Genomic DNA, 144,179 nt, shown 5'->3' on the forward strand with positions numbered 1-144,179 from the left:
TATTTTACGATGTGATGACTGCTTTGTAAAAGGATCCAACCACTTCAACATGCTGCTCTGGAAAGCCTACCTGCAAAACTACACCATGGAACTTCCATGGGGCAATGCTACTTTTTTTTTTTTTTTTTGATCCTTGAAAGCAACCAACAGCCTCACCTCTATCTGTATGGCTCTAAATTACAGTGGTAGCTATAATCATTATGTCATTCTGACAGGGGAAAAAAAAAAAAAAAACAACCCGAAAGATAAAAGAAAGTGTTAGCTGGGGTACTTACCTCTGCTTTAAGGATGGAGGTCTTGGATAAGCCCAGTTGGACTACCAGCTCATTTCAAGCTTGCTGCTGAATTTATATTGAGTGTTAATGACTTCCAGCTAATTCCAAAATGGAGTTAAGAGCTTACAACTGAAGCTGACTCTTGCTATCCCAGAGGAAAAGTGGGAGTGACATGATTACCTGAGGCTATTTGTTAGGTCTGAAAACCCACTTACTGCATCAATAAATCAAAGAGTGAGTGAAGCTTGTTTTGAAAGTAGGTGTGTGCATTCCAGTACCAAACAGGTGTTTCATGTGAGGGAATGGTGTGGGTTATTATGGGCTGAATGAAATGAGCTGAATTGCATCCTGTAAATCCCCAAAGCAGCACGACATTTGTTCTAACTTTGCTATCACCGTTTCTCCTTTCAACTATTCAGTAAAACACTCTTACATGTGTTCCTTCTACAGCATGTGTCAACCTAACATGCATGTAATATTTGGTATGTTTTAATGCAGTACGCTTGTAATATATAAATGTATGAGTGTCTCTATAGGCAGAACAATCTAGTGTTGTCAGGAAACATCAAAGACAACTTAGTACTCATTTTTAGCTATTTCCTGGTTTAAGTCAGAAAATACACACCAGTGACACATCAAAGAAGAAAAAATGATGCATAGGACAAGAGGAAAACAAATTTACTTAGAAAAATTAGCAGGAAGTGAAGCCAAACACCTCATCTTTCCTGACCAGTGCATGGCATGGCACAAGGGCACTCCAGAGACAACTGCTTTTTACAGGTCACATAGAGTTCACCAGCAGATGTGTACAAAACCACCACAAGAAATGATGCAAAAGCCACACACATTACCATAAGGTTCCTTCACTAACTCATCAGTCAATCAATCAATCATCTGCATTAAAAAAAAGTGACATCTAAAGAGCTATCAAGTAGATCTATCCTGGAGCCTTTTAGAAGTTTAGTTTGAAAAAGAGGAGGCTGAGGGGAGACCTCATTAGTCTCTATAACTACCTGAAAGGATGCTGGTGCTGATCTCTTCTCACAGGTAATTAGTGATAGAACAAGATGGAATGGCCTCAAGCTACAACTGGGTAGGTTTAGACTGGACATTAGGAAAATTGTTTTCACAGCAAGAGTGGTCAGGCACTGGAATGGACTGCCCAGGGAGGTTGTTGAGTCACCAACCCTGGACGTGTTTAAAGGTTGGATGTGGTGCCTGGGGATATGGTTTAGGGGTGAACTTTGTAGACCAGGGTTCTTGGTTGGACTTGGTGATGCTGAGGGTCTTTTCCAACCTGAATGTTTCTGTGACTTATATTTAGAAAATGTTGTTTGTTTTTGTTTTTTTTTTAAAGTATTGAAGTATGCCAGACTGGTTTTTTACAAAAATGGTACTAGTAATAGAGAAAATAGGCTTCCTCTCTGACAACATATAATAATTTACACGAATTTGAAAGGCACTACGTGCTGTGATTTGCTGTACTGTACTGCAATCCTCTGAGTGTTCACTCAGCAGAATTACTGACTCAATAAAATCACATTTTTTCAAACTCTCACCTCATTGCATGCTTACGCATTACAGTGGAATAAGGCCAGAGCCCATTGTATTCAGTGTGAAACAAATAAACACAGAATAGGCAGCACACAAACTTACTTCTCCCATCATAGATCTCATAAGACAGAGTACATGTGTATGTCTCCTTGTCCCAAGAAAACACTGTAACAAAGCACCTTGGCATATGATATTTGAGGTAAAGCCAGTTCCTAAATCATGCCCATTAATACCAGCACTATGACTCCTTCCTCCATATTTGTCCTTGTCCATCCCAGACAAAAAACTTTTGAGCTAAATCCCAAGAATCATCCTTAGATAGCATTTTCCAGACATTTTCCATTCCATGACATCAGTTTCTAATAATGTATTTAGTATAACCTCAGTGAAAGGAAATCTGTATTCCCAGTAAATCAGGACACATCCCAGAAATCTAAGCATTCAGAAAATATTGAACTGGGAGGTGAAAACAGGGTGAAAATTCAGTATACTTTTAGACAGCTACAGGAGTGGCTGAGGATCACACAAAGTCAGGTGTGAAATACTTACCTTAGACAAGGAAAACTGCATGCATGATACCAAAATAAAGAATGATTAAACAGCAATTATTAAGAGGAGACTTTAAGGAGTTTCATGGGTCACAAGCCAGACAGAAATCAAAGTTTTGAGCTGTAGAAAGTGGCAGGCACCACACTGCTCTGTATTTTACATAAATGCCTGTGAAAGACTGAAGAAGGAGCCCTTCCTGTGACTATGCCAGGAGGCATCTGGATGCTTGCCCTGGCAACACCAAATTGGAAAAGATGTTCACTGTTCAGAAAGAGGTGACAAGAATAAGAAAGGGTAATGAATCAAGGTGAGGGGAATGAGCAGACAGGAGAGGAAGGGAAAAGGGAGAAAGGGAAAAGGAAAGGCTGAAACTGAAGCTCCTTAATCAAGACAATACAGGATGAAGGTGACAGTGGTGTTCAAAGAAGTCAGCTGAAAAGAGAACCACTATTAAACTATTTAGAGTTATGCAATAAACAGACATAAAGCTATGGGCTTAAACTTCAACAGTGAAGATAAGTTATGCACTGGAGGAAAGCTAATAAAGTTATCTGGCCAGCCTAGGGAGATTGTGGGCCTTCCATCGCTAGACACCCTTAAGACAAATGTGTTAAGAGATGCAGGTGTACTTGATTCTCCTGCTGGGGCAGGAGAGATCTCAGGAGGCATCTTCCAGCCTTAAATTCAATTATCTTATGATTCTACAAAACTATTGCAATCATAATATTACTCATCTCTTTAGAAACTATGCAGCCACCACAGAAATAAAATAGAGGGAGAAGAGAGGTGATGAGGTTTTTAATAAGTTTCTTGTGATGGATCTGAAAGAAAGTCCCTGCTAGGGCTCTGGGAGCCTATTAAGGAAAGATCCAGAGGGATACAGCTATAATGTTTCCCATTTTGTCTTGTCTTTTAACCTCACTACTATTCTTTAGATTTCATTTTCTTTGCACTGATGTTAGTGCATCACATCCTCCCCGCAGCAATTTTCAGATACATCCCCTCAGAATATTCCAAGAGATTCCCTGCATGATAAAGAAGTGCCAGGAATCTTTTTATTCTTCTTCTTACTTTTCAAATTTATTTATTTATTTATTTAAATGAACATGGTTTTGAGTTAACAATATGCTGAGGGAGCAGCTGCACTCAGCAAAACTCCAGCTATAAACCCCTGAAAAGCTTGTGTTTCTTTCACATCATACTTCAGCCAAGCCAGCTGAGTCTACATCTGCCTCAAATCACTGGCAGGTAAAGTTTGTGTCTCGCTACAGGGATGTAGTCCCACTGGGTGATTTTATTTATTTGAGGCAGAGCAAACTGAAACATTTGGTTTAGCTTGAATTTGTGTCTCTCTCCAAAGTTCAGCAGGACTTTTTTGCATTGTTTTGTTTTGATGTATCTGTTTTTAGCGTACTGCAGCAATAAACAAAAACCATAAACTTGATTCGGGATTACAATGGTCATTTGTGCTGCTAGGGGTTGCAAGGACTATGACATATACACACATATATGTGTGTGTGTGTGTTATATATATATATATATACACACACACACGTGTATAATGCATCTTTGCTTTTCTCTCTCCTGAATGAGTTTTCCTGTTGCCCTTTGAGTTCTCATTGCCTCAATGCATTTCAGTTCCCCTAAAGCCTTTCTGTACTGACAACACTGCACTGAGTTCGTGTTTTCAGACTGTCATTCAAAACATACCACGTAGAAAACTGCCTTCCAGTCTCTCAAGTAGTGCATGCACACATCAAGTGACTGATTTGGGGAGTACTGCTTGACCAAATCATAACATCCAAGGCTAAGAAATCCACTTAAGCAAAACACTGACCGTATTTGATAAGATCTGTATTTGCCCTGCAGTCCTCCCTACTCATTCTTTGCTGTCTTTCAGGCTCCCACCTCTCCCTTTCACCTACTCCTTCCCAAGAGTTGAGATTTTCAGTCACACATACATGAAAGGCTGGCTTAAATATGTTTCTTCCAGTGATCCCTTCAGCATTCCTGCCTCTTACTGTGCCTTCTTTAAGATCAATGCCTCTTTCTCCTCCTTTGAGAGACCTCAGATAAAACTATTTATGGATTATTTTGATCTGCTTATTTACAGTTTTGAGATTGTGCCTTGCCCTTAGCTTTCTACATGACACTACTGTATTCTGAAGTCCCTGAGTCAGTGTATTTAGCCAGAATAAATGGTACAACGTAAGAGAAATTAAACATCAGTAGGTACTCTGATCAATTAAAAAAACTATCAGTAGATATTGATGTCAAATATTTGATTGTTCCTTAACTACTTTAGGAGGACCAAGAAGGAATTATTTGAGAAAAAGTTTTAAGTTAATTTATTTTCAGTATATAAATGTATGCAAGAAATCAGCGCTCAAGCCCAGGGGAATCACAGGATCACAGGAATGACCTTTTTTCTAACCTAGCATCAAGATTCTTCCCTGAGGTTGTTCATCCTGGAGAAGAGAAGGCTCCTGGGAGACTTAGTAGCAGCTTTCCAGAACCTGAAGGCAGCCTACAAGGATGGAGAAGAACTGCTTACAAAGGCCTGTAGTGATAGGACAAGGGGCAATGGTTTGCAATTAGAAAAGAGTAGATTTAGATTGGATGTTAGGAACAAGTTCTTTACCATGAGGGTGGTGAAACACTGGAACAGGTTGCCCAGGGAGGTGATTGAGGTCCTATCCCTGGCGATGTTCAAAGTCAGGCTTAACTAGGCTCTGAGCAGCCTGATCGAGTGGAGGATGTTCCTGCTCACTGCAGTGGGGGGTCAGACTAAGATGACCTTTGGAAGTCCCTTCCAACCCAAACCATTATATGATTCTATTCCTCATTTATATTTCTATGTAAACCATAGAGTCACGATATTTTTTTTATAACATCAAGACAAACAGCTTATTGCTCTACTATGTAACCCATATTATCTTCTTCAGCAAGCGTCTGCTGTAAATATTAGACCTGTCCTTTTTTGATTTTCCTTAGTTTTCCTTTAACCAGCTCCTGAACCATTATAGAACCATTACTTAATACCTCCCATATAGTATTTCCTGATTAATAGACTTCTCACGTTAGGACCTCTGATTTTTGTTCCTGTAAGCTTGTGCTGTCTTTGCTTATACTTTTTGCTGCTTCCTCTTGGATTATCAGGTTTTCAGTACCCTGATTTATTGACAGCCATTTATTCCTTCTTTCATTTTTGCAAGCCAGGTTTGTTTGCCAGAATGTTCTTGTTTCCTTTTTTCCTTAGTTTCCATTCATAGGATCCTAACCTAGTAACTCTGATTTTCCTAAAATAGTCTTTCTTGAATCCCTTATGACTATCTGTTTCTGATGATTTATACTTTTTCTTGCTGTGGATAAATAGTTAAGGATGGGGCTGGGAAATCATTGTACTCTTTTTGAAAACACAACATTTCCAATACTATACCTTGTATTCTGAAGTGTAAATGGTGAAACATATCTCACTGCCTGGTCCCTTGAATTCACAAAACTCTGTTTTCATGTCGTAACTCGCATGTGTTGGCATAATAAGATACCAAACATGAACCAAATCAACAAAGGCTGAGGATGGGTAAGAGGCAGTTCTTAGAGATATGAAAGGAGAAAGGGCAAGGTAGATATTGCCTGAAAAATCCTTCCTTGAGTATCACCAGTGGATTCACAGTGTGAATTACAAAGCATTTGCTATAGTTTGCTGCTTAACTTTCAAAAATGCTCTTTTAATGCCTTCGAACTGACTACACAAAAGGTTCACAGTATTTATTTGCTTTCATATACTGAAAAAGTACAACAGTTCCACAGATGGGCAGTTTCATGTGCTTTCCATTAACCCTTTTTCTTTTTAAATACACCTTCTTTGCTCAAGCTAGTTTATGCTGGTTTGGTTTTACGACATGATGGTTTATAAAATTCCTGTCAAACTGTGTTACTGTTTGATCATTATAAGAACAATCAGAGTAAGTGTTGCCAGTTACAGTTTTCCATCCCAGCCAAGTCACAGCATACATATGGTACAAGATGTAAAGCAACTCAAAGCCTGATTAGCGTGCAAAGTGCAGTGCAGTGGTCTTTACTATCCATCATTAATGTCACAGTGGATTTTAAGAAGCAAAAGACTTTTCCCCGTAGCCAAAGCAGTCTTGTACATAACCACAGGAAAGAAAAGTCAACCAGAAATTGTGCAACATGTGTGAGCATGGTCTTCAGCCATAACCTCCTTTTCAGAAACTGAAAGATTGTTCCTATCACATTTTCCTGCTAACTCCTCCAAAAGGTTCAGGAAACATATGTCAGAACAGCTTTCCTTAAGGTGGAGCAGTGAACATTTCCATGCATTTCCTGGAAAAGCTTCACTCCTTGAAAACATTGCAGCGTCTGCTCCAGAACACCTCAAGCCCTATTCGAAGTTCACAACAAACACCATCTTTGGAGTTCCTTCTACAGATGAATGTGGATATTAGGCAAAACTTAGGAGCATAAGCAAACAAGGCTAGAAAACCCATCTCCTGAAGGTTGAGATCTTGAAATCTTGAGATTTTCTGGTTCTCTTTCAGCTTCTGAGTTTTACAGGTGAATATTCAAGGGTTCTTTATGATTGTGCTTTGCCTTTTTTTTTTTTAAAGCAGGTAAAATCCAAATTCACACTCATTTGTACATATTAAAGACTAACCTTATTTGATGCCCACCCAGAAAATTCTAACTGTACTTAGCCTCTTCTCCATGCACAGACATTAATGGAGCCCACATGCTCAATGGCCTAGAAGGCATCTCTGCAGCAGGAACTTTCAGAAGGTGGATCCCCGTGAAATTGCTCACAGAAGGACCAATTTTAAATATTTTTCCTGCTAGGCAAAAATCTCACTACAAGCAGCCAACGCATTTGTGTGCTTGACAGGAATGAGCAACAATTTACAGTGTGTTGCCTGCTTCATTGGTTAGTACAAGAAACTGATATTTATGCATGTCAGAACTCATACAGAGCCATGTCACCAGAGGAATTGTTTGGGGAGCACTTCAGCAAGCACAGCTCCACCACAGGCTTCAAAAAGTGTGCATATAACACCGTTCCTTTAGGCAGTCCAGCTCTCTGAAATTGTTTAGGACACACTCAAGAACACTCACGACTTTTGAGAGGAGGTGGAAGAAGACAGAGTTCATAGGCCAGCAAATTAGTAACGAAAGGTCTCAAATTACTTCTCTCTCAGATGATGTTCTTGAAGTGATTGATGAATTATAATCAAATATATGTGATTAACAGGAGGTGAATCCAAATTTATGGAGACCAAATGAATATAGTGGCTTGTAGCCACATCACTCTCTGTTACAAGCCAGTCAGACCTCCCAAGTTAAGCAGTGCTGAGCCAAGTTTGAATTTAAATAGGAGATCCTCCAAGGAAAACTGAGTTCATGTGCTGAAGGAAATAGTATTGGTAGTCCTTGTCTACTCAACTGAGTTACTACTGAACTAAGGCTCTTGCATGATGCCAACAGCACAGGACAGAGGCGGTAGAAGAAACTCCAATCTGAATCCTAGCTCCTAGTAGTCATTAAAAACCTTTCAGCAGTTTCTGGAAAATTAATGACGTTCACGTAGCCAAATTTCATGCTAGATAATTATAGCACCAGAAATATCCTGGCAGTTTGAAGTAGATAAAGGGTGTCCTTTCACTGGTTCCCCATTGACTTTCATGAAGTGTCATTATAAGGAGTTGAGAAATTCTATACAAAAGGTGACTTCACTCATGTTTTAGTGTTTAATGAAGAGTACTGTGCTGGAATCACAAGTTTAAATTAATTTCTTTAACCCTCATTTTACACCCTTGATACTCACAAATAGTGTATTGATCAAATCTATTCAGTGGTCTCTGCCTTTGCATTGGATGAAGTCTTAGAGTAATTTAGACTGGAAGGAACCTCAGGAATCCACAGCAGAGCAATCACCTGCTGAAACTAGAGATCAGATAGAAGTTAGATCCAGGTGCCCTGTAACTTACAGGTACAAATCAGACTGAATTTTACATGTTCTGTGACAAGAAAGAATAGCTAGGGAGAAAATTTTATTTACTTGCTTTGAAAAAAGTCCTGTGCTGCACCATTCTGCCAATCCCTATTAAAATTTTGCCCCATTTGGTTCACACAGGCAAAGTTAGTGTAATGGTGACTATTGTTAATGCCAGAAGCTCAGAATGTTCACTGGGATGAGCCTGTGAAATATACAAAGAAATTGCAGAGAGAGAAATGAAGAAAATGTAGAAAACAGATAAAGTTTTGTAGCATAATGTCAAGAATAGCAAATAAGCTTTCTGGCACTCTTCTGAAACCTGTTGTGTAAGTAAATTCTTACTTCTGGTGCAAAGTGTAATGCCCATAACCAGCAAAATTTATTAGATTAGTAGATGCTCCTACTAATGGAAGACAATGAGCAACATCTCAGGAGAAAGGTAGGGGAAGAAAAGATATACAGAGAGAAAAAATGGAAGAGTATTTGGAGTTGAATGCTAAATACTACTGAGGTTACTTATGTTCAGTATATGTGTCCCTTATATAACTGCAATACATGGAATATTCATTTGCTCATCCTTTATTAGTCCTAAAAGTGTGCTCCTCACTCAAAAAGCACAGAGACAGTCTGGACTTTAAGCTCTATCAGCCAGACTCGGAGGAGCCAGAACGCACCAGGAGCCTGTGGGATGGGCTGATTCTGGCTGGTTTTGTGCATGGTTGTGTGCATTTACTGCTTAATGGTTCTTCAGATTGCTGTTACTGGGGGACAAAAGGAACTTTTTAGGAGCACTCAGAGTGAGAAAAGGCCGATTCCTTTGGCTATGACTAATGTATGGTGAGTAATATCTAGCCAGACACATTTTCTGACTTAATAATAGGGAAATAAGTACAGTGCATCATCAACCTGGCCTGGCTACCATGGAAAGAAAATGGAGAAATGCAGGCCAGAAGGACTGTGGATGACGAGAGGCAAAAGAGAAAAGGGTATGCAACAGACAGGACTGGCCTATACAGAGTTTGTGAGGAATGGGATTCCGGTAGCCAGACCAATCAAGTGGCCTAGGAAAGAAAGTGAAGTGAACTGAGTACAAGTAAGATATAACCAGTATGGGGCAGAGAGCAGCACAGCTCACATAAGTAGCCAGGCTCTTCCCACTAACACAAAACAAGTAGCAGTAACAGCAGCATGCTTTAATGCACATTGACTAAAGTGAATGTCTGAATCTTTTTTGTGCTTCCTCACATCTATGCAATTAGATCTCTACTTCAACTTGCTGAGACCTTGACATGCTCTTTGAATGAGCTCAGCAAATCTTTGGGACACACCTTCCTGTTGACTGTTACGCCCATGGAAAAGTGATGACTGCCAATGTTAACTACTTCTTACCTCCTGTGCCACTTGGATCTGGTTCTGTTCTTTGCTTTTGGTCTCCAATCTGAAGAGGTAACCTGCAATTCATCAGCTTTGAGGAAAATATGTGTGATCTCATGAATCCTGGATGTTGTAAAATATTGGGGTTTTGGTGAAGAGAAAGAGGTCTGTATACCATTAAACTAGTAAAACTTGCAGTTTTCCAGAGGTTTGCCAAGCAAGTCTTGAATGCCTCAAATCTTCCACAATCTGTTTGATATATCAGGAGGGAAACGCAGTAAACTAGACATGGGGGTAGCTAGCCCAGATCATAGCATCAAATGCATGACATTTATGCACTATAAACTTACTTTAAATTCCATGCTACAACAAGTATTGTAACATTAGAGAGGGCAAAGTTGGAGAATACTGATTGTGACCATGTGTAGAATAAGGATAATTTATTTTTAGCATTGTGTTTCTGTTCTAATGCAATTCTACCACCCAACACACACACATATGGATGTCTAAAGCATTATCTAGTATTTTAAATAGCTGCCACAAGCAAGAGCCAGAAAAAGAATAGATGTATGTTTGGTTTACATCATGTTAGGAGTTTAAAATATATCATGGGTGGGGAAAACTTATATTCCTTTCATGGATTCTTTGGATCAGGTTCTCCTCTCCACCCCAAGATGAAATTCCAAAATTCATTCCATAATAATAATGGGGCATCAATACTTCTGACTCAATTTCCCAGAAATTGGCAGCCTTCAGAAAGAAGCAATGTAATCTGTGACAGTATCCTTAGAGGGCTTCTATTCCTCACTACTATGGCACTGAATACACTGTAGAAAACTATAGAAATTACAACAGGATAGCAATCAGAAGGGAAAAAGACAACTTTCCCTCTACATGTGAATTTAGTGATAGAAATGTATTACTTTATAGCTCTTCACTGATGTAAAGGCCTTATGCAAGGGTTGAACACTATACTTGCAAAAATATTTGGAAAGTACAAGTAGGGCATTCATCTGTGAATTCCTGCATTTGATTCCTGCTCCAATCTTTGCAAATTCCTCTAAGAGGATGGACCTATTGGGGGAGGAAAACCCACGTCTTCCACTCAAACACTTCTATCACAGACTCATCACCTACAGCTCTAAATAAAATCACTGTCAAGACAAAATGATAAGCCCATTGTCAAGACAAGAGAAGCATGCTTTAATGTAAAGTGACTCTGTCTTCTGCTTCTCAAATCTATATGCAATTAGATCTTCTTTCTAACTTACTAAGACCTTGGAGACCTTGTTATTTGGCGGAGCTCAGCAAATCTTTGAAGCACACCTTCCTGACTCCGCAGCTGACTCCTACACATAAGAGAGTGTGGTGACAACTACATAATGTCTGAAACATAAATCTGCTGGTTGTGCTTTCTCTTTCTGATCCCCCAAATAGTTATTTAAAGAAAAACAAAAGTCTGAAGAGAAAAGTTGATCACAGGTGACTGCATATTGCAATAGCGACCTACCTTATGAAAGCCCTGCTTCAAACACCTTTTCTTTTATCCATCACTTGGGCTAGTGATTGTGCTAAAACAGTGCCTCTTTCACTTCCTGGGAAAAACTGCAAAGGTCTCCACGACATTCCTGAGGGGGTGGGGGGGTGGGGGAAATCTGCATACACTCCATCTTTTTTGTTGTTGTTTTATTCTTTCTTATCCCCCTACCCAGAATTTTTGTTGCCAGGCCAGCCCTGGAATGCAACATCTATGGGATATCAGCTCCAGCCATATTGAAAATGTGCACAAGAAGGACTATTAAGAAGGTGGAAGGAGAGAGGATTTTGGCCAGCAGTATGTTCGTCAAAATGCTGAACTTCTACCCAAAGAAAATGCCATGGGATATTTAATCAGGAGGCAGAGCAAAGACGTTTGCATGTTAGCCAGCTTCCTTACCTTTTGAAGGAGGAAGGGCAGAATCAGTGCTGCCAGAAACTGATCTTTGGATCCAGATATTGTGCATCTTCTAAACTTAATGACTAGGTCTCTGAATTATTCCCTCCAGGTTTAGATTTTTAAAAAGACATCATGTTTCCTGCCAGCTAGTAATGTCAGAAACAACAACAGTGCTGTTAGTGTTTAACAGGTAATACTGTTTATTTCATGGAGCATGTTTTGTTCCAGATTGGGACGGAAATTGATTAGTGTTAATGATTTAACTTGTTGACAAATAAACATTTGAGGGAAAAAATATCTCATATAATCCTGGCATACCAAAGCATGCCTTTTGCTTTGCCTTGAATTTAAATTCAGCTATTTATTACATCACTCTTTGCCAGATTTAGGCAGTAAACTACTTTCATATTCAGAAGAATGTTTCCATTTAAAATTTACATTTAAAATTGCAATAAGATGCTGGATCTCATTCTTTTCGAGGAAACTGTATTGCATTACAATAGCTACAGTGCTAGAGAAATGGTGCATTCTGCTTCCTGTATCAGTTTCAAGGAGCTGGGTGCATTACTCACCCATTTTATCATGGGATGGTAATGTTAAAATTAGCATAATTCAAAGTGTCACAAAGCACAGCTCCAAAACAGATTGGTTAGCTGTTAATTATTTAAATACTGTATGCATCCTGTGCATAATCAATTTCTTACCTAAAGTCATGATATATTATTGACAGTTTGGAAGAGTAACTCTATTGCTGTCCAGCATAAATCTGAAATATAATTTATAGTGGTTATTTGGAGAACTGTATCGAGTACATTAAAGCCATATGGTGCTGTGGTTTCATCCCCAAGAGATGCCTCATCAGCTAAGAGAAGCATTATGATCAATATGTATATTACTCATTTTTAATAGACTGCACTAAGCTGCAGAAGATTACTGTTCCTGCCAGTTACTTGAAAATATGAGGTGCAACAATTATTTTAAGATTGTTGGAGAGTTACAGTATTCTCAAGATATAGAAAATATGCCTTTGTTTTGTTATGTTTAGATCCTGAAACATTTTCTAGCAGCTGAAATCCCTCAGAAAATAGTATGCCTAACTAGACAATGTAAAACCTATAAAAGGTAAAACCTTATTTGAGTTGTAACACTCAAACAATTTGCTAAATATGGCTCCTCAGAAGGAAAAAGAAAAAAGATGACAACACTTTGTCATTTATCTTGGCAAGAGGACATAGTACCTACCACAATTATGCCTGTTTTGCTACTAAAAATAAGAAGTGGTAAGCGCTATGATTGCTGCAGCCTTGGCAGTTCAGAGAATGTTGGATTTGTTAAAAGATTCATGTTATGCACACTCATTCCTTAATACACTGAGAAAAACACTACATAATTACCAAACACTGCATTAACCTCTGACCTGGAAGAAACATTTGCAACTGCAGACAGAGTAAAACTGCACTGCCTAGCTAAGGATGCAAAGCCACAAGTTTGAAAGATAATTTTAAAAAAAGCCAATCCACAAAGTCAAATTTCAGCTGAAATATAATCAGATGAAGAAAGTGAAGGGGAGTCATTCAGAAATAGCAGAACAGCAAATACTACACAATTGGGTAGGAAAAAGATTTAATAAAGCCACAAGAGGGACTATGAGCAAGGAGAGGAAGAAATAAGGAACAGGAAGGTCTGCACCAGTGATGAACCCATGAAGAGAAGCCCTTGGAGAACAGTATACTATCAATGTGCCCTTCCTCCTTCTAGACCTAAGGCTGATCTACTGGCACTGTATATCAATCCATGATTGTTCCTTGGTCTTTCAGTCAGAAATGCCAAAGTCTGCTCCTGCTCCATCTTCAGCACCCACATCCTGTGCTTGACTTCACACTCCCATTTCTCTGCAGCTGGTGCTGAGATCCACCACACATACACACTAAAAGGTCACAGGACTCACTCTGCCAGCAGCAGTCCATCAGTGCAGGTGGCACCACATCCCTCCCAGGAGCACCACTGCAGTCCACTCCTCCCACTCAACTGTCATGAGCTGAGCTGCACCACAAATGTGTAGGGGAGGAATTCCTCCAGCTCTGAAAGACATGGGTAAGGGGTAGGATTAGAGGGGTTACAGTTGGAACTGTGAGCTAAGGACCAAATAGAGAGTTCAGACTCATAATCATGTTTAAAAATGCATTTGCACTGTGCTCCACCCAAACTAATAAATCCTTTAGTAGCAATGCAGGTCCTTTCTGCTTTAAATATCTGATTCAATTAAAGATTTTTAACCTGAGTTACTTAGAAATGGAGAGGATTCAAGGCAGCCCAGCAGCCACTCAGCTATACTTAGCCAACTACTTTCATTCTGAAATATTATCATAGAAGTATGGTACCAGGACACTGAGAAAACCACAATAGAAGCACTCTTTTTAACTCCTGAGGACCTCAGCTGGACTTCAACTTGCATGATGAGCCACAAGTTTTTCCCACGCCTGTGTTCCTCACCAGAAACTGCAGAGACAGTGGTCTGCAATTAATGAGTGACTTACCTGCCCTCTGATAAACTGGGAATGCCATGGTTCACTGGGCAGATCATCAGAGATGAAGGACAGGACTGCTGGGTTAGAAACACCACTGCTCTTGCGAGGATGGCTGTAGTTTTTTCGAGGTATTTCTTTTACAGAGAAAAACACTCACAAAAACATCCTCCTTAGATGTACAAGAAACCCACTCCACAACTGGAAAACCACTCTTACAGACAGCGTGAGCTAAAGTTAAGCAGAGTTTCTAAGCATGCACACATTTTTCCAACCAATTTACGTGCTCTCCCATAATCCTCAGTTTTATTTATTTCCAAACCTTCTCTCCCATCTGTTCCCTTCTGCATGATCTATATATTATCTTATGCTATTTATCTCTAACAGATTTTTGCTTCCTCTCTCTGTTCCAGTTAGATTAATGATGCCAATATTCTCTGTGTATTTCTGTCTCCTTGTTTTCCTCGTCACACATCTTGCATTCATACAGACACGTTCAAATACTTACAACTCCCTCTGACCCTTCCACAACAGTCCAAGTTTTTATTCCTGTCTCACAAATGTTCTCTCAATATTTCTTCTTCCTTTAGACCTAGACTGATAGTTTGGTGCTGAATCCCAGTCTTCCAATCCTGTCATACTCTGTCTACCTTCTTTCAGCTGCCTTCCTGACTTCTGCCATTTCTGGCTTTGAATTGGCTTTGTTCTTTATTCCTCAGCTTTCATTTCTTTACCTTAGCTAGAGGTTCTTTATCAAGATCTACCTCCTAAGACAGTTAAATGCTCTAGTACTTCTCTTTTTTTTCTTGCAATGCTGTGTGCCCTGTGAACTGTTCATTAAATATGTCTAAACAACTGCTTCATTAAATGCCTCTGCACACCATTTCAAAACACATTCAGGTTTTAATCTATCTCATGTCCATGGTCCCAAATTCTGCTTGTGATACTACAGGTGTTCCTGCAAAAACTGCTTCTATTATCCTCTTAATTCAGGACTACTGCTGTATTTTCATTTGGAAGAAGTCCAGCAATGTTCTTTTTAATGGTGGAGCATGCTTTCTTCCTTTGAGAGATAAAATAGTCAAATTGTAACAAGCTGCTTTGCTTTGCTGCTTCTGACTGCCTCTGTTCCAAAAGAAGAAATCATAATAAAGCAAATGTAAAAGGGTGGTGCATCACAAAGGCATAGTGGAGTTTAGGGCAGCAGTACAGAGAGTGGCTACTAAGGTGAAGGACCAGTTGCTTTATGAGAAACTAAAACGACTATGTCTCAGATTGAAGAGAAGAGGACTGAAAAGGAACATCATCAACTTTTGCAAGTTCATGGATTCACAGAATGGTTTGGGTTGGAAGGGACCTTAAAGATCATTTAATTCCAAACCCCCTGCCTTTGGCGGGGACACCTTCCACTAGAGCAGGTTGCTCAAGGCCTCATCCAACCTGGCCTTGAACACCTCTAGTGCTACAGTTTGGTAAATACAATTGTTCTGTGCCAGGCTGAATACCAGTGAGCACCAAGGCAGCAAACACACATACACCACACAACAATGAAGTTTTTGTTAGAAGGAAAAAATTTCCACAAGTTGTAGTTTGAAGGAGGCACTGAGAAATCAAAATACATTACTAGGTAGGTCTACACCACTGAAACAGCTCTGTTAGTAAAGAGCCAGTCCTTTCATTGCTCTTAACCAGCACGTACTGTTAGCATGGTCTTATTTCACCAACATGAGCCAATCTATGCCTTGGCTTCTGAATGCAGTCTCTCATTAATTATTTTACCTCAGTTACACTTGCACAAATCTGGAGCAAATTCAGGGAAGAAAGTGGAGATATTTCTGATTCTAAGCCATATAATTGGGGTAAGATCTGACCACCCAATATGCCTGTAGAGAAGCTTTTATGCCCATTTAGGCATGACTTGCATGCATTTAGGCAGCCAGCTTGCACCTGACAAGTCTACAGTTACTACCACTTCCTTTTTACCCCTGTCAAATCTTCCTCCCCTCAATAAATGCACCTCATGTTGTTTTGATGGATGACAAAGGGTATATGTTAAACTCTCACTCCAATGTTGTATACAGTTGTTAAACATCAGAAAAAAGAGTGGCCAAAAGAGTTCTGCATATCATTCTGCAGATCATTAACTGGTGAACTAATCCGCCGTGCTCTGGGTGTCACATCCAAGAAAAGACCACAAAATTAGAACCGCAGAGCTCTGACCAGGGGAGTACTTGGTGTTCCTCTCCTTGCCCTCTGTGCAAGCATTGTGGTAAGCAGCCAAGCAGAAATCAGCATTTTACACAAAATGTCTCAGGACATGATAGCAAATCCAAACAGCTCTTCAGCGTCACGCACTCTGATGTGGTCATGTAATTTATATATTATGATAATCTGGTTTTCATCTAACCTACTAATTCAACCATTGTTTCATTTCAATAATTGGCTATCTGACTCCCCACCAATGTTGAGAAATACACACACTACTCTGTTGCAAGGATACCATTAACCTAGACAAAAAGTCAGGAGAAAAGAACAAAGAGAACGTTCCAAGGAAAAGAAATAGTATTCACTGTCATGGGAGCTTATCTCATTATATGTACTTTTTAAAATTATATTGTTGAACATTCAGAAAGATAGATTATTTCAAACACTGTTTGAAGGAATCAAATTTGACACTTTATTTTGGGAAGGAAAGTTTGGGTTTGGTTTTCTGGATTTGGGATGGTTGGCGTTTTTTATATATCCAGTTATAATTTTATTTCCCAAAAGTCTTGCAGATAAGCAGGCTAGCAGTGGCTGTCAAACAACTAGCAAGGGACTTTTAAATCAGCAAAGGTCACAATAAAGACAGCAAGAATTACAAGGCTGCATTACACTGCCAGGGACATTGCTTTTGTGAAATATTCCTTCATGTGGCTGTGTAAGGCTGCGTCCAGTCCAAGAAAGCATCTTCAAAATAATATGGACATTACATTCACTTGCCAGCTCTTGTCTTAAAACATCACTTTTCCACAAGAATGCTGTGTAAGCAGCATTCAGCATACGTTCATTTTAACCATGCTGTGTCTGTCCCCTGCAAGGCTGGAGCAAGGCTCCTGTGTACCCAAACGTTCTCAGCTACAGGCTACCTCATGGTGCAAGTGATGTTACAGAAGGCAAATAGCCAGGGGCTGAAACAGAGTTAATTTTAATTCCTATAGACTGGTACAGTATTGTATTTTGGATTTATTTAGGTGTGTTGGATTTATTTAGGTGTTCATTTAGCAAAGTGCTGTTTTCACAGATCATTTCAAATTTTACATATGTTCTTTCTTGTTGCAATTTTTGAGGTCAGTTCCGTTAAACATCGTAACTGAAAGGTTTCTTTATACTCCTCAATATAAAAAAGTTTTTTTTCATCAAAATTTTCCCTTTTCCTTTTGTTTGCTTTCCATGCCATAATTTAAACCAACAGGTGAAAGCCTTGCTCCCAAATAAATCTTTTTTTGTTATTGCTTCCAACATCACATACTTTTTTTACATAGTAAAGCTAATCATATTTCAGATGATTTTGTGAGCTTTGTCTTTCACTTAGATATTACTTTCTTCAGCTTCCTCATCATTTTAGGCTCCCTCTCATGTCTTAGATCAAATTATACTTATAAGCCAGTCTGAACCTTTGGCAACCCCTGAGTCCACATATTAAATGAGAGTGGTGCAATACATTTGCCCGCATCAGAAAAGACTGAAAACTGGATGGTGCTGAGCTGAACTTTGCTACTCATTTTATCAGGGCTTCACCTAAACTTGGAACTGATTTGAGGAGAACCCAAAACTTAAGGTACACGTGGTAAGAGGTGCACACAAATTGCACTGGTATGGAAACTTAGTAGCTTTCAGTAGAGGAGTTAGGGACCAACACAAAATATTTTGCTCCTACAGTACCTAGACTGCTGTGTTTGGGTACAGAAGGGAATTCTTTATTGTACTTCTTTGTGAATGCACAGAAGTGGAATTTTGGTATAAAGTGTGCAGATTAAGTAATCACAGCAACTGTGTAGAGCTGACACTGTCAGGCGTTGAAAATGAGACACAATTCAAAGATCCTTCCTTGAGGAATTTTGTGATATAAGAACTGCTGGAGCTTGAGGGCACTTGGACTGAGACTAAGCTCAGGTTGCCATGAAAGGCACTATGAAACTCAAGTGCCAAACCTGTAGGAACACCATAGACTCTGATATCTCTTGGGCATAGACGTTTGGGGTTTAACATAGCCTAAGCACTTAATGGCTTGTATATGATCCCTGACAGTTCTGCAGCTTTTCCACACTTCCAATACCCTCAAAGTTTATCTTTTACTGGTTTCAAGCTCTTGAAAATCCACCAGATGTGAGTACTGACAAACAAATCCACCTATCTTAGGCAGATGAACCAAAAGGCAAATACGAAAATAACCCTGCCTAAAAGTTTTCCTCTGATGTACCTCTCTGGCAATAAAAACTGCAAGACAGAAATTCTACTTTCTTATTTTTAAGCTTTGACCAAATTTTTCTCAGTTGTATTTTAAGAAGAGGTGAATGGGTTACCAAAAGAACTTCATAATACTGTCAACTCTTTGCTTTCTATTCACTACGGCAGCTGGTATGAAAAAACTAGTTCATGCTTACCACAGGGATCTGCCTACAGCTCTTTGCTTGCTTTACCTCCTGCAACAGACAGCTTGTTGCTATGGTCTTATGTCAAATAAGCAAGTATTATTCTTTGGTCCCTGGATTCCAAGCCCTCTGCATCCTCTGCCTGGGCTTGGTCCTGAACCACCCTTGCCAATTTCTGCAGAGCACACAAGCCAGCTGCTGCGAGCACACAATCCATCTGCTGCAAGCACACTCATCTTGTTTGCTCAGCTTCTGCTCCCCTGTTTCCTGAGCAAAAAGGTCAGTGCCCAAAAGCTTTAACTGCTGATTCCTATTTAACCTGCAAAAGAGCAAAGGATAAAGCACAAACAGCACTTGTTCTCCCAACCACTGTATACTGGAAACCACATACTGCCACTACATCATTAATAGGATTCGTTAGAGTTGGAGAGAATAACTAGACTGACCTATAATTTCTCTGACGGCTCAAGCTGAAGGGCAAATTCCTTCTGTCTTTTCTATCCTGTGGAGCTTTAATTGTATATTCGATTCCCAGAGGCCCAAATTATACTCTCAGCTACAACTGTGATATAATTAAAGTTAATGGAGTTGCTCAGGTCTAATTGAGGGCATCATTTATTTCAGCAAATGTTGTATTATAATAAATCATTGAGAAGGATTCCAACCATCACTCAGTTTGCAGGCACCTGAGTTAAAAAAACCCTTTAAATACAGCTCCATTGCAGTTGATAATGGTACTCCTCTCCCAAAATCAAGGGCCAAATAGTAAGCATATAAACAGAGTAGCAAGTTCACCACTTCTATCAGCTTCAGTCACTCTCCAGGGGGGGTTTGTGGTTTGTCTGGGTTTTGGTTATTCTTTGGTTCGTTTTGGTTTTGTTTTCTTTTAATCCATTTATAATTGGCATAATGCAAGGAATCCTATTTACAAGCTAGTATCTAGTAAGAAGGAGTGCCATATACATTACACATGCTGTGCAGAAACAGATGTTAAGTACTGCCTCCGTGTGTATGCACACCAGAGAGAAATGGCTTCTCTTCACCTCAATTACTATGCTGCAAGCACAGGTATCTGTCTAGCACCTGTGACAGGTGTCATCCAACTTGCTTGGGTGCCAGTAAAGCCAGGATTAATCTGCTCATGTGAAAGCCTTTATATGGTGAAGTGTTACCTTAGACCCTGAGGTGAGCTGTGCCAGCTTCTCTGCTACTGCCACAGCGCCCAGAGCATAGTCCTTTACATCTCTTTTCTGCAGCTACATCATTCAGATTAGGGTAGATACGACCTAGAACAAGCAAAGTGAAAAGCTTTGAATGTTCAATTGCCACATCAATTTATTCTACATGAACTTGGTTGGAAATCTGCATCAACTTGTTCTCACAGAAAATCCCTTATCACTACCACACTTGTACAGGTCTCTGCCTTTCCGTCTCTTTAACTCATCAGAGGCCCATTAACCTAAAATACCATTAAAATAAAAAGCCTATACTTCAAACACTGACAGATAATACTGAGATTCAGTGCCTTAAATGCATTTAATTTTTGATTATTATTACTACTTCAGCTTTGAATCAATGCTATTCTTTACGAGTAGCTGCTTGTGTTCTAGTGATGATGAAAGTTTTGGAAGACAGAGTATTTTAGTGTTCAGATGAGGCAGCTAATGCTCAGGAGATCTCCCTCTCATTTAATTTTGTCTCAAATTGTCTTTTTGATTCACTGTGGTATTTTAACACCTTTAGAGACAGTGTATTTCAGTTCTAGGTCTGAAATAGTCAGAACCACTTATTTTTGGTGTGCAGCTGTTTGATGTCTTTAATATCTTTATCTTAAGTTTTCTTTATGTGCCTCTAGTTTGTACAAGAGGTTTCAGAAACTGGTGTTGTCAAAGCAGTCTCTCTCCTCCGGGCTTGCTATTACCACAGGGAGTCTTATGAGCTGAAACCTTGTCCCCAGCTATTAAATATGCCTTCTTTCTTTAGTTCACCAGTTTAGTTCTGTAAGCATTGCTCAACCACACGGGAGTTTTTTACAGCACAGGTCTGAATGGATGGATTAATTTTTTTTTTTTTCCCCCAGTGAGGGACACACAGTACCAACTTTTAAAAGCTAAGCAGAGGATTATCTTCTGTGCCTAGGTCTAATAATTGTGCCATTAAGACTCGTTTGTCCCATGCCTAGCCAGTTCCTAAGGGTCTCCAAATTTCAAGCTCCAGCTCACTTGTACTCTTCTGTTTTACTGCCTGAAGGCAGGAAAAAAGCAGGTCAGGATGCAGATGAGATGAACTGTTTCAAGCTCTATTTGGCCTTCTGTGAAGAAAGCTTGGGCCTCTGTATCACTTCTCCTGAAGGGAGTAGGCAGGCAAAACATTTAAGGATCCTTTCACAAGGGATCTGTCTTAAGTATGCTGCTGGCCAGCGAATTGGAAAACATATTATGTCTATTCACCCACTTTTGTTTTTCTGTTGATATTTTGTACTGCCTCACATCACTAGAGCTTTTGAAGATTTCTTATTTCAAGTACAGCCAGCAGTAGGAGACTGCCTGTCTGGGTCTACCACCACTGAGCAATTTCTCGATCCTCAAAGGTATTTTAGATTAGTGTCTATATATACATATAAAAATATATATATATGTAAAGAGAGAAAGATATAAAGGTATGAAACTGAGACATTACTTATTTTAAAGTTATGACTTTACACTATTTTCTGTCAGAGTCCATTATTTTTAACTTCAATTCCTTCTTCCTCTCCAGGTCTACACTACTGTAGATTCCTGTACCATTCACTTTCAAAGCACTTCTGTTTCTGGGGGACATTCAGCTCTGCACATATCAGAGATGGCTTCCCAGGGATTCCTGCTCTCTTCCTTTCCTATTAAGGAAACTGATCAGTGTAATTTCAATTATGTTCTTACAAGTTCACAACAAAAAGCCCAATCTGAGCATTCATAGGAAAGGAACAGTTATTTTCTCCTCACTGGCTGAAGTACCTTAATGTTCTGTTTGCTGCAGATATCTATCTGGGTTCTTGATAGGTTCATCAATTGAATACCAGCAGCCTACATCTTTCTTGAACTCCTAGCACTCCAAAGAATGGCCCTGCACAAATGGTTAAACACTGGCCCAAGCAGATAGCTGAATCACACCGCCCGTCAGAAGACTGTGCTGGCAAAAATGATGAGGAATTCAAAAGTCTGGCCATGGAAGGAAACGAGCCAGCAGCAGCTGCTAAAGCCAAAATCAATGGGCTCCTCTGGGATCCAGCAACATGGCTGGCATGAGCTAGACCCGCTCACCATAAATTAATAAGTCCTCTGGGAGCTATAGTCAGCTACTGTCTGTGAATCACTCCAGGATCTCCTGTTCCCCTCTGTAGACAGCATGCATCTTCTGTGGCTTTTGATCACATGAAGATTTTGGTATGACTCAGAAAAGAGGAGAGCTAGGCCAACTCCACACTGACATCCAAATACCACGCTCCTCTTGCGGTGTATTTATCCGCCCTTCATGCTAGATAGAATGACTGAAATCAGACACTTCTGTGTTCAGATTATTCCAATCAAAAGCACTGGCGCTCTCTTGGGAAGATTTAGCCCTGCTCCATTTTCTAACATTCAGCACACAATGATCATGACAACACTCCTTTTCTGAATACTTTGAGGCCCAGTTCAGGAAATGGAAAAACATGTTTTAAACTGATGGCTTATTTCAGCAGCTTTTTTGAGGGACCATCTTCAACACAAGTCAGTGCTTCAGTGAATTTTACTGAGGATTAGCAGGAGGTGGAAAATATATAGGCATTCAAATTTTTGCTATTAGTCACTGAAGTTAGTTAGGTTATTATAGTTTAAAGCTAATTAATTGGTATCATGGGGTTTTGGGTACAACCACGCAAGAGGCTGAAAAATTAAAGGAACAGGAGAGCATCAAGTGCAGGTGATTACTCTGTATTCGTACACTCCATTATACAGCAAATTGTAGGAGGGATGTGACATTAGAAGTCACTATGGACAGTAGTGCCTCATGATTTGATTAATATTTTCTGGAGAGTTAAGAAATAATAATAAGTATAAATAGATTGTATTTGGCTTATGAGATTTTATAGGACTTTAGAGATGTTTCAAAGTGCTACCATTCCTACAGACAAGAAGAAATTATTTGCTTCACTTACTTTTTATTAACTGTCTATTCATCCAGGACTGTATCAGACTATCACTGTAGTGTCTAGCCATTTTCCAGGGAAATTAAGTGAGAGCTTGCCTTTTTTTTTTCAACCTCTGAACATTTCTGAGCTTTTCAGTCTTACAACTAGAGGAGCATTTAGTCTAAGGATGCTTGAAAGGACTACCATGGGAAAGCTAAGTTTAATAATCAAGTTCTTGCATTGAGTGCTTGGTGTGGCACACATGCTGGTCATTCTTGTTTTGTCTGGCAACAAGTTCCATAGTCTTAGTCCAGCTCTTGTGAACATTTTTTTTCCTGTAGTTATGAGTCTTCCCCTATGTTGTTGACAGCTTCATTTTTCCAGAGAAGCAAAGCTGTAGCATGAGGTCATCTTGGTTCATCTGCTATTCCATTAAATAAAAAGGAACAGAAAGACCCAGAATACTACAGAAAGTATTGCTGTATGTTAGAACATACTTAGAGACATAATGTGTGATATATTAGAATATGTATCTATAAAAAAATACTCATTTCCCAGGAGAAAAAGTATAATGTGTTGACTTATGGTTATAGAATTAATAAATGCCAAACTATGCCATTATTCTTTTCAATTTTATCCAACCTAACAGGCAGCAAAATCACTTTTTTTTTTTTTTAATGAAAATCCATGTATATAATAAAAAGCATTTCTCAGACTTATTCTAAGACACCAATATTACATAACCTAAGTCAACATTCTTGGGGACAATGTTTATCTTTTGTTTGTACAAGACCTGCCTTGTACAGGCACAGTGTCATCCAAGTTTCCAACTAAGGCTCTTAGCCACTACTGTGATTGGACTAATTATCATTATTTCTGTTGTTGTTACTGGAGTGTAGCTGAGTTTCCCACAAGCAGATCTCCTTCCTTTCATTCTCCCTGATCATGAGCCTTTCCACCTTGAGTGAAATAGATACACATAGCAAGACAAAGGTGCAAGGCACAGGAAAGGGTTCACAACTGGTTAGCCTGGGACAAATTCTTAAACTCAGGATATCAATGTGAAATTTACCTACAGTGGGCCAGGATTTCACTTGTCAGTTTACCTAGCCATCTACAAGGCCTACTATAACGCAGTTCACAGTAACTTCAGACTCAGCATCTACAATTTAACAGTGCATTTTAAAGCACCATGATGCATCAAGAGCTAAGGGAAGGGATCAGCCCATTGCTATGAATAGATTCACTGACTTCTCTTCCCCATTATGCCCCAGTGCAGGCTGGAGATGGAGGTTGTGTAGAGAAAGGGACTTACACATTCCACTGCACTGGGGAGAGTTGTTCCCAGAGGCCCACCTGAGCTGCCTGAGTTCAAGGTGAGGAGCCAAAACGAAGGTGGGTGAGATGAAGCTGCACTATTCATAGTGTACCAGGCTGCATGGTACCCTTTTGGCTGTTATTTCAATCAAAACAAGCCCTTACAAAATGAATAACTGCCTTGACTATTGAAACTGTTAACCTTTGCTTAACATTGCTGTTCATAATTAGATTTCACAGAAAGGCAGACTGGTGGGTTTCTCTGAGCCTGACACTTTTATCATGTGAAATATGTTGGATCAGGTAATCATAAGGCCTTAAGGTCAGGTAACATGACTGAATTGCTGTTAGTAATTAAATGTGTGATAAATAACAGTATCTGCTGTAGCTAGAAAAGATCATGTAGGTAGCTTCATGTTCTGTTTTATAAATCATATTTAAAAAAAAAAGTGTATGGGTTGTTTTATATTAAACATGGTGGTTACATGTGCCAAAGATTTATTAGTCCAGTCTGTCTTATGGTGAGTGGCTGCAGTCCAGATTCATGTGGTAGAATAATAAAAATTTTTAAATGGCTGTAGAAGTTGATGGACCAAAATGGAGTTAGTTACTCCATTGGCTGCCAGTGATGTCATAGCCATGACTGCAGCTCCATATATGTTTATGAGAGGTTTATTCCTCTTAATTTCCACCTATATTGTAACAACAATCAGACACTCTAAGCATCATGTTTCTAAGAAATCACCCAACTTCCTTGATGAGTGGTGTCTCCTCAGTCCCTTCTACTTCACCTTGAGCCCAGGGCCTGCAACTACTGAATTTCTCCGTCTCTTGGGGCTGATCTGCCTTTGCCCAGGCGCTTTGCTGGAAAGGAAAGGCTGTATTTAGGGTTAGGGCTTAGGCAGGCTATGGAAGAGCTTTCTGTTCCAAGCACTTAGCATGAGACCCTGCAAACACTTAAACACGTATATAATTTCCCTTTTGCAAGTAGTCTCACTCACTTCAATGTCACTATTATGTGAACAAAGTTATAACCCTGCTTAAAAGTTTTCAGGAGACTTACTATGTATCTTTTTAGAGGCCAAGAATGCTGACGGCTCTTAAAGAAAGTAAAACGAAATAGAGACATGCCTGATTTGGACTATGTTCAGAATTTTCCCTAATTGCTTTAATCAAATTCCCACTAGGCATTAAAATTAAATTGTCTATGTTAGCTGAATTCCACTGGTCATTACTGGCTGGCACTGGTTCACGTATCAGATTTTCTTTTCCTTGCTATTCTTATGCATGGGTGTATTACATATGGGCATTGCTGGGGTGTCTGGTAGCCTCCCAGAGAAGGTGCCTAAATTTAACGACTGGAGTTTTATTACTGTGCTATATGATGGTTCAAAATGGCTACAAATTTAATTTTCACTCTACCTTTCTAGACTATCCACATCATGATACCTGTTGCATGAATCTTGAGCGGTACCTTGCATTTCTACCACCCTGCCGTGTAGGCTCCAAAGAATACATCGGTCTGAGGGATTTCCTTATAAATTCAAAATCTGGTGTGCACTAAGCAAAATATTATACTGAAGGACATACCAAGTTTGTAGTGCTAAAAACTGCAGCTGACAAAAAAAAAAAATCAGTCTTTTGATTGTTACAATAAATAAATAAAATCACAAAGAAAATAAGTTGTTCATGTTTTTTTCCCTGTTAAATCTGCCTTGTATTAGTGTTATTTTATTATTAATTAACATTATCAAACCATAACACATTGCTATAAAAAAATAGGCAATCTTCTCAATAATGTGTTTCTTAAAAGCTTCTGAAGGAATTTTGGTGTGGGCTTTTTTTTTTTTTTTTTCCCAGTAGAAAACTTGTTTCCAACCACAGAGACTGGAAAACAATTTGATTCCTGCACCAAAACAGCAAAGAGCTCTTGTGTCAATACTGCATTTCAGTATTCCCTGCGGAGCAGACACTTGGTCTAAATTGAATTACAAATAATACTCTGATGCAGGAAGTAATAGTCTAGTAGCAGTTTACTCTTAATGTCATAGTTTAGTTTATTAGTTTTGGCTGTTTGATAAATAGAGAGAGGTTTTAATCAAACATAGTAGTTCTTTGCATAGATAGAAAGCCATTACTGGTGCAGCCAAGTAATATCCCTTCCCACAGGAGACCCTGTCAAACAAGGAAACAATATCTATTTAATTATTTTGCTTTCCGAACACACTGCAGCCTTGGGTATTGACTTAATGTTTTTCTTCAATAAATGTAGCATGTATTATGATACCAAGTTTAATGAACCTTTTCTTTTAAGCTGAGAACTGAAGGATTCTTTATTAAACAGACATGCAAAAAAACTCTATTAGCTTTCTTCTATATAGTTATGATTCTTCTTCCAGCTTTGTAATTTCATTGTAATTTTAGAGACATACTGTAGCAAAACTCCAGGGATTTCACATGCACGGGTGTTTAATGCTCAAAATGTCTTTACTTGTACATTACTAATCACAGAGGATTTGAGTTTAAAAAATGTTCCTTTAAGCTGGCTAGAAAAAAAATACTGTTCAAAATACATATGAGAGGCCAAATTATCATGTATAAGCTCCTATTAGAAGGTTAGTAATAGTAGTAGAAAATTACTCTTTGGTTATTGCTTCCTGTGCAAGGGAGTGTTATTCAGAACATAATGGAGACAAATCCATTGCTCAGCGAGTGCTGAAATGTTTGTGACTGGAGAAAGCCAGGCGTTGGATGCTGACCCCACCATCACTTAAAAGCCTCAGTGAGGCCATGTGGTGGCTGTGCTGAGTGTGTTTTCTGACAGTACTGAAGAAGTAGTCTACAGAGCTGGTATGCCAAGTATCTTGAAGATTAATCTGTATTTATGTTCACAGGGATTTCACATTGCATTGATAAGAGGACAAATGACAGCCTGTGATGATATGGTAATCTCTGTGATATAAGCACTTACAGTTTGGAAACATTTGTGTTTTAAGTGGTAGCTGTATCTATACTCATGGCTGCCAAAGAATTCTTTATCTGCTGTTTTCAGTCACTCAGGAGTTTTTTCAAAATGGATATTTCAGCCTGATATGTTCCATGCCAGTTATTCTGCTTACACTCAGATGTTCAGGATAGACCAGTGAAAATTTTGAGAAGTATCTTGTGCACAGTTATCCTTCTTCTCTGCCCCAGCTACTTCTCAAAGAGATGTAGTACTGTTATGATGTGAAGAAGAAATTTAATTTGTAGGCCAAGATAAGTACTGTACTCAGTCTCCTGCCTGAAAATCCACCCAAATCTGAATACATCACTTCAGGCTTAAGACACATTCAGTAGAGCTTCTTAGGAGTTACTTACTAGAATGTTTTCACAGACAATTTGATAAGGGCAAGCTGCTGCTCCCAGTAGTCACTAGCATGCCAAAACAAACAGGAATGGACCTGAGCTACACTGGACAGCCCACGTGAACTGCATGAACAACTTTCTACTAAGAAATACAGCAGATGTTGCTACTAGACACTCTCATCTCAGAACAATGCATCAAACTCAGAGTAGGAGATGACCTTGAGCTGTAATCCAGCTCTTTCTACTAATTATACTTTCAGTACTATGGAAGAAGCTCTCATAAAAAGACCTGGCAAGTATTTTTATTATTACTGTTATTATTGTTTGCCTACAGTTCTGCAAGCCCAGAAAAATTATGACTTTCCAGCTAGAAACCCCGGGGAAAGGGTGTGGGATGGGGCACTCAGCTCAAGCAAAAAGATCAAACATTTTCACAGAAGGTAGACTTTCAGTGGAAATTTCATTTGGTCAAGAGAATCAATTTTCCTTGACACAGCCATTATAAAGGAAGCCATTTCAATCAACTCTACTTACTAGCTTTTGCTAGAAACAGATTACTAGCAGCTACACAATTTTATTAACGATGCACCTGAAAGGCTGTAGAGGAGAAAGTGACTGTAAACTGACCCCCTGTTTCTGATATGGCCAGTGACTGCCATGCTCCCTTTCAGTACGTGTTCTCCTCCTGAGTCTGACGCACCATCTACATAGATCACTGTGCTCCTCTAGAACCGGAATGGAAACCAGGTTTTCCCATTCCAAAGAGGTGTCTCTCTGACGTGCTACAGTGAAAGCACTCCACACTGGAGCTCTGCTGTGCAGGCTTCCAGGGTATCTCTGCAGCTACGTAAGTACACCTGTGTTGCCTGCCCAACAGGCTACTCTCAGAGGTACAATGGATCCTACCACACCTTGCTGCTTACTAAGCCACCTCCTTTTAGTGATAGCTACATATTCTATGACATGCTGCCCTGAATTAGCTGCTTCCCTGATTTGATATGGTTCCTCCTATTTTTCCATGTGGACAAGCTGTTATTCTTTCAGGAAGACAACAACTGATCTCAGTCCCACCATAAGGACTGGACGCTAAAGGGGTCAGATGGGGAGCAAGAACTCATGAACTTCATCTTCCTCAAAGAGAAACTCCTGGATCTTGCTGAGGAATTGATTGTCACATGTCACAGGGAAAACTAATTGGATCAATCCAAACATACAGCACAAATCATCATGTATTTTACAAAATCTACTCAAGTTACATTCAAACTGTTCCAAACCTTTCTACAGCATTGACAGACTTCTAGTATTCCTTTGGAAATAACTTCATAAAAGAAAGGGCAAATGGCAGCTGACAGATACAATCACCTATGCGCATCAATCAACCCACTCATAGGCTATGCTGTGCTATTTCCCAAAGCCTGCACCAAACCCTAGAGACAACTGCTTTAAAAACATTGGCACAAAGGACAGGGAAACACCAGCTTCGTTGTTTTTAACTAGAATGGGTCATTTTAGAGTCTGACATAAAAAAAAATCCCAGATGATTTTGAAATGTCATCACATTGCTCAGTTTAAATGCTATGAGAGGGATAATGCCAGTCTAGTAATCCTTTTCCCCTACAACCAAGTAACCTTCATTTGAGATGACTTATGGGCTTTGTTGAAACAGAAATGTTTAGAAAAGTAACAGGTAAACCTAACGACCCATTCTGCATACATATGACCAACAGAGTGGCATAATCCAATAATATAATTAGTTTCTCTCCAATTAATCCAACTCCTTTGAAGTCCAGCTAATGAAGAGCACCAGTTGTGACTGTGTTACTGAAAAGGTTACCAGGATCAGACTTGGCTCTCTAAGTACCTTCCTGTTTCATAAAAGAGGCCCTTCCCTTGCAGCTGGTTTCTCTTCTTACTGATTACCTGCTACATGAGAAATTTCAGTCTGGCTTTAGGCCTGGACCTGGCCCAGAGGCTTCTGTCAGCAGGGTTTGTTATAATTTACTTATTGTAATTCAGAATCCCATTAAACCAGGTCTTTATCTGGCTTGCTGCGTTGGAAGCATTTGGTACTGTTGGTCAGTGAACATTGGACCACCTTCAACACCTTATGAAACTTTCAGTTTGGAAGTTAACATGAGGCAGGCCCTGCTTCTCAAAGATGTAAGTATATGCTTAAGTCCTAAGGTAATGAATGGGACTTAATACCTGCTAAAAGTTAAGCATGTGCTTATGTATTTTTATATATAGGGTAGAATTCCCCTGCGCCTACAGAAATGGAAGTGCTCAAATGGTTTGGAGCCTCAGAGCTTTATTTCTGAAAGAAAAGAGGGGTTGTGACTTTTTTAAAATAAAAAATTTCACACCCTTTCTGAGAAAAAAAATACATTTTTTTATGAAGGAATTTTCACTGCAATGTGTCAGGTTTAGAAGTCTTTCAAGGCTTAATAATTTTTTATAAATAGAACTGTGAAAAGTGCAAGTCAAAGTGGACTTTCTCCCAAGGCTTGGTTTCAGGGAATAAAACCAGATCACTTTTGGATATTTCTCAAAGACCCTATTCACATATGTTATACTGACATAAGGCCATCCAGAATCCACCTGCATTTTTCACTAGTCCGTAACTTGGGATTTATTTCATAACTTATCCCAATCACTGTAGTTCAAAGATGAATTCAGGCTCTTGATCAATGGAAGAATGGTTTTGTTTTGCCTGTTCTGTCTCCATATATATAGTTCAAATTTAAACAAAGGAAAGCACATTTAACTTTTCTTTGAGAAAAAAAAATCATTCAAAATCACGAGCAACAATTTGGGATATAAATGCCAGAAGGTAATTAAGAAAAATTAGAAGCTAACCTCGTCATTGTTAGTTCTAGTGACAATAGCTTCACATAACTTTCCATTCATCATACAAAATGAAAAATCAAGGCCTTTTAATTGAATAGATTTCAACTAATGCTACTTAAAACTTGCCTTCCAAATGCCATCTCTACTTGCAAAAGAAAGAATCAACACACATCTGCCAGTTCAGATTTCATCTCTAGAACAAGAGGGCTGTCTTTCTTTCAGTCTACGTGTACTAGTATGGAAAACAAAACAAAACAAAAAAAGATTTTCAGAGCAGTGGGAGAAACAAAACTGGAATATTATATCAGAAAAAAAAATAAACACAAAACCAAAAAACCAACCCAAAAACCAGCTAAGAGTTTAGAGGTAGTGCTTTATAAAATACAAGAGCCAAATCCCAGCTTCCTGAGTCTCCTAAAGGAAAAATCAGTATGTTGGCTAGTCTACTTTTCATTATCACTTCATGGTTTAGAAGTTGTTGTTTTCTTCCCATGACTCCTCTCCATTGCCCTTTTATTTTAAATGTTTGGGTCCAAAATCTGTTAATGCATTTATCCTACGCTTTAGGGACATATTCAAATAGCAACAACTTGTATGAGTGCTTTAAATTATACTGAAGAATGCAAGCACAATTTAAGATGCTTTTGGCCTAAACCATTAATGAGGTTACACTCCATTAATGGTGGAATTTGCCTGCGCAATTGACTCTAAAGAAGCATGGAATACACATAAAATGGATGCCCTACAGTCCTGCTTTTCAGGGAAACGTCTGTAAGGCTGCAGTGAGCTTCAACAAAGACAGCACACATCTGAAAGAGGAGTTAAAGTGGCTAACACCAAAGAAGTGATTGAATACGTTCCCCACCGGATGTCTGCTTTCAGATATATAACACAGGCATGCTCATCTTTAGACACACAGACAAAACTCAGTGGAGTGCAGGAACTAATTTGCTTGTTAACGTATGCATTTTTAATTATGATATGTCACAGTTCGAAGACCTAACTCAAAAAAACCTCCTCAATCATCACCTACCTCAACCATAGTAATACATCTACAAAAACGTTAATCATTTTCAGCAAGACAACAGGCAAATGTTGGAAGGTAACACCAAAAGTCTGGTTCTGTTGAACACACTGCCAGCACTTAATAAATACAGCAAATAATACTAATAAAGAAGGCATAGCACCAAATAAAGTACAACTTTTGCAATGCATAATGTAGTATTATTACAGCAACCAAATATGACTTAGATAGAATGGAAAGAACCCATTACATGGTGTCTGCTGAATATAAAATTATTTACATAAACTAAACAATAACTTACTCTTAAACATACAGAACCAAATATAACCTGTGTAATTACTCATCTACAGTCTTGATCCTCTCAGAATACCTTGCACCACAGTTGGGATTGTGCTGCAGGAAGAGGAATTTTCAGGGAAAGACACCAGTGTTGCCATACCAGAGTGATGGCTAGAAGCATTAAAACATTTCAGGATAGGGAATCAATATCTTTCAAATCCTTTAAAGAAATTCTTCCACACCTATCACACAGAGTAGTCCAGACTGTTGGCATGATATCTCACATGCTCCAGCAAGAAGCTGAGCACAGAGCAGTTTTTTCACTTACCATGATTTTCAGCTGTCATGCACAAAGAGTGGGTAGGGCTGCTGGTAGGGCTTGGGCAAACTACGCTTTGGAGCTCCCAACGCTGAGGCCATCTCCAGAATTACCACAGGGGAGATAGCAAGTGAAGGTCTAGATTAAAAAGAAAAAAAAAAAGTAGCAAAATTACAGATCCAGATATCATTATTTTGCAAGTTCTTCAGATACTTGTAATGTGAAATTGCTGAACTGCACAACGGAAGCTGATGCTTAAATTGGTCTCATGAGTGAATTTCACAGCAGATGGTCTACTTCTAAACAAATAGCAGAAGATGTGCCTGTAGAATGTCTTTCATCTGGAAATTAGGGAAGATCACCCCTTTGGTGTTACCCTGTCCCTTCATTTGAGTACCTGTCAAAAAGTAGTAAACAACAACAATCACACAACAGCTTCTAGGGTTTCACACTAATGGATCAGAGTTCCATTGTTTATGGCTAAAGTGCCCATTGTAAAAACAAACACTGATTTGCTTCTGGTAAAACTCAACCCTGAACTGTGCCACTTGACTTTACCTTTCATTAGGTAAATTGCCAATCAGTCCTTTGTTTTCCTTTTTCTGTAATGGTCCAGACCACACTCAAGTACATTTCACTATTAAAGCTCTAACTAGATCTGCCTGTGTTCAACAGAGTAGAAGTCTAGGGGATTTGGACTAATAGCTGTAACATGATAACGTTAGAAAATTGTCAAACTGTCAAAATGCAAAGCACTCCAAATACCGAAGTGTGAGGGGTTAGGTATTTGTTTCCACTGATATTAGTAAGATCTACATAGCCCAAATTCTCCTATTTCCTCTTGTAAGGGCTCACCTCACTGCTCATCAGAAACTGGAGATGACTCAGGGAGAGATTTTGAACCCCAACTCAAACCAGCAGTTTCAATGACCGCAACAACAGAGCTCATGCATGAAAGTGCTCATCAGTGGGGATGTCTGGTTCAGTGTGATCCTAAAAACACTTTGGTTAGGGAAATACAAAAACATTAGTGTTCTCATTTTACAATACAAAAGAAGACTGAAGCAGAAAAGACAACTTTTCCCAAGACAAAATGGAATAAGAAGCAAAAGTGCTGTCGTATGCTAACACTTTTAGTCTATCCCAACCACCAATTTATTTGGCATCTTTCACTCACATGAATTTGAAAATAACTAAATGCAAATGAGAGAAAAAAACCCAGAGCCCTTGGGCTAAATTTTCCAAATTTGGTCCCAAGTGAGTTATTAACTCAGGGGGGGAAGGGGGAGAAATCTACTACAACAAAAAATTTCTCAAGAATATAATTTGGCAGAATTCTAAGATACTCTGGTGATATGACTGCAGTAATGATGGAAACAATATGTGGAGAGATCATTGTCGTACCAATGTGAGGAATGTAATCAGATTGGTATCTTGTGACCCTTTTGGATGCCAGCTCAGCTCAACAGAACACAGATGCTTCAGTTGTTAAAACACTTAACATCTCATCATATCCACTGCTCAAGGCAGATTTTGCTAAAGGCAGGAAGAGTTTATCACTTACTTTAGCGGGAAGTTTGGGCCCCAACAGAAAATGCAATTGAACTAATGGATAGATGTGACCCCATGTTGAAGAACTACATGAAGGAAAGTTTTAATTATTTCAGTGGCACTTGGACCAGGAATTTGAATCACAGAATGGGAGAAGTGCCAGAAAACATCTATACAAACTGCAAATCATATATTATTCTTAACTGTAGATATTCTTCCTTACATACAGCTATGTGAACTCTCACACATGCACAGACACCATTCCAGGGATAGTAAGCAAGCACATGGCCCATGGATGTTCAGCACAACTGCTTCTTCAGCAGCTTCATACTGTTTACAGCACAATGGACAAGGAAGCTATACATATGTCCAGGCTATTCTTCATATACATATATGGCCTCTTGCCTTTCATCTCCTCTTCCATTTTATGCTGACAGATACACGATGCAGATGATGAGAAATAAAAGTGACACTTTTTAAACCTTGTTAGGGCAGAAGGGTAGCCCCAGAAATAAAAGCTCCACCAGTATATTTTTCTCTTAATGTATAACATATAAAACAATAGTAAATCAACAACAAAGATACTGAGAAGCAAAAAAACTGCACAACAAAAGTTTTTTTTTCAATGTTTAAATTTTCCTGAGATTTCACATTAAGACCTTGTTTTCAATAACTTACAACCTTGCTACAACTACTCAGCTGAAAAATTCCCATACTGCCAATCAGCCTCAGTCTGTCAGTTGTTTTAATAAGTATTTTTGTCACAGTGAATAATCAACACTGATTTTCTTTTTCAAAATAAAAAAAGGCTTTGTTATTTTCATCATTATTTTAAAGCTCACTCTACCTAGATCTCTCACAGTATTTCTAAGTAATATTTGCCTCCATCTGCAGATGAAAAACTTCCTCATACAAGGGAATATATTCTTCCTGGCATGTAACTTTTCTACCCATTATCCCTCTAAATCATGTATTCAACTTTTCTCACTCTTCCAGGAATCTATGGTTTCACTTATGCATATTTACATCTTCTATCCTACCCTAGAATCTATGTCCCACTAAAAAAAATATATTCCCCTTCTCTACTCATCTACTCTACCATGTCTGTACCATGCTGTAAGTCTCCTCAATTAGAAACTGTGTTTTGAGTCTATGATCAGGCACAGCACAGCCTAGCACAGACTGTGTTGAAGCTATTGGTAGGTGTCCTAAGTGCAGGGTAGTTCAAAGAGCAATCACCACTTGGATCTCCTCCAGTTTAGAAAAAGTGATATCTAAACTGCAACAAAAATCCTATGATTTATTTTTAACTCCTGGACAGATCTTTATCTGCTGCTAATTGCTTTGATTCAGAATTCTGCACTTGGAAGTCTGGCTCTAACTCTATTAAATACCAAGAAGAAGTGTTAAAGACAAGCTTGGCTCTCTCTCAACCTCACCATTAGATTACCTGTAAAAGATCTTGGTAGCAAAACACAAGGGCCATATCTTTACAGTTCCAGTTCAGTCCAGGGAAAAATAAACTTGTTTCCAATTAAATAAAATTAACGTGTGGCAGTCAGAGATTTTCAAATTCAATTCCAACAGAAACATCACTAAGTACTGTAATGTATTTCTGCATCCTGGAAAAAGTATAGGAACTTTGAAAATATCTGGGCAGGCTAGACTAAATATGCAATCAAAAGCCTACAGTTCTCACTGCAGAAGGTCCCAACAGCAGTGAGTTCCAGAGCAATCGGCTCAATTTAAATACCAATCTAGGAAGAACCGTCGGATTTGGGATGTTCTGTCTGTGCTTCCTGCAGCCCTTGATTTAGGAGAAGAGGCAATGGTTTGAAACTGGAGCAGGGTAGATTTATGTTAGACATCAGGAAGAAGTTCTTTACAATGAGAGTGGTAAAATACTGGAACAGGTTGCCCAGGGATGTGATAGAGGGCCCATCCCTGGAGACATTCAAAGATCAGATTTCATGTGGCCCTGAGCAGCCTGCTCTAGTTAGAGGTGTCCCTGCTCACTGCAGGTTGGACAATCACAAATGTTAGGAGTTGGAAGGGACCTCCAGAGAGTCCAACCCCCCTGCCAGAGCAGGATCACCCAGGGCAAGGCTGCACAGGAATGCATCCAGGCAGGTTTTGAAAGTCTACAGAGAAGAAGACAAGATGACCTTTGAGGGTTCCTTCCAACCCAATGCAATCTGTGAATCCATGAATTTAGCTGAATATTTAATTTATATCTGTGCCATTAGATCTTTGTAAGAGGCACTTGAAATGAACAAATATCTGCACACATCTGTCCTACGCTGTGGTACGAAATGAGAGTAGCATGGATAGGCATATACTGTAAATTGTTTCATAATGACTCATGGATTGGCTGGGGCTGCTTCAAACAGAACATTCCTGAGGGGCGAGGTAAAGCTGTCTTTAACTGAGACTTATCTGGAAAAAAACAAAACAAAACAAAAAAATATATTTATCTGCTTACCTGGCTTGCACTGGGTTATTTCTAAGCTCCTCTTCATGTAACACTGGGTAACTGTTTCGACATAGTTCTGTAAGCCAATGAACAGAAAACGCCATCAAAATATGCCCTTAAAGAGTATTAATTGATGGTCAGTAAAATCTTGATAACAAAAAAATCATCTTTTCAAAACACTGAAAAATTGCTTGGTTAGGAGTAAGGGCAAGAAGCTTTTTATGTGCTGACTCCTAAAGGTTATTCTCAAATGAAAAATTAAAAGGAAAACATAGGTCAAGATTAATAAAATTTTCAAGTATCATCTCAGAGTTACAAGCAACATTTTCAACTTTCAATCAGAAGATCAGAATTAAATGAAAAAAAGAACATTGATATATATTTTTATACAATGCTCAGGTACCATGCTTAGAAAAACTTTTACCCAAGAAAAATGCTTTTGTATTTTTTCCTATTATCATCTTAGCTTCAGTGGCATAAGGTAATAATCTAAATTGGTCCTTCAAGGGAAAAAAACGTTCAGAAAAAAGATCGGCAAATGACGATCTGGCTTTGCAGCTTTGCTAAACTCCTCATTGCCAATGCCTGGGTAAAGCTCATAGACTCATGGCAACATTTAAATGCCACTGATGGGAGAAGTTTTTTGAAATCTGCAATTCTAACACAGTCTGTAGAAAAAGTGGTAATGAAAGGTTACAAGCTTTTGGCTACTGATGAAGACATTTCTATTTCTTTAAGCAAGAAGGCAAAGAGAACATACCTGCATATCTCAGTCCAGATAAATGGGACACTTACTGTACGGTGCCTAACACTTGAGAGGGAACTAGCACAGGAAACTATGTCCTAGATTAAATCCAGTTCCTCATAATGCCAGCCGCTACATTACACAACCCTTTCAAAACTGCACTGATTCTTCTCAATAAACTGAAGCACAGATATTTTGTCACCAAAACACACTGAAACTAAACTAACACTTTTGCTTATTTGTACATGAGTGTAGTGTTTGAACTTTTCAGTTGCACTTCAGTAGACACTTTGATGACAAATACAAATCAAGCAATGTTTCACATACCAAACATTGTGCTTTAATTTAGTTTCAAGGTGACAAGGAAATGAATTATAATGATTAAGTCTGCATTATAAAAAAAAAAAAGTTGAAAATTCCTAGTCAGATGGAAATGCTCAAGAGCAGTATTTAAAAAAAAATTAGAGACCAACTAGCATCACAGAAAAAGAATCCCTGGAAATACATTCAGTGGTTTAGATGCGTATTTTCTACATATTTGTAGATGCTACCCAATGCTTTGCCAAGACTAAGGCTCGAGCTAATCCTTCTTCACCTTCTTTCATTCCACTTACCTATTCTCTCCAGTTCAGGGTAAAAACAGACAGAAGTGCAATGAAGTAGCTCTGTTGTGGAAGATTTCTTCAAGAAGGGGCTAAATACGTTTCCAGTAAGAAGGGAGCCATACATACTTTCCAAAGATTTTTGGCACTGCAGTGGGATGGATTTCTAGCAGCAGTCTACTTCTTCAGAAACCTTTAATCATCTTTGTTGTTGGCAAGACATCTGTTAGAAGTTGTGGAAAACTGAGAATGAAAAAGCTCATACCTCTCTACAGAATTCACTAATAGAAAGTGAGAAATAAAACCTGCACAGTATTACTTGAAACTTCAAAATGTGCTGATAATAGATGGAATCTGGCTAGAAACATTTTGGAGCTGAAGTCCTGCAGTAAGCATCTCCAGAGCTAGATTCTTACAGCAATTTAGGAATCTACCTACACTTCAACCTCTGTCTGAACCCAAAAAAAAATAGTCAAAAGTTACTTTTTATTCAGAGAGAACCTCATCTCTTGTCCTAAACATATTCCTTTTCACATCTCCTCTTGCCACAGTTCCTTATCCTGCATCTTCTCCAGTTGTCATAGAACCTGCTACTACATAACCACAGCACACTTCCTGCCAGCTGAAGTTCAATATTCTCAGAAAATACTATGCAAGAAGAGTAGATGAAAAAAAAAATGAATCCCCAAATAGGAGAATGTCAAGATCAGCAATGTCTAGGCACTTCACAGAAGTTCTTGTACTCCTGCCTCAGAAAATAGGAGGTATGTCTGTTCCCAGGCAGCTGGAGAGGTGCCGATAGCCTCCAAAGAGAAAAGAAGGGGGGGAGGGGGGAAATCAGACTGGGGCTTGCTAAGAAAAAACTGCTTCAGTCCTTGCACATAAGTAAACTGACATTAAAATTCTGAAGAGGTTCTGCTCTTCATCCAAATGAGTCATATTTAAAGACCTTTGTGAACAATTCTACACTGTTGGGAGTTTCCACATTGTAAGACTGTCCTCAGTCCTCTCACCACTGCTGGTCTTATGTTCTGTAACCATGAAAAACAATAGAGTTTGAAATTTTATCCATGTTATGTTTGTAACTGGTCTCTTAACATTAGTAAACAATTGTGAGTTAAGCAGAGTCATAATGTCTATATAAATAAAGAACTTCAAATCCATGTAGATGTTGACAAACTCAAATGTTACAGCTGAGTCAAATAATGAGCCTCGTGGGCACTGAAGCAAAATTTAACTCCCCAAACCCAGTAACTTTTTGAGCACTGTGTCTCCTATGTATGTTGCTGTCAAAAAAAGTAGGCAATGTTATGTCTTCCTCTGCCCAGAAAAGAGAGAAACATCTCCCCATCCCTCTGGCAATACCACAGACAGCATAAGGGAGAATATTTCTACTTCTAAAACCAGGGAAATTAAAAAGAAACTTGCTATCTCTTTATATTATGTAAATCTGAAACTTAAAAATATATTTTTTTCACTTTAACAAAACACAGTGAAAAAGAAGTGGCTGGATCAATACTGTAGGGAGTTGTGAGCAGATTTAAAAAAGGACTCTAAACTTGTATATATTTCTTTGCTTAAAAAAAATAAGAAAAAAAGGTTACTTCGATGGCACATGGGAATATAAACACAAATTTGTAATTTATATGTTGCATGAATGCACAGAGAGGTATGTATTCATACACACACACACTACAGATACAGTATACTGAAGTATTTTCCATGCAGATGATAACCAGATTTATCTTTATGTATGAGATTAATAGAAGCAGAGGAGTAAGAACCGCAAATTTAAAAACATTGAGTTATTTGCACCAACACATGCAGAAATAGAGATGTGCCAGTTGATCTGCAATGTGTATTCAACACTGTGCCTGTCACTATTCAGAGATGAAAACACAGACTCAGCTCTGAGCTCTCAAGATAAAGCTAGGCAAGAAGCAATTTTCCTGCCCCATGAATCTTTTAAACATTTCAAGACTTATGTTGTACCAGGATAAACACAAGACTCTCAACATATCTCTCTATAAAATGGCAGGAGGGCAATAGTAGAGGGAAACCTTTCCATTATTGCTGTGCTCCTTAGAAAAGGCAGCTGAATTTTGGACTCAGACGCTCTCTGGAAGTGACCTATACAGTGAGTGGCAGTGTGAGCCTTTTCCAAACCTACTGAATGATGTACATATCAGATTCAAGCTGGAGCCTTCCTCCACTCCTTTTCCAGAAAGTACAGGTCATTAGATGAGAACTTACCAAGCCACAAGTCTTTGATTCCTAAATTCAAGCATTTTCAGAGGTCAGGTACCAGTTGTGGTGGATCAAGTCAGAAGGCATGCATACTTTCTACCTCTGTGTGTAAAGCTAACTATTACAGCCTTGCTTATTTCTGGGATGCCACTTTGGATAACTCCTCCAAATATAATTCCTCATTGGCATCTCCAGATGCCATAGCAGGAGGACACGTCCTGACCCCTGTGGAGAAAAATAATTGATTTAGATGTGAAAAAGCAAGACAGGTAATAATTAGGGCAAGTGTGAACAGGTAAATAATGAAGGCTTTACTGCTCTCCTTTGTGTGTGGAGGTATGAAAGTTACAGGCTGTACCCAATGATAAGCAAAGGTTTGGTTCCCCTTTAGTCCAGAAAAAATATCCTCGACTTGGACTGTCGACTGATTAAAACACCGTGACCAAAGACCCACTGTAAATATGGTCTCCAAATTCACTTTTGTGTGCATCTTAACAGGTAAATCAACCTTCAGTTGTGCATATGCCACGGGACACACAAGCATTGTGTGCAACTGTTATAAAAGGGCCCTTTACAATCTCAAATGAGACATTGCCAATCCTCTGCAAAATTTCATGGGATAATTCAAAACATGTGCAGACAGATGAATGGTTTAAAATTCTTTTGGATTCTATTATAAAGACAGCATGCCATCAATTGCAGTAACTGCTTTAACATGTAGAAGATGACAACAGATTGTGATCCCTGAAGTATAGCAGTGATTAATCATTTGCAGAGAGGGAAGTATTTTGTTGTTTAAACTTGCTTCCCTTCTTGAGTTTGTATCCCCTGGGCCACTGTTGTTAAGAATGGTGATCACAAAGGAGAGGCAGGAAGTAGGCTGATAGCGAATACCAAGAAAGGGAAATGTTCAAGAACCACCTTGATTTCCAAGACAAATCAAGTATAGAACTGACTTTATCTATAAAGTCTAACTTAGTAATGCATTTCTGAGATCCTGAACTGCATCTACTAACCCCTCATTTGATCTAAGAATCTCATATTCGAACCCATTTTATAAATAGGAATGTTCAAAGCACTTTATGAGTTTCAAGGCTAAATAAACTAGTCTATAAAAAGCCAAGTGTACAGCTTTACATTTCACATCTCTCATTTCTAAGTTCAGATTCAATTCATGAATGAAAATTTTAAATGTAAAAAGGTGCTACTCAGAAATGGAAGGACAGATATATATTCAGGCAGCTACGAAACCACAGGAAGCAGGCATCCAGACCTGTGAAAGGCAGTACCAATCACTAGCAAAATAAATTACACACACAACAGAACTTCATAGGTGCTACCAGAAGTCAAACAATAGTAGAATGAGTGTTTGGGTATTTTAACGTTGCATCACCTAACAAACACCTGAAATGTGTTCATACTATCCACTTTATGCCTGCTAATACAACTAAAGTAGCCACTCTCAGAATGAAACAGTTTTACCATGCGGACATTGTAAAGCAGGCTAAAATGTTGGGGAAAAAACAAACAAACAAACAAACCGACAGAAGAAGAATAAAAGAAGAACTAACGGTCCATGTTTTTGGAAATCAACAATGTGTTTCAAGACTTTGCCCTTAAAAAAAAAAAAAATCAGCATACAAACAGATGCTTCTTACAGAGCTAACATACCATGTAATAAAGCACACAACCCAAACAACAAAGCTCTTGTGAATTCATCTGAGAGTCCTTGGTCCAATATGAACCCAGTTAGATACGAATTAATTAAGTATATGATTAAGGATTTCTCTCTACTAGCTCTCTGTATTAAAGAGTAAGACAATGCACTTCTGAAGGTAGAAAACCTCTTCCAAGCTGTGTGAAAATTTCCTTATTGCATAAAGAAAAGGCATGTTTCACAGACAAGTCTCTTGATGTGTTACATTAGATCAAACAAATGCAAACTATTTCCATTCTGAAAAAAACAGACAGAAATACTTCTGTCACTACAGAAGAAACAAAGAATGTCCACATTAATCTACTGGAAATGTCTGTTCATGTTTTCTTCTGAGTCAAAGCAGAGTTCTCCTGAGACCATGTCTTTAGCAATAACAGTATTCCAGTTTCAACACAGCCCCAACCTGAGAAGGCTCTTGTTGGATTGGTACGTGACTCCTAAAGGCAACAGCTAGCTCACAAGGGTGCATTGTCTCCCCATCCCTTGCTGTCCTCAGACCACAGAAAGGCCTCAGGACCATACAATGGCAGAATAACCCCTATGCCACCAGTCAGGTTTCACAAGAAAACATTTAAAACAAAATAAAGACCACATGAGCAAAGAACATGAAAACAAATATCTGCATGTCCAGTTTTACCTATGTAGGTGGTGTCTTTCATCATCACTACTCTGATGCTAGCTAGAACAGAGTAAAAAAACACTGACTGTAGCTGTTTAAAACCAAATCTGGGCTAATAATTAACAACCACAAGAAAGGAAGGTTTCCTGTACCAACCTGTGCAATTAAAAATATAGGGCCATGGCTTGTGTTTCACATGTAAATGTTACGACAAACGTGCCAACATTTGTTTTGGTCCACACTTCACAATGCTTTCAACAGCACATTGATAAATATTTGCCCTGCTATATTTTTGTAAAGAAATAGAGGGAGAGATTTACTGAAAGACAATGTCTGCAAAAGATAACGTGATGAGGAGAGACTTCTTTACAGTGAGGGTGATGGAGCACTGGAGCAGGCTGCTCAGAGAGGTTGTGGAGTCTCCTTCTCTGGAGACTTGGAAAACCTGCCTGCCTGCCCTAGGTGATTCTGCTTTGGCAGGGGCAGTTGGACTCAATGATCTCTAGAGGTCCCTTCCAACTCCTAATATTCTGTGATTCTGTAATTTCATAGTGGTGGCTAAAAAACAAGCAAAAAAACCCAAAACAAAGAAACAACCCCCAAAAAAACCCAACAACAACAAAAAAAAAAAGCCCTTTGACTGCAGTAGCTTAGCAAAAAGCTGCTGCATTTTGTCTTGTGTCAAGATGCTGAGTAGATGTGCCTGGTCTGTTTCTATATACAAAAGACTGCAATGTTCTTGCACTCAGTATCTATGCATCATCCTGATGTTTGTATGTGCTTGGCCAGAAACAGCAAAACAGTCAGTTTGGTGACTAGTTGGAATCAGGAAGCATTTTTGAGTCTTGGTCATATCTGCAAAAACAATTTTTTCAGACAACAGGCTGTAATTAGGAAAGAGAGATTCTGAAGGGATTTCCAAAGAGCATTAATCTAGGCCAGCATCAATCCAGTCACAAATGGGGTTCAGCTTCTTTTCTGCATCCTTCCACTGAAATATTCATTTTAACAAAACTTTGGGAAACCCCTAAGACAGCATAAATTACCTTTCCAATTTACATGGATTTAGAAAGAGTTGCTGCAACTCACATTACCTTTCTTTTTTTCTTTTTGTGCTTCACATACAGAGACACATCAAGAGACTTGTCTGTGAAACATGACTTTTCTTTATGCAATAACAAGACAGTGAAGCCCATGTGTCAGAAGGAACTGAAGAACACAGCTCAAATCTCTGAGAGAGAAACCAAACCAAACATTGAAGGTTTTGTCAGACCATTTTTAATTAGTATGGAGGCATGCATTTCCAAGAGAGCTGGAAAGTGAAGCCTATAAGCATCTAAAATCAGCAAAAGTTTCAATAATATTTATGCACTCTCCTCATGTATGGACTGAAAGATGTAGCACACCAGCATTATTGTGTGCTTAATACCAAAGCCTAACTGGCAAGCATTCCAACATATCTCCTTGTTTTGCTTCCTTAGAAAAACAAAGATAAAACACAGAGATAGTTTTACACAGTACATTTGTTTGGAAGAACTCATTGCACTTAATTTCCACTTTGCTGACACTGTCCTTGGCTGCAAATTGGGCAATCAGGCTTTCTCAGTGGCCTGCAAAGAACTGAGTCCTTCCTATCCCATAATATAAATGCTGCACTCCCATATGTGACACTTCTTCAGGGTGTATCACAAATCTCTCTCATCACCAAAGATGACCCTTTTATTTCCTCTTTCTAGAAAAATCATCTTTGTTATATTGTCAATACCTGTGCATTAAGAGTTTTCACTGCCACGCTACTTAAAACATTAATTTCACTATCTGTTAGGGCACAGAATTTACCTTAAGCATAAAAATTAAGCAGAAAGCTTATCTTTGTCCATCAGACTGTTTGGATTGTAAAAGTCTCTTCTTCCTGGATGTATCAGTGCCAGCTAAATCCAGGCTCTGTCTTTGATTTGGTCCCCGCAAAAGGTGGCTTTATTCTAGCAAATTTTAAAAGAAATTTCTAGAACATGTTCACGTGTTCTGGACAGCTGCCATAATCAAGCAGCAGCAGCCAAAAGGTCATGATGCTTAACTTATATGTGTATCATAAAATCAAGTTTGAAGGGGTTTTGGAAAAAAGGAACATAAAATGCAATTTATGTGGCTCCTCTCCATTCAAACTTTTGTGATCAAAACCGTGACAGGTTGCCAATTTGCCAGCATAAATAGGAAAATGGTCATAATGTTTCCCCATGCTGCTGTTCTGGAAAATTTTGACCATTTAGGATGTTCCAGAGTCAGTGGTTATCCAAGAAGCACAACTAAGAGGAAGGCCAGAGCAGGAAGGAATTGTACTTCACTAAGCATGAGGATGCCAGCCCTTGTATAGAAGACTAAAAAATGTACCATGATGTTTGTAAGGGGAAAAGAAACTGCTGAGAGGCCTTAAGGAGGCTGAGTTAACCAACAGGCTTCCAGAAGAGCCACGTCCGATAGGACAATGCAGAAATGTGACACAATAACATGAAGATCTTCCAACGAGATGGAGTCAGGATGATTAAGTTGATGAATTGTCTCATACTTTTGCCATAGACTGCGCAGAAAAAAATTAGTAGGGTTTTATTGATGCCTTCTGCAGATGATTACAGTATGAGCAACATTCTTTTGAGATGATTCTTAAGAGTTTTGTTGTTGGTTTTGTGTTTTACTGGGGTTTGGTTGTCTTTTTTGGGGGAGGGGTGCTGGTTTTTACTTTTTTTGTTTCTTTTTTATTGTTGTTTGTTTGTTTGTTTTGGGGGGGTTGTTTGCTTGATAGTTTGGGTTTTTTGAGAGAAGTTTAAAGCTTCTCATCTACTGAACTAGGAATCCAGCTTTCTGCATAACACAGGGTTTTTTAAAGAAGATGAATCTGAGCAATAATGTAATCTGGCTCCCTAAAATTAAGAGCTAATAAAGCTTCTTTTCATGTCACGCCTTCTCCTCCAAAGTATACCCACATTAAACAAAAAAATCCCAAACACAACCAACCAGAAAGGCCCTGATTTTTGCCCCTGAAATCTGTGCTGAAATGTGTATCCTTTTGGTGAACACCATCTTCCTGTTAGGTGGTAAATACAAAACAGACATTGTCCATTTACATATGTCTGCTTCATACAACATTTAACTGAGACTGGATACAACAACCATAAATAACTGAGGCAAAATAAAACCATATCTATATATTCCAAAGCATAATTGAATACATTTCCATCGATACTTACTCTGTTTTCTCACAGTGAGCAATTTAACAGGAAAAAGGCTGACACAAATGTACCAGAGTGATTTAAATCAGTCATTTGCTCATTTTTGCAGGAAAACTATTCTGCCTAAGAAAAATTTGAGACAAATTCTTCAGGTCATTTAGGGATCAAAGAAAATGGACAAGAGGGCTAGCAACAGGTCTCAGATAGACATCAATAGTGAAGAAACTGCCAAGGTTTCTTCCCTATGCCAGAAACACAAGCCAGGATCTATTCATGGAACAGGAAAAGTTAAGTCAGTGCAAGACCAGCCAGATACCTTAGCTTGGGCAGAAGTTGTTCTCAACTGTAGGGTTGGTATAGAATACTTAACTACCTCATGCACCTGTAAGTAAAATCAGTTCTTCTTAAGGAAGATAAATTTGATGGCATGGGCTGCAGGTGACAGAACATGATTTCAAGCACTTTTCAGCAAAGGCTGAGTTTAAACATACAATTTCTACTTGACATCATCAAAACAGCTTGTAAAACTGTGTCAAAATAATAAACCAACCATTGAAAATGCTACAGGCACTGATCCATACACTTAGCATTATCTAGTCTAAGAAGGCACCAAGGAAACCTAAGTCCATTTTTATTTAACTGAAAAAAAAAACCCCATCAAACCAAATAAAAAAACCCAAACGAATGGTTGCAATGTCAGGAGCTGATAGTAGAGGAACCAGGGATTTGCAGAAATGTAAAGAGCTTAGGTAGGCTAAAAAAAGAGGAATAAACAACCTGATAGGAGTTCTCTGGAGTTAATGTTACTCCAAAATGAGACATATTGATTGTACTTAATGATCTTAAGGGTCTTTCCCAATCTGAATGATTCTATCATTCTACTATATAGTTCTGTATCTACAAAGGGAACATACCCAATGGCAGTTCCAAAGCATGTCTGCCTCGTTGAAGTTGCCATTTCATATAAACTGAGGAGCTGGTAGTTCATTTCCCATCTCCCAGAACTGAGGTGGGCAGCAGTGTGAAAATTTTCTCCTGATCAAGAAGCCCTTCAAGAGGGCATCCACAGAGACTGAAGCACACAGAGATCATACAGCAACAAAAGGAACAAGTGTCCTGTCTTCTGCCAACAGCTGTCACAGGGAGAAGGGCAAGGCTGGGACACACTGAGATCACTGAGGCCACACAAAGAGAATTTCTGTATCACAAAGACAACTGGAAATAGACACCAAACAGAAGATAAGTGTGGAGCACCTTGCCCAAGTCTGTACTCATCTCCTCACTCTGGTAATGTACAGACAAGCTAGCTGCGTGGACCAAGTCACTAAGGACTCCACTCCTTACTGGCTTTGGAGAAGGGAATAAGCAGCCACAGAATTCCACATAATCCTAGATACCATTAACCACTGCACACATAACTGATGATGCAAGAGCATTGTCACTTCCCTCTATACACTTGCATCTGAACTCATAATCTACCTTGCATATAGGTTAGCATAAAAGAAAAGGGTTAACACCAAGCTGTGCTACTACAAGGCTCTTTAGCAAGATACAAAATTAACCATACTGGAACCAGGGTTTTGGGGGAGGCATATTTTTTTCCACACTACAGCAAAAAGTATTTTTCAGAAATGTGTATTAAATTCTTTTTTTTTTGAGCTGCATTCCTCTAAGTTATCCACTGACTTACCCCCTTACATAACTACCTTCACTTATGTTTTGCGTAAATATTTCTCTGAATGCATTTCAAATAAAAATTATTTCAATTTACTGACCCATGAAAAATCTTTCCATAATTTAATCAGGGATAATAACCATTCTTGAAGCTGTGAAATGCCTCAACTGCACTTTTCCATGTAATGAACAATAAACTTTTATATTCAATAATGATGAAGTGTATATTCATTGAGGCATAGATTGCTAACCACATAGTTTTGAGAGGAATCACATTTTAAAAAGCAGTTACACTCCACACTAATTAATTTTGAGAATATAAACACTCTCCAAAGTTGCAAAAGTAGACAATTATAAAATAATACATTGTAATAGTAACAGTTTTTCAGCTCTAAAGAATTTCTTCTTTTTTTTTTTTCCTTTCTTATTCTTAGCATTACTAGGCTCTTGGAGCATATGGATGAATACTACAAAGCCAATCAGCAATACAAAATGTATGCTTAACATTTTAGCTTAGACTTCTGGTGTTTGCAGAACAGTGTGTCAAACTGCTGTTCCCACAGCTGTAAAGCTTTAAGACTTAAGAAAGCATTGAACCAGAGTCTGTCTTCACATAATTGGAGTGGCACAAAGTTTTGTTTGGGGGGGTTCATTTAAAACACAAAAGCTTCATCTGACAAACCCCAGGTTATTCCCCACACGATAAAAGTGTGGGACTATTCATTACTCTGTGACATATAATTAAGATGATGATTGGCTCTGTATGCCTTATAGGCAATGAACACTTTTTCTTTCTTTCCTTTTAAGTACCACCATTTAAAATTTCTAGGAGAAAAACAAACCAAAAAAAAAAAAAAAAAAAAAAAAGACCCAGCCGCTGAGGGAATTAACAAATTAAAAGGTCCTCGAGATTTCAAAACAAGTCCTAAAACCATAACAGACAGTCTTCTCTTCATAAAACACTCACAAAGGCAGAGGCCCAGGCTTACAGCTTTTAACTGCTGCAAAGCTCACACTTCAAGGCAGGATGCTGTGAGGCCAAACAAAGGGATCCCACAGCTACTGCGCATCACAGACTAATGAATCTTTTCTCGTGACAGGTATAGACCTCGGGACTGGGGTAGGAGCCAAAAGTGTCAGAGGAAGAGTTCAGTGAATCTGCAGGGGCAAGGGCTCAGTCTACAAGATTTACCTTTATGTATGTACATTACACCAACTGTTCTGTAAATCTCAGTGCATACCTACTGTCACCATATGTTTCTGCCAAATCTAGATGCTATCACACAAAGCACGCACAAACCAAGATGCTGTCGATCTTTAGGTTGCTTCCTGAAGACAAATATAGATATCAGAGATGAGGAAGGTTTCCTTTTGTTCTGTCAAAGCCTTTAGTCTCTTAAGTTGTTCAGTACCTCGCAGGCATTTGAAGATGATGCGAAAGAACTTTCCTCAAATCTTTTGTTAGTTGCTGTTTATTAAACACAATGTAATAGTTCTCAGTAATTCTTAGTAATTAGCGAATAATTCCTCTAATTCTGTTTGAAACGTAGCATATGACCCTGAATACATTTTCCAGTTATCCACAACATAGCTTTCACTCCCACTTGTGAGAACCAGGTTATCAGACCCATTGCTGGAGCTCACACAGAAATGCAACTCTCCCAGAGATCTCCAATTTCTCATACCCTTGCCACAAGACAAGTGTGAGGTTTATCTAACCTTCTACTTTTCCTTCTACCTCTTTGCTTTTTTCTGAAACCTAAAGCCTCAAAATAATTTAAAAGTAGGATCCTTCTCACCTCACTTCAAATGTCGATGTAAAAATGGAGGGAATAAGCACTTGCAGATTACACATTTGACCAATTTTAAAAGCCTAATTTAAGCAGAGATTAGTTGTGTGCTAGGTGGTCCTTTTTTTCTCTGCTGATCATGAAGACAGTCTAAATGACAGAGAAATGGCACCATGGCTAACCTACCTTTTCAAAGAACAGAATTCCTACAAGCATATTTCAAAAGAGGTGCTGTGCAGGTCTCTCAATTGAATCTTTCTTTCAGTCTCACTGAGAAGAGATCTGAGAGATTTTTTTTTTTTTCAGCAAAACTTGTCCTGAAAAAAAAAAAAAAAAAATCACAGATTCTGGTCAAGAAATATATTACAAAAATAAAATAAAATAAAAATCACTAAACAATGGTGTTTGTAAGTAATTGTTTTGGTCAGGAAAAAAAAAATTCTCTCACTGTCTGAGGAAAACATTTCCACTTTTATGTTCTTCTGATGATTTCTTTTCTTTTTCATTCAGAGCCACACTTTATTTTGAATTTGGCCTGCATTTTCATCACAAAGCAAATGCTATTGGAACAAGCCAACCAGAAAATCAATAGCTTATATTTCACATCTAGGGTTATGTCCTGCCACAGAAAAGAGTCACCTTTACAATTGTATCCTGTCCTCCTCAGTCATCTCACCTTGTGGGTCAGAGGAAAAGGAGGAAAAGTACTTGCAAAGATGGAAGTATTCAGAATTGCAATTTACCTTCCCCTTCAGCTTTGGCTCATCCCTAGAGTATATCTGATGGGCACTAATCCACCCTAATTAGCCCACTGGGAAAACAACAGATAGCTTGCAAGCCATGAAAGGCTTGTTCAGGAAAGTCGACATCTCTGGCAAAGAGCTTACTGTGTCTCCAGTCAAGACAAAAGGAGAGACTGGATCACCATAATGAACTCTAATTTTGTATTGCTCTAGAAGGACAAAACGAGGGTGAATTAAGGCTCTGAAATCTTTTAGCACAAGGGCAAATGAAAGCTTTAAATTATGCATTTTTTTCCTGTCAACTGAATAAGCACGACTTTATAAGCATGATTTAATCCAAAAAACAGATGCACTCTTCCCTTAAGACAGAAATCTAAGCCAACTGGCTTGCATAAGCGTTTTCTGTGCGTGATTATTGGACGTGGCAGGTTGAAAGAACCAAGAAGCAGGATTTTGAGCCATGGCAGGAGATGCAAAGAACAGAGATCCAAATCTTCACAGGAAATAAAAGCAGGCAAAAGAGAATAGAGTGGGGGAAGACATTCAGCAGTGTTTAATGACAGAGTTCAGGAATCAGACCCTGAACGTGGTGATGACATGAAGAAGTGGCAGCCAGCTTTGCGTAATTCTGTGGTACAAGCAGCACTGCAAGTTGTGATGTATCACCCACAGCCATGGTTACCATTTTTACCTAGGAATAATTCCGTTGTCATTAATAGATGCTCTCACTGCATAAGACAGAATACTGATGAGGAATTTGAAGGGCAAACAACAATTTACCTATCTTTCCTTCAAGTCTCACTTCACCCTGAGCAAGATGCACCCATCATCTTGCCTTCTCTCTGTTTCCTGTTCTTCCTGATTAGCAATAATTTGAGCTAACAAATCTCCCCTCCAGAAGATTTTCCTTTATCCTGTTTTGTGCACTGCATCTCCTTCCTTTTCAAGGCAAGCCACTGATAGAAGTAGATGCTATATGCTTTTAGTTGTCTTTGTTTCTGTAGCAGATGAATGGAGATGTTCAGCCTGGAGTAGAGAAGGCTCCAGGGAAACCTTGTAACTACATTTCAGTACCTGGAAGGTAACCTACAGGAAGACTGGGGAAGGACTCTTTAGAAGGGCTTGTAGTGATAGGATATGGGACAATGGTTTGAAACTGGAGCAGGCTGGATTTAGGTTGGACATCAGGAAGAAGTTCTTCACAGGGAGTGGGTAGAATCCTGGAACAGGCTGCCCATGGATATGGTTGAGGTCCCATCCCTGGAGACATTCAACATCAGACTTCATGTGGCCGTGGGCAGCCTGATCGAGTTGGAGGTGTCCCTGCTCACTGCAGTGGAGTTGGACAAGATGACCTTTGAGGGTCCCTTCCCACCCAATGCAATCGGTGAGTCTGTATTGCTGAAACCATGTCTCCAGGTTATTAACAATTACAGAATGTCCTGGGTATACCTGAAAACCATCAAGTTAGATTTGATGCTCATGTATTGCATATAAAAAATTGATGCTGATTAAACTTTTAATTTCTAAATGGTCTAAACAAGTCACATTTTCTATTATACTCATAACTGCCACATTATCAGCTGTGGCTCAATACAGGGACTTTCAAACACAGTCATTTTCTCACTGACAACAAGTTTTATTTTACCAATTAGAGGATAAAATTATAGCAGCAATAATCTCACCAGGAAATGCAAAGGGATAAAAATAGGTAAAAAAGGTATCATGAGTATAAATCACTGCCTGATTTTGAATCCAGTAACTGATGTCAGCAGTGGCTGTGGCACATAGACTCTGACTTTTCTTTTAAAATTCAGTACCAAGCAATATTATTCTCACTGGCTGTTGGAGAGCTAGTGGCAAAACCCCAATCAACATCGATGGTGCAGGACCAGAACTAACAGCTCCTATCTGCCTAAGGCACATTTTAAAATAGGCCTACGTGACACCTTTTCACACGGAGAGATTGCCCTGCATGACTCTTCCATCTGAACTGACAAGGAGGTCATACATATGGGCATATTTCCCAAGCCAATATATGTCTTATAAAATAACCAGTGATTGGTTATATTTTACCATTTTTCAGTCCATTATAAAATAAAACAACCAATATGCTCATTTATAGAGCTAAGCTTCAGAAAGAAAATGACTCAATGAGAATGAAATTAATGACTCTGCCTTCAGGAAAATACAATTAGCTGAGATTTTAGTGTTAATTTGAACTTCAGTTATCTTAAACCTCAGCGTATTGTCATTGTAATGAAGAAAGGGTAACATCCACAGCTAATTTTGGATTTGTGAACACAGAGATTGATTGCTTGATAAAGTACAGAGACCAAGTTCTGGCTTACATTCTATCTACACAAATGTCACTGATTCAGAAGAAACAACAGTTCTCTCTTCAGATTTATTTTAATTTACATTATTCTTCAGGTTGGGTGTTTCCATGTCACTTAATTTTGTCCTGATATTTCCCTGTGTTCTTCAGGGCTTCATGAAATTTGTGATTTTTGTGCCTGGTTAAAAAACTGAACACACATTAGTGCTCTCCCTCTATTCATTCCTGCATTCCCTGCACCCAGTGGAAAGGAGAGAAGACTGAGGAGCAGCAGATGAAGTAGTTCCATGGAAAACAGGAAAGAGAAAGCTGGCTGCTGCCAGCTCCCCACCAACACTCCCTATATGAGAACTAGAGCCTGTAATCCCACAGACGTGCACATGCATATGGATGACTGCAGTGCCACTGATGAATAGAAATGTTTGTCTCACTCATGTGAAAAGACATCAGCTGCTTTTGGCTTCAAAGTCAAGATGTCTGGTTTTAGCCTTTCTTCTATCAGAGATATCTGATGGATCTGGACAGAATCCCACACTGACAGATCAGCAGTATTTAGCTAAGTCTTCTGCACGCCATGCAGAGTTAAGAAAAAGTGTTTCAAGTCATTATCAGTGGTCAAACACAAGTTGTAGGACAGAGAAGGTGGGGTCGATGCTGTGCAGAGCATAAGGATTCTGCTTTAATTCTGACTGGATATTTACAGGTTACCAAATAAAGAAGTTAAGTAACTTCAAAAAGAAAACCAGGCATTATGTGGTCTTTCTCCTTTCCAAAACAGAACTTAGAGTAATTGTCAGATCTTGTGAATCAGTAAAGTGATGTAACTGTCTCTGAAGATCTTCCCATTATGATGTGCCACAACAATGATAAACAGAGCAGAACTCTGTCACTTCCCCCAACTTTCATACTGTACAACTCAAAAGCTGCAAAAAGCAATTTTGAAGGTAGGTAGTATTTCTCAGAGACAGGACTAATAGCCCCCCTACAAAAACAATCAACTCTTTTATTTGCTTTAAAATCAAAAATGTAAACATTACCAGATCTTTAACCTTCTCCAAGGGTGGACAAGTACTCTGAAATGATGCTACATAGCTTCTTTGCAGTTTAATATATTTTAAGAATCTTTTATTCAGAGGGAATTGGAATTTCTGGTTGCTTCTTAAAACCTGGAACATGGTGAACAGAAAAGGACACTGTAAAATAATATAACTTGATAATACTACTTGTTAGTCTTAAGCAAGGCCTTTCATACATTATTGAAGACATCCAAAAGAAATCACAGAAATGTGACAATCTGAGCTATTTCAACCTCAACTAAAACATGAGAAATAGTCTATATAGAAAAAGCATGAAGAGATAATAGCAAAAAAATCCAGATGTCTTTGCAGGTCTTTTCAGTCTTTGGGTTTTAGCATCAGTATGATAAAAAAACAACATAAAAACCAGCCACTGCTACAGCCAGGCAAGCACATACACACTTGCAGCACAGCCAAGATATGACATTTTTAGGAACATGGAGTGCATCCATTTTGTTCTTGTGTTTGTGCCTTCCTGTAAGTATAGCCAGGTTTTAGCAAGACAAAACAGAAAGAGAAAGACCAGGAGGCTGGATATGCTGAGTATAGTCTAGCAGGGTATGTTGGACTATTGGTTCCCCTCCAGATGTTTTTCAATGGAAGCAGTGTTTCAATGGCCAAATTGTCCTGAGATTCCTGATGTCATACATAAGGTCCTCTACCACATGACTCAAGAAATTAAGGATAAAACTACTGACTTAAGTCAGTGATTAAGTGATTGTGAATCTGGACTAATTCCTAGCAATAAATTCCTGTTGTAGAATGCATATATTGACAAAGGACACCCAGGGGAGGTTGAATAAAGATAAGTGAAATAGTACAAAAAGTAAAAAAATCCATTAATGTGTATTCAAAAAAGTAATTTATAAAAAGCTAACAATTATTATTATTAGGAAGTTTTCCACAGTATTTAAATCAATAGACCAGTTCAGGTTGAAAGTTCTACTGGCAAACCTTATTAACTGCTTTGGCCAAAGGAGTTTATCGCTTTACACAATTTTTTGCTGTTATGAGATACATGATTGTCCTGTTCTGGGGACCAACAAACTCTTGAAAGATGTATAAATCTTGTGCCCAAAAAAAGAGAGAGAAGCTGCTGGGTTTCACATTCTCCTCCACTCTTTTAAGTTGAAAATGAGGCTTACCTGATTTCACACAATCTGTCCTTGGAAAGGAACTAAAAGATCAGGAAGTCGAAACAGACTCCTAGACTTTTCTTCTGCAGCACACTGAAAGGCATTAGATGGAAGGCAGGAAAAATTATTTCTTCTATATTTACTATTTATATATCACTTAGTGGAGAATTTGTCATACTTGACATTGTGGATGTATTAGGCAGTGACTGTAACCAAAATGCCAGCTGCTGATTCAGGAGGCAGTTAAATGCTTTTGCCTCTATTACAGAAGACAGATTACAGAAGACAAAAAAGCCTTCAGACTCCACCAAATAAAAATCAAGCAAATTAAAAAAAAAAAGGTGACCAAAAACACCCAAATCCAACAAAAAGAAAAAAGACAAAACAGAACAGGTGGAAATTTTATAACAAATTCACTTTCCAGGACATAACTGGGTGGGGGGGGAGGGGGGGAAGTGAAGATAAAGAGAAGTTTCCATTAGAAAATCCCACCACTAGGCTTCTCCACACCTCAAAAATATTTTTATCAGAAAAAAAAAAAAGGAATGCAGGTGTGGAATGGCATGAAAAAAAAAAAAAACCAACAAAAAAGATTGACCTTTCTTTCCTGTTTAAAACAGGAACATTCTCAAAGCCATTGCCAACCCTGCATAAAGCCTATTTGTTTCTTTCTACCACAGAACAAAGCTAAATAGTAAGACAGAATTGATGGATTGTATCTTTTTGGCTTTTTAAAAGAAATGTCTTGCCAGCTTTAGCAATGATAAGGTTCAAGAAATTAGCTTCATTTCGGTTCTCCAGAAAACAGATTTCTTGAGAATTCCTGATAAGCTCCCATCACTCTTGTATCACACTCAGGCAACCTCAGCTAAAGGCCTTGCCACTACTCCATCTATAATTCTAAACCCTAGTTCCATATGATTTCACAACTGTCTCTCATTATCTTCTACCACATAAAATCCTTGGGATGAATGTGCCATACTTACTTAATTCAACATTTTTTTTCCAGTTATGGAGAAATATAGAGCATCGACATACCAGGTTAAGATTCCTTGGAATGTTTGAGAAGAAAGAGGATGCATGCCTATAAATCATTTGAAAATGGACATGCACAGATGGTTTTAATTGACATAAGTACATGATTCATAACAGCATAAAAGAAAAAAAAAATCTAGTGACTTTATTTGGGTCCACTGATTAACCCTCCTGCACGATCTCTGCATGCAACCAGTGTTGGAACTCAGGGTTTTAGAGCACACAGCTGACAAAGTGTCTAGAATGGCTGACATCTTCATGTCATATTAATATTTTCAAGGCAGAACTCACCCAAAAAAAAAAAAAAAAAAGAAAAGAAAAAAAAATTTATGGGTAATTAACTGAATAAAGTTCTACATCATTTCAAAGTTACACTCAGAATTTAAAAAAATGATCCAGACAGAAAACCTACTGTCTGGGTAATACACTACTAACTGAGGCTTGGGAGACTTGAAGCTCTGTTTAATGTTAAAGAAGCTCAGCACTTCCTACAATAGCATCGTTTCTCACATAGCTCTGCCAAATGTGACTTTGGAGCTGATGATTCCCCAAAGCAGGGGGTCTGCTTCGTAAGATTTCTTCTGGAAGATTAAGCCAAAAACATTTACCTGTTTCTAAGGAACAAATGGGGGGAAACAGGGTTTTTGGTCCCGCTGAAAAAGTAGTGTTAATAAGCTTTCCTAATTATTTTGGTTGTGAAACAAAGCCTGGGATTAGGCAGGGCAGTTGGTTTGTGTCAAGAAAGTCTTTCAACTACACCTGTGAAAATCTGCCTTTACTTGGCCCACCCAGACTCCTATCAAGGAACAAAGACTAAATAAGCAAGCCCAACATGAACTGAAGTTGGAATTGAACTATAAATTTCCCCAAAGTCTCCTCCTATTCTCACAGCTCACTATAACATGCAGCTGAACAAAACATTTCCTGCAATTAAAACATAAGAGAACTTGTAGTGACACTTTTCATCCTGCGTGACACTTTGGCTTAAATCTTAAGGAGGGAAGCTGTGAACGGATGCAGAGTCTGGAAGCATCAGGATGGAGACCAGTTAGAAACTGAGAAGTGAAGATATTCCGTAAGAGGAGTCAGGAGTGCAACTGGGCCTGCTTGGATAAATATCAAGGGTGGAAACAGATATAGCAGGCAGGGGAAACTGCCCAATGGAAAAATGAGCAGCGAAGGGAAGGCAAGAAAATATTCATATATCCTGTCAGAGGCAGGAACAGAGCTTCAGACTGCCAGTTTGTCATTAGGAGCAAATTTACCACTTACCTGATTTCATGACACGTGGAGATGTCTTCAGAAGTGTCTCCACCACAACAGAAGCAGCATAAAGTGCAAGGCTGTATAAGACATCTAACTTCCAGACAATAGGAATTAGGTAAGGCAAGTAAGTGCCTATTGGCAAAGATGAGCTTAGGCTACTTAAGTATTCTTAAATTGTGCAGCAGAGGCAGTGAGGGAATTAAATTTCTCTGGGCAATGCACAAACCAGGTGAGACTAACACTCCCTTCTAAGGCAGCATCTTCTCTCCTCCTGTAGCCTTGAGCAGATGTCTAGGGAAGCACTGAAGTAATATTTCCCCCAAAACACTCTCACAATCTTCAGTGAGATGGGAAACAGGAGGGCCGATCTTTCTGTGATTACTTTCAGAAGCCAAGTTAATTTTAAGCATTCACAGTGTCCCAGGCCAGAGTACTCCTTTAAAGTGAAGTTACTCCCACTGGTTGGTTTTGAGCCTGCTTCTGGCTAAGTTGCATTTAAAGCCCTAATTCTTACATTAGAAGAGGTGAACAATCATTTCTTCTTCCTTCTCCATCACATTTATCAGTTTACAGACTTTTGTCCTTTTGTTTCCTAAATCATCTTCAAAGTTTTATCTGTATGATAATTCTTCATACAAAAATTATTTGTTAGTGCCTCTCTCTTTCTCTCTCTCTCTCCCTCTTCCAGCCCAGTATTGCCATTAATAGATCCACCAGATCATGACACTGATCAACAGCAAAAACCAATTCAGATTCAATGCACAAACATAACACAAAGACTTGCATTTTTCTGAAAAGCTCTAAACCTGTAAGAAAATCCTGGCTCCTTGCATCTGTGCTCCATATTTAGTGTTGTCATACAAGTACTACAGCGGAGCTTTGAGAAGGGAGTTTTTTGAAGGGAAGGGAAGATAAGCATTATTCTGGAAAAGCTCCTAAACAGAAGATACTAAATGTATAGGCCACATTCTCATAGTGAGGGAGCAATGAAAGATGTTTGTTTTTGCAAGAAAAACAATCCAACAGAACCTCTAAACTGAGAGCAAGGAATTTCCATTTGAAGCCAGAAAGCTTAGTGAGAACATCAGTGAGGAAGGAAGTACAATTACCCAAAGATTAGCAATTGTGTTCAGTCTGGAGAGGTGAAATTGAGTAGAGGGACTAACAAGAATAAAACAGCTTGATTGAAAAGAAGGTTTAGTCTGTTTGAGGGCACAAATATTAACGCTAAACACCAGAATTCCAGGTTCCAAAACCGTAAGATATTTGTGTGTGCATGTGTGTTTCTTTCTGTAAACATATTCAGAGTCAATTAAGACCTAAGGCAGAGCATAAAAAAGGGTGACCTTGCCAGTACCATACTGCTCAGCAAACAGCAACATCATATCATGAGATTACAAGTAACAGGGGTGAATTTTTCAAGGTATTCAGAAAGCAAGGTGAAGAAAGAGGCAGGTATTAGACACATTGAATCAAAATCTACTCAAGCTGTTCCCCGTTCCTGAACACTAGCCCATACTGGCCTTGTGATCATGCAGGACCATTATCTTAACATAGAAAATCTTGAACAAGTAGTGCTGAAAACATTTGAATGAGCTCCAGAGAGCTAGTATAACAGCTCTTAGAGAAAGCAGATCAAGCAAAACAACAAGATTATTACAGATTCCCTAAACAGAGATTAAACATTAGCAGAATACCTCACAACCCTGAAAAAATAATGATCTCCAAAACAGGCAGCTTTTCACCAAAGGGCCAGTTTAGATCTTCATCTGTTTTCAAGAGTTACATACATTTTCCATTGCTGACAATCAGATGAGCCTTGGGTTCCAAGCACAGATCCAGAAGCCATTACACCAAACGATGAAAGCCGTCGCAGAAAAATTACACCGGAATGTCTGTTCTGGGGGCCAAATTTAGCATCTTCTATTTGGATAAAGCATTCTGGAATATGTTTCCAAGTTACCAGAAGATAAATAAATTTTTGAAGTGATAGCAAACAAATACTGACTGCATCTTTTCCAGTATAAATATTTGGGGGGAATTAATCCAGGAGTTCACAAAGTTTAACTTCAGGAAATTTCAATCCATTTACACTGCTGATCCAAAATTTAAAAAATACCAACAACTTATTTTAAATCTTTCAGAGAGGGTTAGAGACAGTGGATATAGCATTTCAGCTACTGCAAAGGCCACTGTAGGGATACAAACTTGAACATAGAAGGTTTCACCTCAACACAAGGAGAAATTTCTTTACAGTGAGGGTTGACAGAGCACTGGAACAGGCTGCCCAGGCGGGTTGTGGAGTCTCCTTCTCTGGAGACTTTCAAAACCTGCCCAGACACATTATTCCTCTGTGGCCTGCCCTAGGTGGTCCTGCTTTTGGCAGGGGGGTTGGACACAATGATCTCTGGATATCCCTTCCAACCTCTAATATTCTGTGATTCTGTTTGGGGAACAATTTACAAAAGCATAAAGAAGCCCTCAGTCAGTGTTAAGACTCTGCAGAAGCTGACCACTTAATACAACCACGTGCTCTTTGAAAGCTCTCTAGAATCTTGCAACCTAGTGCTCCACACAGCAGCTCAAATAAAGTCTAGAAGACTATTGTGTACTGTCAAGAAGGGAAGAAGTTGACTGCTGTATGGTAGACTGCTGTGTTAACACCTCTTTTCTGACAGAGGGAGCAGGACATACAAGCCAATGGCAAAGTTATTCCTCCAAAAGAGTAAGCTGAAAAATAATATGGAAGAGAATCGTGGCAACACACAGCAGTGAAAAAAACATCCTTGGCAACTGGTGCTTACAATACAAGCTTTGGTAATACAGAAATGCTGAGCTCCTACCTGCTGCAAAACTTGGTGTTTTAAAGACCATAACATCTCTTTAAATTGGACCATGCAATTTTATATAAACCTCCAAACAGAAAAGAAATTAAACATACCTCAGATCATGTTGCATAAACCGTGCAGCAGATGCTTTATATTTATTTTCTTATTCTCACATAAGGTTTTATGCATTCCTAATCAAATGTTTATACAACTAAGATTTTGTTTAACTTGAAATTGAGTTTTATTTGAATTTTTGAAAGTATGCAATGCCCACAGGTATCCTGGTGGCATTTTAAAAGCTGAAGTTATTAAAACACTTTCCCAGTCTAAGTGAGCAGAAAGCAACATTGAATGTGCTATATGGCAACATTTTACTAGTGGATGTACTGCTGTATCTGGCAATTAAAATCCACTATTTTCTCATGCCACACAAGAAACCATATTGATAGTTCAGGTGGGATTATATAAAACAAATCAATATACCACAATAACATGCAGCATGAGAAAATAAAATACATCAAGAATACGGCATTAAACACATTGTACATTTGTTTTTCTTTTATGCAAGAAATCAAATGGATTAGAAGGAATTAAATAGATTTTACAGTTTTATAAAAATAAGAACAAGGAAACTTGCTGTCATGAGAATTCTCAATCAGAAATGAGATGAAAAATACAAAATTATTTAAGGCAGAGACTGCAAAAGGGAATCTTTTCCCAAGTCATCCTGTCTTGAAACTTGAGAGGTCAGTGTACTTTTTGAAGTTCAAAATCACAAAGTAACATTGCCAAGAAGTTTTTCTATGACCATTGGTACCTGATGGTTTAACACTAAGCAATTTTTTTAAAGTATCAGTCTTTGCTTCTAGAAAAAAAAAATCTTGTCGGTAGGCTAATACAGGAAATGTTCACTAAGTGTCACTTAAATGACAAGTAGATGCCAAGAAAATGGATGATATTGTGTAGTTATGATATTCTGTCTCCTACCATGGAGTCTGATGCTTGCTGTAAGGCTATGGCACCTGCAGCAAAGGGGGCCTGTACAGCAGAAGTTATTTAAGCCATCTCAACTACTCATTTACTATACCTTTGGCTTTCAGTTTTAGGTGTGTGGAATTGTTGACCCAGGTCAGCCAACCTGCATTACTGTTAACTGGGTTTTTGAGATGAACATTGAAGGGAAGTCAAGCAATGGTTTGTTCTTAATATTGTAAATATGACAAATTTCAGAGGAAAGCATGCCCAAGCAAGAGATGTCTGTTAGAATGGCTGTTCATTCACTTTCTAAGCACTTGAAACCACCATGCTCCAGAGGAGTTGAGTTTGTAGCTGGGCTTCAAGCCTCTGAACAGCCCTGCTCCACTTACACCTCCCCAGACCATCCCACTAAGGTCTTCTAGGTGATGTCTATCATAGCATTGTCTGAAACAAATTTACTTCAGTTGCAAACATAACCTTCCAATGAATGATTATTTTAAGAGAGATCTCCCTCTCTAAATGTTAATGAAAGCCAGTAAAAGCAAGATGATGTTGTAATGATACAAAATCATCAGTAAGTTTTACCTACTCCATGCTCTTTCCAAAGATGACAGGATGTTTCAGAAGTAGCCTCCTAAGTGTATCACATCATTGAAGCAGATAGATAACCTCATCCCTTGCCAAAAATCAGTAACCATGTGGCATTTATGCAACAGTACACATGGTACATGCTTGCAATCCCATGAGTGTAGCAAAGGACAAACAGAAGCTCCCAAATTGTGAAGTTCAAATCCAGACTTCCCTCAAATTTAAAGACAGACGAAGCCAGATATTGTTTCAACACAATAAAGGGTTTGCAGCCAGCAGCAAATTTTGGCTATATCAGTGAGTGTTCATGAAATTCAAGTGTTTTCATGAACTAGGTTTGATCCACAAGCAACATACAGACTATCCATGGAAGTTCAGATACAAATTTGGGCCCAAAGTCATGGTAAAGACTTATTTGATCTGAAGTGCAAAAAAACTGACACTAATTTGGTTTTTGGTGCAGCTAACCCAAAGAGTAAAAAATACCCTTTGGATGAATGTGAATATTTTGGTTACATTTTGTTAAAATGCAAAACTGTGATGTAAAAACTGGCAGTGTCACAGACTCCACAACAGCCCTGACAGAATTGCTCCAATGGTAAATAAAAAAGCTCATCTGCTTTCTAATTTAAACTTTTCCAGGACCCAACCTGCAGTCATTGGATCTTCTGACAGCTTTCTCTGCTAGGCTGCTGATCCCAATGTTCAGGTTTTATTCACCTTATAAGTATGCATCAGCAATGACTGAAGTACTGATTAAGCTTCTCGTAGACTAAACAATATATACATAAATATAAAATATTCACATTTCCTATCCCCTCCTTGATATTGACACTTGTTTTCTGATCAGCTTTTTACCATCCAACCCAAATTCTTGATGTCTGGGCACACCAAAGCTCAATGGATACTGTATCAAGTCCAAATGAAATGTGCCTTGAGATTCCTTTGCTTATTTGTGGATGGACCATATCAAGTCTTTTGGCCACAGCAGTAATCCAGAAGGTAACAATCAGTTATTATCCAGTTTGATCCCCAAATCTTTTTTCACTCTTTCCAAGTCAGAGACCACTCTCCTGTAATTACAGCTGTCCCTTTGGCTAGTACATATAGGAAGTATTTGGCCATATTCAGACACACTATTTTTTGTGTCCAGATGACCATATGATCTAGATTTTCCTTCCTCATTAATCACTCCCCAGTCTGCCACTGTAAACCATCAGTAAAGCTTTTACATTTTATTCTAACATGTTAATATGGACAAATATTACACATTATGTTAATACCAATTAACTAGGATTAATACCTTTGGCAGATATCATCGTGGTTGTGGAGGAAAATGGTGTTTTCACCAAAAGAAGACAACACAACATGACCTTAGCAACTTTTTAAAAACTCCAAAATCCTCAAGCAATACAGTCTGCCAAGTTCTAAGGTCAGAGTCTCTCACTGAGGAGAAGATGTGGAACAAGACAGGCACAGAGAATTTTGCAAAATTCTCAGGTTACTTTGTCATTCTTCCAATTCTCCTTTTCCAACTCTCCATCCAACGTTATGGGATGAAACCATCTAAAGGAATGAGTTGGAAAAGTCTGAAGGATAACTTGAAACTCTTCTTGGCCTCTGGAAAATTCTGAAATCCCTCCTATTTAATTACACCACAGCTTGTATAACACTTTGGCTGCATTTCCTTCTCTGCTTTGTTTTGTTTGTGTTACTAAGAATATTTGCATGAAAACAGGATATTTGTTTATTAAAAGTTCATCATCTCCTGCTGTGTATTCTCCACTTTAAGTCATATTCCTTAACATTTATTAGCAGAAGGAGACCATAAATCCTATTTCCTGTAAATGTGCCTAATAATAAAATGAGCAAAGAAACTAAAGTGAAGTACAGGAATTCAGGGAGAGAGACAAAGTAAGAAGACACTAGATGATACCTCCTATAATTTGTGTTTTCCAGGAGCAATGGCCTAAAATGTTCCCCATGCCATATGAACTTCTCTTCAGTGTTTTTTATCCATCCTTCTATTCCCAAGCAGTCATTCTTCAAACTAGGCATACACATTTGGAAGCCCTGCCTTGCCAGCAGAAAGCAAATGACTAACTCCCCTTTTCTGCTTTGAGTTCTGCTGATTTTCTCTGAAAAGAATGCCAACCTATAGGAGAAATATGCAACACAGGAAAGAAGTATCCACTTTGCCCATACAGCTGGCACCCTGGAGATGGAGCAGCAGCAGAAGAGATTTAAGTATTTGCCAAGAAAGGACTAAGCAAGCCTCAAGTACAGTCTTAGGTTTAGCTTCATACTGTCATCTCATTTATCATTTTCCTTCAAAATATGGTTTGCATTTCCAAGATGTATCAGATTGATAATTCTCACATGACTGAACATGTTTACAATTTTGTAGGCTTTTTTTAGCACTAAAATCTGCAAAGTTCTACAAGTAGTTGGCTACAGAGCATGAGTGAGGAACTATTCTGAAGTGCTAAGGAATAGCCCATAGTATCTACATACACAACACAGAATCACAGAGTGTTCTACTTACCCTCTGCAGGATAAAAATGGAGATTACATGCAGACACTAACCATTTCCAGGGGCAGGCACTTAAAAATCTGGGGACATTTTTCTTCCAAATAGAAATCTATGCACAAGAAAAAGATGTAAGAAAAGGACTGGAAATGATTCCACAACTTTGACATATAGTAAAATCAATATTGCATGCTCATATCTTCAGAGATGTTAAGCAAAAAGAAAAAAAAAATAAAAAAAGAAAAAGCACCTAAAACAGGATAAAAATTGCCTTTTAGAAATTGGGTGATAAGCTTTGTTTGGTGCTAAAATGAATCTATCTATGCTGGTTCCAGCTAGCATAAAGCCAAGGACTCACTCACTACAATTTAAGAGTAGTATTTTAAATGCTGTCTAAGAATGAATTACTTCTATTTTTTTCACAAGAAAATTACAGTCAGTTGTATCCCTTTCTCATTCCTTTGACTTTCTCAGAGCATCACTTGGTTTTGCCTAAATTCAGGTTTAGGCTGATCTATCTTAGACCCAAACTACACATTTTCACTGATGTAAGGATGAATTCCGCAGCTACATCAAATTTCTCCTTAAGCTGTGGAACTTTCACATAGAATTTCTGCCTCTTGAAACTCTCACTGGCAGAGGGAGCTTGGCAAGAGAAAATGAGAAACTAGGCAGTTATACATCAGGTCAGATATATCAGTGACATTCTTGGTGCCTTTTTTACACCCTGAAATGTAAGTGCAGGTACAACTGCAATCCACAGTCAGTTAAATCAAACAGTCTTGCTGTGACACACAAATCTCAAAGACTGTCTCTCCTGTTTGGGTGAGATGATCACCTACACAGGGGAACACCATCTGGGATGACCTCCCTTTTGGAGAAAATTCAGGTAAATGGTCACAGGTGCTGTTGCAGTCAATGCTGGTGGCTACCCATGTACAGGCAGCCAGGTCATCAAGATTGCTCTTCTTCACAGCTTAAAAATCTTGCAAAAACCAAACCTCCAGAGGTGAACTATGGGATACCTTCTCTTCTTCAATTTGCTCCCTTCAGGAGGGCTGAGCACAAGACCTCTACTGACAGTTTCTTACCTTTAGTGGTTTTTCCATGCTCACTAGATCATAGGCAGAGAGGTATATGCTAAGAGAACACGAATTGCTCAAATTTTAATCAGAGATTTGACTATCTGCCAAACTATCCCAGAACTGGTAAGGAATCAAAAGATCTTAAATCACATTTTAGACAAAGGCTTTAAATCATTTGGACTTTACATTTATAATAAACTATATGCTTTATGTTTTTATATATAAAACTCCATCAGTAACAACTCAAGCCAAACACTCACTAAAACCAAATTATTCCCATGACTAGAAGTGTAGGTTTTTTAACCGTATGAGAACAGAATTTGAACAAAAGCAGGCATAGCACCATTCCAAAATTGTAACTGTCAAATTTTAGAGACAAAAAAACTGAAAAACTGTCAGTCTCAGATAACTGCTGAGACTCTTAATTCCATATTTTACTACTAAAATACAATGCACTTACTTTCAGAAGCAATGAGACTCCACAAATTCCTCTGTGGATCAAGGTCAAAGGAATTTGAATAATTCTCATTTAGGATAATCCCAGCTTTACAACTCTTGCTATTTTCCACTGTAAGGATACAAAGTGCTAACTATTACATCTGATGTATCTTGTTGGGAATTTAAGACCTGTGTGACTTAAGTTGAATAATATTTATATATTTCATATTTGTCTTGGACTCACTTAAGCATTTGCCTTGGTGCCAGAATGAGGAGAAAATTAAAAAATATTTTAAGAGATCCCAGCTCTCAAACCATTTAAGTTAGTCCTCAGTGTTTTCTCATTACTTGACTCCAGGAGAAGGCAGCCAACATGGTTCGTGCAGACATGGAAGCAGGTGCAGTATTTTATTACAAAGATGAAGAGCAATCATAACCAGAGAAAGCAGATTCCTTTGTACTGTGACATGAATTACAGAGGTTATGGCTATCACCTGGGCCAAGATGTAAGGACACAGATTTTTTGCCTAGATGCTCATCCACAACCTCTGGATGATCATCAAGTTGACAGTGTATTCAGCTCAGACATTAGAGCAGGATCTGCTTGCGCTGATTCCTGCTTCTGTGTGGCATCCCATTGAGTTCAGACTGTGCATTGGATAAGAGCTCAGTGAAAGATCAGAGCTTTGATTGCAAGCTCTTTGCAGCAACCAGGTTTCTAATATGTTTTATGAAGTGCTGTGAACATCTATAAAGCTATATAAAAGCATAATAAATAAACTGACAACAGAAGCAATAAAACAAACATTAGGCTAGTGGATGCAAGCAGTCAGTAGAAAACCAGCCGTGTTGGATGCACTAACCAGCTACCATACATGGAACTATTGGAAACCACAAGGGTCCTATCAGGCAGCAGCAGCAAAAATGCCTCTTCCATAAAGCATACTTCTCACATTTTGCCAGGTTTGTGTTATTTTCCTCTACCATGTTGCACTGGTTGATCCCTGAGTGTAACGTTCCCCAGATTCAAGCACATCAGCTTCTTTTTACTACATAAAGCTTAATCCATGGAGTTTGGTGGCACCCAACCCAGTTGTGATTTCCTTGTGTGCATGCAACAGTCAAAGAAACAGGGATGTTACTCACTGAATACCTGTCCAACCCAGACAAATAGCTTCTCACTAGTAGTTTACTACCTGTGCACTTGCACACAATGGAAAATTCAGCAGGCAGAATGAATCTGCTTGTTTACTATGACCAAGATCTAGTCACAACCTACCAACACATTTGTGAATACCCATCGTGCGATCCACTAGTTCAGATCCACTCCCCCAATGCTTTTCCAACGTCAAGCAAGCGAATAAAGTCAGCAGCAGAAGTTCTAAACTTGATGGTATTTATGATGTCTACATACAAGTTATTGATGTGTACATGTCTCTACACCTGAACTCCTGCAAGCTGACAGAGCTCCTTTAGTAGCCAGATGAGGAAACATGAACTAGCCCATGGGTATGAAGGGAATGTTTGTTCTATTTATATTAAATAATGAGACTAAGGGAAAGACTCAGATTCATACTTAAAATTTCCCAGTATTTGGAAACACTGTTCTAGAATTTGGAGGCTCTCTGACCTGTCTCTAATCAAGGTGTACATATATATCTTGAATTATATTCTACAAATACTAGCACTTAAATATGAAATGGAGAACAGATTAACTTTGGGTTTGTATCTTTCTACAGGTTTCCTTCCTGTATCTTGCAAACCAGTGGAAAAATAGAGATACATGAATTTGAGGGATTATCCTTAAGAAGGACTTTCTTCTTTAAGACTACTTCAAGTTTTTTTAATTGTTCAAAATAACATTAAAAGAAATAAATTGCAATGCAGATCCAAAACTCTGTAAATAAATGTGTAATCTCAGAAATTGAACCTAGAACCCTTTAAAAACAAGCACTACTAAGAAAAAGCACATGCAACTACATTATCATGCACTGGAGACCAACCAGAAGAGCTTTTGAGGGTGAAAATTTGCTGCTGAGGACACAAAGAACACACACTAAGCATTTGTGGAATAGGACTGTGGGACTTCATGATTTTTTTTTTAATTACTTTTTGTTTGGTTAGTTGGCTGCTTGTTTGTTAATCTTTGTATCCTTCAGGTCTCATCACCTGAAAGCCCTATAGCAGCTGGAGTGCATTAACTGCAACGCTGGATCATATCTTACAGCTTAGTTTTGTCTGACAAGAATCCATTTCATCTGCTCCAAGATCATCTCCCAATGCACATCAAAGCAAGGTAAACGGGGACAACTGGGAGATTCTCTTCAAAAGAGCACTCCTGAGCCAAACTAAAACTTAGAAAGTGACGCTCCCTGTGCCCATTCTTTGGGAAATCTATTGCAATGTGGAGGCTGGCAAAGCTCAGTGACTCAGGACCTGTAATACAGTTTTTCCACTTACCAACTGGTCTGGGCTCAGCAATAAGTTTGCTGTGCAAATGCAAAATGGGAACAAGAGATAGTTCGAGCAACTATGAAATGCATGAACTGATCAGCTACATAATACTCTGTAAAGCTATGATCACATTATGGAAAACTCTGGGAAATCTCACCCTGAGTGATTCCTACATGATTTCCTTTCAAGCTTCCTCACAAATGATGTGTGCTGGCTCCAGTGCTACACAGCAGAAGACTATACATTCACCTTGATTCACATAGCCTAATCAAAAAAATAAAAGGAAACATGAAGATTAAAATCGTTATATTCAAGCAATCTGGTGCAACGAACGTATTTGTGTGTAAAACCAAAGGTAACAATAAGTTGGGTTTTGGTTGGTTGGTTTGATTTTAATTAAAAGAAAACCCCAAATTTCTCCATTTCTCCAAATTTCTCCCCCTTCTGTTTAAATCTAAACATCTGCTTAGGATCCTGATGCAGTAACACAATATGTCTACAGCTTTCACAGTTATGAATAAATGCATCTTAAAACACTATACTGTAGAATCCATTCCTCCTCCATTTGCCTGCCAAATTCAGAGTTCAAAAATCTCTGACCTGGGTCTTCTAATCAGTTTCTGGCCCTCTTGCCTCCCTTGGGAGCTGCAAAGGTGGAGGGAGCTGGCAGCACTACTCCCTTCTCTTGCGGGAGAGTCCTCACTGGCACACATGTGCCAGATCCAGAGATGTGTTGTGCTTCCCCCTGTCAGCCCTGACAAAGGAAAAGGTGTTGGAGGATATGGGAGATTTAGCAGGGCTGTGGCCAAGGCAGAAGCAGAGCTCAGGTGGAGGCTCCTTTTGAAGGACTGAAACGTATCTGTGAAGTTGAAAATTCCTGTGAATTTTGTGTGGGGAGAGAGCATCACAAACAGTAATGATGTCTGGAGTCAAAGTCACCTTTTCTGAAGAAATTCTTTGGTCTGTCATGCTATGGTCAAAGATATTCCATGAATGCACCATCAAGGGCTTAATAGGTATGAAAGACTGCAAATTGTTTTCAGAGTACTTCATTATATTGAAAAGATCAATTGCACCAAACAGAGCCTTGAATACAATTGGACAGAACTATGAGCAGTGGGTTAGCATCTTTCTGCTCAGGTTACACTTTTGAAACCTTAACAGAAATCTCACAATGCATATCCTATGCATGCAATTTGTCCTACTCGCATCTCACAAATAAGTAGATGAAGGCAAAACAATACTTTGACTGTGTGTGCACAAGAAACAGGAAAAAAACATGAATTGGATTTTACTTATTTGTGAGCTAGTCCCAGAAGAAAAATCGATTCAACTCACTGTTCTTACAATCAGACAAAGTCTAAGTTCCTTGTTTCCTGGGGCTGTGAAGCAAGTTTGTGGAATTATTTTAAAACTCTATAGTTCTTCATGATAGTTTGACTTAGCATTGGCTTACTGACATTTCTGTATATCGTTTATTGGATCATAGCTGTACATCAAGGTAAATGAACAGAAAGGTGCTTTATTTGATATTTAATATCAACACACTTTATGAATACCACAGTATTCGAGCAGCTGCTCTAACAAGAAACACCTTTACATTTGGAAGGTTTTTTAGCTGAGTCCATTCTGTTTATCTCTGATAAATTACTTCTGATTAGGTACTTAATATGAGTGACTGAGTCATCAGCTCTTCTTGAAAGGACTAACTCCCCAGACTTGCTATTTTGCAAAGGAGTAGGGGTATTTCTTTATTGTATTTCACTTCATTCTCTTTTGTTTCTTTTTCTCCTGGTAGAAGACCCTGCCAAGTATTTCAAAGCCCTTCTTGGCAAGTAGTAAAATAATTTGGACAGAATATACTGCAATTAGAATTTTTGGCAGGTTTCATATTTTGGATGCTGATGAGAAGAGTATCAGTTTTAGTGTACTTGACCAGTTCATTATTTCAGATAATTTCCTGTCACACAGTACTGTTGCTACAGATTGTGTCTGCTTGAAAAATCACATCCCAAATTCTTCCTTTTTTTAAGTGGAGATAACATTAAATAAATCTGTTTTTCTCCCCCCATCTGCCACTCACTCAAAACTAACTCATAAAATCTTATTTCTCTCCCTAACCTTCTGCTAGGGAGAGAAAACTGTTTCTTATTCTCCAGAATGTAATATCATGTCACTTATTATCCAAGCAAAGGTTGCAAACCACACGGAGGGACACATTTGCATTGCTGTCCTTAGAGGCCATATTAATTTATTCCCTCTTTTGTTGGGCTTTGGTACATCCCAATAAGACAATTTTTTGGGTAAGAGGGGGGTGAGAACAAGGGTTGTGACCTTATGCAGCTTTCTGCACTCTAGAAGTCATGCAACATTTTTATTGGATCTTATTCTAAATGTGTCAGCACTTCCTTTATAAATCTTTATTTTGATATGGATTATAAACTTCTCATAAAAAAAAAATCCATCCTAGACTAAAAGTTTGTTTTGTTGGGGTGGTGGGTGTAAAGTACTAGACTTGATGATTTGATCTTTCTAGACCCTAATATTAGAAATAAAACACACCTTGTGAGATTCCAGAAACATTTCTACCATTCAGGGACTTGTTCTCTTCATGCTTTACAGTTCAAGTATTAAGCAAATTGTTTGCTGGAGTTTTCATTTCCCCTGCATAGCTTTTCCAATAAAACCTTCCAATGGAACCATCAGTACCAGACCACAACACAAGACATTCTATTACACACATTTCTCTGCCTGCTAGGAAAAGTCCTAGTGGTTTGTGTTATTTCTTCCTCACAGAGTTATCACCTTCTATGAAAAAAAAAAAACACCCAAACCCTTCATGAAACAAAATCAGGGCCTGAGAGCACTGAGGTGAAAAGGGGGTCAAGATCCATGTCCTCATTGTTAGGGAGAGTTGCTTTTCCTTATCTCTCTGCCTCAATTGCATTATATCATAATAAAATAAAACTGCATTTTTCCACATCACTGTTAACCATAGCACTCAGGAATCAGCAGCTGGCTTGCCAGCATCTTCAGCTCCTTATAGCTACCTCTAACACATGCCATGATTCTTTCTCCAAGTGGAGCTGTATTAAACAGGCCTTCATAGTAAGGTTAGGAATATCTGAGACAGAGTCAAGAACATAGCTTTTCCCCACACTTTTGTTCTGTCCTCAGAAAGTATGCATTTCATTTCTGAGGGCAAAACTTGGTCCATTAATCACCATAACCAGTGAGTTTTCCAAAATTCCCTCATTCCCAACAATCTCTCATTGCAGAGCAATCTGAGGAAGCAAGCTTGGCTTTCTGAGCACTTCTCCTTAGTCCCAGAGTAGCTCTGTTGTTTGCCTGTGCCCCACACACTGTAAAGCACCATTAGTATGTTTGAGGACAACGCACACAGGCCTCACTGAGCTGCATATTCTCCACCCACCAAAATCTGCCTGGCAGATAGCATGGCCATACACAGAAGGCATGTGCAATGCCAGCAGGAATCACAGAATCAATAAGGTTGGAAAAGACCTCAAGGATCATCGAGTCCAACCTGTCACCCAAGACCTCATGACTACTCAACCATGTCACCAAGTGCCACGTCCAATCCCGTCTTGAACACCTCCAGGGATGGTGACTCCACCACCTCCCTGGGCAGCACATTCCAACCTCTAACAACTCTCTCTGTGAAGAACTTTCTCCTCACCTCAAGCCTAAACCTCCCCTCGCACAGCTTGAGACTGTGTCCTCTTGTTCTGGTGCTGGTTGCCTGGGAGAAGAGACCAAACCCCACCTGGCTACAACCTCCCTTCAGGTAGTTGTAGACAGCAATGAGGTCTCCCCTGAGCCTCCTCTTCTCCAGGCTAAACAATCGCAGCTCCCTCAGCCTCTCCTCATAGGGCTTGTGCTCAAGGCCTCTAACCAGCCTCATTGCCCTTCTCTGGACACGTTCAAGAGCCTCAATGTCCTTCTTAAATTGAGGGTCCCAGAACCGGACACAGTACTTGGGGTGCAGCCTAACCCGTGCTGAGCACAGGGGCACAATGACTTCCCCGTTCCTGCTGGCCAAACCATTCTTGATTGACCAGCTGCCTTCATGAGTCCTCAAAGAGAGAAAGAATCATAGAATCATAGAATCAAGAAGGCTGGAAGAGACCTCAAAGATCATCGAGTCCAACCTGTCACCCTACACCTCATGACTATCTAAACCATGGCACCAAGCGCCACGTCCAATCCCCTCTTGAACACCTCCAGGGATGGTGACTCCACCACCTCCCTGGGCAGCACATTCCAATGGCCAACCACTCTCTCTGCGAAGAACTTTCTCCTCACCTCCAGCCTAAACCTCTCCTGGCACAGCTTGAGACTGTGTCCTCTTGTTCTGGTGCTGGTTGCCTGGGAGAAGAGACCAACCCCCTCCTGGCTACAACCTCCCTTCAGGTAGTTGTAGACAGCAATGAGGTCTCCCCTGAGCATCTTCTTCTCCAGGCTAAACAGTCCCAGCTCCCTCAGCCTCTTCTCATAGGGCTTGTGCTCAAGGCCTCTCACCAGCCTCGTTGCCCTTCTCTGGACATGCTCCAGCAATTCAACATCTTTCCTAAACTGAGGGGCCCAGAACTGGACACAGTACTCAAGGTGTGGCCTAACCAGTGTTGTGTACAGGGGTACAATGACCTCCCTGCTCCTGCTGGCCACACTATTCCCGATGCAGGCCAGGATGCCATTGGAATCAGCATGTCTTACCAATTTGAAAAGTTTAAAGCTAATAACGACTTCAAGGACCAAAGTTCATGACGGAAAAACGCTATGGAAAGCTGAAACTGATGTAGTTTTAGAAGAAAGAAGAAAAACTCAGAAGAATTACATTGAGTTTGGCTCTGTGGAAGCCCCACACTATAGAGTCACATGAGCAGAAAGAGCTACTCCTGCAGTCTCTTAGTGGTGATGTTCTCACGATTGATGTAAATAGTTTGATACGAGTGGTCCTGGCAACGTTGGTGGCTGAGTACTGCAGAAGCTGGATAATGATTCACTGATGATTTGCAGAAAGCCTTCTATGTTTATACCTTCAGCAGACCATCAAATCCAAGAAAGGCTTTGCTCAGTTTAATAATTATCCTGGGAAGCAAACCAGTGCTGCCACTATCAAGGTTGCTAGCTTCTGCCTAATGACTGCAATTAGCTTTTGTTCTTTGGGTTGACAGATGTGCTTGAACTTTAAACAGAATATATTGCTTCCATAATGGGACCAGGACTGGTTACTGATCTCTATTTCTTTCAGCACCACATCCACACTGCTATTTAAGTCCATCTCAATAACTTTGAGATTACATGAATATACACCTGCAGTGGTTACAACAGGACTTCTGGTTTCAAGAACGTTTGTGATTCTTGCTCATTGTATTCTGCATTTTCTGCTTTCTCAACTCCATTTTACAGTATTTGCTTCTTACAGTAAAACAAAGACTATTTTTCAGTTATTAAACATTAACACCTTTCTTCATTAAAACTCACAGATTTTATTAGCTGACCTGTTGTAAGGGAGTGGTTTCATTAACATGATACAGATCATACGGATCTGGTGGAATCTTAGATTCCAAAATTGCCCCATCACATACAATCAATAGGAAAAAATTGTTTACAGTAGATATGTTCATAAAGAATAAGCACTAAAAATTTAAATATGCATGGACATATTTGTAAGATTTCTTACTGAAGACACTAATCCTGGCTAGACCCTGCAGAAGATAGAGAAATTCAAAGACTATACCAAAGCACGTCAAATGAATTGCAGAACTTTCAACCATGTCTTCAGTTTTCTGTTTAAATGAGTATAAGCCAGGCTTGTAATGACATCCATGAGATTTACCTGTCAGGTACCTTTAAGGATATGGGTCTCTATCCTCTGCACAGTTTCAGCTCATGATGTTTCACTTTTTCCTTCTTGTAATATGTTGATAAACAGTAATAAATAGAGCTGGAATTGCAACACTTAGCAAAATTTTTCTTTTTTTTTCCTGGTCTCATTTAGAAAAATGAGTAATCTCATGGTGCTGAAGCACTGTTCTATAGTGTCTCTGCTCTATGTCCCTCATCCTGACCAGAGCTCATATTTAACTGAGTTGTAAATTCCTTGTAAATTTCAAGTCTGAGCAGCAGACAAGTTTATTTGACTTACACCATATGATAAAAAGACTCAGCCAGATTAGATAACCAAGTTTACAAACAATAAAGGAGGTCATTTGACCCAGAAATCTTTGCTTAAATGTTGGTCTAAATAAAACATATGGAATATGTATGTAAACATATAAAAAGTAGAGAAATGCTTTCCCATGTGTTCTCAAAGGCATTTCACAAATATGCACTTTTTTCCACATGAATGTTGTGTTCATCTGACCTTGCATAAATATAAATGGCAATACTGTCTGAAAGGTACCTGCAGGTATCTGTGAGGGTTGTTAGGTTTTTTTGTAATTGCCACAGGTGCACTCCAAACACAACTTTTTGCAAGTTAGCCTGACTTTATTTCTTTTCAACCAGAAAAACCTCTGGGCAGTGCAGACGATGGAAGCTTTTTCCACATTTGGTGGAAATCATATTTTTGGTTTGCCTTGTGAGAAAACAGTCCATCTGAAGGTTCTTTCAGGTGTTTCTATTTTCAAGCAAAAATTATTCCCTATCTTGCAATGTTCCTCACTGAGAGAGCATCCATGACTGGATAACAGCTCTCTGTTATGTTTATGAATTATCTGAGAGCACACTGAGAGCATACAATTTTTACTATCTGAAATTATTTAATGGTCACCCACAAATTGTGCAACTGGTTACCTAATACACATCATGTGATTTTCTCTTGCTTGATTAGATTAAGCAAATCTGAGCCAGGGGCTCAAAATGTGCTTTTCATGAGTGTTCTTATGAACAAAAAGGTACTTTCACTAATATTCACAGAAGGAAAATAAAAGCCCCAGGTCAGGAAATCACTAAAGCATGTGTTTAATTCCACCCCTCCTCAAGAAAGGAGTTACACTTAAGTTGCATTGCTTCACTGCTGTCTGAATGGGTCTGCTTTTCTGAACCAGAACCAACAAAAAGGCAGTCACAGTTCAATCTTTTAAGTAGTTTAAAGAAAATGAAGACGTGTGATTTATTTCAAAAATCATGCCCTTTTAAAAGTAACTAATTCTGCATATTCTAACCTCTAATATTAATACTGGTGTGCAGCCTTCTGTCCTTAAATTCTCATGCCCCTGTCTGTTTAAAATACACTTAATAGTATAACCTCGGTATGTCCCATTATACAAAATTTTTGTTTTAAAGTTAGATCCAAGAGTGATTGAAGTTAATGGAAAGATTTAATTGACTTAAATGAGAGTTGGATGAAGAACTGATAGTTTGGATACTCTTTTTTGAATGTTTCTCACTAAGGTACAGATCCAACTGCCAGTGAAGTCAATGGAAGGATTTGTGTTGGGATTTGGATCATACCTCTGTTCTTCTTGGAGTCAAATCCTCTTTGTCAATAAGCACATGCACAAATACACAGATCTAAATGAAAACAAATGTTTGGCAACTTCTGACAGAGAGTCCAAATCTATATCTGTGCATTTGGGCCAAACCAAAATTGTTATGCTTGACAAAAACATCATTATGCTGATCTGGTTTTGGGTTTTGCTTACTAGTAATTGTTTGGTGAATATAAATCTAGCTTCTCGTATTTTATTCACTGTATAAATGTATTCTACTGTCACTGTAGACAGTAAAATGAGAAGGATTTCTGCACAATACTCTATGTTCAGACTTGTCATAAGTTTGACAAAAATAATCCTCTCAAACTAGAACTTTCCATGCTTGGTCTCCATCAAGAGCAATTCTGTTTTTGCCAAGTATGAAGAAATTTACTTCAGCCCCTTCTTAGTTTCCAAAATACAAAAGGTTTCTCATTTAGGATCTATCCTACACTGAAAACAAAAGGGATGTGGGCTGGATTCCCAGAGGTGCGGTGCTCTTGCAGTTCCCATTGGCTTTAGTGTTTCTAAAATCAGCTTCTGTGTTTTTAAAACATGAATACCAAGGGGATGAGAGAATATCAACTTGGACACAAGAAGCGAAACGGAGCCCTGGCTAGCACGACTGCAGGGAGTAAAGAGGTTGCTGATTGCTTCATCTGCTGGAAGCCTGCATGATCTGCTTTATATATTTTATGCTATGTGTTAACATAGTAGTTTTCATGGTAGCATACAAGGACAAGAGCAAGGTAGACATCAAGGGGAAGATGATGAGATGAAAAACAATGTAAGTCTTGAGAACCTTTGCAGATCTGTGTTCAAAGCAATTGAAACAGCCTTTTCTGCTATACAGATCAAAATAGTCACAATATATGCAGCTAACAACTCAGTAATGTAACTGACTATCGAGCCCATGACTTGGGAGCAAAAGAGTCAGAGTCACAAGATGGAATGCCACCTCTTAAGATAGAAAACACAATAGAATAGCTCAGTTGGAAGGCACCTATGAAAACCATGTAGTCTAGCTGGATAGGTGACAGGTCCAGCTGCAAGGGTGACAGTGATTTGAAGGGCATCTGCAGGTAGAGAGAGAAAACAATATAGAAATACCAGAACTCTGGCATTTGCGTAGCTACTTGCAATTTATGGAAGAAAATTGGGTCCTTAAAGCAGTTCACCAGCCTGATGTGGTATTAATCTAAGTTTTGCTTGCTTTGTAGGCCTTGCTACTGCTTCTAGTGCCATAAAGTAAACATATTAAAAGAGAAAACTTAACTTCCCCTAGGAATAAATAGTCAGTGAATCAGCAAACAGCAGTATTGACCTTCAAATGGCTAGACAGGTAAATGCAAACACACTGCAACAGTCCCAGGGGATGAGTGATGCTGAAACATCTGGGTGATCTGTTCATTCATCTCCAGGCAAGTACTGACAACACATCTGCTTTAAAGGAAAGGCTGCATACTCTACTGACACCTTATTTAACATCCACATCACATGACTGAAATCCCACCAGGATGCTGGTGCCTCATAGTTATTAGTCTCAAGATCAGAGAATGATTTTAAGTAATTTCTTCAATTTCTGAATTACAGAAGGCAGCAAAATCATACAAGAAATAAGAGGCACCCTTTCAAATACATCTGTACATTTGGTTGTCAAAAACTGTGCTCAGTTTGTAGTTTTTCCAGACTGGCCACTTGTCTCAAAAAGTAAAAATGTATCCTTGGGAGAAAACAACAGGAAAGCTTTTTTCTAGAAACAGTTGTTTTAGAAAGAGTACATTATCACTGTAAAAAAACTACACTTCGTTCATTTTAAATCTTTTTTATCTTGATCATCTCCTACTAAATTCCCCATCATCTACTGAATGAGGTGCACGACTTTACCCTACATCCTAATTTAAGTCTGAAAACGTTTTTCTGTACCCACTGCACAGTTTAGGAGCTAATTTACAAACAGACATTAGAACTCAATGTATTTCTTGAGGAACCAACAGTGTTCTTCTATTTAACCCTTCTACAGGTGCCTCTGTAAGGAACAAATCACACCAGCTTCTGCGAGACAAAGATTTAAGTCCTGAGCCACCATCTCACAGCACTGGAGGGGGGTCTGCCTTTGAAAGAAAGAGATTAAGCACACATAATCTGTCTGAGCAAGTTCAGATTGGTAAACCTGCCAGGACAAAAGGACAAGTCTTCAAACTGCTTTACTTAGCAAGATTTGGAAGAAATGCGCCGACTGTACATTCTCTACCCTCATTATATCCTTGGAGTTTTGACTTCCTCTGTTGCTCCCCAGCCACAGATAGGTATCTAAACATAGGGAAGGCAGACTGTTTTCACAGCTGCTCTTACCGTGTTATACCCAGGTACTGTAGGCCACACAGGGGGAGCACAGTCACTCAACTATTAAAATAATAAGATGTCATTTGAATCAATGGGTTTTAATTGTGATGCTTAACATTCTGTTCTGTAGCAGGGAAAAAAATGTTGCTAGGAAAAGGAGAGTAGGTAGATGTCTTTGGGGGAACTGGAAAAGAAAAGAATGCAATCTTATGAAACCACCAACACTCTGCAGCTCCTTTTCTATATTTGCCAGTATACATACAGCTCTGCATTTCAAAATGTATCAATGTCTCCTAAATCTAAGCACCTGGGAGGACAAAAAGGGACCTTTAGGAGGAATTATTTTCCCTTCTAAACAATCACTTAGAAGTCAGCGAAAAAATATTTATTTGAACTTTAAGACTTCAATGCTTTCAAATGGGAGACATCATCCCCTTCCCAACTAAATACCTCAACTAGAACATCTGTATTTCAACTGAGGAACTACCAATATTTGATATGGGACTCAGTATATTTCTAACACATCCAAAGTCTTACTTCACTACCATATTGGCTTATACTGGCCAGTGCCCATTGCCCAGTGGCCTAAAAAATAGTTTTCTTCCCTCTACTTAAAAAGGGGCAGCTTAGGATCACAAAAATTATCCTATAATTGGTAATGTTGGCAGTGCCAGATGAGAAACCAAGGGTTCCGTCTGCAACACTTCAGAAGCTGTTATCCAAATCTGCAACTTCTGGAAATTCATGTAGATCTACAACAATGAATGGAGTTTTGCCAATAGGCCAACTGATGACCTGCCTGTTCAAACAAAAGAAACCCAGCCTTCATCATTATTTTATTCTTCTGATTCTTTCTTTTGCAGATTTAGAAAATGTAAGACAACTGCTTAAAATAACCCCACCATTTATTATTCCAGGACCAATGTTTTCTTAATAATATGCTTAAAACGTGTCTGGAATTTAGTAACACAATGTATTTTCCAATAACACATCAACCAACCATAAAAAAAAAAAAAGCTACATTCCATATCCAGAACAAAAAAAAAAGGCTGTTAGAAAACAAGTAAAGCATATAAAAAGAAAATGCTGCTAAGACTAAAAAAAAAAAATCTATAAAGTAACACTGACCTTTTTATATGCCTCATAACCAGCACAGAGAAATTCCTGCTTCTGCTAAGCACTCCAGTTTGCAATAGCGTTCCAAATTTTCATTAGCACAGTAATCAGTCTGACTGATAGCCAGTGGCTCAAACTCATTCCTCACACTTGCTTCTGAGGAAAAAAAAAAAACAAACCAAAACAAACCCCAAACCCCCAAAAAAACCACAAACCAACCACTGCCATGGGATTATTTTATATCTCTATGACACCGCTAAATGGTGAAACACCTAAAAGGGTCAGAGTTGGATCTGGGGTGTGTCCAAACCAGAAACTCGGGCTCCAACTCAGATTTTGGAAAAGACTGCCTTAGAAATACACCCTTTCCTCAAAACTGCATGCCCCAGCAGTAGCCATTTCACTTTCAAACTGGACAGGAAGGACATAGACCTGATAGAGCAGATCCAGAGAAGGGCCACAAGATGATGAGGGGGTTGGAGCACCTCTGCTATGAGGACAGGCTGAGGGAGCTGGGGTTGTTCAGCCTAGAAGAGGAGGCTCCAGGGAGACCTAATAGCAGCCTGCCAGTACCTGAAGCGGGCTCCAAGAAAGATGGGGAGTCTGTTTTACAAAGGCCTGCAGTGATCGAACGAGGGGCAATGGCTTTAAGCTGGAGTAGATTTGGATGTTAGGAACAAGTTCTTTACCATGAGGGTGTTGGAACACTGGAATAGTTTGCCCAGGGAGGTTGGTTGTTGAGGCCCCGTCATCCCTGGAGATATTCAAGGTGAGGCTTGACAGGGTCCTGGCAGTCTGGACTAGTTGGGGTGTCCCTGCTGACTGCAGGGAGGTTAGGCTAGAGGACTTTTAGAGGTCCCTTCCAGCCTGGACCATTCTATGATTCTATGATTTTGGGATACAAAAGAGTGTGTTACAGTGATCACTACTAAAATAAAAGAGAAACAAGGCAGGATTCCCTCATTCTTTCTCCAATGAAAAAAACCCACAACAAAAAATCAAGACAAAAACCCCAAACCCAAACAAATAAAGAAACCCTACAACATGGGAAACAGAGAGGGGGAGAAAAGGAAATTAAAAACCCATTCATTACCTCAATGTTTTTCCAGTTCTCTTCCCTGCAACAGATTGAAAACAAAATTGATTAAGGGGCTTTTGACTTGGTGTATGATATTTAGGTGTCACAATAAAGTCTGTTAAATTCTCAGCAAATATTGTTTCAGCTGCTTAGGAGTACATGTTGCAGCCATATTAACATTGAAGGTACCTGATTCCTCGTCAGAAATGTTCAACACCTCATGGGTCTGGGTCCTGTTACAAGAGAAACAGTTTAAAGGAACTGGAAGTGAAAATAATCTTTGTAGCAGATGATGTGGACAACATAAGCTCATTGTCAGAAAAATAATGGAAATTAATGAAAGGGAAGCAAAACTGTTTCTTTGTATAAAGTGTGCTAACGAACAGTAAGGATTATGCCAGAAGACAGAGAATTTCACTTACAAAACCCTGAAAAAGAGTAACCAAACATAATGGAAAGGTACAGTTTTAAAGAACTTAATCCACACTATTAAGAAAAAAGCATGAAATTCGTAATACCATATAAATTAATTCTGGCCAGCAATTTCTTTTAAAACTGCCATATGACTCAGTAGTGGAATAATTCATAAGATGTGGTCAAATATGTAAAATGTTATTATTCTAATATTAAATATAATTATGATTACTTGCTTTCTCAGTTCTTTCTTTCTCAAGGGCAGTCATAATCAATCAAGCCCCAAATTCGGCATGTGTTTGTATGTGACTTTATTTAATTCCACGCTCATAAAATTCACAAAGAATAAACCTGATGAAGTACACATGCATTTTAATAAGTAAAAGGGACAAATGAATTCATTGTCTATTGAAGAACTTTTATAATATCAAAACATATGCTGAACGAAGCTGCAAGCTATTAAAACAAATCACACAGGCTTTAATTACAATCTAAATCTGCATTATTAAAGTAATAAAATGACCCTAAAATAAATATTATGTAAGTCATGTTGTCCCTACAAATGAACACAGCATGAGAGAGTGATACAATAAAACACCCTAGCATTAACATGCCATATCTACCACTGAGGCTTCCCACAGAGCTAAAACAACAAGACATAACTCTCTTCTTCCATTGCTGTGGGCAGAATTTTTCTCTCCCCTAACTTGTCTTTGTTGGCCACATTCACCAGATCTGCAGAATTCTCACTAACAGTAACCATGGGTACAGATGGGTGCAACACTTCCAGGCAAGAAGCAGACAGGCAACAGAGCTCGAGGGCAGGGCCAGCAATCTGCTCAGACTTTCTGTACACATTCTCCCTGTCTGCTCATTCCCCACTTCTGAAATACTTACACCAAACATCCAAGGAGGAGAAAGAGGAGAAGCTTACACACTCCACTACCTCATGGCAATGAACTGTCATGCTCTGCTAGGAACAGAGTACTTCCCAACTCCTGCTGCCCTCAGCACTGATGGTGTCTTATGTAGTCACCCACAGCCTAGTGCAGCTGAGGTGAGCTTTCCCTGCTGTGATGGTTTTAAGACTGTCTTTTCAATTTTTCTTCACAAAGTTCAAGCAGAGAAAGTGAAAGAATGTAAATAAGTCACTATTGGGTGTAAGAAAGCAAAATGATTGTTCTAAACACTTCCATTGGAGAGAGAGAAATGTTTAAGAACTACTACTCAAAACAAGGTTGGGGAGTAGGGGCAGTCTGAGTCTCAGTTCTCAGCTTGCTCCACTTCTGTCTGTTAGCTGCTTCTTTTCTGGCTGCAGATAACACACTGACCTTGACGAGCTAAGTCTAACAGCCTTTCTGCTTCTTGACTCTGCCTTCTGCCAGGGGTGTCTGGGGGGAGTCCTTCTGGCTGGGGGGTAGGTCCCTTGGGGAAGGCCCCTTGGGGGAAGCAAAGGGGGCTTGGTTGTGCTTTTCTGTTGATTGTACATATTTGTAAATGTTGTGAATAGTGTATGTTTGTACATATTCATTGCATTTCATCATAGATTGTAGATTTGCTTGCAAATACAGCTTTCATTTGCTTCCAGACTGAGCTAGCCTGGTCACTGTAAGTGTTGGGGGGGATTTCAGTTCTCACACTGTTACAGCTGCCCACCTATGCCACAGTGATGGAGCTTGTGCAGGGCAGGACCATCTAGCTCTGGAGTTCCCAGAAAATGATAAAAAAGGATTGTTGGAGGAGGTCCAGAGGAGGCCACAAAAATTATCAGAGCATTGGAACAACTCTGCTATGGAAACAGGCTGACAACGTTGGGGTTGTTGAGCCTGAAGAAGGCTCTCTGGATACCTTACTTCAGCCTTTAGAAATTTTTTACAATGAGGGTGATCAAACACTGGAATGGGTTGCCCAGGGAGGTGTTCAAAGCCCCACCCTGGAAGCATTCCAGGTCAGGTTGAATGGTACTTGGATCAACCTGCTCTAGTTAAAGACATCCCTGTTCACTGCAGAGAGCTTGGCCAGGTGACATTTAAAAGTCCCTCTCAACCCAAAAATATTCTATGATTGCATGACCATGCTGGCCCCTGCTTCTGCCCCAGCCTCACAACTCCCAGGGAGGGAACATTGCCCAGGATCCCTGGAGATCTCCAGTTCTGGAGGGGATGTCAAGGCAATAAGATGTCAGGAGCCAGATGTGGTGATACAGAGCTAGGGACTAGGTCAGTTTCACTGTGAAAATAGTCCCAGGTTAAACAATAAATTTTGGCATTACCATGTGGCAGCAAATTACAATGGAGGAGTCATTCCTGAGATTATTCATGCAAAGAACATTATTCATATGACATTTACATATGAGAACTTGTAGGGTCAGCCATAAAAATGTGGGTTTTTTCTTCTGGGCAAGATCTCCAAATATAAGATCTGATATTATTCCTTGAAATAATCTGCTATTTTAGAATACTTGATATGTGATCATGACATTTACGATCTGTTGCAGAGCCTATACTGAAGTCTAGAAACATTTTAACCACAGTATTTGCTGCCATTTCCTAAATCATCACATCCCACATTGATTCTGACAACAGAAAAAAAGGATGACATGGGCACTGAAATAGTTAGATTTCAACAGAAGGCCCCAATTCTTACTTAACTATGTAATTTCCAGGGACAATGAGGTAAAACAGACATATGACTCCTTTCCCCTGCTTGGGATCCCAGACTGGAAAGTTCCAGTTCCTTCAGTCCAATTCAAGCAGATGAGGATAGTAGAGCCCCTTCGCACCTTCTGCCAAACCCCACACAGGACACCAGCTCATTTCTGGACTCTTTCCATGGGCTGGTCCTGAGCACAAGGTCTAAAATGACCTTGTCAACAAGCACCAAGAGAACCCTACCACCTTTCTTGTCTGACCCCCCCCAAACCCTGAACATTACCCACCTTCTGAGATGGTCTCTTTCCTGGAGGACAGTCACCATCATCTCTGAACAGTTCCCAGTGCTTACACGTATATGCCATTGGGGTACTGGTGTCACATTAGCTCTCATACCTGTAGCTACTGCCAGTATTCATATCCTATGGAGTTATCTCAGCATTTTGCCAAAGTCTCCTGCTCAGTCCTCAGGGGAAAGCATCTATCATTAAACAAAGTGCACATCAAACTACAACTGCCCAGCACTAAGAGACAGGTTCCTGGCTTCTCCATGGTTACCTCTCCTATGAAAAGCAGATGAGAAAATGAGCATATATCCTCTCTATCACAACAAATGAGTCTTAAGTAGTCATTAGGTCCCTTACCCTTATTGAACATATAGCAGAGGTCACAAGAGTTTTCTGCTATATCATAGCATAGATAGATAACACATCCAGACCCTAGGGAAAGGGGAAGGTGTTCATAGTCTCTGCATTAAGTATTGCAGTCTTAAATGCTTTGAATTATGGTGAGCTACAACTGGGACAAGTAGGACACTATGTATCAATTGTAGACAATTATTGCTCATATGCATCTGTAAAAAAATACAGGAATTTATCAGAAAAAAAATAGAGAAAGAAAGAAAGAGACTGTAAAACTATGACTGGTTGAATAACAGGTAAGTGAACTGAGCAAAGTTAAAAACTACTGTGTGGTAATGGCCCCAAAACTGCATGCCATAATATAGTTATATTCCATATCCTCATTATAACTGCAGAATATTGATTTTACCTGTGTGAGTGTATAACAGCACTATAAAAAAGAAAAGTAGGTTGCTACCTACCTGCTCTAAAAGGTCCCAACACTCTAAGAAGCTTCACTGAAAGTACAATGATTAGACAGATGAGTGTAATTAAAACATTTCAATTTCTCACAGCACAATACAACCCTTTAAAGTCAAAATGCATTAGAAGACTGAATGCTTATTAGATGGGCTCTTAAACTTACATTAACAAACTAATTGCAAAATTACTAAGACCCAGACTTTTTTACCGAGCAGGATCAGATAGAATTATTTTTTTTCTATTGACATTGCCTTTTTGACGATACAGAAAATTATTCCACAAAACTAAAATATTATATTGCAACATGCTTAAACTATTCTACATGACTTTATAATGAAAGTAAGTTGAAGAACTCATACACTCCATTGTAAAATACTGGCTATAGAAAACGTCTCTCAGCAAACTCTCCCTTTTCAGTCGGAATGGTCAGATTAAACCACAGGTGACAGACCAAAAAAGGCAGCTTTCTACAAGCTGTTACCTCTCTTCCTCTTTGTTATCAAATTCCATGTCTCTTTCTGCGTGTTCATAAATTTTTCAACTACTAGCACCTAACCTGAAGGACAATGGAATCTCAAGTTCCCCAGTCTTAGCTGGCCTTCCTCTAGCTCCAGGGGTGATGTAAGGGGACGCAAAATTTCATCTGTTGGTCAACAAGTTAGGGCTCAAGATCAGATGCTCGCAAAGGCTGTGTGTATACAAGCAGAGCATGCAGTAGAAGTGCCTCTGTAAAAGGCATCTTATTGAAATTGAAATGTGTACACTAATTCCCATGTGGGGAGCTAGCCAGGAGTAGCAAGGGTACTGTAAATTCACACTGCCGTTCACTGTACATTTATTTTTATTTTTTTTTTAGGTAGAGGAATCTAATTGAGTGCAATCTTAGAACACGTGTAATCTAATGGTTATAGCACTCTCCTAGAAGGAGCGAGATCGGATTTCAGCCAGGAACTGCACCTTCCATGTGACTGTTCCAAAATGCCAAAATATAAACTGTCTTTGTGTGAAATTTAGTCATGCTGTGTGTATGCCTGCCAGATGTAATCCTGAAGGTGAGGTGCGTGAAGTACCAAAGCTGTACACCCAGAATCCTGTACAATTTAGGGCTGGAATTAGAGGCAGCTGCTTTCAACTTAGGTGGCTGTGTGCATACCTAGTAACAGAAGCAGGGATACTGGGACTTTCCTAGAAAGCTTTAACACCTAACAGCATTACCCCTCTGAGGGCAGACAAAACAGAATTTTTGCAGACAGAAGTACATAAAACTGTTGAACCTGTCACCCTACTTAATTTGCTTTAATGAATGTCCATATATAACATGCATATATGAAATATTTTAAACCTTGTTTTATACCTGATGCCTTTCTCACTAGTGCTACATTAAAGAATCCTGTCCTTCATGTCAGCATTGCAAATATGCAGAAGTATGAGAGAACAGATGGTAATTTCTAAATAATTTGTGTTACTTAACTTCTTAGGGAGACAAAAGTATGCAGAATTCATCCTTCTTTACATTTTATTTTGGTAAAAAACAAAGAATCTGTGCTGGTTTGAGGCCAGCCAGAACATCTCTTGCCCTGAAAGGGACAGAAGAATGAGACTCACACAAACGGATTGGAGAGTGATGGAAAGTTTAAATGGAAAAGCGATTGGTAAAACTACAGAAAGACTACACAGCATAGTGGCAAAGAACATCCTAGAGCATACAGAGTCCCTTACATAGTACCCAGAGACTTCCCAATCCTTCCCTCCTCCCACCTGAGGGTCTACCCAAACCCCCAGGGCTCTTTCTTCCCCCTTCCCACTGCTAGGCAAGTCTCAGGCTGGCCAGGTCCGAGATTGCCCTCCCCCCTCCATTCTCCTCCTGGCATTAGGCCTAGTCAAGCCTAAGAGGCCTGAGATACTCCCCCGGCATTACCCGATAAGAGAGGACATCTCCCATGGGGGCAGAGAGAGAAGAAAGAGGAAGAGAATGACTCTGCAGATGGCTTTACAGGGCGCAGGATTTATGGGTGGAAATACGCCGTTTCCTGTGTCCACCCCTATTGGGTGGGCACCCAGGACACCAGAGGTGTATCTCATGCGGCAGTGGCAGGGGACACCCAGCCTAAACTGCCACATTCCACCCCTTATTTCATACCCATAATTCCTGCACCCAAAACGTATCATCAGATCAGAAACAATCCTTAGATGACATGTCTGGCAAAGTCCAGGTCCTCATCTGGGCGTCCTTCTGCAGAGTCTCTCCCTCGGGCTCAGTTAACAGTTCCAGTTGAGTCCAGCTCTTCTCCCTCATCCTGTGGAACCTCTCAGCGACGCAGAGTTCATTCTTCCGCACGGTGAACTCTTCATGGGTCCGACGGACATCCTGGCCACCTGGAAACAACCTCATAACTTCTCAATCAAACATCAATCTCCATCCACTCAAGCGGCATGTTTCCACCCCTCGGGGCAATCGAGTCAGAACAATCAGGCTCCTCGACTCGACTTCTTCCACCCCTTGCAGGCAACAGCACGCTGAGACTTTCCAAAACTGCACGGACCTTTCCCAAGCCCAGTGCTGACTGCTTCCAGGCGCAGGCACGCCGCCGCGCACAGGCACGCCGCTCCTCCTGAGCGATAAGCGCATCGAGGCATGGAGGCATCCGGCCACACAGCCCTCTCCCGGAGAGGGCGTGGCTGCACTGCAACCTGCCGAGAAGAGAGGCGGAGCCAGGTGCTTAGGCGCCATTTTTTGGAATGCGTCCGAAAATCAGGGGAGAGATAACAGCGAGAGCTGCCGTCACCTCTGCAGCCGCGGTACAGATCAAAACCGCCGCCACCCCTTGGGCCACAAGAGCGGCTTTTCCAGCCAAAGCTACACTCGCTCCCTGGGCTCTAGGAAGCAGCTTTTGAACTGGAGCCACCGCCCGCCTTCTTGATTACGGGAGCCACCGCTCACCACCCCGCTGCGGCTAGCCCCCACCGCCGCGGGACAAGCCGACCCTGGTCTGCTTCCGACTGTCCCTCCCCCTTCCTCGGCTCTGCGCCAAGGGGAACAGAAGGGAAAGAGACAGGCACCGCATTCTTAAGATTTCCCCAGTGCCTGTAGCTGCATAGTCGCCGCTGCCACCTTAGAACAGCAGACGGGATTCTACACCACGGCTACGCACCAGGGTGTCCCCTCGGAACCCATAAAACAACCACACGGTCGCCCCAGCACAAAGCCTTGAGCCCAGCCACACAAAACCCAACAACGCCCAGATATTCATTTCAACTTTTCCACCTCTGCACTTCTCCAATCCAATTTGCAGAGTTCAGCACAGGAACCATCCTCTGCTACCAAAAATCTGTGCTGGTTTGAGGCCAGCCAGAACATCTCTTGCCCCGAAAGGGACAAAAGAATGAGACTCACACAAACGGATTGGAGAGTGATGGAAAGTTTAAATGGAAAAGCGATTGATGAAACTACAGAAAACTACACAGCATAGTGGCAAAGAGCATCCTAAAGCATACAGAGTCCCTTACATAGTACCCAGAGACTTCCCAATCCTTCCCTCCTGAGGGTCTACCCAAACCCCCAGGGCTCTTTCTTCCCCCTTCCCACTGCTAGGCAAGTCTCAGGCTGGCCAGGTCTGAGACTGCCCCCCCCTCCATTCTCCTCCTGGCATTAGGCCTAGTCAGGCCTAAGAGGCCTTGAGGATACTCCCCCAGCATTACCCGATAAGAGAGGACATCTCCCATGGGGGCAGAGAGGGAAGAAAGAGGAAGAGAATGACTTTGCAGATGGACTTATAGGGCACAGGATTTATGGGTGGAAATACGCCGTTTCCTGTGTCCACCCCTATTGGGTGGGCACCCAGGACACCAGAGGTGTATCTCATGTAGCAGTGGCAGGGGGCACCCAGCCTAAACTGCCACAGGATCATATAAAAAACAAACAAACAAAAAAAAAAAGCTGTTTGTCTTGCTAGAGACCACCTTAAAAGAGGGCTAAACTTAAGGCATTTGTTACTTCTTTATTTTTCAAAGCATTTACACAATTCAGATATTTAGAATACTTTTCATTTTAACCTCCAAGCAATACCTTTGCAACATGGTAATTGCAGAAAAACATTTTGATTCTCTTACCATTCACTTCACATGGGATCTTGGTCAAGATTCATTCTTCTCAACTTTAATCTATCTATGCAGCCCAGCTTTTATTCTTTAGAGAAATGACTTCAGAAAGGTCTCAGTGGCTATAAAGCATGTTCTTTAACCATGTAACTTCTCTGATTCAGGTTCAAACTGGGATTAATCACTCTTAACCAGCTATTTTACAGGCACAATATGAGAACACCTAAGATTTATCTGGAGTATTACTTTTTTCTTCTTCTGTATCAATCTATTTGCACAAAGCAGACTATGTCAGCCACAGAAAAATATTACTCACTTCCTTCTCGTCACTGTTAATTGGGATCAAGTGGTTTTAGGTCAATCGCTTTGGTCAAGAAAATGTATGAAAAATGCAGGTCTACTTATACATGATTGAGGTAATTAATGCTTTTTGCAGAGAGTCATTCTGAAAACCTTTTATCCCTCACTGCATCCCTGTGAGCAAATTCTACGGTCCAAATGAATGGATGGCTTGTAGTATTGATTTCCCTGGGCTTTCTGGCCTACATTTGGTGTAATGCACAGCTCCCTATCACTGACTTATGAATCACTAAACACACAGAGACAACAAAAAGCTTGTTTCATTTTCTAACTGTGTACAATTTGACCAGATGGTATTCTCAGCCCAACAGGTGTGCTCTGAAAACTAATTTTCATGTTTGTAAATAGTGGCCCAAGTCCTGGATTAGGTGATTAATAACTGCTGATCCTGCCACTTCCTCTTTAATGGTGCTTCTGTCTTAAACATAGAACTTCACAATTCAGAGGAAACTTTAACAAATGCCTTTTCAATTTTACTTACTTGTCTTCATTAATTATCCAGCAGCTCCTTTCCCACAGAAAGTGAACAGCGTATATCAGGCTGTGGAAATGTTAGCAGTCGTTTACAGGACTACATAAATTCAGGTTTTGCTTATCAGTTCAGCAAACATATGTCCAAAAGCTTCAGCCCAGTGACTTATGTCTGTCTCATGGTGAAATACAGGACACAGTTCTTTTTTTTTTTTAATGGTCATCTATTACCCTGAACAAAGCTATGGGTTTTTTTTCATACTTCTGTCCTTTAGACCTCTAATTTAATCTCCTGTGTGAGAAAGATGGTCACACTAAGCTTTATATGCAGTGAACACTAAGAGACATACTATTCCAGAGACTATTCTGAGTAGAAATATACCTTAGATCATCCAAAACATCATCTGGGATCTATCTTTCATCACAGACTGCAAAACACCTGCAGCAACTGGGTCCACCTAGTTCCTTAAACTAGGTGGCTAAACTAGAACAGACCTCTCAACAAGATTTATTTCAGGCAAGTTAATTACATTGTTATTACCATTTCATTAAGGAGCTCTATGACCTGTCCTATGTTCCCATCAGATCAGAGGCATATTTTTTACCCATACTGTTCAAAATCCACTCAGCATCGACAGGGCTATGTATACCCTCATAATCTGAACCACTCAATGAAAGAGTTGGGTAATTCAGTTCTCCAGAGGTGGTCACTGCACTGAATATGCTCTAGCTCCACACAGCTCACATCAACTTTATTGAACTCTTCCCCCCCCCAGGGCTTCAGGACTCAGCACCTTTCTCCACTCAAGTTTTTCCAGCTTCCCATAGGATCCTAGTGTATCAAGGATCAGAATTAAAAAACTGAGGGGAAAAAAAAAAAAACAAAACAACACCTTGGTGGTCTCATTTCCAACGGCTTATATTCAAGAAACACAGAATAAAGGGCCTGATTTAAATGTAAAGTAAGAGACAAAAAAGACAGAACAGAATGACTTTGGGAGCACAAGGAGAATAAGGAGAGCAGAGCCAGGCTTTGGGGACAGAATGGCAAAAATGGAAGAAAGATTTGACACAAAAGGAAAGATATCACAGGTGACAAGAGGGCAATCTGTGGGAAGGAGTAACAGAAGAATGGAAAAGCAACTATGGGACAGATGCAGAGACAAAGGTTTGGGAAAATACACGGACTGGAAGGAAACAGAACAGACAGAAGTGTGTTAGAACAGGCTCTTCCAAGACCAAATGTGTCTGTGTAACCAGGACATCACTTTTCTATTGAGCAAATAGCTGTGAAACCCAGGGGCAAAACATGTGCTTCCATTCCCCTCTAGTGGCAGGTACACAACGAAAAGCACCATCAGCATTTTATTTCTGTGGTGCTCAAGGTAACCAGCGATCTATGTAGGGTGTATACAGTGCCTTCTGTACTCCACCTTCCTCCTCTAGTTTGCAACATTAAAAAAAAACCACAACTGTGAAATTACAATAAAAAACACGTTATACAGATGTTGAATATGCACAGTCAAGCACAGAGAACTTCAGCTTGTTTTTTAAATATCTACCAAAGGGCATAACTAGGATAATGGGCTTTGCAGTAATATAGACACATTTTCCAGAGAACTGCTTTCTACTTAGTTCCACACTGGTTGGTTCTTACTGAACCAACAGATAATTAGTGCTGCTATCCGTAACATATACTGAGGAATTGCCACTTGGCATTTTGGCACCATCCCTTCTGTGCAATATCTTTAATTTGCATGTTAATAAATGTCAAAGTATGCCTTCTGCTCTGATTCGCTTTCCTTTTGTGGGGTTTTTGTGATCAAATTTACAGTTTTCTTTATATGTACTTCCTGCATTATACCAGCCTAATTAGTCATCTAATTATACTCATCTACATACGTCATAAAAATTTCAATTCATGTTACTCTGTTTTATTACAGGAATAGGGATTCCAGTGTGTATAAGGATTTCCCTTATGGTAAGGGTTGAACAAGTCTGTGATATGGGGCTGAGAGCTGTTCTCTTTGTTCAGTCCAAATAAAAACAGTCGGTAAGAACCTCAAAACAGTTGCCACCTGAGTTGATGAGAGAGGACTGGAACTAGAGGTCAGGAAAGATGAGGAGGGGAACCCAAAAAGCAAGTATTAACACAGAGAAGAAAGCCCAGAAAGCCTTACTTTAGTGACCACAGGATCATGCCACACCAAATAGTCCTTCAGTATTTGCACAGCATTTATATAGCCCTTCAGCATTTATACTTGCAAGGATTCCTGGGAAATCACTCAGAAAAGAAAGAAAACTGCAAGCTGTTAGACAGCAAAGCAAAGAACATACAGAAAACAGAGAGTGATAGGACTAGTGCAACATATAGATACAAGATTCATGTCACCAAACTACAGACATCTCAAATTAAGATGTATAAATCAAAACTAGAAAAGTATACAGGGAGGAGAAGGGAAAAAAAAAAAAGAAATGAGACAGTGATCACTAGATCTCACAATTATTGCTCCTCATCTGGGTCTCAGTTGCTACAAACAAAGGAAATTACCACATCCCATACAAGACTGTCAAATACATCCTGCACATTCCAGACAACCATACCTCTTCACCATGACTTCTCATTTTCTTCTGACTCCAAATTCAACATTCAGAAATATGATTGCTGAAGTGGAAACTACAGTAAAAGAGGAACTTTAATAGAAGTTTGTTATTCTGAGCATTACACTGACAACTTTACTAGTAGAGACTAAGTAGAGCACTTCAAAGTTAATTTTGAGGTTGGAGTTTCGTGAATCTTCTATACGGTCATCCAAAATTAATTATTTGTCATCAGTAAAAAGTTAACTGTTGGCATTCTACACATGACCCAATGAAGTTTAAACCAAAGCAGTCATCATTTGTAGGGTTTATCAAGTGACCCAAAATGCAAGCTCAGCCTAACAGCCTCATTTAGGAACCCTTACATTATTTTTCATAGTTGATAGAACCTCACCCCAGAAAGATATTCTAAAAGTTAACAATCTCATTAATTCCTTTTATATGTAATTGTTCTTATCTTGAATATCTGTGTAGATTTCCAGCAACTTTGCTTTTACAAATGTAATGTTTGCTTATGTTGTAGATCCCTGAAACTTTTTTTTTAAACTGTATTCTGCACTTCAGAACATCACTAGGAGACTTGGTTTCACTAAGCACGTCAGGGACAAAGGTTGCACCTGAACCTGCTGTATGGTTGGAAATTTCAGCTAAGCAGTCTAATTTCTTAAGTTCACACCATGAAGTCAACCAGAAGAGAGAGTTTCAAAGACAAATGCAGTAAATGGTTTGGAAAGCCTGAAACCACCAAATGTCATTTATTTTTTTAAGAAAAGCAAATATAAAGAAGGCTTATTTGTGCTGAGACTACTATGTCTTATTTTCATTTGCAATGCAGGGAAACTGTTCTATGCTTTTTAATTGCATACTCATAAAGTTTTAATTAGCAAAGTTTCAAAAACATGACAATCATGCTGCTGAAAATCAGCCACAGTTTTAATTTACAAGTCTGCAAAGGATTACTTGGTAGCAATCAGGATGGATTGCAGTGCTTAAGTCCAAATAGCTCTAATATGTTATGAATACAAGCAAACAACGCAGTAATTGTCCTTGATTGCACCACTTAGAAGACTTTTAGAGGCAATCCCAAGAGAAGCTGACAATCTCTATCTGCCTGTGGTAAATAGTTGGGAGTACATCAAATCCGTGTACAAAATCCTGAAGTACCATTTCCTTTTTCATAAACACTACTTGAGAGACCTGGGAAAGACATGTCTAGGACAGAACATTATCAGGTGTGAGGACAGGCAAATCCATCACCACCTGAAGGAACTGTGGAAGGAGAAGGAGTGCCAGTTACCACACGGCTGATCAGCAAATACCCTTCTGACAGTTCTCTGTCAAAATCAGCAGAGTCGTTAATGCAGATGAATTGCTGTGTCAAAGCAATAGCAGAAACGTCTATTTACATAAACCTCTCCTCCTCTGATGCTATCTGGGATTCTAAACCCCCCTCTTGGTTATCCGCATGGCATAAAAGCCAGGGCTAGGGGAATGGAATTAGAGCCATGCAGGATCACAGTGCTAACCTGACTACTCACACAGCAAGGCACTGTGATCTGCTGGTGTTTACTGCAGCTGGAAACAGTTCAAGTCTTTTGGCTTTGGGAAGAAGCATAATCTTCAACTGACAATTTATGTTTTCCTTCAAACAGCTTTAGCTTACCAGCCCAGAGGTGGATTATTCTACTACATAGGTTCACACACAGTAAAGGAAAAAATAATAAAAAAAAAAAAAAAAAAAAAAAAAATAAAAAGGAAAATTAGAACCAGTGTGGTAAAGTAGGGGAACTGTGAGTTTGTGAGAAGACATGAATGTTAATGTATTAATTTTAATACGAATATATTAATTTCACCCATGATTCATCCAGCTATAGAATCAGGTTTTTAGCTGTAGCAAGAAAATAAACTTTAAAGTATCAAGAGGTTTAGTGAAACATTTGGATGTGCAAGGTGCCCCAGCACACACACAGACTCCTTCCAGCCTCTGTGGGCTTCCATCGAATCCTGCTCACCCTGCAACCAGACACCTGCTGCTGCAGCATGAACGCTTTCTGCCCAAGGTTTGACTGTATTTACTATCATTAGATATTCCTCCCTCAGAGCAGGGGCATCAAGGACAGGCCAGCAATCACTTCTGAATAACAGCAAGAACTAAACCAAACCCAGCAGGTAGGCACCACCACAAATTCAAAGGAAGCACAAGAATACTGGAAGTACTGCAAGTGGTTTCCTACCAAGGCACACATGTTCAATTTAGTAAACAGTTGGGCACACATTCTAAATCCCTTGAACTGTTACTATTTCAGATGGTTATGTTTGCAAATATTTTACAAGCAACAACAAATATTGAATTTGACACACCAGTGAGACAGGAATGTTGCTGTTAATACTAACTTTACTGGCAACAGTACTGTTTAACCTGATACTAGCACATACACTTTTAAGCATAAAACACAGTTGATGTTAAACACAATTCAGTCTGATGAATTTCCTAATTACATGGCACTAAATTATGATTGCTGCAAAAACGTTTGACTTTGCAACCATGTGCTTACCACAGTCACATAAAATTCCTGTTTAATTTTACTGTCTGATTTGAGAAGATTATTTCTTGAACTGAAAATAAGATCTTTAATGTTTGTAAAGATTTATTTGAAATTAAAAAGTGTTCTATCCCAGCAGATTTATAGACAAAAGAGCACCCTATAGACTGCTACAAGAATTTTAAGAGCTCATTAGAAACCACTTCCACAACTCTTTGAGCCCTAATCCCAAGTGGAACGACCTAGCTAAAAGGAATATGCATTTCATGATTTGTGTGTCATCCATATTTTTCTTTTTTTAAATAGATAGTTTACATTCACCCAAAAAAAGATTAGGCTGACCAATGAGCTTCTCAGTTCTACAGTAGCAGTATTTCTCAGCTGGCTTACTCTTTACCTCTTGGCTAGGTTTACTCAAAGCTGTAGGGGGTTTTAGGACAAATCACTAAGAGATCATTTATTATAGATTTCAGTGCTCAAGGTTCTGTTTAAAGCTTTAAACAGAGCCAATATGCATATTTTCAAATTAAATGCAAAATTACATTAAAAAAAACACATTGCTTTGTAAAGAAGGAAAATGTTGTGCTTCAGAGTCAATATCCACAACAATAAAATAACTAGGCTCAAACTTTCTTCAAGAATATATGTATCTCTATGGCCTGGGGATCTTGTTTTAGATACAGGTTCAACTAAACATTTAAGGAAGGCACTACTTTCACTGCCTTCTGATTGTTTTATAGAATTAAGCTACCATTGTAAGATCACAACCACAGCACTGCAGCTTCCATTTGATTCATATGTATACAGAAAGGAGGCCAATTCTGAGTAGCTTTATTTAAGGCTAACTGGATGCAGTCCCAGAAGGAAAATGAATGATTCAAATGGTAACTGAAGCCTTGTGATCTTGTTTATGATGACTACAATCTTGGACATATAGCCTGGTGGTAGTGAAAAAAATGTCATAAATGGGTATATCCAAGTATCAGCTCCAGCAGTTATCTGAAAATGCAATAATCTTTTAGAAAAATTTAGTCATGTTTATTCTTAAATCCTGTTTGATCTATATTACTGTACATACACACAAAGGGAACGAGAGAGAAGTTTTATGTCATACAGAACACCATTACATTCCACTTAAGGAAGTGAGAAAATGATTGTAAATATTGCCTCATAAAATTTAAAGAGCCCTGTCTCCGAATTAAATAGATAAATGTTTAGCTGCTCTTAAGTGCAGAAATTTGTTGTTGCCATTCTACTTTGATATATAAAAGAGTTATTCCCTTTTGATTTAAAACACAACTAAGATCTATTCTCAGTCTGAGGGAGTTCAAAGGAACCACCAGTTACCTCATCAAACATGAGGAAAAAAACGCTCATTGGACAGATTTGTATATTTTGAGGCCAGAAGTACCATTTTGATTATCTAGTCCGATTTCCTGTGCAATAGTTAACACATAACTTCCTGTACAGCCCCTCACCAAGTGATTTCTTCATCAAGCCTTTATTTTCTGATGTAACTAGACCATATGGTTTATAAAACAACCAACTTTAATTCATTCGATGTTGACATGCTTTTAATGTTAGCTAATGTAGGAAAGGGATAAACTGACTTCTGCGAGTAACAGAATGGGAATGAGATGCTCAGCACAAGTGAGTAGCAAACATACCACACAGCTTCCCGTCTCCCCATTTCTAAATCTGCCAGTTCATACTCAGTTTATCTTCTTCTCCTAACGCTTTAAAGTCTTATTAAGGGCTTAGTCCTTTGATATTTATGACAAGTCACAAGATGCTCACAGAATATCAACACTACAGGCAATCTCCTAGTTCAAAAAGTCTGAAGATTTGATCAAATGATTTTCATTAACACTCTCATTAATAAGTGGAATAGATAACACTTTCTTTGTCACTTGAAAATAACAGCCAGTGGCTCCATGGACTTAGAGCTGCTTTTCCATTCCTTTGGCTGTCTAGAATGAGCATTGTTAGAAACCAAACACTTAGAGAAACAGAGCATCTACTCTCGTTCTGCTCACAAGATCATAGAATGGAGGTCCCTTCCATCCCAAACCAAAGGTTGCCAAGTCCAACCCCACTGCTCAGAGTATTCTAACAAGACTCAGGACACACTGAGTGAAACCAGTGCAGGAGGTGACCTGAAACTGTACTTGAATTTCCTGAGCTGTCAGTCCACAAAGAAGTGCAGTTGGTAGTAATGTCACACACTCCAGTTTACCTTTTTCTCCATTTCAAAGGCATCTGAGCATCTCTGAAATTCAAGGTGAATATCTGTCCTGTTGTTTCCTTTGTCAGAAGGAAAACCACAACAAACAGGATAAAGTGGCAGAGATTTACTTTCTCTCCAACATTAGAAACAGTTGATTCAATTTCCTAGTGCCTAGAACTTCATCAGAGCTGATTTATTACACTGCTACACAAAAAAACCCAAACAAACCAAAACTGATGCACCAAGTCTCACAACTGACCTCTGGTTCAGGAACATCTGGTCCAAAGACATGAAAAAGTTCACTACATCTCTACATAGTAAATCAATTAGCAGTAATGGAATTTGGCAGCAAATGACAGAGAGGGATGGCACACAGAATAACTAATGATGGCTTTCACTGAGTTTAACGATATCTTAGCACACATACGGTTCAAGGGTCTTCTTTCCTAGGGTGTCACCACCTGAGTAACATTAATGATGAAGACAAATCCCAGGTCCCACTTACACAAACAAAACATATTTTACTTTAGGGATTAGGTCCTTGTGCTTTGATTACATCATCATCTGTTGTCCGTCCAACAATGGTGATAGAAATTCCTTCTACAATTACAGCAACCCTTATATTAACTGTTGGCAGTTTATAAACCAGGGGTTATAGAGTTAATCCCTTCTTTAAGCCTTTGGATGACTCGCTTGTTTAATTTTTCTGTGTGTCTCTGCAGAGAAATTTTATCAGGATAAGCTGAATTTGCTTAATGCGCATCTATTAATTTGGCCTCGTTTTACTTTATGGCTGGTATTCTATGACTTGCCAGAGAACAAACAATACACAGAACATTGCTGCCCTTTTGCACTTCACATGAAGTGAATATGGCCTGTGTTCCTCAAGCACATAGGAAATTGTAGACTGGGATTAATTTTCCTCCACAGCTGCACATTGCTGCATGGCTGCATGGGAAGGAAGGAAGTTAACATCTTTAAATCTTCTGTCTCGAAGCAGAGAATTCAAGATTCTTTGTTTAGAGACAAAGTCTAAACAGAAACTTACACAATTGTCTAGGAGGAAAGACCACAGGCTTTTTAAAAACAAACAAAACTTACTAAAAAGACCCTTTCAGAAATCTCACCTGTAGGAAAACCTGATTTGGGGGCTCTATTTACACACAAAGTAGACACTGATATATCCACCACAGTCAAGGTCAGGCACATGATGAAGCGTAACTTAGAGTGTTCAGCAATTCCTGAATTTTCTCCTCTACAGGGACATTAGTACAACATCTTTGTATATTGAATGTCAGGTATGTTTTCTTCAGGATTGTATCTCTCTGAATCACTAATTCTCTGCCAAATGTGGGTAATTGGTTTAAAAGTCTGGGAGCAGAGGTCTTCTTACTTACTGGATTCTGTGGAAGACCTACCAACAAACTAGGTAACCATAAAAAAAATCAATTGATCAAAGCTTCTTAGGAAACTAAATTAAAGAGTAAGAAACCATACTGAAACAGGTATCTCCTCAATCAGGTGCCAGGTAAGCAGGTGTTCCCCAGGTGACAGATTTTGCTCTTTCATTGCCTTAGAAGTCCTCACTTGCACACTGAGTGCTAATACACTCATCCTTTTGCTATGGTTTAGCCCTGTCTGTAAAGCAAACCTTCAAATACAGCTGGGTTACACCACTGCTTTGTAACCAAGCCTTGCACTTCCAAATTGCTTTTCTCCCGCCCTGACACCTCTTCTGTCATTGTCATTTAATGACTGAATTACAGCTTTATTTATTTTTATCTGCCATTGCTTCTCTCTTATTTTGCAATGAGTTGAGTGCTTTTTGTTTCTCATTCTCTTCACATTTGCAGATAATTCTTCCTCTATCTCTCTCCCTTATCCCTTTTACCCAAGCAGCTTTGTTAAATGCTTGTTTGGGGACAGCAGGGGGTCTAGTGTTGTTACAGTTCATATTTTAAAGGTTTGTTCAGTCTCCTCCCGAATGAGTGCACTAGCAATAAATAGCACTAACTATACTAAGCTTTCTATTGGGTTTAATTTTATTGCTGGAGAGCAGAATTGAAAATAGTTTTAAGAGTCTCTCCTTGATGAGGAACTGATGTATGCTTAGTTGAGCTAATGTAGTCATCTTCTTTCATGGTTCAATTATGTTTTTGCAAGATGGAAGGAAGGATCTAATTAATGCACTGAATATCAGTTCCAGCTGCAATATGCTTTTTTTTCTATGACTTAGCATTTTCTGTACTGTAGAATATTTACCATTGGAAAAATAAATAATCATTTTAAAGAATTACTACCTCTGAAGCATAAATAAATATAAGAAAAAAAACTCACCACATTTAGCATGGAGGATCATGGAGAAAAAAAAAAAGAGATACTAGGGAACATAAAACTGGGAAGAGGAATATTAGTTTTGCAGCATGAAAGCTGGTAGATTTTTGAGAATGGAACTCAAACCCCTGAGTTTCAGTAAGATCTCCCAACAGCTAAGGAAAGTACACAGCACTTATCTGAGCAGTACTTTCCCCACTTGTGTTTAATTTTGAATTATACAAATTGAAAACCTGCTCCAGTTGACCCAAGCATATAGCTAAGAGATCTAGGGAGCTTCATGTTGTTTGCATTAGGAGGTGAAACTGGCAGTGGCATCAGACATCTCTTTGATGCCGTCCCACTTCAGTCATAGTAAATGTGCACAGAGTTCTATCTTCCCTCAGCTCTGCACAGACCTATCAGGAAGAGATAGAGGGTGTTTGCTTATACTTTCAAGACTTTTCCATCACATATTCTACCCCAAGGGCTACCCAGCATGCTTCCTGGCTCTGGCCACCTCTCTCACATGTGTTACTTTGTCTAAAAGAAGAAGAAAACCCAAGCAATTCTTTGGCTTTCTTTCAACTGCTACAGAGACCTCTCAATGTACTCTCTACAGTTCTTTTTTTGTACTCAGTTTCTTTCTTGTATATGCAAACTCCTCGACTAAAAATATTCCCTGCTCATTTACTCAGACCCCAGAGAAAACTTCAAGATCCAGTGTGGCCTGGTGCTCTAGGCATTTGCACAACAGGAGGAGATTGCCTAAACAATAACAAGATAAACTGCTTCTGACATTCTGCTAAATGACCTCTCATGCTTATCAGTTCCAATGAGATCTCCAACTCACATCATAACAGGGAGATTCAGTTAAAAGTAAGAGTAATATATACAAATCTTAATTTTATCATTTTTAACCTGTATTATCTCAGAATTCTCTACTCCTTTCCAGAGATTAAGCAATTAAAAAAGAGCATTCTGCTTAACTTTAATTGATTTAATTACATGAAGATATTAAATAATGTTGAAAAGGCACCCAGATGCTGAAACAAGGCAAAGGCATAAAACAAATACCTCCACCAATAAGTTAAGCAGAGGTCTTGAGACAGATTTGCTAGTTTCCTATAGATGAAAAGTTAATTTTTCCTTGAAAACTGCAGTTCCATTGCTGGATTACAAGGTCTTCTGGTCTTCGCCAGAAGCCACTGATCTGGAGATTAACTTCAGACAAACTGCACTGGGGAACTTGATGTTCCCAAATTGCCACTGGTGCAGGACACAGGAAAAAAGAAACAGGTAAGGCACTAGCTGGGATTTGATTCAAAGACCTTCCTAGCAGGCAAAGGGAACACAATTGCAACTGATTCCTGAGAGAAACCAGCAGAAAACTGAAATTCACCCATTGACAGGGATCACCAGAGGGAATGTGGAGCTGAAAACTTTCCACACTTTCCAAAACTTTCTAAAGTGAAATTACTTTAGCTGAGTTTCAGTTGTTCTCTGTGTACTTTATTCGCCTTGCCCAAAGCTTTTGGACAAGCTGCAGCAGCACAGATAACAGTACATCTCGTTTTCCTCTTAGAAGATAACTGGAGCTCCAGTGACAGGTGAGTGACAGTTTGTTCTGTCACTGCACTACACTCTTCCTGAAATTTCAGACCTTCCAGCTCTCTCTGAGCTTTCCCAACTCCTTCACCACCCATGGACATTTAACCAAACAAAACAGTTTGGACTGTCCGTTAGTACCCTGATTTTTCATGGGTGACTCATCCCCTTTCCCTCCCAGCAGTGATCTAAACTAGCCATAGCTCACTTGCACCTCTTCAGCACACTTCAGCACTTTCATTCCTACCTTCAGCTCCTGCCATTTGCACACCAATTGGCTTTAAAGCAGATCAGCTGATTTAAAAGTACTTTCTTCTCTTTGTTCATCTTCTGCCTTCTCTGTGATTTAGAAGCCCTGCCTTCCTAGACCCTCTTATTAGTTCCAGACCTTGGCTATCAACTTATATTAACATCAACAAGAGTCTCTTCCACAGTTTTTGATGTATTTCTGTTCAGCTATTAACTGTTTCCTTAGAGCACCTACCTTCAAGTTACACTTTACTAGTGCTTCTATTTCCCTGATTGTGCTAAAGGTTCTTTCTGATCAGCAGCATAAACACAATTTCAGCTTCACGTTTCTGTTGTTCATTTCTTGGCAATTTTTCTCACACTTTTACACTTTAGAAAGTACAGATGGTGAGCAGAAAAGTATTCCAGAGGCTAAATGTTTGAGAGGTCAGCTGGCCAGTAGGTTACCAGAAAATCAAAGACAGGTAAGTCATTAGAATTTGATGTCAGTAAAGCCTCAAAGCAAATTTAATGACTTTCTATATTGCAAAAACCCCACTCTAAAATCTTCTTTCTTTGATACCTCACCTTAAAGAGAGATTTTTTTTCCAAATTGAACTGGAAAAATGCAGTTCTTACATAATATACTACACAAAATCATCTCAGAAAAAGTAACCTATATTTCAAGGTATGAAGTCTACTTCACCTTTATTATTCTTCCTACATCATAAATTCACCTTTAGCAAGCACTGAGTAAACCACACCTCTACCTTTCTTAGTAGAGAAAGAGCAGCACTTGGAACCCAAAACTGATAACAGTGTACAGAGGAGCCGAGGCAAAGGACAGAAAGGGCAGCATCTGGGGATCCACTGCATTGTGTGACACTCTCCTACCCAGGTAAGACTAGAAAAAGCAGGAGTGTACTAACTTGCACCCAGTTCTACATTCCTCAAGGGCACAGACTGAACTGGGATCCGCCTCTTTCCCTTTCCCTACCACAGGCATGGATTTTTGCAGCCAGGCAAGTGGGGAAGTAGAAGTACAGGGGTCTTCTCTCCAGCCCCCTGGCTCTGAGGGACCTCCTGGGACTTGTGACTCATCTGGGTAGGCCAAGCACTTATACGTCACCTACAACTCTTTTGAGGAAACAAACTTGAACAGAGCTTTATATTACAAGATCTGCAGAAAGCAGGCTCTGGAAAACTCCAGTGGGGGCAATCAACCCCAAGACTGTAATACTTCAGTGCTACTTCAAGAATACCATTGGGATGGTTGCTGACCTTAGGTGAGACTATGGCACCGCATGAGCGTTGCCTTCAGTCTACTTCTCAATTAATTCATCTAAATAGCAAACTTTGCTGCATGTAGGCCTGTTTCCAAGAAAACTAACATAGCATTTACAAAAGCAAAGTAATTTGAAATACTTCTGTTTGATTATTTGCTGACTTCGAAGAATTTCCAAGGAGACATTCTGAAAGCAATCCAATAGCTTTTGGCATTTAGGAGGGAGGCCACGTTCATTTTATATGGGTCAGGTCTGCCCTCAGATATGTGCCTTTCATTTCAGTGAGACTGCTGCACTCCATATCATCATCCAAGAACAAAATTAATTAAGCCCTTTGTGTTCAATTATTTGATCTATTAATATGTGCTGAATTATCTACCTGCTTCCTAAAAATATATCTCTACAGAAAATTAGGACTAAATTTACCCTTAGCTACTTCCCAGAAAAAAAACAAAAACAAAAACAAAAAAAAAACCAAAATCCAATCAAAACAACAAACCACCACACAAAAACAGCAAAAGAAAAAAGATTCTCCAAGCTCCAACCCTTCTGCCCCAAAACCCCCAAAACAAACAAAAAACCCCAAACAACAATAAAAAACATCAACAACACAACAAAACAGCCAGGAAAAAAACTCCTCCCTTCATTACCACTGTATTTGAGTGTTCCAGTGTAAATGAGAACTAAATTTGACCCTCACTGTTAGTGCACAGCTGAGCTTGTTATGATGAGAATAGCAGCCCTGAGACTGCCACTCTCAGTCTTATTTTGAAAAATGTTATTGGTGGTCTGGTTGTTGTCTATAATGATGAGGCCACATCTGGTCAAGTGTGCAGTCAGTTGGTTCAGGGCTGCCATTCCCAAATGAATATTACAGTGTTCAGACACTTTACTGACCAGTTTCTTCTTTTTTTTATAGACCCTGGATATTCAGAATTAAACAGCACATACCTCCCAGAAGCTGTTCCCTTCTTAGACCATCTGGGTAATGAGAGTATCATTTACACCACATAAAACTGTGACATCTGGAAAGGAAAAGGCCAATCTGATAAGATCACACATACAAGCCGTGACTAAACAGCTTTTAATCAGCCTTTCTGGGTTTGTGGGGTGGCTTATTTTGTGGTTTGTTTTGTTTTCAAATAGTGGAGTTTGAGTAAATGAGTGTTTGTTTTAAACAAGATTTGAAAAGTAGACAAATAAAACATTTCTGACAAAGTACCTTCAATTCACATGGCAACCACCTCAAATAAAATTGCAAATATGATGAACAACCACAGCCAGGGTTTCATTAAAATCGTAGAATCATAGAATCAAGAAGGCTGCAAGAGGCCTCAAAGATCATCGAGTCCAACCTGTCACCCTAAACCTCATGACTATCTAAACCATGGCACCAAGTGCTACGTCCAATCCCCTCTTGAACACCTCCAGGGATGGTGACTCCACCACCTCCCTGGGCAGCACATTCCAATGGCCAACCACTCTCTCTGTGAAGAACTTTCTCCTCATCTCCAGCCTAAACCTCCCCTGGCGCAGCTTGAGACTGGGTCCTCTTGTTCTGGTGCTGGTTGCCTGGGAGAAGAGACCAAACCCCTCCTGACTACAACCTCCCTTCAGGTAGTTGTAGACAGCAATGAGGTCAAAATAAAACAAGCATGAGCAACCCAAGTGTGTAACAGCAGCCTAAACTTCATAAGCACAGAGGAAAGATCTGTGTTGTCTGACTGATGAACAAACCAGAAGATATTAACATATCACAAAGGTGACACTGAAATGTTTGAAAATGTTTTAATTTTGATATCTAAGGCTGAGGTGGACTCTGATCTGCAGTAGGTGCTCCTGGGCTTAAAGCAGAGCTTTCCTCGGAATCAGTCTAAGGTTAGGAAATATGAATGCAACTTCATATTAGTTCAGTGCATCTTCTGGCCTGGCACAACTGTGAGCCCTGGGACTCACACATGATTTTGTAATCCATAGAGGCTTTTAATAGCTGTTTTTTGTAGATCTCCCTTCACATTCAGGAGGAGTAAGCACAGTCTACAGAGCCATGTCATTACCATTGATTAAGCTCTTTTTAACATTCTTGTATTTCTTAAAGAAATACAGTTAAACCTGAAAACAGTGTCACTTTACTATAAGGATTAAATTATTAAAACAAATAAACACACAGTAGGCCCAGTTCTGCTCCTCACAGAAAATCCACATGCACACTCAGCTTCCTACATTTATCAATCCAAAAGCACAATTAAAAAATAAGAAAAATTAGGAACTCAAGTACTTTTTTGAGCCTGATTTTTCACATGTAAAGGTCAGCGTTCGGAAAAAAAAAAAAAGTCTGCTACTCCAAGATTCCCTTGCTTAAACAAGAGCACAGTTACTGAAAGACATCTGAAATGCCTGCACAGGACCTGCAGGAGACCTGAGCTCTTCTGGAACTGGAATACTTTAAAGGGTAACAGTGCACAGATAGGTAAGTTTCGTTTCCAACTTGTCTGCTGCTGGAGAAATTTATTACATTTCCACCTCCCCAGATTTCCTCTTTTCATCAATCCTCACCTGGATGGAGGATGAAACCAAGGATTTATTCTTATTCCTTCTGGGAATAACTATATAACTGGGAATAACTATATATAGGTTCAGTACTATATAACTTTGTAAAATCAGCAACAATTCTTGTACTTCCCAAATACAAATTCTCTGTTGTATTGTCTTTTTGAACATAATTCCAGGTAGATTCCTCCTATAAGTTGTCATCTCTTTTTTTCCCCTCTATATATTTTTGGAATTGGCTTTCAAATATTAAAAATGTCTACTTAGCCATGTTAAACTTTTGCTCCCCCTTCTCTGATGACAAGCATGGCACCAGCGATTTTACAGGAAATGCCACTACCTCTACCAGTTTGTTTCTAGCCCTGTTGAGTATCCGACTTAATTCAGTATAGTGCAATGAAAAGTAGCATTGGGAATTAATTTCAAATATATTTTATGGTTACTGAGGCACCTCACTGAAGTCTCCTTCTTAAAATATTTAAGGGCATGCATACCCCAAGTAAATAGTCCCACTGTCAGCAATGAGACACAAGAATCCAGTTACACACAACCTAAAACAAGGTGGTCGCTTAGGAACCTAAATGAATCTCAGAGATATCCACAAATCCCATATGTGACTCTTGAAGTGCCCACATTCCTACCAATAAACTCATATTTCAGCAAAAGTCACTTACAAGTTACTTAAGACCCTCCAGCCAGCTACTCCAAAGTACCCAAGCTTCACACTTAGAGCCAACAATTCAGAGTTGCAAAGGCAACAGGAGGCTTATGGCAGGCCCCAGCAGCAGCAGGTCCACGGTGAGGTGGGCTGTGTGCTTCCTTGGAGGGACTCAATGTTCTCTATGTGTTTAGATTGTAGATCTGGTCTATTAAACCCCAAAGTCTAATGCTGACTCCTGTTTGCACACCAATAGTTACAACTGGTCCACAATCATTTCTTAAACATCCTGTCCAAGATATCAGGTTTTATTAACAACGAAAACTAATTTCACTGACAGATCAAAGATGACTGTGGCTTCCTTGCAGCTGTTAAAATTGTTTAAAAGCAGGAATATTTCTTCCGGTGGGGAAAAGCAAGACCAAGCCGTACCTAGGCTTTCAAATATTTTCCTTAAATAAAAGCACAAATAAATTTTTCCTCAGAGAGTCTAGAATAACTGTTTCACAGAGTGAACCAATCATACAATCGTTGTGAAAAGACCTGGTTCGTGATTGTGCTTAGCACTGCCTGCTCATAAAGAAGCAGCCTTTTCATCTAACTTGGTTGGTTTAATGTATGCTCAGAGTTAGAATGAGTAATTCAAAATTACTTATATGTAACCTCTTCTTCTGCTCATGAGACTAATCCCACAGAGAAAAGTCTCTTTTTGAACCAAAATGAACAATATTATCCATAGAAGTTGCAAATTCTCACTTTGACTGGTTCTAGCCAAGCCCCATGTTGTGTTAGGCTCTCCTGCTCATCACCAATGCTATAGTAACACCTCACACCTCAACACAGAACAAAACTTATCCAAAAAAAGCTGAGCCCCATAAGCTAGCAGCACACCTCATCCCCTTGCAGTGGGGAAGCGAACCAGCACATCAGGAGACAGAAGGTGACTCTGCCTGGTCATGAAATTAGCCACAACAATACTCCATGTGAGAAGTCATGTTCTTCTTCAATAATAAATCTAACATAATATATCATACAGACTTGGATATTTGATGGATCAGCAGTGAGCTGGCTGAGTGGAAGGATGAAACACAGCACTGACTTGTATTGTCTTTGGTTATATTCCATGCAAAATTATTCCAGAAGAAAGAACAAGAATAGCAAGGATATGGCAGATGCACATGAGGGTCACTGTGACTACAACTACATTCTTGGATCTAAGAGCATTCTCAGCTCCAGACAGACATCCTGGCAAAGCCCTGACTTTGCAATGTGGAGCCAGACATGCACCATCCTCCCTTTGCATAGCTTCCACACCTTGATTTCCACACCAAGGAAACCCAGGCACACCGATTTGGATTAGAAAGCTTCATAACTGAGTAGGAGAGAAAAGTTACAGTCTCAGAAAATTACTAAATATTTATCAGTGAACTCGTTTGGACAAATGCTCATCAGCTGCAAAGGCAAGGGCTGACTAACAAAAACATGTGCTCTGGGCTTCAGGTAACTCCATGCATTATGCATATCCTTTTAAACTGACACTGAGTTATACTGAACCTCCACAGCCACATCAGGTATTTTCTAAAAAACCCCAAAACAACAACATCTAGGAAGATGCAGCTACAGGACTTCTCATACCTTAGCCATTAAAACAAGTTATTTTAGTTTAATAGCTTGACAGTTATCTGTATTTCCTCATATATAGCACTAGAAGAATACAGAGAGTAAGCTCTTGTGCTCCAGGGGACTGGGAAGAAAAAGCAGGATCCTGGGAAAGGGGCTGAGCTGGTAGCCAACTACCCACGGCACAGAGATCACCACTCCTCTCACCCTCGTTGTGGAATCTCCTTCTCTGAAGAGTTTCCGGGACCCTCCTGGACACATTCCTGTGTGACCAGGTCTAGGTGATCCTAGTCTGACAGGTGGCTTGCTCTAGATGATCTTTTGAGGTCCCTTCCAAAACATAACATTCTGTGATCATAACCCTTCTCCACAACCACAGAAAAATCAGTTTTTACTGAGGAGCTTTGGAATTACAGCTTTCTGGGACTACAGGGGGTACTGCCTCCCTCCTCATCGACAGCTGGTGCCCACAACTGCTGGTGCCCACAACTGCTGCTGCCTGAGCAGTTCCAGCATCCAAGCAGCCCTGCTCTAGGAACCAGTAACAATCTCTCCAACATCACTGTTTCTCCTCAAACACCAAACTACATAAAGAATTTTTGCAGATATATTTCTGCCTTTTGTGTTTACTGTTCCACATCCACCAGCTGATTCCAACTTGCTGTTGATTTAGCTTTAACTGTTTTAGACAGAATGTTTTGCACATACTAAAATCTTTGGCAGTGTTGCTGCTTGGAAAATGGAAACTGCACTACTAAAAAAAAAAAATGTTGCTTAGGACAAGGATAGACTCAGTCTGTGGAAAAGATGGAATACTTTCAAACTGCCAGCTTTCACCTGTCAGTACACTGTGCACTTTGGCTACAGACAGCCTAAGTCTGACTCCAGTGAAAATACCAAAGCTCTGACAGGGAAGGCAACTGACAGTGTTCTGTCCCATTTGGGACTGCCACATGGAGTATAGCTGAAGTATACCCTAAATGTACTCAAAATAGCTATGTGTAAGTAGGGGAGTAAAGAGAGTTTGCTCATTAAGTGCTAACCTCAACGTTTTAATGATTCCTTCTGCTGTTACTGGCTAAGATAGTTTGGGGTTTCTTTTTTGAGGCTCTGTGCAATTTCCCTTTGACTTCAATGGAATTAACAGGTGCCTCAGATTTCTAAAAATGACCTATTTTTGTGTCTCAAATCCAAGCCAGGGCATTATTATTTTTTTTTTTAAACTAGATGACAGTTTTTACATAAAGTGTTAGAGAGTTCTGTAAAATGCAGAATTTGCCTTTTACTTCAGCAGAACCCGCACCCCCCAGAATCTTCTATTTCCAGACTCTAAGAAAAAGGAGCCATGAAGTTATCCACTGCCATCTCCCATAGATATGCTCCTGCATTAATGTCAACAATTTGCCTTAGTCATAAATTCTATGAGAAGGAGCTGAAAGGGACTGTGAAAATCCTCAAAAGTATTAACATTTGGTCTAAAATCTTTTTCCTTAGTCCTCCATTGAAAACGCTGTGGTCAGGTCAGGTGCTGTTCTTGACCTCCCATCGGTTCAGTTGCAGTTTTCCTTTCCAGTCACACTAAAGTTTCATCACTGAGTTTGAAGATGCTTTGGGACTTCATGACATATGAATTGCCTCGATCATCTCAGAGAACTGGAGTTCTCAACTCACCTCCTTGCTTCATTGCTACCTGTCACTCAAATTGGATGGAAAGCACAGCCAGGATTAATGCCTCCTTTTCTTTAATTATTAAACTGCTTTACTTATTAAATTATGAAACAGCAAACTATTAAAACACCACAGTTCCTAGAAGAGATGTGCCTTCCCAATACAAGCAATACTGTAAAATGAAATCTCATATGTAAAGTATATTTAAAAAAATAAAATCAAATTTAATTTAAAAAAAAATGATCCATTACTCTTGCTTGGTTTCACTTAGTAACCTTTCAGCTCAAGTCTAGACAATGCAGACATTGTTCTACCTTCAGCTGACAGCAGAAGTATCTGGGATGTGCAGTAACACATGGAGTTGTCTGATGAGAGATCAGCCAGCCAGATTAATATAGGCACAAAACCTTCTCCAAAAGTAACCTCTGAAAGCCCAATCCTGAAAGGTTCCGAGAACCTTGTCTCCTGCTGACTGCTGTGGGAATTGAAAGCAGACAACAAGTTGCAGGAGATGATCAATATCTTCAAGTCCCGGGCTCTTAAGGGGATCAGATTTCAAATGCCGAGTTCTTACTGCAGATGTGCAACAGAAATTAAACTTCCTACAACTCTGAGAAACTGTTACATTGGAACAGAACGTGGCCAAATCTTAATGCTTATAGGGACATTAGATCTCCTGCATAAAAGCATAGGAGCCAGCAGTAGAGATGAGCAAGTTTTAAAATGAGGCTGAAAGCGAGGTCCTTAAATGCAATAGCCAAGAGTGATAGTTCATCTGCTTGTGCTTTAAATTACAAATCATCTTCTTTCCTCAAAATAGCAGGGGGGGGGAGGGAATCTAAACTCCAAATCCAGCAAATGGTAGATATGCCACAAATAGAGTTCTCAGACAAGTTTTTAACACAGACCAATATTTCTTTTTGCAATGTATATCCATGGCATCAGAAGCACAGGCAACTCAGACAGTGTCAAGACAATTTGCCTTTGACTCACAGGAGTTCCAACTAAACTGTGGGACTCAGGTATATTTCTGTCTTGCAAGTCTATGTTGGCATGGCAGTCAGATGCTGCTTATGCTCCACTCTCCTTCCTGCAGGATAAATCATGTCAGAACCATTAATTCCTACTTCTTGAGGGCACCCTTTTCAAGGGCTCATTTCATTTTTGTTCCCTTTTTGGTCCTTATTCAGACTCACACACTACTCCTGGTTGTATGTGGCATGACTTCAAGAAAAAAGACGAATGTCTGTCCTACACGGCCCAGGTACCACCATCTTAGTTCTATTTTTAGCACGGTGCCTGAAGCATTATCCTCCAAAATGTGGTTTGCAGACCAGAGGACAGAGATGAGCACTACATTTTTTTCCCCTTTTTCCCCTGCAAGTTCTCTACCTAACAAATCGTTATTCCAAAGATCTGCATTATAATTATTTTCTTACTTAATACATTTGCCATAATATTAGATAAACTTTGCATTCCTGCCTTCACTCAGCTTTTTCTCTGGCAGCTAATTGTTTTGGGTTTTTTTGTTTGTTTGTTGGTTTTTTTTTTTTCCAATATTTGCACTAAATTTATGTCTAGTCACAAGCCCTGGAGGTTTTTAAGGCCAGGCTGGATGTGGCTCTGAGCAACCTGATCTAGTGTGAGGTGTCCGTGCCCATGTCAAGGAGGTTGGAACTAGATGACCCTTGAGGTCCCTTCTAACCCTAACAATTCTATGATTCAGAAAAAAATTACAAGTTTCTGTTTTATTTACTGTTTTTCAAAAGGTGTTTCAAAGATTTCTTAGATATTACAGAAGACTTACTATTAGAAAGATGCATAAATAATCAATTGCTCAGACATTATTTGATGGCAGGCCAAGGATCCACTTTACAAATTCATGACCTGGTATATTTAAGCAAAAATAGGTAGCTAAACAATGCATATGAAAGAAGAAAAATGACATATGAGACCAAATAAAAAAGATCCTTTCAACAAAAAAAACCCTCTAAATATGTATGACTATTCCAGATGTTTCTTGAGATGAAACAAAACATGCAGCAATTGTTAACAGATTGATGATAGAGGATTAAAATGACTAGGAAAAAAATTCCAAGGTACTGAATATATGTGACACCTGAAGACTTCAAGGTTAGGCTGGGAGCCCAAGAGAATAGAGGTTTCAGGATGTCGATCATCCATCAGGTGTCTGCACAAGAGGAAAGAAAACTCACTAGCAGGGAAACATTAAGGAGCATTCAGGAACAGGAGGGGAATGAGTATGTCTAAACATATGGAAGAATTACTGCACTTTCTTTATGGATTTATTTTTACCCCCAAGAAGATAAAGAACAAGACCCCAGAGCATTTAAGTGCATGGTGGCTTGGGATCCAACGTTTTGGATTTGATTACAAGGGCCAGTAAGGTTGCATTTTTCACCTCTGCAGTAATAAGAACCTAAAGTCACAAGCAGCTCAGTTCATTCTGTAACAGACGAAAACCAGCATACGGTATTTAGATGTCTTTGTTTTAATCCTGTGGCTCTCATTTGTAACATTAAAATATGTAAAATCCTGTAATAATTGTCTTTGATCATTATTCTTGAAAATGTTTAGCTAATCAGGAAAAAATGCACTTCATAGAAGTTACCATCCTATGTTTCAACACAAACTAATGGGTTTATTTGTGTCTTCTAACAAACATCCACCTAAATATGCAGCACCACATTTCCAGGCCAGGCCACTACCCTTTATCATAGAACAGTTTATATTGAAAGGAACCTTAAAGGCCATTTATTCCCCAACCCCTTGCTATGGAGAGGAGCATGTTCCACTAGAAGCACAAAGCCCCACCAACCTGGTTTTGAACACTCCCAGGGATGAGACATTCACAACCTCTCTGGGCAACTTGTTCCAGTGTCTCACCACTCTCACAGTAAAGAACTTTCTTAAATCTAATCTAAATCTACCTTCATTCAGTTTAAAGCCATTTTCCCCTACCCTATCACTACATTTCCTGATAAGGAGTGCCTCTCATTTAAGTAATGGAAGGCTGCTATGAGGTCTCCATGGAATCTTCTCTTCTTCACACTGAACAGTACCAACTATCTCAGCTTGTCTTTATAGGAGAGAATTACAACACATGGAGTCAAGTCCCCCAAAATTTGAAAGACATCTACTCCTCCTCACTTAAACACTAAACTTTGGATTACACCCACATGGGTTAAAACAAAAAGCACCTACAGCAAGTCAGATAGGTTGTCAGTCATGTTATGCCAGTTCATACCATCTAACAGTTAGACCTCAAGTCTATGGGATCAGGTAATAACCCACTTCCCTTGCTTGCTTCCCAAAAGGCAGTCAGGTCTGCCAGAAGTCTGAGATGGGTAGACAGACCCTCCACAGCATTAATCCCTTTATTGACAAGCTTTTGCTCTGCTCTCTAAAAACTATCATCTAATTCCAGTCTTTGCTCACAACAAGACCCTGCACCAAGACCATCTTGCACTTGACTGGAACATCACCCCCATGCAAGGCTGCAGGTGTTCACTCCACAGTGCTATGCAGTGATAAAAAGACCTACAGCAGTCACAGATGCCTTTGTTACAGTTCTTTGCTAGTCTCTTCCTAAAGTCACACCCCTTGAAGCAGAATAGAAGTTGCAGTGTAGGAACAACCTCCAGCTGGGTTATAAGGCTCATCCCTCGTTCACAAAAGCTAAAGGCAGCTCAGGGCACAGAATGCTGACATCACAACCACCAAGGCTTTCAGAGAACTGCAATTCCTCAACTGTACCTAACTCCCCTCCTGCACACACACCCCAAACACCCCCTCCCCTCCCCCCCCCAAATTAGTATTGAAATCTCTTTTATTTAATTTTGCTTGTTGTCCTCACTTTCCCATGTTGCTGTTAAACAAATTTAGAATCTTCGGGTTACTTTCTTTGGCTTTCGTCCACTCACTAGTGTTTGTTTTTAATCCTGGTGCTTTAATACTGGGGGAAACCAGACCCCAGTAAAATCAACAGAAGCGTTCGGGTCAGCAAGACCACTGTTTTCCAAGTTCTGTTAGGTTTGCCATGATGCTAAGTTGTAGCTCAGTTAATGTGTGGCACAGAACAATTCCCTCAGGAGGGGAGATGCTCTGTTGATGACACTAGGAAAGCAGAAGAATAGGAATACAGAGTTTGGAGAAAAGGGCAAATCTCTGACTGGATCATCTAGATCTACAGGAGGCAGAACACAGAAATTGAACAGTATCTCAAATCAGAAAACAAGCCTGAGAATGTGAGTCTAGAAGCCTGTAAAGAATGACACTCATCAGCGGTGAGGAAACTGAAAGTTAGATCTGAGTGTAGGCACTTCTTATTCTTCCCAGTCCCTTCCGTTTATTCACTGAGAATTTTGCCAAGAATATCACAGAGAGCTGAAAATACCACAATCAATCATGACTTAGTAACAGCCTATATGACACCAGTGCTTCTTTCCTTATCTGTCACATCAGCCTGGGAAGAGAAATAGAACAGAAATGGAAGTCTGACAAACAGGACTGTGCTTCAGACACTGGAGAAGCAGAAGAGGTGGTACCAACAATTCAGTGTGATGCAGAGAATGGGCTGAGCAACTTAATATATACAGCAGTACCCAAACTGCTCTCATCAAAGTGCTTAAGCCAGCAACAGATGGATCTGACATGGAAATCCAAATGTAACAAGCTGGGACCATCCCAGAAACCCTTCTCCTCCTCCTCCAAAAATAAAATAAAAATGAAAAACTTATGCGACATTTAAAAAAAGATCAGCAGTGATATTGAAGACCTTAAACTCAAATTCCTATTCCAAAAAGGTCTCTCAGCTCTCAAATAATTTCTTGGCTTATTATGGGAAATGTTATAATATGAGACTGTTATCCAAGATAACAAAGATGAGATCCAACTATGTTGGGGCCAACTTGTGAGCTTAAATGACTAGGGAATAAGGTAATAAAGTTAATTTAGATAAACATAAAACACAGCACATGAAGAAACAAAAACAATCTTAACTTTGTTCCCCCCAAAAAATGGACTCTGAAGTGGTGATTACCAGTCAAGAACAGAGATCTTGGAGTCATCATATGCACCACTGCAAAAATAGCAGCTCAGTAGCTCTAAAATAATAGTAATAATAAAATTCAAATGAACAGCCTCATCAAGCCAGCATGGCACTGGACATTCCGATTTTACAAAAAAGCAGCCTCTTACATCTCAAAATCTGTTTCAGAAACATGCTTGGAAAAGCCTTCTAGACTGACTAGTGAGGACTGCTGCTTCACTTTTCCTTACACAGAAGCTCGACTTCAATCCACAGGTGAATATCAGTCATCCTTCATATAATCATCACTGTTCAGGTTCTACTCTTACAGGTTTCTATAAACACCTACTTCTGGCCTCAAAGACGGGATACTGGCTAAGTGATCTGACCTGGTTAAACTGCTCTTAGGTTCTCCTCTCCCCTCAGAAGGGAAATGGATAGAAAGCTCTCACAGGGATCTTGAAGACTGCTTCCATTTATCTGCATTTTCTCCTGCTAAAGCAAAAGCACCCCATGGTGAGGTAAAGAGGGGCATAAACGTGCCCAGTTTCAGAAAGAATCAGAAAGGAATTACTTTTATGTCCTTACAAACTTTTCCAGAATAGAAGTGAAAACTTGAATATAGCTCTTCACAGTGAGTAGTGGTACTGTTTCCTATGTACTCTGCACTTACTAGACATGTCTCAAAAGCAATAAAATAACCTTCTGCTGCAACATACTTATGCCATTTTCAACTACTGCTAAAATCCCTCAACTCCAGAGTTCTTCTGAGAGTCTTACCTGATTCTCATAAATTAAAGTGGATTCAAACTCTTAGACTTCACTCATTACAAAATTTTGCAAAATCAGTATCTATTCTGTGCTCTTTGCTATGCTGAGCACTTCAGGTGAGAATTTTTTTCCTCATTTTCTAGGATTAAGTTTTATGAACTGCAGTTGTTTACCACAGATTTTAGGATACAAGTAGAATCTTAAGCACACTTGAAATTAAAACTACTGAAAAAATAATTATCAGGGTGAAAAGTACTAGGTGAGGTTGCTCAAAATACAATGAAAAGTTTTTCCAAGCACCAAGAGAAGAAAATGATACCCTTGAGGAATGAGAAAATATGTGGATGTATGGCATTCTTTTATCTACTTAATTCTTTTATAGGTTTCTTTGTCCACCCCAGGTAGTGGAATAAGATTTCTTGAAAATTCTGTCATAAATGCCTTCACTGAACCAGGAGCAGAAGTAAAACCTACTGACTTAAAAACATCAAATGCTGACACACATTTGTTGTACAAGAAATGAGTTAGGATCCCAAAGAGGATTGCAGCAGCCACACTTAAAACCTTGATACTGCTTTGTTCCATGTGAAAGTTAGTAAACGGGTGTCATTTTTGTTCTTTCTTGCTCTGCTGAAGTCATTATCAGTGCACCTCCTTCTGGGCTCCCCTGGCTCAAATAACTCCCACAGCAGATTCAGAATTTACTGACCAAAGAGCAATTCAGTAACACTGCATTTCCAAAGATGAAAAAGAAAAAAAGCCCTGAGAATCCAAAGAAGAGACAAATTGAGGGGGATTAGGTTGAAAACGATTTTCAAGGGTAGCATTTAGTTCAAGTGCTGAAAAGATTTTAGTTTTAGAAGGTACAGTTGTTATAATGTGGCCTGACTTAATTTTGATGTCGTATCCAGCACCTCCAGTTCAATTTATAACCAATTTAGTAACTTTGTCATTTCCCCTCTCACCCATCTCCTGTGATCAGAAATCTCTTGATCTCAAAAAGCTGGATGCCATCTGTAGTAACATTTGGCTATTTGTCCATCCAGAGCTCTGTACCATGCTGGCTGGCCAGGCAGCTGGAGCCTGACACCACTTAGATCTGCCAAACAGCCGGAGTCCTACATGCCAGCAAGCAACCTTCACCGCTTTGGCTGGCCAGCCAGCCAGAGTCCTACACCACTTGCCCCAGTCAAAGATGTAGATCACATGCTGGCTCAAGTCAGCAGTAACAGCATCCTGAACAACCAAAAGGGAGATTAAATCCATATTTATAAAAATGATACAGTACCTCCCTGTCATGCTGCCAGACATTCTCCCATTCCCTGCAATCTGAGCCCTGCAGAAGATCACCAATAGCATTACACTCTCTCAGGAGTCCTGTGCTGAGACAGACAGAACTTTGAGGCCCCTCTGTGTCCCCTGCTCCCCCAAGCAGCCCCAGCATACAACACTAGTCCACTGCCCTCCCCAGAGCACACTGCCCTGGGCAGAGGGCCCTTTGCTGGGTTGGGCAGTTCAACCACCTTCCAGAACTCTCTGTCAGCTCCAGATGCTTCTGGTACCTACTGCCCAGAGAAATGATTAGGTGGAATTTAAAAGGTAAATGAATGCTGCCAGAAGTGGCAGAGAAAGCAGTGGGGTGAAATCAAGTAAAAACAAAACCCAGACAGGGAAGCTAGTGCCAGGGGAATGGAGTGGCCACAGCAGCTGGCTGCTGTCACACACCAGGTCCCTGTAGCCAGCCCTGGGACAGAGAACCGCAGCAGGACTTCACCCAGGCCACTGCCCTACTCCCTTTGCCTACTCGCATGTTTATTTACATTGCTACAGTATGCACGTTTGTTAAACGTACCTCATGAGGTAGTAGTCTCATTTAGAATTGCCACATCAAGGACAAATTTTATCTAAATCCTGAGTAAAGTTTTATCCCTTCTGCAGAGGGTCTGGTCTCACAGGGCAGAGAGCCATCACTGGGCCTCCCACTGCCTCCCTCTTGGCTGACCTCAGGAAATGTCTTTTGCTCTTTGTGCCTCAGTTCCTACCCCATCCCCCTCTTCCAAAATATTTAGAATAAGATCCTTTCACTTATTACTTCATGAGGAGACTGTGTATTTATTTTTGCCCCCAGAAATCCCTAAGTATGTCTTTATTTCCTAAGAATAATCTTTTCAACAGCAATATAGAGGAAGAAATACTAGATCAGCAGTAATGAGAAAAGTTGTCTGTCAGAAGTTGTCAATGGAAATATTCAATGGTACTCTTTTGTTTCTAAATACACACTTCCAATTTTAGGTAGCTTTTAAAAAAACTCTCTTTATCTGTTTGATATGTTTTCTTAATAGTTTAACAGAGATTTAATTTAACAGAGATTTCAGTGCCATGGTGGCAGCACTACAGTGTAATGATATCATCAGCTTGCACAGTCTGGAGGAGGCTGTGGTCTGTTGGTATCAAGTTGGCTCTCCAGCTGAGAGCACTTCTCTTCAGTGCAGCCTTTTCTCCTTGCAGCAGTATTATTTTCCTTCTAATGTGGGGCACAACATCCCCAACTGTTCAGACAGCTGCTATTAAAATACCAGATTATGAAACCTTTCTAGTTTTTCAGTCCTCACATCCCCTCCAAAAGAAGGCAGATATATCCAGGTAAAAGAAAACAAATGCTAGAAGCAACGAATGCTAGAATCAGTCATTTTAACTTAGCAATAAGACCACTTTACAAGCCTGCTTTTCCTACTCAACAGCCTAATTAAAGACACTGCCTTTGTTTCCAACTGAATCTATTTTACATTATTTACAATCTCCAGTTTAGATTACTCTCACCTTAATCTCTAAAATTGATTAATTGGCAGCTCTTACCATAACAGATGAATGAATGCTTCACAATTGTCAATGACCTTTTTTTTTCTTCCTATTTTAATGAATTTATTCCTCTATCAGCCACCAGATACTGAGATCTGCATTCCAACCCTCACACTAAGAGCTGCCTATGCGTCCTTCATAAGGTGTTCTTAAAGCGAGATCAAAACCTAAACTTTTTTCCATTACAGGTAAGTAAATACCTCAGGTCCAATTACTTTCATACGATTATGTCAAAGCTTCTACAGAAAGTGGGACTAAACCCACTCTTGCCTAGCACAGTAGATGGATGCAAGATGGAGAAAACACGGAGGAAGACTCCTCCCAATTTAGAAGATAAACGTACTGGCAGATATTGCATGAAGAGGGCAATATCGCACATGCTTTGTCCTGAAGAGTTGCTCCCATAAGTAGCTTTGCCTGCAGCTCAACGGCACACACACACCCCCCCTGGCTGATTTCCAAGTACCCTGCCTGTGGTCATCTGCTGCCACCTGAGGCAGCAGAACAGCAGTAGGTGGGTCATCCAGCTGCCTCCATGGATGCTGTTAATGCTGAGTTTCTGAGGACTAGCAGAAAAATACATGCTCAGAGACATGTGAAAGGGCACAGCCTGGACCATTAGCTAAGGATTTTGTGTCTTATGTCTCTACAAACCTGCCTCACTTGATGAACTCATGTGAAATCAGGCCCACCAGGACTGCTATCTGCTTATGATCTTACTTAAAGTTCACAGCCCACCTGAAAATTGAAATCTTTAGCCATTTGCCACCTATAAAGCTCTGTTCATATTCTCATAACTCCTAACATCTTCTCCAAAGAAGGGAGTGATGATCCCCAAATTATTGGCTTCCCAGTGCTCAGAGAGAGCCAGTCAGCAGATGAAAACAACCAGCTGAGCTACTAAGGATAGTATTTCAAAACTCTGAGATATGATTAAAAACTTGTAAATGATACTTAACTCATGCTGTGAACCAGATTGACTGGCACCTTCTTTTTCCAAAGGACCCAAGCTTTATCTGGCATGCTAGAAATTCTGAAATAGGCCAAGTGTAACACTTTCAAATGGTGTTAGAGCTCGAATACTGTGCACTCAAAATAGGTTATAAACAGATATATATAAAGAGAGAGCCAGAGGGAGAGAGAGATGGTTATAAAACAGGCTCAACACACTTCATTTTGCTGCCTTAGATAATCTCTTTAATATAGCATATTTTGATTACTTTTCCCCAAGAAAAGGTAAGGACTTCCAAAGAGGCTTGAAGAAGTCTTCCCAAAGAGTATTCCTTTTAACCTGCTGGCATCCACAGCACAATTCCCTTTACAGAGCAGTGGGACTCGCTGTGCCAATCTCTCCAAAGATGCCCCTATACCAAGCTCTTGCTCACATGTGCTAGTCCTTTCCAAGCCTTTACCAGGGCAGAGTGGTTCCCCCCCCCCACACACAATTCCCCAGCTGGAAAGCTTTCCCAGATTGACTGCCAAAACACCAAATTGCCAGGACAGTCAGGGTGGCAATTGGTTTTCTTACTCCCAACTAGTTTCATAGTCCATGGCTTGTGCCATTTTAAAAGAAAGAAATGTTTGGAGCTCTGCCAGGCTTCCTTTCTTCTTGCCCATTTGTTTAACCCAGCACACTGAAAGAGGTTCCTTGTAACACACTGGCAGATAAAAATAATTTGCTATGAGATTCCCACCCTGCCCATATTAGTTCATGGGACTTAAATGAGTACAATAAGGAAAATGACATATTAGGACATAATCAGCTTTTGGCAGGTTACTTAACAAGATGAGGAGATTTTTTAGCACAGTTTATGTCCTGTCAGATCTTTTGCCTGATAATTATTGAGCATTTCTGTAATAATAGTTATTCATTGGTTAAGACCTTTGCTTCCTCTTCCAAATGTCTTTCTCTTTTTACCTAAAAAGTACACTTTCAAGTTAAATTGACGTAAGATGAGCAGATGTCTCTCAGCCCATCTGAAAGTGCTTGACTGGCAGTAGTTAAGTGTCAGTGGTCTTGTTGGAAAGCAAGCTAACACTGACTCATGGCTCCAGACTTTGAATCTGAGTAATGAGAGGCTCTGTGCACATATTTAATAAAGGTGGTTTAAAAAAAAAAAAAATCACATCTTTTTCACCTGGATCTCTCACAACGCTTCCCCCTCCCCCCTTTTTTGGTTTCATTTTAAACACAGAGTTAGTTACTATTAACTAGATCTCTCATCTAAGAAAATAAATAAATAGGCAAGAGATCTTACTCTAAGATTAATCCAGTACATTATATTGTGCAGAAAACATACTTCCCTCTGTTTTGTCTTATACCCTACACTCTTCACGTGAGCCTTTTTGGCTATAGCTGGTTCCACCATGGTACAATAACCTGACATAGAGTTTTTCTTGATTGCCAATGCCAAACATGGTTTAATAATAAAATAGATTTCACCTTTACTTGGTATTTTATCTACCTTCAATAAGGGTATATATCCTGATTTCCAGATCAGCCATGGAACATGAGAAAAAGAGTAAGAGGGTAACATCAACAGCCAAGAATTTCTCTACCTGAAAGAGATAAAGAGAATACCACCACCAGAAACCCCAGTGCTAAAGCAGCTCCTATTCAGATTCTGATAATTATTGTACAAGTGTATCACAGACCTCTTGGTACCTCCTTTCCAAATAATTACATTCAAAAGAACATCTAGCAATTTCTACTTTTTATTTCCCTCTGTGCTTACAAACATAACACTGCCACATGCTCTACACACATAACAGAGATAAATGCCCCTTGAATCGGCATCAGTGAAGACGGAGCTTATCAACAGCTCTATAAGTGTGTTCAGAGACCCCCAAAAAGGATTCTCCAAATCCAAGTGGGTCACACAAATCTTTGAAAAGAAATTACTTCTTGCTAAATATTTAATAAGAAAAGAAAAACCATGCAGCATACACTGCTAATTATTATCCTGCAGTAATAAGGAGTCTTTACCGATTGGGAAGCAAAGTCTCCTCTCCTTCCTTGCATGCTGCTGGAGCTCCTCAGCTGGGACTACAGCAGGGACACTTTCACAGCCAGAAGAGACTATAAACAAATATCAGCTGCTCAGAATTCTTCTGGTGAAACATAACCTAGAACTGTCAACTTCAAAAACCTGAATTGACAAAAATGAGAAGACAGAAAAGAAAGCCTAGACATATTCTGACAAACAAAAAAACACTACAGGGGAAAAGTACCCACTCCTAACTCTTCCCTTTCGTGGCTATTTGGGAACATAGACCACTGGTTCTCATCAGTACCTATGAACTACTTTTAAAGGATTTGTGAAAGGCAAACAAAAAAACAAGCATGTGTTATGTGACTTAAATTCTCTATAAAATGGTTCATACCAGCAATGGGAAATGTTTCCATCTGTATGGTTTTATTTAATCTCTAAACTTCCTTACATTTTTGGTCATGTAGAAACTCCTTTCCAATTCATTCTCAGTTAATTCTAATATTTCCCCATTTCCCCTACAAATACATAAATCTTCTCTACTATAGAGATGATGTTGGCAGACCCAAAGCACACTGACTATTCTAAAACTCATTAAAGAGATTCTCTGAGCCAGGCACTTCTTAGAGTAGCTGCATGGGAAGGTGACAGACAGGATCAGTCTGCATGATGTTTAACAGGTACCCGGTGAACTTCCTTCCATTAGTTCAGAAGAATATCTTTCACATAGACCTAGCTGCCCAAGGCTATAAAAAAAAAACAAAACAAAACAAAACAAAAAAAAACCCACAACCCACATAATCCTGATGAGGACAATGGTGGACATATTGACTTCTTTCTGTTGAAGTCACACACACCCCCCCTGAAGTGAAAAGAGGTTTGCTGGCACAATACAATGTAATTTATGAACCACTTCAGACACAGTTGTCCAAGTGTCTTTTGAAAACCTGGTCTGGCAAGTACAAGGGCTGCATTAGCAGTACACCGCTAAAACCGCCTCAGGGGTTATCAACCTATCCATCTGTCTTTCATGGCAACCTGGGATGGAAAATTGCTTGTAGGTACTTAGTTCATGTCTTTGCCAAGGCAAGACTGCTCCACGCTGTGTTCCTAGAGGTTTGTCCAGATTTTAATGACTCGAGTAAAGGAGCTCCCACCATTTTCCTCCTGAGATTATTCTCTATCATAAAAGATTTCACTGTAAAGAAACAATCCCTGACACTTAGCCTAAAATATTCCCTTGCTGACTTTTCCATTCATCTCTATTATAAATATATTATGCAGTAAAAGGCAAACTGCTCCCAGTTACATCATACAGTCCTTTAAAGGTAAGTCACATCGCCTTGGTGTAGTGCCGGAAAGAATTTGTCCTCACACTTTGTTCTTCAAAAAAATCTTGATGGAGGTAGCAGCTTTACTTTCATGACACACATTAAAAGAATAAAGGGTATAAACTAGCAGGAACCTCATATCAGATGAAAATTTAAAATTCTACATTAGCCAGGCACGTTTTGAAGGTTGTGAAAGTAATAAAAATGCCAAAGTCAACTGGGATTTTTTATAAATCAAAAGGTGCTGGGGAGTGTGCAGATAACAAAATGATGTCATATATCAGTAAACAATTTGCAGACTCAGTGCAGCCCCTGTGCAAATTTTCCCCATTGTAAGAAGTCCATTCGTACATACAGCTGCTGTGTCTTGGTTCTTCAATTCCATTAAAAGGTATCATAAACAATAACAGCAACAATAACTCATTGTTAACTTGCAGAGCCCTTGGCTCCCAACAATGGTATTTATGCAGGGAGTGTTCTGTATTTACACATTCTTAAGTTATGAGCAGCCATCTCTAAGGATAAGGAACTCCATGCATCTTATGGCCTTGGGATTCATAAATACATAATCCTACATAGCCAATGCACAGTGGGGTTTTTTCCTTTTTTTTTTCCTAGCGATCCCCTAAAAATAATCTTTTGAAGAAAACCCTGTCCCTTTCAAATGCCTACAGTTCCTTTCAATACAGGAACGAGCAATGCAAATTGCCTTAAAGTTCTAACCTTGATCACTTTGGTTATTGATCAGTTTGTTTAACATAACTTTATAAAAACTTGTGCCACAGGTAGTATTAGAAAGAGGTGTGTGTACTTCAAAGTTTATACATGAAATGAAAGCTGAATTTGAGCCCTGGTAGATATTAAAACCAGATGAAATTTTTCTGACTTTCACTGACTAGTCTTTCAATTAGTTTGCTCTTTAGTTCTGCCAAAATTACTTGTGACATTTTATTCATTGGCACAATAACAACAGGTCACGTTTTCAATAACCCATGGCTAGCCCCGTACAAAGAGATTAAGCAAATTCTCTTATTTCCCATGGGAAACCTTAAGGTCAGTGTAAAATCTGTTGAGAGAAGAAAGGGTTAAATTCCACTGCCAAAGCTTCCCCAGTGATTGAATACCCAAAGCAAAAGAAATCAAAGTTAGTTACAGTAGTCCCTCAGGAGGAAAAAAAGAATTGCACAATCAAGAAATCTCTCTCTCTCTTTTAAAATGGATTACTGACATCTTTTATTATCTTTTATTCACAGCTCCTGTGAGAAAGGAATGCTGCAGAACCTCCAAATCAGAACACCTAATACAGGTAACCCTGAAGTCTGGTTGTATTTACCTCCTGCCATGTCTCTGATCTTCAAGAAAAACACTGCTATGGGTGAAGATCTGGGAATAATGAGAGACAACCACAGATGTCTCACAGCAATTACTAAATCAAGCAAGGAGATTCACTGCCTTGCCTCTTGATCTCTCACTAATCACTGTCACTCTGTGGCTAAGACTCAGACTGAGACCATCTCTCACTGATGTGGGTGTCACTAATTAAGGCTTCAGGATTCACAATGGGTAAGAATTTGGGGCAACTTCCAACCCACCCTTCTGACTAGTTAGTCCATCCATCCAGACTCTAGGTTACACCAGTGCAGAGAGTACAAATGCATCTGCAGCAGATCCGCCACGAAGGGTGGAAAGCTTTAGATATGAGGAATTCCATCTACACAGCTTCATATGTCTCCAGATCCCCTAAAGAAAAGCAGGCCAGCAGTTTGACAAAAAGCATGCTGCCTCAGCTACTGCATTTTGTCTTTGCAGTGCTATAAAGATTACACATCACAGTTTTTCTCTCTCTTTTTTTTTTTTTTTTAACCTAAAAAGCTTTCCCTTAGGGACCCACTTTGTCCTTAAGACCTGCAGAGTGTGGTGGTTCTGCAAAAACAGCACTTCAGCAGTGGCTCTATGCAAGCCTAAGTATGGCTCATTGAATCTAGCCAGCAGTTCCTCTGCTTACTTAGCTTTGCAAATGCAACCCAGCCCCCTCAGAGTTTACCTGCAACTAGGGGTTGTGATTATTGTTGTTCTTGGTCATGTTGGATTTTTATTTGATAAGTTAAAAAAAAAAAAAGGCCTCAAATAAAATTAATTCCTCAGTAACACCGATGCAACTCAACCTAGAGTTGATATTTAGGTGCCACTGGAATTCAGAAACTGTGATAATATCCAAACTATCTTAAGAGTTAGCTCATTCAAACTACTTTCTCTGGGAACGAGATCTGAATCTGAAAATCTGTGTCATGAAATCCTAAAGAAAAGTCTGTTATTCTTGCAAAACTGAACTGCTTTCCTTGTAGACAAAGGACAAGGCAAGTAAAGAAAACGAATGGTCTGAAATAATAAAAAGGGCAGAAACACAATCAAAGATACCTAAACCAAAAACCTGCTATAAAATGACATTCATTAACTCCATGAAACTTTAACAAGCCTGTTTGAGAAAAACAAAAAAAATAAAATTAAAGATAAATGTCTGAGATCAGACAGAAAATTGAAGGCGTTATCTGGGGGGAACTTTGTAGCATGTCACACAATTTGAGATTATTAAAGTAAATCTGAACCGTAACCATGAATAACATTTTGTGCTTCTGCCACTGCTGTTGCATGGGTGGCAATTCACTTACACAGCCTGTGGAAAAAACCAAACACATGTATTTATACTGAATTTGGTCTTCCTCAGTATCTCTATCACTCTGCACTTTCAGAAAGAGACTTGCACACTCAAAGGCTTCAAGCAATGGTGAGACTATGTTTACCCAGTCAGCACAGCTGAACAGCGCTGGGGCTGTACGAGAGCTTTTTCAGACATAAAATATAGCATTGCACTGTATGTTCCAGGAACAAGTGGAATGATAACAGAAACTAAGGGCAAAAAGTGATGGGGTAAGAAAACAATTTCACAGAAATAAAGCCCTGACAGTAGTTCAAGTTAAGTCATAGTCTCCTCCAGGTTCCTATACATCAGAATACTGAGACCCTATTTGTCTTTGGCATCTGGCAATGTCATTTAATATGTTCTTACAGCCCTGCATGCAGTTAAGCATGCACTGTATATTATTTTATGATGTTTGAATTGGAATCACACTTTCTGGGTACAAGTATTCATGTTTTTGCAGATTCTTGTGTAAAGCTGGGAGAACCTGTTTCCAATTTCACGACCGTTTATCGCTAATCCAAAATGACTGCAGCATTACCTACAGACAGGAAGCTGGATGAGGACTTGTGTGTTTTGGATGCATCATGCTCTTCCCAGGAAACTCTGTTAAACTAGTTTTATGCTTACATGAGAGGAAGACAGAATTACTAATGGACATGACTCTGCCTAATCTATATATAGTTTAGCAAAATAAAGGTAAAATTGAGATGGGTCTTATAGCAGCTCTTCATCCACATGAACTCGAATAATCATTTCAGCATTCCACTCAGGTTCCTGCTTTGGCTTTCTCAAAACTCAAACTGTAATAAAGGGTTCTGCACTCATTAGTTAAGCCAAATTTCAGGAATTTCACAAGTTTTGGTCTCTAGGACTAACAGTTAACTTTCCCCTGAAATAACCAAAATCTTACTGCAAAACACTATCATCTTGCAAGAGACTACAGTGAACCGCAGTCGTATTACACGTCAAAGGAAACATATTGTAGAATATTCCTTTGGGGAGCAAAGAACAATGCTGACGAGAGGACGGATTAAGCTGTCCTCCAGAACAACCAGGAACAGCCTAAAAAATATGTACTTAAGATTTTATGAACTTCTAAAACTTTAGAGGTTCATTGTGGCCAGCAGCTGATTTAGAATTGTTCTAATAACTCTTGTGAGAAAAGCTTTCTCCTGAGATTTACAGCAGTCCAGGATTTTGATAGCTAGAAAGAGCCATATGATTGTTCTCTTAATAATTCTGGATTTTTGTGTTTAATCATCACAATCAAACAGTAAAGGTGCACATATTTTTCTCCCCTTAGAAAGTTAACTATTTCATTGAAACTTTGCTGAAATGTGCTAGCATCTGGTTTGCTTGAAAAGGGCTTTATCAGAGTCAACTCAAATACACTGCTCAAACAACTTAAGCAAGGTTTAAAAGGAATATCTATTATTTGCCACAGTTAGAAAAATGCCTTCAGGATTAACTTCCAATTAATTGTACCTATAATTAGTTCATGGTAAGCACAAAAAATAGCAAGCAATCTTCTTTCTCTAAGTTGCATATTTGAGAATTTGATGCCATTTCATGATCAGCAACATCTATATGACACATCCAAAACTGTATGGAGAAAAATTAAAATATTGATCTCAAGAACACTGTTTATAACAATGAAAAAACAGGGAAAGAGGTAATCAAGACTCTGAATGAAAATGCATTTTCAGAAACCAGTAACGTAATGTATTATTTTAGGTCTTTTGTTGTCCTTTACAAGCTTTCTGCAAGAACAAGCATAAATCTATTACCAATTTCAACTGAGTCCTGATGCCTATGTCTAACCTTTTCCCCTCCAAATGATTCTGTACCTAAAGTTTATTACCCAAGAAGATGGTACAGCTACACTTGCTGCTGGAAAAGAGTTAGAGAAAGATACCTTCTTCATGGAAGATACCATTTTCGGTGCATCTGCAGATAAATTCAGAGGTTTCTAATAATTGTTTAGTCTATAAGACACAATTGTTTTTTTCTTTTTTTTTTTTCTATTAACAAAAGCAATTCATGGTTATTTGACTAACATAATTATGAATTACACCAAGTTTCCATGTTTCTTTGAATAATTTACATTTTCTGATATTACTTTATAAATGTCTTCAGGGTTTCCCCACCCTAATTTTATTACTGGATTTTATGTACTTAGTTACAGTAGATTAGGATTTCCATGGCTAGCATTTTAACTGTCAAACCATTTAACAGAATGGAAATGTAAAAATCAGCAAAGAATATATGTCAAAGTATGTCTGTAATCAAGTTCAGAATCACTTAAAAATAATTCAATTTGTAGGAAACAAAGAACAAAGTCCTTCTTGTCCCTTGCCACTAGAGCTCTGTAGTGTGAAGCCCACCAGAACTCAACATCTGAACAGCCACAGACACTTCAGTATCTTGAGGAAAAAATAACCTGAGGCAGCTCTAATAACTCCCACTACACATTCAGTACAGCTGCCCCTCTCCTCAGAATTTATCTGTGATGCTCAGTGTTTTTCAGGCAGTCTGAATGATTATGTGTGGGAAAACAGATGAAAACCATTTCTACCTGACCAAGAGGTACTTACAGGAGCTAAACATCTCAAAAGGAAAAAGCTGCCTGTCACCTTCCTTAGAAGATAAAGTACTTTAGCATTGAAAGGGAACCAAGGAACAAGGTTTCCAGGATGAACAAGGGAGTACAGAACCATGAGAACGAATTACATTGACAAGCGAGAGAGGCACCTGAGGATCCAGGAATCACAGAAATGGCTGCACGCACACTGTACGAAGTCATAAAACACTCTACTCCTTCTGCTTGTCCTTTCCAGCGAAAGAAGGAAGTGATTGACAATCACAAATGCCATCGCACACTTAGCCCTGTATAAAGGTGCCACACCAGGAGAAAATGAAGAGAACAAATACTCAGTTTACAGGAAAAGCCCATAGTTTAAAACACCTTCAGCACTATCAAGGACACAGAAAACAGTGCATGGCTAAAACACAAGATGAAGCAAAAGGTGCCTGTTCCATTTCCAGCTATCAGAACTTCTTGGTGGACTTAAACAAGCTGCTTAGCTTCCCTGTGCCCTAATATCCACAAGATGTTTGCCCGTTCCACAATATTCTACAGCTTGTAGAGAAAGAGGCTCAGTCCCTACTCGCAAAAGCATCACATGAAATAATTAAATAGTAATCAGAGCAAAGAGTGTGAAATTGTCAGACACATGCCCAGCTTGAGGGAAACCTGAGCTACAGTCCTTCTTCTATTGAGCACTTCAAAATCTTGGATGACGCCTTTAATATGCAGGCTCTCTGTACTCTTTGGAGCACTGCACACTTGAACAGCATCCATGTAATGGGTAGAGAGCATCACCTGCCTTCTGTATCCTAGAGGCCAGGCAGCTTCACAGAAGTGTGCCTTTGATTTGCTTTAGGCAAAGGTGAAAAAAAGGCAACAATGAATCAGTGTGCTGGACATGAGACAAAACACTGAGCAGTCAGCTAAGATGGCAGCTGCTGCAGCAGCACTTCCCTGGCTCAGAGCTGGCAGGATCGATGAGGTGTCCACAATTAGGTTTGCACCCAGCTGGTGACTCGGGTAGGAGAACAGCCAGACCATGGTACTAGGACATGGTGTCTCTTGGCAGGCACCCAGGCATTTAATGGTACCACAGGCAAGGTGGTTCTGGGCACTGCAAGCTGTAACACTTCTGGCACCCAAGGAACTCCAGAGCAGCAAATTGAGGCTGCTGGAAGCACTGGTGCTGGACAGGGGCTGAACGTGACTTCTGAAGAGTGGAATTTCAGCATTAATGCTTAGAACATAAATCACAGGATTTAGGTGCTGGCTTGCCAAAGCAGATTTGGCCCAAAATGACCACATAGCTACAGCTGTTCAGATTTGTTTAAATTTCTTGCTCTTTTTTAACAAAAGCGTTTCTCTTCAAACAGTGCAGATTTGCCAAAAACCAGCTTTTTGTGAGAGTGTATCAATTTAAACTTCAAGCAAAGTGTGTCATGTCCAAGACACAAATTCTGTTTAAACCCCAAGATTTCTTACCACTACCCATCTTTCTTGTATCTCAAAGGGCCAACAACAAAGGCTCAGACTGAAGTTTAAATCCCAGTTTGACTTGGAGATAAGAGGTTTTATACCTCAGTCTCATACAAAGAAGTAATCTGTAAGCTTAACATAAGGCTAGAAAGATCTTGTTCATGATTTTTTTTTCTTAATTGCTATTTTCATCCAAATGCAAAGTAGGAAAAGTTCTACATTCCACACTCCCCTCCCCATCCCCAGTTTTCTTTTTTTTCCCCTGCAAGCCAGGAAATCTATTTCCTGTTCAGCTTGAGGCACAACTTACTCACCCCCGCACCGTTTGGCCATTGTAGGATTTTCTGTACCTTCAGTTATTCTATTTTTGTTAAACTGCCATCAGGGAATTAGTGCTCCAGGTTCGTTTTTGAGCAAATTCCAAGAGTAAAATATGTCTGTCAAAGCAAGTGTATTGGTCCCTGTTACTTACATCCTATCTCTGAAGGCAGAGCTTGGCCTGAGTACTGCACATCAAGGAGCTGTTAGTTCTGAACCATGGTAGTTTCTCATTTCAGGATACAACCCAGCCTTTCCCACAGTGTTCTAGAGTGGTGTTACATGCAGAAACCTCCTCTATGTTAAAAAAAAATAAAAAAAAAAAAATCAACAAACCACATTGGTTTCTGAATGCACTGAAAAGATATAAGACCAGATTCACCAATAAGTTCCAGCTGCTTTGCAGTCCCTTGGCAACACAAAACAGCTGTAAAGCTGGTTTATCTGGGTTTAGCCAAGCCTAGGATACTTTGCATCATCAGAGTGCAGAAAAGCCAGGACTTTCTACTGAGTCTAGCTGAGAGAAAATTTTACACTGCAGCTATGCAAAGCACAGGAAGACACATACCTCCAGTCTGCTCTACGCTATTATTCAGGACTAAATTTTGTCTCAGGTTCCACAGGAGGAGATGGGGACCTCCATTTTCTGCTCATCAGAAAACTCCTCTGCACACATGCTTCTTTAAAAATCCTCAAGACAACACATAACTACATTTTAAATGTTCCAAAAGTATCGATTTTTAATGATACTTTGAACGTCTTTTATTATACCACATATTTGAAATATTATGGAGATTGGTAAAGTTGGCCCCCTTGAAACAGAGTGTTTTATAAAAGGGATATAGATTTTAAATATATGTGCAATAAATTTTCAGCAAATATATTGCAAATCTATAGAAAACCTATATTTTTTCCATATGTGAAGAAATGATCCCTGTTATAGCCATTTTATTGTTCACTGCAGACAGTTATGTGAAGCAGACTGCATTCATTTTATTTTTCTCCTACAAATCTGGAAAATTTTTGCAGATCCCTCACATCCAGTTAGCACGATAACTGAACCTTATTACAGACATCATGTAACTGCAATGTAAAAGCTATCTCTTGAGCTCTGCTGACAGAACTCTGTGTTTTAACATCAGCTCTTACAAAAATTGGAAAGCAAATCAGCCTTACTGGGGTTCACGTCCTTGGTCCTCAGAGATCCATGTCTTTATGCCCTTGATTTAATCACAGCGCGTCTTAAGACTTCTGCTCGCGCTTTCTTTTTTCCACATCAGAAGTAGAGGGCCATAGTTATAACCCAGTGACTAAATCAAGGATTACTTGAAAACTTTTCCTACTGTTACTGAAGCAATTTGATTTCACAACCAATTTGTTGTTGTTTCCAACTTTTCAAGTGTTTCGAGCATTGAAAGAAGTGTCGATCATATTTTAGCACTTGGGATTATAGTTTCTGCTCAGCTGTACAACAGCTTCTTCGTTAAAAATAAATTGTCAGCTGACAGCAAATTTTATTCATATAGTAAAATCAAAGAACTGATATTCAGCTCATGTCATCTTATCCTGCTATTGCTACTTTATTTCAACAGTCAGCTATGTTAACACTCCTGTTACCATGTCATTTCAGGGTAGATCTGCCCTCTTTTGACAGATTTTAAATACCAGGGGTTTGCAGAATAAGCAGTCATTTTACAGTTTTTTCAGGTAATAAATTGTACTCTCCACATACAAAGAATAAAAAAAAAAAGTGTTTAAATCACATCCAGGCATAAGTTCACTTTAGGAAGCTACTGGTTTGAACCACTAATAATATCTGACTCACTGCTGTGGAAAGACCCCAGCAAACAGCAACATCCAGTTTACCCAACCAAACCTCACCTCTACTCAAGCCAGTGAGTGACACCTTAGACTGACTGAGAAAGCCTCTTTGAGATCTCAGGCACTTTCTAGCCATTTTACCACCCTCTTTATGAGATCAACTGAAAATGAAGATGCTCAGCATCTGAAGAGATCAAAGATTTTGTGAGGCTCCATAAACAGTCACACTAACCCCAAAGCAGCTTGGCAGTGAGCCACATGATGACAGGAGCTTTAGCTGCCTACACAGCAAAATACTTCATTACTTAATAATTTACAACTTATCAGCAGCTTTTAGTCACCATACTTTCCTTCCTGCTCTCAATAATGCTGTCTTCCAACAGAAATACTCAAAGTTGGTATCTTCTCTTTCTTCCTCTTATTCCAGAGGTATGGAGAAGGATTTTTGAAAGCCCTACAGTGACTAAAGATGTGCTCAAGGAAAAAGAAAAATAAACAAGCAGGGAATGCAGCACATGTGATGGCAAACATCCCAGCTTAAACTAGTCCAGGTAACAAGATCAGTGAACACAGAACATTATGGGTTGTGTCCTGTGTCTGTGACCACAGAACACAGCCACAGCTATGGGAGAGTTGGCACTCTGGTTTTAATATACATAAAAACTTGTGCCATCTCTGCTTCACTGTTATTTTATCATACTAAGTAGAATAAGTTAAGACAGGTATGCAAGCACAAGTCACATAACTCTGGTTTTATACATGGATTTACTCATAAAATTAAAAGTCACACTGACTGTGGTGCTGGTAGCTAATATAGCCCAGGGAGTATGAGAGCCTTCAGGAACATCTCCCAAAATGGCAAAGTTCTGTAAAGTTCAAGTGGTTTTGTATACTTAAATGACAGGTATGATATACAAAACCTCATGCATATTTATATGTATTTATATAGTCTGCATGTCTGAAACTGCAGAGACATACATGATCAGTCATTATATAGATTTCAGACATCTATTTTAGTCATACAATTGGATACCATCATCAATAGGTAAATCATGTTGCAAAGCTTACATTAATCTATATCAGCACTACATAAACTACCATGAATCACAGAGCTAAAGCCATGTGTGAAACAACTGGTAGCAGAAGCATTATCTTAGAATCATAGAATCACAGAATTGTCAGGGTTGGAAGGCACCTCAAGGATCATCTATTTCCAACCCGCCTGCCATGGGCATGGACACTTTCCTCTAGATCAGGTTGTCCAGAGCCCCATCCCGCCTGGCCTTTAAAACCTCCAAGAATGGGGCTTCCACCACCTCTCTGAGCAACCTGTTCCAGTGTCTCACCACGGTGAAGAACTTCCTCCTAATGTCTAACATAAATCTACCTTCCTGTAACTTGTATCCATTCCCCCTAGTCCTATCTTGGGCAGATATGCTTAGGATGATACACTTCCTAAATTTCCCTGAATATGAGACCAATTCCCACACTTCCTCAGATGCACCCAGAGAATGAGCCAGTTGTGGCTGTCTTTCTGAAGACACCTTTTCTGGAATGGACCATCTTCTTATGCACTATATATATATATATATATATATACACCAGCCCCCAGAACTGGTACCTATCTGTCCTTCCACTTCCCAGCTTCCCAGTTATGCAGTTTGCAAAGGCTGTATCAGAGACTGAGTTCACAATGAAATGCCGAGGAAGCCACATGACAGTATTGACATCCTACATCAGTAGAACCCCTACCACATAAGTGTATCCTCACCAATTCTGAAGAAAACAAGTGCAAAAGAAAAAATCCACATAATTTTTCTAACAGGTTAAGCAAATTGATATGTTTTATTGCTACCTGCAGTGAAAGCTCTCGCAGGTATCAGGGACCAAAATCCAAGCGATGGTAAGCACTTTGGAAATTCCCCTCTGTATTACTATGCAAGCATTAATTTTGGTTTGCTTCTCTGGGAATATTTGTGCAAAATACTTTTGTGTACATGAATGTTTGAGAAGGAGCATGTATTCCTCTGAATGCAGCACCTGAACAAATATGCTTGCATATAAACCTGTAAATATCTAGATTAATGTGGATCAGCAGCGGAACTGTTTCTTTGGCCACCCTGTCTGTGGAGCAACATCTTCAAGAAATGTGACCATAAAAAAATGAAATGTAAAGCTTGTAGGTCAGCCAATAAATCTGGCTTACATCTTTCTCTCTTCCTCAGGCAGGAAGGAACACAGCTATTTTTAAATCCAGTGTCCAGCTACATAGCCAAAACCAAACGCTACTTCTGCTGCAAAGGACAGGAATTGCCTTTATACATTCTAAAGATTTCCCAAGGCCTACTTGTCGTTTCTCTCTTTGTCCTGAGTCACACAATCTTATCCTAAAATAATTTAATTTCCACTAATTTTTTTCAGGTGCTGCTTTTTCCATTTAGGAAACAGAAATGCTACTTATGGTGGTCTTTGCCCTTTTTTTTTTAAAAAAAGGCTATTTAATTGTGTATTTGCAGAAGTCAAAAGCAACAAAGAAACATTTGCTTCAGACCATTTAGGAGCAACCTCATAATCCAAATCTTTTAAAAGGAGCTCATGTATCAATTTCAAAGAACAGATGTTATCATTAGTATAACAGTTTTTATAAAGAAGTCAAAAAGGGAAAAAAAGAACAATTAATATTTTTCTCCAATGATCTGTTCAGGACTTTGATTCTTTAGGTTTGAAATTTGTTCAGAAAAAGAACTTGATTTTACCTTATTACCTCTTAAAAACGAAACCTTACATATGCAGTATCATTAGAAAGGCTTCCAGGCATTCTCAAAGCCAATTAATTTTAAACTATTAGATTTGTTGCAATACTTTCCATGACTTCACCATTTTCATTGATTATCAAGAAAGAGAAAATTAAAAATCATTAGAACTAGCGTTTAAAGCAACTTCAAAATTCCTTCATCACTTCCCTGGTTTGACTTCTCTTCTGTGCCCATGGGTTTTGGAGGTTACAGTAACAGCTACCTTTCCTAAAAAACACACAGAATTTATTCAACACTGCAGTTCTATTGCAATTCTACGCCGTATATTGACACCTAGTTGCAGTTGTTCTTCTGAGAGTTTCAAATGGTAGACAGCTCCAAACATGGGCAGGTAGTGTCTCAAGTTGAGTTTATGTTGCCCACAACAGAAATATCTCACATGGATCTGGATTAGTTCCTGACTCTACATGATGCAATGCTTGAATCTCTTCCCACGCTGTCCATTTGCCAATTCCAATAAATTAATAAATCAGAGTTGCCAAAAGAGGTTTTGAAATATGAAAAAATGTAATTCTCCTTTAATCATGCAGGAAAAGGGCATGTGTACAGCATTTTTCTGATGGATAGAGCCTGTCTCAATGGTAAGAATAGAGACAAATAGATTGTACAAACATATCTTTCAGACCTGTGGAAAGATCAAATAAGTGACAGAATTCTGTGTACACAACAACTGTGTGGATTCACTGGGCAACAGAGCTAAGCAATAATTACTCCAGACTTGTTCCTTCTAAAATTACAAAACTCCTTGAGCATTCCACCAAAATTGTGTTGCTCAAAGTTCATAATGGCAGTTTCATGACCAGGTTTTCACTATTTGTCGAGATAAAACTTGGAATGCAGTTGAATTTCAAGGAACACAAATAAAAATAGAAATAGCACAATGCTTTGGTTCTTCACCATGGATTGATTTGGAAGGTTATATTCACTCTCTAAATGGAAATCAGTATTTTTGAGTTGTCAGGACAAATTCAGCAACTGGATTGTTTACCTACAATCAGTCCACAAGAGCCATCCTATGCATTCAACTTCATGCATTGCCATGAGGTAACAAGTCTAACTCCAGTAGAAAGTTGTTCCCACAGCCCACCGATAGCAGTTTAATTGCTCTGCCCATGAATTCCCCCTGGGCCACAGGACCAGGTCAGAGGAATGAAAACACAGCTTGACAGGGTAGCAATTTTCCTTGTAGACACCACTGACTTCAGCTCTGACAAAAGTGGCAAAGGAGACATGGATTTTTTTTTTCTCTATGTAGGTTTGGAATTCTTCTCATTGTGGTAAGGGCCTGAATAAACCCCCAAAATGGATCCTTTCTGGACTCAAAAAGCCTAAAGCTTCTGTGCCAGAGGGAAGAGTTAGAGCAAGCCAGAAAGTATGGCACAAGAGAAACAGAACAGATTACTAGGCAGGCTGGCAATGAGTAATGGAAGTGATAGTGTTTGAAGCAGTTGAAAGAGCAGACTGAAGCCCAAATAAATCATTTAAGGTGTTTATAGGAAAAGGCTTTATGGCCCTGTGTTCCCTAATAAACTTTTCTCATTATAAAAACATAATAAAAGGATTCAGTTTAATAAATCATCTGGTATTTTATATAAAATATAATATTAAATAATGAGAAACGAAGTGTTCTGCTCTTTTTTTCCTAAAAGGATGGTTCCAGAAAACTACTGGAAGAAATGCATTAAATTTTTGTTTTCTTTGTTTTGGTGAAAAACAGAAATCAAAATGTCTGGTCTAAACATTTTCTATTGTGGGTACAATGAACAAAAATGAACAGAGCCCACTGTCATGGTTTAAACCCAGCCTGCAACTAGGCACCACACAGCTGCTCTCACATCCAGTGAGATGAGGGAGAACATTGAGGAAAAAAAAAAAAAGAGGTAACATTTGTGGGTTGAGATAAATACAGTTAAACAGGATAGAAAAGGAAGAAAATAATCATAATACAAGAATAATAACAAAAGGATTAAAATACGCACAACAAGCCAATACCCAGTCACTTCCCAAGCAGTGGTGTCCCCCAGTTTATTCACTAGTTGGGGTGGGGTTTGGTATGGAATACCTCTCTGACTTGTCTGGGTCAGCTGTCCTTGCTGTGTTCCTTTACAGCTCTGTGCACTCCCAGCCTCCAGTGGCAGGGGAGTAGGAGAAGCTGAAAAGTTCTTGACTTAGGAACAACTAAGCCACCAGTGTGTTATCAACATTGCTCCCAAACACGGCTCTGCACCAGCTACTATGAATACACTCATCCAGGGAAACGTACATGGAAAAACATACAAACAGCCCTGGCAGAGCAGTGTGGGAAACTGTGGTGTGGACTTATCTGTCATAACTTCACCTGGCCTGAAAGGAGATCTTCCAGCTGCAAAGCTACGAAACCTTCATTGATCATTAACACCCAAGAGGCTATCACTGCAGCCATTTTACAAGGTCAGTAGAAAGATCTGAGTGAAGGAAGATAGGAGGAAAAGTAGAGATGAGAGACACTAACAGTAGAGAAAGTGGAAAGACTTATTTTCCCCTGATAGCTGGCCTTTCCTATCAGTTACATTTCTCAGTGATAAATTTTGGTAAAAACACAAAAAAAAATTAGAAAGGTCTGTTCTGAACTGCTTGTACCACACAAAAGGAATGCAAGAGAAAAATCAAAATCCACAAGAGGAGAGATGAAATAACGTGTTTCCCATCCGTGCAGTGCAATGGGAAACATAAAACATTTAACTCACACTAGGATGCTCCAGGATGCAGTCATAAAAATAAAAGTACTCCAGGGGAGCAACAGCATTCTCAGGGCTAAGGAACTTACTGGGTTTATTCCAAAATATTCAAAGTCAAAGTGTTCTCTCATTGTCCTTTTCAACTCAGAAGAAAATACTTAGGCAGGGGTTCCACCATATAGCAAATGAACTTTGGAGTTTCAACTACCAAATTTCTATTGGCATCAACTACATTCCATTCTTGTAGTACTCCTGACAGTTTTCCTTACACTGTTAGCTTTCCTGTGGCAAAGGTTGGTTTGATAAAGGTTAGGATTATGGAAGTATGTGATAATTGAGTTTGAAACGAAGCCCAGGAGGTCATCTAGTCCAGCATGCTCCTCAAAGCAGGGTTGGCTATCTGACAGGATAGGTAGGATCTCCATCCCCAGGGCAGGGTTGTCTCTTCCAGAGACAGAATCTGGAAGAAGCAGATTGTACAGGAGATAAAATTTGACACTTGTAACTGTGGTTTTGGTGAATGAGCTGCTTGAGGTAGCAGCTGCCTGCTGTTTGCTCTAGGGCAGTCCTCCCCATGCTTACCCTTCAGTTGGACAAGCAGAAGGACTCAGGGCTTTGACTCACTCATTCATTCTTTCCTTGCTAGAGTGATATTCTACATACCTTGAAAGCACTTCTCTCAAGTGGTTTTAGTGTTGCACATCAGCCAGGATAACTTCCTGACGTGTGTTTTCCTTCTTGAATTGTGGCAGCCTTGCCTGTCCCAGGTGACAAGTAAATACACAGTGTGTATATTTTATACATATATACAAATGCACAATGACAAGACTGTTAGAAATCCTTCTCCAGGTGTTTAGTGACCCTTACCAGAAGAAAGTTTGCCCAGAGTTTGAGGGTCCCAAAGAGCTACAGATCTCTGTCCTAGGACAAGGAGGCCAATAGTTAGTACTGAGCAGAAAGGCTATTATGGCCTCAGTAGCTACTGAGACTGCTTTCAGTTCTCTCTCAGGCTACACATCAGGAAGGATAGAGAAATGGAGAGATGGAGATAGGATTACACATAGGTACCAAAATATCTCAGATTTGGCACATATTCCATAACAGAGTAGAATTTAGCTAAACTACAGCAGCAAATTCAGAAGAATCAAATCAGATGGAAAGTAATGCCCATGTAGCCCAGTAAGGCATTGCTAGGCAAAAGAGTGCCACAACAATACTCAAGCACAGAGCTCAGAGGAAGGGCAGAGGAAATGCAGAGCCAGCTACAGAACTTGTAGTGAAAGCAACATCAGGCAGCCAGCAGCCAACCACAATATTTGCACCGTGTTTACAGACACACATAACACACATACAGTTTAGAGTGTGCTTTGGCCTCAGCCTTTACATAATCATTTTCTACACAGACATGACACAGTAGATCCTTGGATACCGATAATATTCCACGTTCTTCTTTTACAGGGAACATGCAGCTTATCCCACAGAACTTGGGATACAGTCTTTAGAATACTCACTAGCACTCCTGTTTCCTATGTTAACCCAAGTATTCCATGGTATCACCCTATTTCCTTATTATTTCTAGGACTTACTGTACTGGTTATATGCAGAACGACAGCAAAGAAGGATTGCCAAACACTGCAATCAAAACATCTGGGGGGCCAGGTTTGCCTCTATTCCCTGGTTGAGCTACTTATAAAACATTCTTTCACATTCACCTTAGGATACAAGTGAACACTGTATTTTTTCAATTTTTATTTTTCTTACAGAAAGAAGTATTTAAGCAAGCCCTAAAGCTGTGCATACCATTTCCACCACTGATTTACATTCTCTATCACAGGTGGAATGCTGTGGCTGCTCCAGTTTTTGATTAACCCATTTCCTCCTATCATATAGTGGCAAGTCATCTGCCTGCTTCACCTTTTGGGCTATTATTCCTTAATTCCCATTTGTTCATATGCCTTTTGATTAGCTAATGAATGCTACCTTTTAAGCTACTAGATTTATCTGGATTATTTTATGGGGGAGGTTTTTTGGTTTGTTTTGCCTCCAGCAACAGACAGGCACTTAAGTAGCTCCTGTTAGGCATTTGGAAAAAGATCCCAAGCATATAGGGAACTCTTCTCATCATTCTTGGTCCAGATACATGCTGTAAATCCACATAACTGCACTGCAAGACCACTGAAGATTTTATAAGGATCTATGATGAATTTTACCAGATGAAGATTTTCTGTGATTTTATTAAGTATTTGAGGCCTCTCACCTTCTTTGGCAGATATATTTCCCACCATATTCTGCTGTATCCGTGTCATCATTACACACACAGAACTTACAGCAAGAATTGTTCTTTAACCACACTGGACTCAAAAAAGAGATATGGTTTCTTTGGACCAAAAACCTGCCTTCCTAAGGCTACATTAATGTTAGTCCTTCACTCTCCAGATTTACTGCCTGGTTTGGTGAAACAGTACCTAGACCTGAGGAGATTTTGTCCCTAGTTTCAGGGAGTTTCTGCAAATGTCTGTAACTTTTCCTGCTGATTTCTTCCAGCTTGCACTTCTCTGGATTTTTTGTGCAAATACAGAAGAGATCTATCTTATTGTCCACCACTGCAATATTTTTTCTCCCCGAATCTTCTCTATTTCCTAACACACACATCCCCACAAATTTTTCTCAGGGATGTATTTAAAGTGTAAGTCATTGGGTTTTTTTGTAAGTAAAGTGTAAGTCAAGAGCTTTTTTGATTCATATAGCAGAAAGGAACCTATTTGTCTTTCCAGTATGACCTTCTCCACAAGACAGATCCCTGAACATGACTAAGTTTTGCATTAAGGTTATAGTTTCTGAGTTATGACATGTTCTTCAGAAAGAAAAGCTATTCACTACATATATATAGATACACATATATAGATATAGTTCATTGTTTTTTCAAAATATATATAGATTAATTCCCTTGTTAGCTTTAAAATCCTGATATTTATTGAGATTTGAAACCTCTCCTACCTCTGAAAGTTCAGAATGCAGCTATTAAAACCATGCCATTTAAGGGTCTACAGCAGAATGACATCTTTTCTCACCAAACTTTAAATTCACACATCATATTTTTCTAGCAAATTTTAGTGTCTTCATCCTCTACAGCAGCACACATGGATGAGCTGCACACACCAGCTTACTGCCTTCTGCATGAGAAAGGGCACAGTATGTAAGTCTCATAAGGTGTCTGAAAATACAGTCTCATAAATACAGTTTTATAAGAACACTCAAATGGTCAAGGACAAAACACTCCCTGAAGAAATCCAATTCACTTCCAGAGACTCCCTGTGAGACAAGTCTTCTAAAGATTATTTTTCAGCTTACTCATCTGTCAGACATTACATTTACCACATCCACACCATAATCCATGTGATTATTTACCAGGTGTTTAGAGATGCAGCCCTCTGCCAGGTTGGCATTTCGGATATCAGTTCCTCACTCTGCCACAGACTTTCAGAGTGAATGGAAATAAATCCTGCCTTTTCTGTAACTCAGCCCTTCAGGTTCAAAATGGAAATGATTCTCTCTATCCTTTTCTAGCTAAAAAGATACACAGTGAGAAAGCACAGAAAGTGTCTTCTACATCCTGAAAAAGAAATCAAACTGAGTTCTCATTGGTCTGATTCATTATTCTATCATGATTTGTTAAAATAAGTACTGCAATGAAATACACACTTTGGAATCACAAACCAAGTGTATATTTAAAGACCACTTCAGAGTAAGAGGCAGCTGAAACTAGTATCCCAGAGGACCTCCTGAAGACATTGAGACCACTTAACACTAAGAGAAGCCCTCTTAGAAACCTTTTACACATCACCAGTTTCAACTAGTGGCCCACTCTAATATCTCCTCATAACTATCTGCAGCCCAGTTCCTGTTTCTGACCCCAGCAGAAGCAATATGGAAAGGCAGCAATCTCCGAGTTCAACCTTAGATATTTGTGGCTGTGTTCACACAAAATATTTATTTTCAGAAGTAGAAGCAGAAGTTGTCCCTTGGCTTTTCCCACAGGCTCACACTGTTCACTTTGTGCCACCGCCTGTTGTTCTCTGAATGGTGCCAGTCACTGTCTGTCTTTACTTAATGCCTGCCTGCTTCCTCTCCCAAAGAGCATAAGAAACCTCTGGCCCAGTAAAAGCAGTTTCTTAAAAAGCTGTGGAAATTAGAGTTCTGGTGCCACAGGTGTTTACTATTACAGACTATCAGATTTTAAACATGCAGTTTTAAGACAGTAGCTTCCTGCCATGAGAATAGGAGTCCTCTGGCTGAGCAATGGAGCTTGAAGCCTACAGGAGAACTGAATCAGTTCTGGCAAGTCCAGCCTCAGAGAAAAAAAAAAAAAACCAACAAAAAAAAAAGTTGTTCAAACGTCTTTAACTCTCTATTTTAAGCAGATCTAGGCCTTAACAAGCACTTTCTTGTGATGTTGTTTGAACAATGTTGCTGTTGTTATAGAAACTTGTAGATATTTATTGCTGGTTTTGACATATTTGCAGTTTCCCAGTTACAAGATCACTTGTTCCAGCTGCATATGGCAGAGTTCTAATAGCTCAAATTATAAGAAATTCCCACTTGACCTAATTTTCTTTTTTTTTTTTTCCTTTCTCCCACAGCTGTTGATGGCCTAAGTGAAAAGTGTGAATACTGAAAATCAGTTTTAAAATTTTACATGCTCAAGTCTGACCTGTGCATAAAGATGATGTGCTTTATCACAAGTCTTGGAGTACAGCTGCCACCTCCTGCTAAGACAGCAGCCCCTGTAGACCACAGCTGACTGATGGGAACCCTAAGGAGAAGTCTCCTGACCAGCTTTACTTGTTCTCCCAAACTTCCAGTTATCATGGGGTCTTGTCTTGTTTACTTGGTAATAAGGGTCTTACAACAGCATTTCTTTCTTAAACTCTGGACTTTACCTATGGAAAGCAAAATTCTTCTCACACCTATAGTCTCTAAAATCAAAGCCACCCTGGATTTGAAATGGAGAGCACATCTGCAAAACATCTCCATATGGGCATTGGTGATGACAATACAGAAAAGGGAAAGATCAGGTAAGAACTTTCAGGAATTAATCAAAAGCATAAAAGGTCATCTTTATAGTTATTAGAAGGCTTAAAACCATTCCTGAACAGTGTATCTGCAATCGTTTAGGTGATTACATTTTTGGCCCTCTTTGGCTGCCATTTATCTATGTAATTAACTGAATGTTACTGATTAAAGGAGTCTATGCTATCACATATTATTCCTTGGTGAGCTTATCTTCATGAAAAATAAACTTTTAGAGATAACAACTACCTTAAGAAAATGCTGTAGCCCCAATGGTTTTAGTTTATTCTCTTGGGCATGATGAACACTGAAAATGTTCATTGCCACTGCATGTAGAAAAAAAAGAATGCAAAAGGAATTTTGACTGTGACCCTGGGAATGAAGCCACAAGTCACGTGCTCTTGAGCTTGTAAAGTGAGAACATTCCTGTAGAATAATCAAATCCATTAATGTTCTTACAGCAATAGCTCCAGAGTCTTGAAAGGACAAGACCTCAGGCTCTGAGGCAGAAAATCCTCCAAGTGTTTGAGATTCGAGAAGAGCTCTTGAAAGCTGTAATAATTTTTCTGGCCCTTTGAAGGTGGCAATAAGCCTTCTGACTGTAACTCATTGTTCAGATAAAGACTGTCCTCATGAATATTTGTCCAGCACTGCTGTAAGGCAGCTTCTATAGCACAAAGGACCAGTCCTCATGTACAAGTTGCTCAAGACAAATCCAGACGAGGGTGCGTTGGTGTAGCTTTGCAAGAGGCAGCTGTATCCCATACCAACAGCAAGAGACTTGGGGATTCACAGACTCTTAAAAAGCTGTGCCTAACACTGCTGGGTTTGTCTTTTTTTTTTTTTTTTTTATGACCATAATAATGTGAGAGATGCTACTGTTGAAGAATCATGGTGAACTCTCTTTTTTATGAAGTTCTGTCTAGCTGAGGCAAGAAGAGCTGTTTCAGGATAAGCCAGAAGCAAACATAAGCGGTTCTGAGTGAAGCTTTGAAGGGTACTTCAGTCATCTCTTCACAGTAATCCAACTGGTATGTTTCACCAACCTCCACTGAGTGAGATAGCTTCAAGTTTTCTTCCTCATCCTACCCACAATGAGAATGGAACACTCAGATATCTCTCCCGGATGAAGGGGAAAGCCCCAACAGGCCCCATAGATGTTACTTGAGTTTCAGAGATACTGTACTGTCGTTTATCTCCTCCAGTGTCCCAGAAGAGTTTATGGATCCATTTATAAACCCATCAGGTATGTCCTTGCTCAGTTCTCCAATCTGTTTTAGCTTCATGTAGCACCCTCCTCCAACAAATTGTGTGCAAAAGGAAGCTATTACAAGACACTGAGCTGGTAGAACTACCACAGTAGTGTTCACTTTTCATCTTGTAAGGGAGTTCTCTGCAAGTAAAGAGTTCCCTTTACAGACTCACATCTTCCAGAGGTATAATAGTTCACATCATTGGATACCTCAATTACTTTTATAGATGCTGACAGAAAGATTCTTCCCTTTACTGTAATACATATAATTGAGCACTACTGGATTCAACTACAGCAAATGAATGGGTGCTGACACCCATTTTTCATTATTTGCCTTCACTCCAAAATGTGCCTGTGGCTGAGCCAGGTCCTATAAAGACTGACTGAACAAATATGATACTGGCCATTACTTGGCAGTTAGGGTAGACCAGGACAAATGACATGAAGCATCCTACCATTTCACTGCAATTAAAATTATTGGAACCAGGACCACCATTGCATTAACAAATCCAAATCTTTACTGTTGTGTTATTGGAACAGACAACTTCCAAACAAGGAAATGGGAAGGCAGCCATCAGCCTCAAGAAGACAGGGGAAGAAATCAGTTTTCTGGAAAAACCTTAATGAGGACATTGAACTAGTGCTCTATCACAAGAAGATCTGCCAATGGTGGGGGGGAGGAGGGGAGAGAGGAAGTTAGAGCAAACAAAAAAAAAAAACAGAAGGAAGTTTGAGGAGATCCCAAAGATCTTTTATTTTCTTAAGCTAAGTGCAAATAATGACTTTTTGTACAGGAAAATAACTTTTTCCTCCTCCCCAAATATAAAGTATGAAGCCTGGTTTAGTGACACTTCTTACTAGCACTGTTTTATGGATAGTTTGCAAAAGGATATAGAGAAAGGAATGACAAGCATTGCAGACATGGGCAGTACATGTGCTATGAATTGATAAAAAGCACATGGTAGGAGAGCTGTAAACAACCTAATTGCTGAATTATTTAACTAAAGCCATTCTTAAAAAACAATTATTGATAATTTGTTAAACTCTAAGGTATGTTTACATTGCATTTTGTCATTAATAGAGCTGAACAGCTCCTATGGCTACAGCAACCAAAATTATTCTCATTCCACAAAAGACCCACAATGCCTGACACCAACAAACAGACACTTGGACAAAGCTACTGCCACACAAATATTAACTAGAAAATGACACACAAAAACAGAGGAGAAGGGACAACAGCCAATCCATATGGCCTGTTGGAAAATCATAAGATCTGTGTGTTAGCAGGCTGTCAAAGGCAGAGAAGGGAGGAAGGCAAAGGGGCAAATTCCTGAGCTGAGCAGCTTTCTGAAAGAAAAACCCCATAACCTCCCATGGAAAGCTTCACCTCAGGAGCAAACAGCCAGTTGTGTGTCCCACAACTTAGCATGGGGTGAGAGGTTATGTCTTAGATAACAGGTCCCAGACATACTTGGATTTAAAGATAATCACCAACAGCTTGAGGTGCACCTGGATGAGAACAGGAAACTAGCACAGAAATATGAGCACAAGCATTATCCTCTCAGAAGCTCACCTCACAGATGGGAGTGCTCTGTAATAGCTATAAATTCCTCAAAGATTGGCTTTAATTAGAGCCTAACCTTGCCATTGGAGGGATGAAGGGCCATTACACACTCCACAGGAGTGGGCCCAGCCTCCTGCCTAGCTGTAGATGATGAAAGGTACTATTGCTTACTGCTGCTACTCCAGATTGCAAGGGCAGTGACAGACTTAAAGAAAGCCTAGACTGCAAAACTTCTTCATGGTAAGAAGAATTATTATGACATAAGAAGGCTGAGAATTCCTACCAACAGCCTGAGCTAGCCTACCCTAATTCCCTTCTGGCAAATCACCACAGGCATTTAAAATCTTTTCTTATTCTTAGCCACAAGATTTTATCATGCAATGTAAAGACTCCAGTAATGCAAGAGCCACACCTTATGGACACTTAGGTACATCTGCACCAGTCCCATCTTCCACATCCTGATTTCAAGTCACAGAAACCCTAGGTTCAAACCCACAGAGGAGACATAATGCCCTCCCGCAGGCACCCTCTCTGAAAGACAGCCACATGAGCACCAGAAAGCATCCCCTAGCTTGCCTAATCCTGACAGCATGAACACATTTGATAATGCTGTCCTGTTCTACTAGTACTTATCCACAGCTAGAAGCTGTTTGGAGACATTCAAGATCAGACTTGATGTGGCCCTGGGGAGCCTTATCTAGTTGGAGGTGTCCCTGCTCACTGCAGGGGGGTTGGACAAGATGACTTTTTTGAGGGTCCCTTCCAATCCAATGCAATCTGTGAGTTATAGGTATATGAAGTGACTTCCCAGTCAGCATTTTCAAAATCCATAGAATACAATAGTGAGAGATTTAGAATCAGAATCAACCAGGTTGGAAGAGACCTCGGAGATCATCAAGTCCAACCTATTACCTAATATCTAACACCTCCTGACAACTAAACCATGGCTCCAAGTGGCACATCCAAACTTTTTCTGAACACCTCCAGGGATGGTGAGCTCCAGGTCCAGCAAACCGTGGGTGAAAGAACAATACAATGAGTAGTGACTCCCTGTGGGTCTGACCCAGAACTTACTCACTAATACAGAAAATGTCCCTCGGTTACCATTAGTAGTCCTGGAGCTGGACCTTCCTGATC

This window comes from Indicator indicator, chromosome 25 (genome assembly GCF_027791375.1).
Source record: "Indicator indicator isolate 239-I01 chromosome 25, UM_Iind_1.1, whole genome shotgun sequence".
NCBI lineage: Eukaryota > Metazoa > Chordata > Aves > Piciformes > Indicatoridae > Indicator > Indicator indicator.